The following is a 113,260-nucleotide window of genomic DNA, read 5'->3' as shown; positions in this document are numbered from 1 at the left end:
ATTATCGGTCAATTTGGAAAAAAAAGATATGTAAAAAATTCAAGTAATTTTTTTGCAAACACATTCACTAATTTGTCAGAAACTTATCCAAAGTAACTCACAGCTGGGGGACAATACTACACTCAGTGGGAGAGCTTGACATAAATGGTCTGTATTTAAATAGCACTTTCCTAGTCTTGATGTCCACTCAAAGCTCTAGTACAGTTTTGACATTCACCCATTCATACAGTGCATCCACAGTATGTGCAACATCTTTATCACACATCACCCATACTCTGCTGGCATCAGGAGCATGGGGTTCCATATCTTGTCCAAGGACCCTTCAGCAATCACAATGGGGGAGACTGGGATTGAACTGCCAACCCTCTGGTTAGTGGACAACCTGCTTTGCCTAGCCACAGCTGCCAAGAAGAACTAAGTGACAAATCCGATCCACCACAAAGTGCTCCAGTGGGTGTGTTGTTACAAAACAAAGGGCTCCTGTGGGTGTGGTGATCTTACGAGAACAGGCGTCTGATGATAAATGATGATGCTGCCTTCAAATGGAACTTGTGGTTACAATGTGGGAAGTAATGCACGAAGTGTGGTCATGTGACAACACTGCAGCTTTAGACAAAAGCCTAATGGACATGACATCAGTCTGCATTTATTCATTTTGGATTCAGATTTACAAAAATCCCTGGTTGGAACGCTATGCTTGCTGAATTCAGAGACCCTCCCAGTACCTGACTCATTCATTCTGTCCTCTCATTGTTTGTTAAACCTTTCCAACTCAGTCCTTTCTCCGCTCCTGTGTTCTGCCCTTAAACTCCAGCCAATGATTCTCTTTTCCTTTAACTCTTTATACGCTTAAATTTTTTTATTTCTTGGATATTTGAAATGTTATTTTATTGGTTTATTGGTGCAGTGATTATAGATAACATCGGAAGCTGCAAATCAAGGAACTTCCTTTAACTCAATGAAAACAAAGCAGAAGTGGTTTTATTGGGCGCTCCTCCCCTTGGTTCCCTATATCCAATAATTCATACACCTTGGGGTCCTCTTGGAAATCTCTCACAACTTCAAGAGCCATAGCCAATGTAATGGAGACTCAGTAGTTACAGGCCGGCTTTTCTAAGTTATGATGAGTGTGTATCAGTTAGAATGCACTGTTTATATTCCCTAAAAAACGTAATGTAAACAATAAATTCTGAGACAATTTATTACTTTACTGCTGCCTTCAAACTTCGCTTGAATGGACATGTGTATTTGTGTGTGTTTGTGTGTGTGGTTCTGCAAAATAAACCAAATATAAAAATTGTCAACTCCATCCTAATAGTGTATATAGACATAATAAATTGTAAAAGACCTATACATAACAAGACTGCTGGGTGCGGTTCACATTAGGAAATGAAGGCATTCTTAATACTATTCATATTCACAATTATTACAAAAGAGGTCCAATGACAATATACCTTACAAATAAATGGCAAACTTACTTCTCTCTGGATAAACACACAGGAGAAAACTGATCAACTGCACAGCAGAGAAGCACTTACAACCAACACTTTACGGTTAGGGTAAGCCAAATTAACTCAAAACACTCTTTGTCAAACTTTGCTAATGCTTACTCATTGTTCACTAACTGTACTGTGTGTGTGTGCACTGTAAAAAAAAGATGTAAATAAATTAATAAAACATAATGTTATTATCATTGTGGTAACAGTAGCCTTGTTACCTGTTTTGTGAAATGAGCTTCCATTTAATAAAGTTGGTTTGAAAAACAAGTTTCCCTTTGCGCTTGCAGACCCAAGCAATAGATGTCAGATCAGATCGCACTGCAGCTGTAGAATTATAAAGAAGAGAAACAAAGTGCTGGTGGTGCCCATGTGTTCAAACTGCGGTTCTACACTTCATCACAAAAGCAAACTGCACACACACACACACACACACACATGGATGTTTAATGTGACCGTAAACAGGACCGTGCTTTATAGAGCCCCAGTCAGACCAAACCATCAGAACCACGATATCATCTATCTGCAGAGCAACACGCAGCGTGTGCCTGTTAGCATTAGCATAGCGGGGATGAGTTTATTCACTTCCACATAGCCCACATCTCCACCACGATGACAGACTACGCTGAAGAGCAGAGGAATGAACTCGAAGCTATTGAGTCCATCTACGAAGACTCGTTCACAGGTCAGACTTTCATCAGTGTTGACAGGGAAGACAACGTCAGCTAGCTCACAGGCTAACAAGCAGCCGTCTGTTAGCTGACTGTGGAGCAAAGGAGAGGAGTCTCTCCTCCAGCAGCCACTGGTTCACATTAAAGTCAGACAGGCAGTGGTCGAGCTGTGGGACTTCCACTGGCCCCGACATGCACAGAATACAAGAAGTACGACGAACTTCATTCAGATTTGGCCTAACTCTTTCCAGATTGAAGACAACCCTGCAAAATGGACACGCTTATAGCGCACATCCATCATGTTTACGTTTAGTGGTGCTGCTCTGGACTAGTAACCTTAACCCTGAACTTCGCTATGCTATTGGTGATTACGACAATATCGTGCTGCGATAATCAATATATTGCAAGACAATCATATCATTATCCATCACGATATGGCCTATATCTAACTGAAGAATAAATACAAAATGTCCCCCAAGAGGTAAAGTTCAGGATTTGTGTGCCTGAAAATTGGTGTCACTTTCACAGACAGAGATTAAACAACAACATTTTGTGTGTCTTCCAATCATTCCAATGTAAAATAAACACAAGGTGGCATAAGTCCAAACCACATGCATACAAAACTAAATAAGTAAATGTCTATATATGGCATCAGCAAATAGATAATCGCATATCATGAGTCAGGACGATGATGATCTATTGCCATAGAGATATTTTGTCCCACTGCTATCGTTAATGTGCAGGTTAGTGAGTGGATCTACTGGACATTCATGCTGGGGCAGTTTGCTGTAGTCTACACTGTCCGGTTCTGTAAACGACATGTGGTGCATGTGTCAAATAATGGTTTGTGTTTGCAGTGCTTACAGAGGATCCCACCAGCTTCACCATCACTGTAGCATCAGATGTAGGGGAACAGGGTGAAAGTGAGTATACTAATGTGTGTGTGTGGGGTTGCAAATTGTCTTCCAGTGTCAATGGCAGTGGAAGGTGGAAAGTCAAGTTCATTCATGTGTTTATGATAATTTACAAAATTTTAATCTAAAAGACATTTAAATATCTGTTTGCACACGCGTGATTAACATATTTACAAATTTTTTACATTAGCATCATAAGAACATGTGACTGAACTTATTTGTTAGTTCAGTCAAATGAGAGCAGGAAGTGTGTGTTGTAGATGCAGATGACCACTGCGGTGAACAGTAAAGTGCTGCTCAGAAAGTAATCCTTCTCCATCCTGTTGCTGAGTGACCAATCTACCCCACATCGAACCCTCACATTACAGCAGTCTTATGAAACTGTTCATAATTTTAATACAATGGTCAGCAATATTATGCCCATGGCGATTAAGTATGAAAAGATTTGAAAGCTGGTGACTTGAAATATAGCAGAGAACAAGCTGTCTGTTCCTGTTGCAGTTGCGGAAGCAACACTGAAGTTCACGTATGTGGAGAAATACCCAGATGAGCCTCCGCTGTGGGAGATCTACGCCCAGGACAACTTGGAAGATGTTGATGCGTCCTCACTCCTCACTCTACTGCAGCAACAGGTCTGTTCATCTAGACAAATGTAAACTTATGTATTTTTTCCTTTTTGATACAGCACAGAGTTAAGCTCTGTTAATCATTTGTCTTGTATTCTCTTTTGAAAACAATCACAACCCAAAATGAAGGAATTTACAAAACATTTTATATTTTTGCTTCATGATGGACCCTATCTTGTCCACTGAAATGTGGTGATGGCTCTCTGTCAACATAGATGGGGACCTTGTTTTGTTACAGAGTAAAGTGTCCCACTGAGCCTGAAACCAACTGCTACACAAGAGAGACATTAATGTTCATGTTAAAGTCTGCTTATTATCTAAGAGAGATATAATGGGAGTGCAGGGATTTGGGCTGGCTGTGGCTCAGGAGATAATATTATTATTAATAAATATTATTTGTATAGCACACAGGTTACAAAGTGCTTCACACCAAAAATCCAAGGCAAAATTAGGAATGAATTGTGAGGTATTCAGTACAGTTCAATTTTTAAGAGCCAAATCACAACATAAAAAGGTCAAGAGTGAATGGGTTAATGCCATATGTACCGTAAAGTGCTTTGAGTCAGTGGTCCATATAACTAGAAAAGAGCTTTATAAATGCAGTTTCTAGCATTTCTACGACACAAAACTCATCAATAAATCCATTCCTCACATTTCTTTTATCGTAAAGGTGTCATAGAAAAAAGGTGTTTACCAGAAAGTGGCTAAATGATACTATAGAGGTGGTTGGGGACATTATATGTCAATAGGTTGAGCATGAAATCCAATCTACTCACGCTTTCACAACCTGGTTGTGTTTATGCTCACACGCTTCCTCATTATCAGCTTTCTTTGTAAGAGAAAAGGCTTTTGATGAAAAGGTTGGCTCTGACTCGCGTTAGCTTTTTACTTCTAACAATTATGTTTCAGCATCATAAGGGGGGTGTTAATTTGAAAAGATTATCTTGCACAACAAATCACATCAAGTGTCATTATCTCATGTTTATAACATAGCCTTATTTTTCTGCAATATTACAAAATTGAAAATCCTAATAATTCCTTGTTAGTGGAACAAGGCGAATGTGTACTTCATCCCTGCAGCACTGGATTGTCTCATCTCTGCCCTTGTGCATGCATCTCACTCAGTGATTAGACTCACAATGATTGGCTGAATACGATCATTTGAGAAGATTTACTACCAGTGCAATTGGTCTGTGAGTTTCCTGGGCAGCTCCGGTTAAGATATAATTGCTCTGACAATTTATCATTAGTAGATCTAGGTCCCGATAGGAGCAGCTTCTGAGTGTGAATCCAGACCACGTTTCAACTGTTAGTGACGTCAGGTATCTCCTGATCCGTGACCATACACCAATGTAATCAGAATCCCTGATGTGTAAATGTGGTCACTCTGCAGGCAGAAGAAAACCTGGGCATGGTGATGATCTTCACCCTGGTGAATGCTGTTCAGGAGAAACTCAACGAAATTGTGGATTTGATGAAAGATAGACAAGAGGAGGAGAAGCAACGTAAAGAGAGAGAAGCAGAGGAAGCAGAGAAGGTAGGAAGATGAATAATCTGCATTTTACATATTCCTCATCTCCACATGATCAACAATCAGCAACACACATACAAAGGCTGCTGCCCCCCCCCCCCCATTTAAATTTCTCTCAGTTTTAGCCCTTCAGTGACATGTTGTGCAGCTAGGTTTAATGCATGTGCAGTTTGTGATTTAACAAATTAAATTTCAGAAAGTTTCTGTCTGATATCATACCCTTTTTAAGCATAAGCTGTGTTTTTCCCTCTCCCTCTTGGGAATTTCCAATTTTTTATGTTCCTCGTTGAATATAAAAAAAACAATCGGTCACAAAATGAATCCAGATATTTTTTTAGCCATGGTATAGAGGCAGCTATTTACTCAACAAAGATTTCATTTTGGCTGAACTGCCTCGTCCCTCCACAGAAATCGTGTTCAGTGTTGGATTAAGGATTGGATGTGGTCAGTAAAAGATCTCATCAGTGCAATGTGAAGTTGTATTAATGTGTGTGTGTGTGTGTTTGATTGATTGACAGGTTACGTTCCAAGGCACAGTGGTAAACATTGAAAACTTCTTGTTATGGAAAGCCACTTTTGAGGTGGAGGTGGCCGAGATGAGGCATAAAAAGCAGCAGAAGGAGGAGGAGCAGGCGTTGAAAACCAAACTCACCGGTAACGTTGATGTCCTCACATTTACACTTTTCCCTCAGGGCTCACAGCTTAGAGACCTGATTACACAAACACACTTGGGTTTAAGCTGTCCAAATACTTATGGACCTGACAATGTATGGACTTGTGATAATGTCATGTTTTCCTCACTAGGTAAACAACTTTTTGAGACAGACCACAACTTGGACACATCCGACATTCAGTTCCTTGAAGAGGGTAAATAAGTGGCTGTGACTGTTTGAAACATTTTATTAAGGCTTCTCTTTGGCACAGTGAGAATAGTAAATAAAAAAAATTGTTTAACTTGAGTGGACGAAAATATGAAGATATTTCATTACAACTAAACGATATGTGGTGTAATTGAAGAAAAAGTCAAAATAATAATTGTTAAAGTTTGTAGAATTTTATCAAACGTGCATGTGAGTGAACTGAAGTGGAAGGGAACTGGGAGATTTTAGGAGCTATTGAACATAGTAAGAATATCAACCAGGATCAGAAAACCAAACATTTAGTTTGGAGAGCGATTAGCTTTACGCCCCATTCCAATCACACCTGTTTTCTTCCTTTGCAGCTGGAAACAGCGTTGAAGTGGATGAGTCACTGTTTCAGGACATCGAGGACTTGGACTTGGATGAGGACGACCCTGACTTTGACCCTTTAGGGATGGGCAGTGACGAGGATTAATGCCGGAGTAGAACAGCTGAATGACAGGACTGCACTACTCTTCTCTGGAACACGATCATCTGCTCAGAGGATCCAACGGCTGCGTTTATTTTTCAAAGACTTGTACGGAAGCTGTGGAACTCTTCGTAAATACAACATACACACCTATACACTTATGGGTGTCCATTTCTATGCCTTTACAATGGAAGGCATCCCAGTGACATGCAACTTTGGCCAGAAGAGGGCAGTACATTGTCAAGTAAAGCCAGGGAATGGATGAAGTGTGCAAGTTTCAACACCCCAACACATTCATATACTAAGTGACATTAAGGTGACACTCAACCTGTTAGTTATGTTAAAATAAAAAAAAGTATTGATTGCAAAATGTACGATTGACTTTCAAGATTAAAACTATGGAATCTGGCTTTTTTTTGAGTTTTATATTGAAATGTTATGACTGATGTAAACAGGCTTCTTCAGGAGGAGCTTGTTTGACCAGATTGTATAATGTTAGGTTGTTAAAGTACATCTACACGAATCAGTTATTTTTTATAACCATGCACATCAGTATTTTCACATTGATCATCTGGTTTGTATGTAAAATCTTCATTTGCAACCTAGCCAGGAATGATATCTAAATGTAGAGGAGCAGAAACATTGAAGTACAGGGCACATACAAAAAGCATTTCCATGTAGTGAACTGAAAAGTACTTGTGTGGCTACACATGTTAAGACTCTTATTTGATTTCTAAATCCTTAACAATTAATGTCTACAGCCATTCAATGTGTCAACAGGTCCACAGCAGCAGGTTGTAAACCAGCCCAGGCTCTGTGTCCAGTCTCTCCCACGGCTAACTTTATTTACACCAGTGAGAGAAGTGATGGAACATCTTTTTTTGTTGAAGAATATCACAATGCAGTGTTTCAAAGTTAAGTCCAATATAAAACCTGTAGTTGTACATCATTAAACCATAGAACAAAATTATGATTTTTTTTTATGCCTCCATGCCGGTGATAGCCAGTGGCTGTAGGCATTATTTCCTCTGGTTTTCTGTCCTTTCCAGTTTCAGGGAATGGGATACCTCAAGAACACCTTGAGGGAAGTTCTTCAACTTCGGTACAAATATTCACTTGGACTCGAAGATGAGCTACATAGATTTTTGTGGTCGAAGGTCAAAAGGTCAAGGTCATGTGACCTCAGATCACATGTTTCTGGCCTCTTGAGTGCAGTATCTTAAGACCACATTTAGGGATTTTTTAAAAACTTTTGATCAGTTTTCACTTGGACTAAAAGAACTGATTAGATTTCTGTGGTCAAATGTCACCATGACCTTAAATGAATCTGGGAAAAAAAACTATGTAGCCGTAAACTGCCCTGGTTGGCGGAGGCATACAACCGCAGTGCGGCGAGAACAGGGATGAAAGACACAAGCTTCTCAGTGCATCAGTGTGTATTGTCTCACAAACAGTCATGTAACAACTGAATAAGACTCATTTTATTAAAATATATAATTTACATCTGGTAATACAATTGAACATAGCTTCTGTGCTCGACAGTATTATTCTTAAATTCTACACGTCATTTCATAATTGCTGTTACACCACCACATCCCAGCTGAACTTGTTCAATATACAAAAAAAACTGTGTGAATAAGCAGCTGAGACAATGTCTTTGTCAGGTTGCAGATGTGCCAAGTCTGAAGTCAGTTATTTGTATGTGTGCGTGTGTACGTGTGTGTGTGCGCGCGCCCATTTATGATCTGAGTGTTTTAAATGTTTCATGTTCTGTTTTAGTTTGTCACTCAGTCCGAATATGATAACGTGAAGTATCATATGTGTCCACTCTGGTGTAAAACAGAGGGTCTAACAAGCAAAGGAAATAACAAAGATTATTTGATTGTGACAGACGTCCTGACAGTGTCTGTGCTTTGACTCTTATTTTATCACGGCAGCACAGAACAACATGAGGAGAATTAAAAGAATAAGCCTTTTACATTTCAGTAATCCTAACCACATATACTTTTCCCCTATGCTTGGGCAGCATCAGACAGACCCTCCAGAGGACGATAACAGACAACATTCAGGCTAAAAACAAGGTTTAATATTCATCGTTTTGACTCGAACTTGAATGTCTAGGCTTCCAGACACTTGGATGACACCACAAGAGCAGTCTGGAGGCATGTTATGTTTTTATATTTTGTTTTTTGCATATGAAGAATTGCTCACCATTAACTTAATTGTATCGGATTTAGCTGCAATGCTGTTAACCTCTTAAACAGCAAAAGTGTTTTGCGAGTCAAGCACCTCAGCCACCTTCAGCATAGTGGTGAGTAGAGTAAAATATACATTTTTGGGTGAACTATCCCTTAAACTACCCTCGATATTCTAGTGTTTATTTTCTCGTCACATGATCACATTGTCTTCATGTCACTTTGTTAAATGTCAAACAAATTGTTTGTTGTAAATGAGTCTGGCTATGCCACATGAGCCAGGGTTAACTGAGGCAGTGACAAGCAGCTCTGTAGTACATGTTATCAGGACGAAGCCTGACAACTAAAATGTAATCTGGGTAAATTGAACTTAACTTGGACATACAGGCCTCTGCTCTCAGGGGAAACAAAGAGGTGTTACGACATCCTTTTGATTATTTGGGCTACAAAGGATGTTGTGTCATTCTAAGTCAAAAGGTTGATGTTGAGGTGAGTCATTGGTGTTGAGGTCGTTCAACACCAATGAGTTTACTCACCTGCACTTGAAGTCACATTTCTATGAAATTGAACACAAGCAGTGAGTGTGTTCTCTTGTACAGACTGAGACAACATGGTTTCACTGTGATTTTAATCCATACACTCTGACTTATGCAAAAGTAAATATAGACAATACAATATATTTAGCAGCAATATTAGTGATTCCACAGAAAATCCAATGGTTTAACTCATTGAATACATATTAGATATATGAGAATGGTATGCAAGATATTTCTACTATTGTCAAAGCAACTGGTAATTTAGTTGTAAATGCAGCTTGATTCGAAGAGCATTCAGTGCATCAGCAAGCAGTAATACTGTAATGTACATGACTACAAAACAAGGCTGCTATAGTTAGACCACAACCTAGCCATTCCATGATCTCAATGAGATACCCAAATAGAGATTTGCATAGGTTTTTGAACTAAAATGGGGGAGGGAACTGCCATGAATTGAAATGTACCCTCAGATGCTAAAATATACACAGGGAAAGAGAAGCAGACGCTGTCTCTGTAAAGCAGAGTTCATGGAGTTGCAACTGTTTCTTCTTTTTGTTCTCTTTGTTGTCGTGAGAGCAACAAACTGCTCACTCAATGTCCAGGATGTCCCAGATAAAAGACAGAGGAACATCCTTCATCTCTTTGTTGTAGGCCTCGTCAAACCTCTCATTCTGGGCCACAGTGAAATGGTTCTTCCAGTCCCCGATGGTGCCTGATGTTGCCAGTACATGGAAGGAGAAGGAGAAGATTGTGGTGATTAATCCTCACTCTGCCATGTGTCCTTAATCTGGTTGTACAGCTTACTACTTTATTTTTGCGTGGTTCCCTCTGTTTCAGATACATCCGACACAGATCCACGCAGTCTACGTGCAAACTAAATTGTAGTAATGGTGAAATTATTTTGTCAGTAAGCTAATGCAGTACGGTAAGGTGTGGAGAACACATTGATGCAGGAAGACAGTATCTCCCCTCACACATCAACACTCACAAACGGAAGTATTGTTGAAAGCAAAGCATTCGAGGAGCAGTGCATCCAGCTCTTTGCTATGTTCCAGCAAACACAGCTTTCTGTCTTTAGTCGTGATGCAAGTGATTTCAGTTTTGTGTTTTGGGGTTCTTTTTACTGCCCTCGAGTGGCCAATAAAGTACTGCAGATTTTTAGTTAAAATATCCGACTCTGGAGACTCCTCATGGAGTAAAATCCCTGGATTCATAATTACATTCATTGCTACACTGTGCATCGTTTAGAAGATGTTATTTCCAAACTGTTTTAGGCTATGGTTTATACTGTGTTAGGATTTAATAGACATACAGAGTTATTATACAAGCACATCCATCTATCAATCCACCCATCTACCCACTCACACATCTCTTTATTTGTCTCTCAATCCATCCATCTATCCATCCACTCACACATCCATCTATCCATCCACCCTTCCATCGATCCATCCTTCCTAACTCGTTCAGAATTCCTCTCAGGGAGAGGCTGAGTTACAGGCTGCACCTGAAGCCCTAAACACTCTCACCTTTCCTCATGAATCGTCCTTGGTGGTGGTTGAGTAGATCACCTGGCACCTGTTCATAGTTGGCATTAGGGATCTTCTCCATGACCTTGAAGGTGCTGTGTTTCACCACATTTGCCAGCTGCTCATCAGTTATCTCTTTACCCAGGAACAAAGAGATCCTCCTCACTGCAGACTGCAGGTCCTAAACCAAAGCACAGATGCACAAGGATCTGTTTTCCAACCCACTTCAACTCATATAACAACAAATGTTATGACAGTGTGTGGACAGGCAACGATTGAAATGATTTGAGTTCCTACTTGAATCATTTCTTCATAAGTGATGAACAGCATGTTCATATCCTCCTTGTGTGAGTGCCACGTCTTAATATGATCGAACCAGCTACAACCAAACACTGCAATGAATAATGCACAATGTCACCATCACATTTGAGTCATTCTCTGCACCGCTGAGAAAACACATGAAGAAAACTACTTTTACCGTCTCCTCTCAAAAATTTATCAAAGAATTCACTGAAATCCCTCGGCGTTTCCAACATGTTTGCAACCTTATGGAAGTGATAGTAAGACACGAGGACATCTTTGGGATTTCTTGCCACGTAGATCACCTAAAGGAGGCAAAGTGTGGGAATAAACAATAGAGAACTTTTTCCTGGGTATTGATGACTGACTGACTTTTAATTGCCTTGTTGAATTTTAGAGCTGTAACAGGAGCCTTGCAAACTGAAGATTATAATCCTGCACTGGGCCTGAAATTGGCCTCTCAGTGTTAATGAGAAGATATGGGTGTGTACCATTTCCTACAGCTACAGAGCAGGAAGTCACAAGCCCAACTCCAACAAACAGTAGAACACAGGATGAAGGGTTTATCTTGTCTATGTAGAAGCAAGGTCTAAGAAGGAAAGTGGCAATCCAACTCTGTTGTCTATATATATATATATATATATATATTTAAAACATTGGTGACAAAAGGTCCACCTATGCATGAGGTGGTTAATGCCGAAATTGCTGATAAGCATTCTAGTATAGTAGCTTTATTTGTCAATTACTTTACATGTAAAGACATACAAAGAAATCGATATATCGTTTCCCACTCTCCCACGGTGAAACATAAAGTGCAGGGGGCACAGCGGACAAGACAACAAGACATTCCTAATTCTAAGTTAACAGATTCAAGTACAGTACGTATAGCAGCATAGGTTTTATGTAAAGTAAAGTGTAGACGTACTAGAGTGATAAAAGTGATAAAAGTGTATGTTTGGCCTCAATACCAAAACTTTTCCCCAGTGCTATTACTTAAAACATATTGAACAATCCCTCCCCTGGTTTTAATGTATTATTGTTTCCTATTTTTATATTTAAACTTTCACAAATACACCACAGCAAATTCCTTGTATGTGTCAACCTGCTTGGCAATATATATGTTATATACAGACCTGCATATGAGAAAGTAGAATTGCTGGAAATGGATAAACACTTAACAAATGTTCTTCAAAAATTAGCTGCATATGAATAATAAGTGAAGCCTCGCTGAGTTTTCAAAGTGAAGGTGAATGGTGTAAGCGCTGACCTTGCCCCTCTGGCTCAGAGCAGAGGGCATGACATGGTGCTGCAGATGGGAGACCCTCAGCCTGGGGGACGGGGCCGTTATGAACGCCTGCCTGTTGCCCTTCAGCTCGATCCAGGGGATGAGCTCAGCGTTGGAATATTTGCTGAGTTTACTGACGGCGGTCACATCTCCCTTTGACTCAAGCAGCAGGAGAATCTGCTGCATCCAGATTGTCCCTGTCAAAGAGACGGACAGGCCTTGTTTTCCAGACACCGTGTACAACTGCAGCAATTAGGTCAATGTGTGTGAGTACACCTCTCCTCTCCTCTGTGTGAACCTCTGTCCCGATTCCTCTTTGGAGTGTTTCCACACAATACACACTTGTCCGGCTGATCGTTTAATTCCCTGCTCTCTGCTGAAATCAATTTGCAGCTCACAAAGGAGCGGGACGTTCTTTGGAAATCCTGCACATACTAATCAGCCCTCGCTCCTTCCTCCGCGCTGAGAGCTCCAGAAATCACACTGACCTGAAGTGCACTCCCACTGCAGGACACAGGACAACGCAGGAGACTAGTGCGTGCGTGCGTGCGTGTGTGTGTACTCTCCTCTCACCTGACTTTGGGTATGTGATGACGAACACATCCGAGTCCCTGATCTCCAGGTTGTAAATCTGGTCCACGTCCTCCGGATCATGCGTACCCTCGATCAGCTTGATGCCTTTGTGTGGCACCAGTTCAGGTTCATGTGCATTTACATCATTAGATTCCATGATCACTAAATCAAAAAATAAGAGGGACAGATGTGTTTTCCTCCATATGTGCAGTGGCTCCTTACAGCCATGTAATAAGAGCACAAAGTTATGCGAGCATCTATCCGTGCGCTTCTATCAACAAGTTGCATACCTGGTGCTGGCTCCGCTGTCCGACGCTGAAGAAACGACGTCCACACAGTGTTTAATATGATCCCTTGACTTCTTTCAGCAGGGAACACCTTTGTATGATCGCAAATTGCTGCTATAAATACGTTTCCGAGGTCCCACCTCTTCTCACTCGCCGAAAAGTGGAGATGCGCGACGCGCACGCCTTTTTACGCATTGAGAAAACGCGCAGCCACAGAGTACAAACAGAGCGGCTCGTTGTCACCACACCCCGGTTCACCCCAGCAAACAAAGTGATGACAGAGGAGTGGAGGGAGGCAAGGGGGGAAGTAGGGAAGGAGGGATGGAAGAAAGGACGAGGGAAGGAAGGAGGCAAGGATGGAAGGAAGGAGAGAAGGAGGTAAGGAAGAAAGGGACTCCCAGGAGGCTCCTCTGTCGGTGGGTCAGGTGATAAACAGAACAAACCCCATGCTGCTTATGTAACATCAAAACCAAAACAAGTGTGTGGGGTTGCATAAGCTGCACTTCTAGTACGGGAGGTGAGACAGAGTGTTTTCCAAATAAAACACACATTCTGGCTCACCAGTGCAGAGGCTAAACTCCTGACTGTAGTTCCCCTGACATGAACCCCTTCTTCACTCTCTCTCCTGACAAGTGGTCCGCCACCACTCAGACTCGCTCCTGAGTCCTCTCCAGTGATTTGATGTTAATAACACTGGGAGGTTTGCGTGAGACGTGTAGAAAAGTAGTAGCAAAAAAAGTTGCTTGATAAAACTGACCATGGTAGAGTGTCCTTATAACTGCAGCAGATGTATTTTTGGAATGGGACACCTTTTTTTTCAAAGTCCCATTTTATGCAAAATGCACATTTGAATGTTTTTTTAAGGTGTCCCCGGTGTGTCTTTGGCAAAATGTGTGCTCGAACAAGCCCATTGAGAGGTCTGGCTCCAAAACACGTCCTATAGAGCTCCCGTTTGAGTGACACAGAATCCTGGTAATTCTATATGGGGGCCGCTGTCTTTCATATCCTCACCAACGCCGGCTCTGGAAAACCTAGATGTCGAACATACGAGGACAGCGGGACCATTGCTCTGATGTTGGCTGCACGAGCCAAAACAAAACTCCACGTTCTACATACATTTGAATACCCTGTGGATTCATTGTAATTTTTTATGGAAATGTGCTCACATAACAATCGTTAAAGCTTTGCATGTGTGCTACAAATCTTATATCTGACTGCTTGCTCAATGAGGTCCAGTGGAATACTGGAGGCAGGACTGAGTTCAATACAATAAAACCACCAGAACATGAACATCCACTTCCTGTAGGTCAGCAGAGGCTCATCTGGCAGCATTGTCAGCTGTGCACATCTGGACACTGACATTTGCCACATTCTACTTCACAACTCTGCTCAGTCTCCCTGCAACTGTACTGGGATTTTGAGGGAGCAACTGAGGCCAACCGGACAAACCACAAACCTCCCACACTGCTGCTAGCTCACAGGGACACCAGTTGCTCTTTCACCCATTTGTAAGACTGCCATTACACTGGGGGGATATTCCCTGTCATCTTATATGGCTCCCTTGACTGGTAGATTTCCTCATCCGATACGTCCTTTGTTAATCGAGAGAGAAAAAACAGCAGTCTCCCAGAGGAAATTGAATATCCAAGGTACTAGCTTTCTTAGCTTCTGACACTTTCAACGCAATGGAATTCAGTTAAATTTTCATTTGTAAAGAGCCAAACCTCAGCTCATACATTATTTGAGGGAAGCACAGGCTCAGTTAACAGATGGCAGAAAGCACTCATTGAACACTTAAAGTTTGCTGTGTGAAATAGCACCTCTGCTCATTTCCCCTTAAGGTTATTGTTTTATCTTGTAAAAGTGTAATAATTCTTTACGATGTTAGTGGAGGGCTTTGACCTCATCCGTTAAAAAAGAAAACAGATGAAAACCTGAGCAGCTGTTGAACCTTCTGAATGCGTAATGCTTTCTCTTAAAATATCTCATCATTCCATTTGGATTGCACGTTAGATGTTGACACCCTGTTGTTAAACATCAGTTACACATTGTGACGTGTGTGTGTGTGTGTGTGTGTGTGTTTGTGTGTGTGTGTGTGTGTGTGTGAGTGAGTGAGTGTGTTTCTAGTTGGACAGGGTTCTCTAAGGACAGCCAGGGTGGTTATGCTCCATTAACTTGAGCTGACAATAGTAAGTGACTGGACAGCATTGAGAGCAAATAGTTTATTCAAAACATTAAAAAAAATGCAAATTCTAAAATTTATTAGCAGACGACTACATTAAACAGCTCCTAGTGTGAAAAACAGCATGTGTCCACAGTAAAAACAAACAGAAGAGATATAGAAGTGTGCCAATGCTCATGGGAACCTTTCAGCACACAGTGTCCTAGAGTTCAAGATGCTAATCTGTAAAAGCAAACAACAAAAGTGTGTTGATACACAGATAAATAGTATTTTAGTCAGCACTCATTCATAGTCTGCAGAATTCTAATTCAAGGACTGAAAAGGCAATCAATCAACAATTCAATCAAGGTCTTTGTGTGGTTAATGACTCATGACCATGTCACAGCCAGGGATCAAGAACATGACAAAGAACATGAAGTAACTAAACCTGTAGTACCAAACAGGCGAAGGATTAATCTGGTTCACTCAAAAAAAAAGGCTAAACATGCACACACTTCACCTGTTTCTCTTCAGCAGACAAGATGCCATGTGCTGCCACCACTTGGTACTGAGTGTGCTTGAGGCTGCCAGGGGATTTCCTGACGTTGCGGACAGCTGTCGAGATGGTGTCCCTGCTCAGCAGCTTCGTGGTTTCTGATACTGAGGAGCCAGGATCCAAAACCAAGAGGCAAAGGCTCCCATTCTTCTTCTGCTCTAGACCCACTATGGAGTGGCTGTGACCTGTAAGGGGAAACAGAGGTGGAGGAGATGAGGACCAGAGAGAAGGGCACAACGGTGCTCAAAAAAGGACTGGGCTGGACAATATGTTTTCCAATCTTTTTGGAAAGAAGAAATGTTTAAAGCGGTTTGGATTGGTGTCAGTGGAGGGAACGACTGGCTGGCTGTCATAGAGGATAATAGCAGCTGAGGGCATCCAGGTCATGTGCCATAGAACTTCATTAAAAACACATCAATCACTGCCTCCAGGATCCCACATCCCTGCTTATTCTGACACACATGTACATTTCCTAACTCCCCTCCTTGTTTCTGGTTATGACGCAGACTTGTGACAAGAACGTCTCACATTTACCGACAAATATTTGTGCTAGTGTGTGCAAAAGGAAGTCCCTGATGAACACACAGATATGAAAGTGATCAATCAACACTTGTCTACAGCAGAACACAAAAAGCACAGGAACAGACAAGACAAATCCCCATGCAGCCTCTATAATATGTTACAAGTACGAGAAGACCTTGACGAGACCGAACTACTTTTCCTCCCAGGGAAAGGCTCTCCCACCCATGACCTTACTATCACCATTGACAAGTCCATGGTAGCCCCCACCCAGACTGCTGGGAACCTGGGTGTGAAACTCATCTGTAAACTCTCCCTTACTGCCAATATTACTGCAACAACACGTTCCTGTAGATACATGCTACACAACATGAGGAGAATACGTCCCCTTCTCACTCAGAAGGCAGCGCAGGTTCTGGTCTTCTCACGCCTAGACTATGGCAACTCCCTCCTGGCAGGTCTACCTACTAGTGTCATCCGACCTCTGCAGCTCATCCAGAATCCAGCAGCACTACTGGTCTTCAACCAACCTACGTAAGTTCACTCAGACTAATCCGCTCCCTGACCTGGTTACCAGTGGCTGCCCGCATCCATTTCAAAACACTGTGTACCATGCTGCAAACGGATCGGGCCAAGTCTACATCCAGGACGTGGTCAACCCTTACACCCCAATCAGCTTGCTCCCTCACTACATAAATATATATAGAGTTTAGCTGCACACATATGGCACTTACATGTAGCACTTTTTTGAAGCAAATTGTTCTTACTTGATTCTTGTTGTTCTGGATTCATTTATAAACATGTGGTTTAGGAACAAAACATCTCCAATCAAAAGTTGAAACATGGTGTAGAAAACCTTCCAAAATAAATTCCTGGAGGGGAACATAATCACCATGGACAAACAAACTGTGGCTTATTCTACCTCAGTTACACACACACACATATTTGCACACACACACACACCATGTGCTGAACAAATGTATCATTTCTTAATGTTTGTTTGGACGGGACACGTTGAAACAAATCTGGGCTGTAAATCAATCAAAGAAAAGATTGAAATCGTTCCAGGGAAAAAAGTGTCTGTCCCATTATCAGCCTAAATTAATTATAAAGCTAACATTTTTTCTAGATTATATTTTCTATGTCTTCATTAGGTTGTAATAACTGAGACGGTTTGACTAATGAGAACCAACTAACCAACCAGCAGTACAGGAGACTTCAGCCCTGCAGGTTAAAACCATCACTTTTAAATAGTTTATTTATTTATTAATTAACGAAAGATATTTTTGGGGCTTTTCGGGTTCATTGATCAGAGAATAAACCTGAAATGGGGCAAGAGAAGACAAGCAGAAACAATCACACACATACGCACACGCGCACACCATAGCTAAAAGTTCATCTAAGTTTACAAAGCTTGTAACATATATCATGTGCCATGTGTTGTTGCAGATTTATCTTTGGTAAATGGGTTGTTGCTTTATAAACAGCACACTGTGTTGCCCTAAATTAGTAACCTCACTCAGACCTTAGATGAGCCCTAATTGGTATTGAGTTGGTATCATCAACAAGATGAACTCAGAATTAAGATAAAACCCGATCTAAATGTTAACACCATCAAGATCCAACTGGAATCAGCACAAACAAACAGAGAGTGACTAATGTGAGCACAACCTCTGCAGTCCAAACTTAGTGTGTTTCATGCACTGGAGTAACCTGAATCTTGCAGAAACTTGATTTCAGACACGGCAGTGTAAACAGGAAACCTGAACTCTTTTATCAAGTGAAGGGGTAAGAGAACAAAAAAACCGACTAGCTGTCCATGAAATGGCTCCACTTGAAAGGATCTACACGTATTTGGAAAGCGCCAGTGTAAAAGAGTATCACTGTTTCAGCAGAGCAGGAAAAGATCATCAGCTTAATGAAATATATTCGCTCTCTTTTCCACAAATATGTGAGGAGAAAAAGATGTTTATTTATTTGGAGGACTGATGAGAGACAGTTTGAAAGATAAAACTGAAGTGGCCAAGGCCACACAGCTTTTGCTCCCAAAAACACTGGATCCAACATTTCCAGCATCGCAACTCAGAGGGATCTTTTCATTCGATCCTCAAGAGATAGTAAACACTCATAAAACCAGCTCAGTTCAGCTTCCACTTCCTTGCTTCTTATGGAGATTTTGGCACAGCAGCACTTGTGTGAGTAGCGAGAATTTTCCTAGCTACTCTCTCTGAGGTCAATGTTGTCATAGAAATGCACAACACCATTGAATGTTTGAACATTTACTGTTCGACGAGAACTTAACATGCTTCATTTGCTGTGAGTGATGTGATGAAAGGCGAAAGAAACCAAACAGACCTTAACTCCCGAGTCAAACCCAGACCTCATCAAAGGTGGAACACGGAGAGAGGTTAAAGGATGAGCGTGTAAGATTTAAGTGAAAGGGGTCTATTAGTAGAAACGGAATATAAAAGAAAAAAGAAAAAAACTTTTAAAATTCTCCTCAGTTTTAATGTAAAGTGTAAACGTAATGATAAAACTGGAAGTTTTAAAAGCCATCTGAGGTTTATGCTGGCTCCAAGGCCTCAAATTAACGTTTTAAGCCACTGGTTTATCGGACAAAGATATACAACAAGAGGTCTACTATTGTAAAAGAACCGTCTTCTCAAGCCACACATCTCTTCAAAGTACTTAGTCAACCAATCAGCTCAGGGTCTGAGGGCATCATCCAGTTGTTACAGCAACAAAGACGAGGTCAGTCAGTGTGTGACAAAGGAGTGTGTTGGTGGTGTTGATGTGTACCTTGGTGCTGCAGGTAAAGGGGCGGCAGCGTGGTCTGGATGATTCGGGGGGGCAGTCTGCTGCTGTTGCTTGACTGACAGTAGTACTGCTTCACCCATTCAAACAGCCGGGGGTGGGTTCCACCAGGGCCCGTTGGCTTATGGAAGTCGATGATGCGGGCACTAAAAAACACATTGAGTACAGGCCTTACTTAGTATTACATTCAACTGAAACATTACCCCCTCCAGCTTCATAGGGATTTAAAGTCACAGATAAAATGTGACCTGGATGACACTCTGAAGGCCTGACGACAGCTGAGACTCTCTGTGGCTGGTACCGAACCAAACCCGTTTCCTTTATATTTTTATAATTGCTTCACTCTTTATATCATCAGGGTCAGGGACAATCTGTCTAACGATATAAAGAACTTTTTTGCCCTCATCAAAAATGTGATACAGCTGATTTTGCTATTATGTCATCATATTAAGAAAGAATGTCTGTCAGCTCATTATGTTTTGTATTTAGTTTAAACCTTGTAAATATCTTGCATTATATCCTGTGAGTCCCTTTATGTCCATGCTTCTTTTAGTGATGGTGCAGGTGTTGCCCCAGCCACCACAAAGTTCATCAGAGATTCAGACGATTACTTTCTGGATTCAATTCAGCACGTAACGTAACAAAGATAGGAAACAGTACAATGCAGTACTCACATTTAAGAAGATGTAACCACCCAATATTTGAGATTCATGCTCAAACAATCACTGCAATGATATAGTAAAATTATTAGAATAGTTATAGATGAATGTTCCTTGGTTGGACTAATGGATCAACTGAGAAATTGGCAACTTCAAAATTCATCACCAGAAGCTCTCTTCTCTTTTACTTCAATCTTCAACAGTCCTGTCTTCTATGTGCATGACACTGGCGTCTGTCTCGTGAAAGAAATCTCATCAATACCCCTACCGCTCATCGTGAGTCCTGCCAAGGTTCTTCTGGGTTCTCACATCAGCTTCTCCGGACTTTCTGCAGACTTTTTACCAGGGGACTGCCGAAGAAAGTCTGCAGAAAGCCCAGTGGCTCTCACTCAGACATTTGCGTTCACACATACAGCCCCTCCGGAGAATGTCCGGAGGTTCTCCAGAGTTCAGTGCGTGTCTGAGCTTATGTAACTCGTGTCAGTCATTCTTCAAACATAACTCATCCTGTTGAGGTTGTGTGCTTTGGCACATGAATCACACAGAGCCTAGTGTTGCTCACCTGATTCCCAGAGAGGTGAGAAGGGAGTACATCTCTGTGGCTCCAATCCAGGCTCGTGTTCCCTGCAGCCGCTGGTTAAAGTGGGATGCACCTTCTGGATCCAGGCCTTCTTTCCATGCCTCCTCGATCATACTCTGCACCCGCGGGATACTAGGCACATCCTTATCTGGAGGACAAGCCAACACTCAAGTAAATGGAAAGAAGGGAAATGTGTATGGTGAGGAGAGGCAGCAAAGCACCATGACATTAGGAGAGTTTTTATAGTTTTACTCATTCCTCCAGTATATCTGGTAAATCCTTCACTTTTTAAGGAAATATCTCCATCCTAAAGTATTGCGAGATATTTGGGATGTTGCTGTGTCATGCTTTTGTGGTGTTGAATAACTACTATTGGGTAACTGGCAGCTGCGGGTGGTGTGGGCCCCACACCACACTGTTCCAGTTCAACCACAGCGGTGCTTGATAGTACAAAACATTTGATTATCAAAATAACTGCCAATCCTTTTAAAGCCACTGTTAAACCACTAAGAACAGGAAGAGATATGAATCTCTACAACAACAAAGAGTGTGATTGGCATCACAGCCAGACAGTTATCTAACAAACTATCTTCATACCATATAACTTCACCAAAAATAAAGTCACTGACAAAACTAAAACTACAGTTCACAAACTTAAGAAAACTGAACTCATTCAGGGGAATTCATTGATAAACAAATAACCTCAGCTCTAACTGAGCTTTACAGTATGACGGACAGTGGAGGACTATCAATCAGTAAGTACAGGAAATGACGGTACCTCAGTGTGCATCATCATGAAAGAAACAGAGTTAATCTTTCAACAGGGAATCATTTACATTATGACAGGGCACAGATACACTCTGGATATAAAAAAGGTTCCTAAACTGTAACAATGAAAGGTTTTGAAAGATCTGATTCCTACTTCTGACTGTGTTCTTCCCTTTATATATACAGTCTATGGTTCTTCCCCACAGCAACACGGAAAAAGGTTCGTCCACGGCACTGTATAATTAAGAGCCATCTGATAAATCTTATAAATAGAATGAACTTAAAATCATAAGGTAAGAAACAAAATCCAGCAGTTTCTCCCTTTCACAATAATCTACAACACACACACACACACACACACACACACACACACACACACACACACACACACACACACACACACACACACACACACACACACACACACACACACACACACACACACACACACACACACACACACACACACACACACACACACACACACACAGTTATCATCACTCAAGAAAGAGATGAAAAGTGCTGATTATGTCGAGTGGTTGTGCACCTCGTAGGAAGGAAGAATAGACGTCTATGCATTGTAGAGAGGAGATGAGCATCTGGAAGTTTCTGTATCCACATCCCCAGCCTTTGTCCCCTGCCGAGGAGCAGAAGTGGTCTGTGTCAGCACTCAGCCACACATGAGCACAGTCTCTGCTTTCAGTCTGGTAGTATTCGTGTAATGCTCTGACCACACCTAGAAACAGAGGTGAAGGGAGACCATGTTAACAGGGTTCAGCTAAGTACATTCCAGCAGCAACTGAGTAATGTTACCGTCACCACAAGATCAGACTCTGGTGTAACAACAGTAACAGCTATAATTGCTGTTTATACTGTCATATACCACAGTGTCTACAATATTTTATTCACTTCTTTGCGTTTGATTTAGATCTTCACCACAGATCTTTTAATAATGACAAAGTAAGACATAATTGAAAGATACAAAGGTCATAATTAGCAGTGCTTCAGTGTAGAACAAGTAGTTACAGCCAAGATAACTGAGATAAAAACCTGTTTCAACTACTTGTCAGCTAGAAGTTAGGCTACAAATGATGCCTGTCAGATGATCTATGTTTGATGAGTAAGGGAAGACATGAGGATGGACGTGAATGAAGATGGCTATAGAGCATTTTACATGATTGGCCCCCCCTCAAAGCTTTAATTACCACAACTAGGAGTTGACTGATGGAATTGTGATTATATTTTAAGGCCATGATCATCAAGAATTGCCAATGAGCTAAAAATGTCAACCTGTACAACTTCAAATAAAGTTGACAGCATCAGCGCTGTGAGCGTGTGAAGATTCTTTCATTTCAGTATAGCAATTGGGAAAAAAGGGGAACAGGCAAATCATTTTTTTCATTTTTCATGAATGCGCAGCTCCTCTTAATAATTTGTTGAAATTGCGTCTTTGCCAAGCAACCCCTGCTCCTGTCATAGCATCAGGACACCCACAGTGCCAACACAGCGGTCTAACTGAAATGAAAGAAGGGGCAGCTATTTTCACACAGTGCAGATTCTGTCTGAAAACATTTTTATTCCAAAGAGCCAAAGAGGGGAAACTTGATTTGACCATTGAATTCCGAAGATGAACGCTAGACAGATTCCATCAAGATGCAAACGCCTGATATTTAGCTCGTCCTATTTGAAATCTCAACACTGGGGAAGGGCTGGATTTAAATGTTGGGTTTTGTCAGAGATTAACATTTGATCACTGCAGGCCAACAGAAGACATCTGTCACAAAAATACTCCTGAAGACATAACCTGTAGATCAGTCAAGGCCAAAGATAACATCAATAACACGTTTCCGCAGTGGGGGAATGTGCTTTTCTGGCTTAGGGGTTAAATCACTGACCATGAACGACAAAGTCGGAGATTTAGGTCAAGCTGAGGAGCTTTGTTGCATCTTTCGGCTGGGGCATATATCTAAAAAAAAAACTGTTATGGGAGTTGGTGACAAATTCCAGCAACACCTTGTTCCTTTTGTTGAGGAACAGTGTGATTTCAAGTGGTAATTGCTTCTGTTAGGCTGCAACTGTGAACACTTAAGTGGTGTTCATGTACTAAAAACAAGGCCAATAATTTGTTCAACCAGAGCTATGACTGCATTATCCTACTCACAAGAACGAAAACAGTCAAACTGTATGGTTTTTCCTTTTGATCTCTGGCTTCAGGAACCAGAAGTGTTGTAACAAACACCAAACTCTGTTTAGAATTCATGATGTTTTGAAAGTTTCCAGGCCTAACATCCGCTTTTGACACATCCGATTTTGAACTTGCTGGACCTGATTATGGCAGTTTAAGCTACTTATGAAGTTTATCATTCCCTTCTCACAGAAGATTGCCACCGCTCCCCTGTTACATAGTAAGAACAGCGTGGGAAAGATATGGTCAAGTCTTTATTGACTTACCATAACAACACAACACTGCATATTACTGTGCCCACATTCACCAACAGTGCGTTTCTCCCACTGTGTGTGTCATTCATTGACTTGTTACAGTTTGATTTGCAGAACAGAGAGTAGTTTATATAAGCTGCTGAATAAAGCATAAGGTGAATTAATACACATGCAGAGATCAACTAAAAGAACATTTTGTGAAAGTTGTGGGAATGTTGAAGAACTGGTTCAGGATAAAGACGTGGACCAAAACAGGGAGTTGACACATTCTGGGAATCTGACAGATGGGCAGGAACAAAAACTTGACAGTCCTGATGAATTGTTTCCTTTGCACATGAAAGTATTTCAGGGTATGAGTAAACAAGATACTGAAAAATGAAGGGACAGACACCACAATTAACTGGAAGGTATTACTAAAAAAATACTTCAGTAACCGAGTTGACAAAGTTACTAAGAGTTGGATACACTTCTCTTCATCTCTATTAAAGCAGCAACACTCCAAAAATGTGTCTGCCCCCTGACCACCTCAGTTAATCTAATCAAAAGTAAACAGAGGAAGCGTAATACAAAAGGGTCTGAAGAAATTAATAATTTTATAACAACAATAACCAAAAGATAGGTCAATTGAATGCGGACTATTAAATATTAGGTCACTTTTATCTATCTATCCATATTAGTTAATGATCTAATAACTGATCATGTGGTTTATTCAATATAACAAACCTGGTTGCAGCAAGAGGAATATGTTATTTTAAATGAAGATACTCATATAAACTCTCACATTCCTTGAAGCACAGGAAGAGATGGAGTTGGAGCAATTTTTCCAATCTGACGAATTGATCAACTAATTTGAAAACCACCTTCTTAGTCTCTGAGACCCCAGATGGAAAACAACAGTTCTTCTCGTCACTGTTTATCATCCACCATTCATCTGAATTATTGCTTAGCGCAGACAGGCATGGAGAAGTTGACAGCAATAGCCTTACCTCTGCATTTTATTCTCTGATAGACTAATAATGAGGAAAAAATAATTTAAGGAGAATTCTAATATACTCACTGTCATGTGTTGATACATTATTATTAGAAGTAGTAGTTGTAGTACAGCAGCAGTAGTGGTGGTAGTTCAAATATTATTTGTTTAATATTTATTAAATATTATCAGAATTAATATGATCATTATGACTAGATAGTAGAATAAATAGGGTTTTTATCCTTTATAGGCTTTGTAATCAAATTGCCTGTGCTATCAATATATTGTAAAGCTATGGATAATATGTTGACTACAATGTAGGTGTTTGCAATGTCATAGGAACACAGGGACTGGAAGGACAAATGAGTGACAGAGTAAAGCACACATAACTCTGTCTGTGTTTTGTTTTTGCAGTGTTATAGTTGCGTGACATGCAGAAACATACCCTGAGTTCTGGTTAGGCCATCGTCAACCCCAGAGGCCAGAGACTCCATCATCTCAGCCCTCTTACAATGAAATTCCGAGGGGGCCATGAGGCCCTTGGCCACATCTCTCTCCATTGTGCTCTCCAGCTGTCTGCGGTAGCCCCCTCTGCCGTCCAGACCAAACTGCCTCTGCACAGTCAACATACCACACAGTTTAGGTTGATACACTGCAGTTTTGTGAAAGCACAAGACTGAAAGTTTGAACATACCCAAACTTGTGCCTGCGCATCACATGCACAGAGTGGAACCACAGGCTACAGACAGTAAACATGACTACTGTGAGGCTGTTTAGACTGAAAAACTGGGTCAGGAGGAACCAATGATAAGTTAGTGTGCCTTGGCTCCAGTATATCATATCCTGCGATTTATTTGGGTTAAATAGGGTTCAATACCCTGATTTGCAGAACTCTATTACTTTTGTCTGCCACCTGAATTCAAATTGCCCTGATCTGGAAGGAGCTACGATAACTTGGAAAAATGTGCATGTGCTTCCAAATAAATATGAGACCAGTTGGCCAGATTGTGGTGCAGTCAAAAAAATGAAAATTGGAAAAACACCAAATGTTTCACAACAAAAGTTTGCAAAACTTGACATTTGATGCTCTACAAAAAGTCTCTTGGATGTGGGTTAGCTCAATGGGATTTTTTAAAATCTCATCACAAAACTAGAACAACTAGAAAACAAGAGGGCCCCTGTGAACTTGATCTTTAGCCTTTGACCACACACATCTAATCAGTTCATTTTCCAGGCCAAGCAAATGTTTGTACCATATTTGAAGAAATTCCCTCAAGGTCTTGAGAAGTTAACTTCACAATCTTCAAAGTTGGATTCAAAGTGTCGATTTACCAGCTTGTGGTTGCTATCGTTTTGATCTATTCATTGTGTTAAGTACATAGAGTCTGCTCATGTCTTCCAGTGTCTTGTCGTAATATATTTGTGCAGATGTCTGTCATATCTGCTCATAACAGGGAACACCGAGTATAGAGCGGAGAGATGTTTACAGAATGAGATGGCACTGACAGACAGTGGGGCCCTATTGAAATTGTAAGGATTATTATTTTTTCATTATAATATTATTATTATTATTATTATTATTATAATTATTATTATATTATTCATGCAAATTAATTGGCTTTTTGAGGGCATTGACATGCTCAAATTCTTACCAAAATTTTCAGAAAATTTGAAAGTGGTGAAATTTTACGTATTCCCCCGTGACCCCTGGAACATGTTCACATTGACCGATCTTCACAAAAATCGATACACATGGACATACATCATGAATCATTTGATGCTGAGCTGTAAACAAACAACTCCACTCCTGCAGTGACAGTGGCTTTAGATCAAAGGAATCTTTATGTCTTGCAAAGGTGATGTCTCTCTCGTGTATCACCACCAAACTTCTGTCTCATGATCAGGGTCAAAGCCTATGAACAGCTCTCTGTGTCAATATTTCCTCAGTAATCATTTTTTTTGGGGCAAAACGCATGGAACGCTTTAAAATGCATGTGCTCGGGCCCGCTCGATGCTGCTTTGCAGTCCCAGAAATTTTAGAAATTGTATTTATTATTATTATTATTTTCAGGCAAATGAATTGGCTTTTTGAGGGCTTTAATATGCTCAACTTCTTACCAAAATTTGCAGGAAATTAGAAAGTGGTGAAAATGTACGTATTCTGGAGGAATTTTTATTTATTTATATTCTATTTAAAATAAAATTGTGACTTGTGACTTTAGACGAATTTCGTATCGATAAACTGTGATTGTTTTAACTCACATCAAATTAAAGGACGTGGGCATCAAGGCAAAGGACGCCAACAGACTGAAAAAACTCATCAGGAAGGCAGAGTCTGTGGTTGGCTCTAAGCTGGTCACCCTGGAGGAGGTGGTGGAGGACAGGATGCTGGCAAAACTGCTGGCAATCATGGACCATCCCTCTCACCCCCTCTACAAAACCCTGGACAAGCTAAGGAGCAGCTTCAGCCACAGACTCATTCAACCCCGCTGCTCTAAGGAACGATACAGGAAATCGTTCCTCCCAACCGCAATAAGACTGTACAACTCCTCTACCTCTGTCAGAGCCACCATCACAGAACTGCACTAAACATGTCTCCTTGCACTGTGTACCTGTACAACCGCTCCTTATACACTTACTTCACATCATATGTGATATGTGTGCATACAAACCATATTGATATTATATATCATTTTATACAATAATATTGTCTCTTGCACACTCTGTATACATATTCTTAGACTCATAGTATATTATATTACCTATTGCATAGTCAAATACTTATATTCATATTCATACTTCTACTATATATCATATCATACTCTCTGTATATTCTTGTTTACATAAGTCTATATACACATATTTATTTATGTGTACATGTTATAATTACTATTATTATATCGCCATTACTATTATTATTATATATACTGTTGCTGCCATTATTACCATATACTGCTTTTATATTGGTATAATTACTATCATATATAAATATATATTATGTTATATTATATACTATATATACTGTACTATTCTTATATACTGTCTAACAATACCATTACCATCATATCATCAGTACTTTTACCATCATCTTGCCAATGCACCTTATCTACCTATTTTATTGTATTTTTATCTTGTGCTTCTGTTTTTTTATTCTTTCTACCTTTTATTTTTAATTTTATTGTATTGTATTGTATTGTATTTTATTGTATTCAAATATACCGGCTGCTATGACAACTTAATTTCCCTTCGGGGATGAATAAAGTACTCTATCTATCTATCTATCTATCTATCTATCTATATCTACATCCATGTATTGTTTTTGTAATAAATCATGTTGTTATCACTACTTCGTGATGTCTACGAATTGTCATTTTTTTTATAACTGAACTGTGACTTATGATTTTAATTTTGAGTGAACTTGTAATGAGATGGAAAATGTGAACTCACAGCGGTTGTACAAGTTTTAAACTAGACAAAGGTAGATGACATCCCGCAGAGAACTATCATCCCATATGATCATTAGAATGGTAGATTAATCTAGGTTAGTTATTTTGCTGACTAATCATGAATAACAAATTTTTAAATTAATTTATTACTTTGAAAACCCTAATTATTGCAAATTTCCGTAAAATGAAATGATACTGCCACAGTTTATAATTGCAACATTACAGTGAAACTCTGTTGCTGTAGTCTGCACATGGCTGAGATGTGTGGAAACTGTGAATATTTTCAATAGTTTAGTTACTCCAGAGACTTTTTACTCCTACAGGGTTGGAGGGATGAGATTTGTAGTGGGAGTATTTGAACGATGACACTTTTGGCCCTTTACTCTGAAGAAATAAAAAAATAACCTATCTCGGTTGAACAACAAAATAAGGAACTGTAGTTTAGTGGAGTTTAGATAGACACAGTGTTCTGCATTGTAGAATTGAGACCTGCAGCTTCTTGAACTCCTTCTCCTCCTGGGCCTCCTCCTGCCTCCTCCTCTGCTCCTCCTCCTCCTGCTGCAGCTGTCTGGCCAGTGCCAGGTCCGAGCCAGGACTCCCTGCTGCAACACAGGTCAGCCAAAAGCTAGTACGGCAGTGGTTATAGAACTTTTCCTGGCAAACAGATTAGACTTCGTAGAAAATTTGGGGAAAACGGATACACAGTGTGTCCACCTGCACAGATCCCTGCTGCTCCGTGGTCTAAATGCAGTTCCACATGTTCCTGCAGGGAGACACTGTCACGGCACACAACAGAGCACATGGGGCACTCAAGTCTCTCCTCCCCTACAAAGCAGATTGCAAAACTCCATGTAAGTCCACAAACAAACTTTATGTAAGGGTTGAACACTTAGATGGAGGTTAACGATCTTTTCTCTGCTCCATTTGAAATGACCTGTGGATGGTCAAGTTAAAACCTGTTAAACCTACAGACTAGTATTCACAATTCATGCTCCTGTGATTGTACTATGCAGGATGAAATAGTTCTTACAACAGTTAATACTGTGGTAAGTGGTTTCTTCTTCTTTCTAATCTGACTCAGCCTTGAACTGACTCTAGCATCCGTTTCACTTTGATTATTATACCTCTCTGATTCACACTACTTCGGGTCAGACAGAGATGCAAACAAATCATGAAGAAAGTGGGTATGATAATCTGAGAGGAACAGTCCACCAGACATATAATGTGATAATGGCAGAGACAGGTCAAATGACTCTACCTCACAGCCCTGAGTAACTCCTTCAGCGACAGACTGATACAGTACCTGTCTGAAGGAGAGGTATAGCAGCGTGTTCCTTCCTGCAGCAGTGAGACTATACAACCAGCTTGCTCCCAGTAAAAACTACATTCACCACCATTGGACTGTATCTTTAACATTTTAAACATTTTAAAGTCTCAACGTTGCTACATTCATCTGTCTTTGCAATACAAACCGTTCATGTGCAAATCATTCACTGTAAATATCCTCAAGCTGCATATATTTCTTCCTGTCTTTACACTGTACTAAATTTAATTATATTCATATGTTCTTTCAATTTGTATTTATTTACACTCCTTACACTTAAGTATCGCATGTTACTTATTAGTGGCTGATGTCTTTCTGACTTTTGCTGCTGTAACACTGCAGATTTGTTTTGTGGGACTAATCAAGGACTTCCTATCTTACCTTTGCACACTAACTCCCTGTCAGCATGGCGATCATTCCATCAGATGCTCCCTGCTGTTTGTGTCACTATGTGTCACCATCTTAATTTAGAATTCTTGTACGCTCACATTTGTTAATCAGCAGTAAACACAGTCAAACGCTGAGAGGGAAGGTAATGTCATTAGTTATGTGGCTATTTAATCATAAACGGGGGAATTAGAAACATGAAAATTTAGACCTGATGATGGCACAGCAGGAAAAAAGTCAGATGATCAGAAAAGGTTTTGAACGCAATGGGGGTCCATCCAAAGTAAGAAACACAGTATCCAATAGTTATAATGGTAGTTCACACTGGATCAAAGAGGTGGACAGACAGACAGACCCTGCCACTAGAGTCTGTGTCACATACAGAAAACCAGTGAACCAATGACTACAGAATCATGTTGTGTCTTCTTCTGCAAAGAGGACACAACATGACACATCGTTTTGTTGCTGTATACTAACCAGTGCAATGAAAATAAATAAACAATGACATCTGAGCTTACAAAAAACATTCTTGAGAGAGACTGCTGACTGATTAACAGGCCTACAGTGCTGATCCTAAACAAACAGAAGCCAGAATAAAGATACAGCATGAACATATCTGGCTTAAGGCACTTAATCAAACAATGAACTCTTCTGTCTGATCTAACTAAGCGAACCGCGCTGGTATTTGTCGAGCTTGTTTGTTTTGCCTGAGAATTTTGAAGAGATGCTACTGATTGGCTGGGTGCTGATTACAACCGGTGAAAAGGACGGAACTGTACATTCTGTACAGGGCCGCAGAGATGCCAATCTTAGAGGAAGAAAGTTACCTGCGGCTGAGGGCTGTTCCTGCAGGTGCAGCTCTACATGTTCCTGCAGGATGACAGAGCTGCTGCAGACCAGTGCACACATGGGGCACGTAAACAGCTCCTCTGTAACAAGCAGGGCAATTCATGTCAATGCCGACTCTAATGTGCAAATAAGTCTGAAAAACTTTAATCACCTCTTCTTTTAAGAGACAGACGCTTCTGTTTGGCTTTGTTGTGCTGTTGTGATTTAGGTCCATTACTGTCCTCATTAAAATGCCTGACAGACGCCTCTCTGGTTTCAGGGCTTCCAGTTTTCAACCTCAATTTGGTAGATTCAGTTTCTCCAGAAGACGAATGCCCACTTTCAAGCGTATTGTTCTGTTTAGGTTTCATCAAGTCAGTGGTGACACCAGTGGCACCGGTGGGTGACACGTCTCCAACGTCATCCCAGCTGTCTCTGGCCGAGCAGGCCTGAGAGGTCTGAGGCTTCTCTCTCTCAGTTCCACCAGTGTTTGTTGCAGTGAAAGATCCTGAAGGGGATATGAGGTGAGCCGCACCCTGGGCTGTGTGCTGCCTCTCTGGATGTGCATTGCTGATGTGGAAATTGAGTTCATCATATGACACTCCAGACAAAGAGCAGAGAGGGCAGTGCAGTTCATTCTCCAGATGGCTGAGAAGAAGGTGAGTCTTCATGTCCTCTTCCAGCAATACCTCTTCACCGCAGATGTCACAGGTCAGCATGGCTGCAGCCTAAAGACACAAGCTGGTTTCACTTTCCCACAAAATGGCTTATTGTGAAAACCTCACAGTAGAAACAGAAGCATGTATAAAAGGTGCACTTTGTTAAGAAGACTTTGGATTGTAGTTGTATTGTAGTTTGTATTGTAGTATAATTTCAGAGAGCATAAAGCACTGGTGAATTTGAGTTTGGGGAATAGCAACTCATTTTCTGGTCCCACAGAGAAACACAGGAAGCCGGTGATGCGAGTTGTCCTTGCCAGGAGTGACTCCTACTGTCTGTTTTGTGTAAAGTGTGGTTGAAACTGGAGTCAGCATGCTGAACAAGCTCAAGCCATTGTACACTGGACACTAGAACTCTGGATTGTGGTTTTGCCCAAAACAACTTTAGACTCTTTAATCAGTAGTTGCCGGAGTTCAAGTTAAACTGGGGACCTTTGTTGACTTTTCTACTATCTTTGTTCAAGATGTTGTCAGTTGCAGATTCATAATTTGTTTTACCTGTGATACATTGACGTATATATTGAAGGTTTTGCCGAAGAAAACCTTACATGAACTTCACACCACCTTCAAGTACCAGAGGACACAAACAGCGGTGGCAGGGTTTTTTGTTTATCTTGTCATTGCTTAATCTTTGTTCATTCATATTGCCTAAAATAAAAATGCATGGCGCAAAGAACTAAACGTGCGTGTTTTTAGGGTTCTTACATTGTTTACCGTTTTAAAGGATATGACGAATCTGCGACTCTGGAATGTGTTCAAATCGATAGAAATGTAAACTAATAGCACCAGTTAACTACAACACCGATCATAATGATGGAGGAGCCACATTTCCCTTGTTTACCGATGAATGTAGCACATGGGTAAAGTGGGTTTAGTGTCTCTTACTTGAATCACACGTTTCTAAATAGTTAACTTTTGTCGATGAGGAGTGCTGCCCGTTACTCCGCGAGTAAGCCGAAATAAAGACCACTATTTATTCCGAAGTCTGCTAATGTTAAAAGGTGTGTAACGTCGCCTTTCGCAAAGCTATCCGTAAATTAGCCTCCTTTTGATTGGACTGTGGCGTGTGAGGTGGACAGTCGGTGTTACCCAGCAGCGATGGGCTCTGGACCGAACACGTGTTTATCTCACTTGTGTCTACACGGTCTGAACATGATGGAAACGTACTCACGGTGCTGTTCTGTCTGTTCTGCAGCGAAACCTGCGCGATGAGCCGGCGCCACAACACTGTCACACTTCCGGCCAAACCTTTCAAAATAAATTCTGTGAGCTGCCAACAGAGACGGATAACCAAGTGTCGTATTGTGTCCCCGATCATTTCGTTTTTCAAATAGAATATATGTGTGTAGCTGTAGCTTCCCAATTCAAACATATTACAGACAACAAGGCATATCACAACCATGATGACTTATAACGAAATATCCCAAAAATACTGAGCGGTTGGCAACAACAGGAAAATAGAGAAAACTCGATACAAAACACACAAAAGAAAAATAAAGACAAAAAAAGGAACACACAAGTTCTCAATCTGGAATTAAGGTGCATAAATACTCGGGGAAAGATCAATAAGTCACAGATGTCATGTCGTTTTAATATACAGAAAAGGGTGGGTGGATTTTAAACGACATTTGTGTGAGAAACACTCAACGAAATCACCCAGGCTGACCTCACGCAGCTGGCGGAAGTGACGTCGGCTGTTGTTGACGCGAGGGGTTTGCTGGGAGAGTTTTTAGCGGGACGCCATTTTGCTCCTGGACGCGGAGGGAGAGCAGAGGAGGTTGAAGGGATCGAGCAGCTGAACGTGTTCACAGGTACATTCTCTCTGCGGTGGGTGAGACTCGGTGTTGTGGTGGTGTGCTGTGGAGGCTGGCGTGGCTGTCAGGGGAACTCGTCCCCGCAGAGATGTGGATACAACGCGGGCACCAGCTGAGGAGCTAGCCGTGGAGCTAGTTCAGTAACTGGCCGGGAACAGTCCAAACACATGTAGCGAAGTTGCCCGCAGCGCTGTCAGTAGAGTGAAGTGCTTCCGGACGGCGATCACCACCGGTCTGGGGACAGCTCGAGTCCGTATCGATCGTGAGCATGTCCGGTGAGCTGGAACTGGACATGACCTCCTCCTCCGGGCTGGTTAACGCCGCTTCACTCGGCCTACACCGGAGCAGCCCCTGACATGTCACTGTCCCTCACTGTGTTCGATCCGGATCTGTCTTCCGGCCACTAAAATGGACTAAGACCACTTGAACCTGAGCGGACATGTATTGGCCAACACCTGCACAGCTTATGGTGTTAAACCACACAGTGCTGAGGTCCAGTTGCCTATGTGCGATGACTGGGAGTCTGTCCTGAATCTTAAAGTCATCATTGTGTGGAAACTGGCATGTGGTACCTGGGCATGATCAGCATGATGAGGGAGAGGACCACCCCATAGATGAGAAATACAAACTACGCCACCAATCAGATCCATCATAGTTATCGATCACCTTCAGTCTGGTTGGACCATCTCAGCTCGTGATTTGACTTTATCTGGTATATGTGTTGGTATACTAGACAGTTTATTTTCTTAATATTTTATGGTAAATGCGTCACAAACGTGTATCAGAACCTAGAGGGAAAAAAAACTGCGTTTAACTGTATAGAGGTCTGTGTATTATAGAAATCTTACTATTTCACACTATTGGTTTGCCTTATTCCAAATCTCACTGGCCCTATGTCCCTTACCACACGTCAGAGAGAAATGGCTCTTGTATTGATCTTTATCAGTGTACCATCCCACACTGTGTGAGGTTCAGTATACATGTTGCAGCTGAGTTCACCTCACCCTCCCCTTCCAAACATGAAAGTGAACATGTCGTAGCCTTCAGTTGTCATTAAAGCACAATAATTGTCTAGTTTGGACGACTGTAACAAAAAAAACGTGCACCTTGTGATGTGCATTTTGTGTTTTTCTTCTCCAGGTCTCGACACAGTCTCATCAACACACCCCAGCCACCAGATATTATAGAAACCACACTGTAACTCATATATATATATATATCAATGTATATATGTATTGCTGTTTGTATTGGATCTATTTTCAATGCATTTTGTAGAGATTGTGGCCCCCCGAAAAAACTGCAGACTGAAAGTATCTAGTATCTGGAACAACCTGCCTCTGGACGTTTTTCTGTATTTGTACCAAATGATTGACCTACAATGTAATTTTCAATACCTCCCAAAATGCTGTCTGATTGTCTTACATCCTCATCATTTCCTGAGTGAATGCACCGAGATGCTAACTGCTTGTCCACCCTTACTCCTCAGGCACCATGGCGGCTGAAGGGAAAGACGGCTTCAGGATGAAGAGCTACAAGAACAAAGCCTTGAATCCTCAGGAGATGCGTCGGAGAAGAGAGGAGGAAGGTATCCAGCTGCGCAAGCAAAAAAGAGAGGAGCAGGTAAACACATACTGTGAAGCACTTCATTAAAAACCTTTCTAGGTTAAGGCTTCTTCTTTTAACCTCACAATGACAAATGCAAAGTTATAGTCCCGGCTGCACCATCTCTGTGAGCGTCTACAAGTGCACGTTTGGATCCTGTGTATGCAGCAGTGTCAAATAGGGATGTCGGGATTAACCGATTTTACCATAACTGTGGTAAAAAACGGGGGGGGGGGGGTACGTAGCTGGAGATTGAATGTCTGAAGGGGTACGGACTGTAAAAAGTCTGGGAACCACTGCTCTCAATTGTATGAATTGTTGTTTTCTTTACCCTAGAATGGGCCCTTCATTTTTAAACACTTTATATTTACATCAAGAGCAGTTTTTTAAAAGTTTCACTCCAGCTTAATACACCCAGTTTAGAAATCTTTGTTCTCGAAATTGACATATTCAAACAGGTTGTTCTGATAGAGTCCCCTAAAATGGCTTAAATCGAACACCTGCACTCCTTGTTTCATAACTGGGATCCATGACTAGGCTGCTATCCCCCTACCAGCAAGCTAATCATGTGACTTTGACTCTTCCCACAGCTGTTCAAGAGGAGAAATGTATCTGTACCTACAAGTGAAGAATCGATGCTGGAATGTCCAATTCAGGATCCAGACGTCAGCTCCACAGTACCTGTCGCCGGTGTAAGTATTAGTTTGCTGTTGAGTTCTTTCTCTCAACTTGTGTGGGTTTCATTTGCATCTATAACGGTGCTTGGCTACTAGTGATTTGAACACGAGGATGATTTTGAATATGTATCTTTTTTGCAGGATGGGATAATAACTCCAGACATGATTCAGATGATCTTTTCTGAAGACCCAGACCAGCAGCTCATTGCTACTCAGAAATTCAGAAAATTACTCTCAAAAGGTTTGTGCCGTATTTCTACACAGTAAATAATTTGACCTGTAGTTTAAGTCATAATCTCTCCCAGCGTTATTAGTGTCTACTTGTTGTTCCACTCTTTCACTGATGAAAACAAAAGAGATTAAACAAAATAGTTTCAACTGTAAGGAACAAACACACACACGTATTACAATTTGAGTAAAAACATACAAATTCAAATCCTGATATTTTTTGCTGAATGGATATATTTTGGGTGATCAACTGTGTCGCAAGTGGAAGAACTTAATTGCGTTGGTGTCACGTTACGACTTGAATGTACACTCATTCAGAAGTGCATGTGAACTGGCTTCTAATCTCTTCATGCATACGTGTTGATTTAAACCACTTTCATTCTCTTGATCGGTCACATTGAAGAAGGGATGAGTTCTGATCTGTTCTCCTGCACAGAGCCTAACCCACCCATAGATGAGGTCATTTCCACTCCCGGTGTTGTGAATCGCTTTGTGGAATTCCTGAAGAGGAGTGAAAACTGCACACTGCAGGTGAGAGCTACACAGCCTCTGATGTTGAAACCATTGAGGTTACACATGAGAGCTATGGTTTTGGAATTGATGCGTTTCCGAACGCAGTGCAATGTGAGCAGTGTCCAGAATTAGAGTTTTGTCTCTTGAGATATGGATAATTTATACCAGTGAAATATAGACTGGTACAAGCTACTATATGAAGTGCCTTGAATGTGTAATATGTAATGTTGTGATTTGGTACCATACAAATAATAATGAATTTTCTGTTATTCATTTCTTTGAAATTATACTTGAGCATTGTAAAGACTATTACTTAATAGGTTATATTATGTTTTTTTATTATTTGAGCCTCATGTATTTAATCATGGTGTAAATGATTGCCTGTGTGGTTATTTTAGACTGACTAAAGTGCCATGTGTGTTGTTTGTTTCTAACAGTTTGAGGCAGCCTGGGCACTGACCAACATTGCCTCAGGTACCTTCCTTCACACCAAGGTGGTGATTGAAACCGGAGCTGTTCCTATTTTCATTGAGCTGCTCAACTCTGAGTATGAGGATGTCCAGGAACAGGTGAGAGGCCACAAGATAATATGTTATTATAGACATCGAACAATATTGTTTCAAAAGCGAATATCGTCTGTTGGACTATGTTGACTGTGTGTTTTTGTTTCAGGCCGTATGGGCACTGGGGAACATAGCAGGAGATAATGCTGAGTGCAGAGACTATGTGCTGAACTGTGGGATCCTGCCGTCTCTACAGCAGTGAGTGTCCTTCCTCTCTCTCATTGAATGTGTCAATCATTACATTTCAACATTATATTACAATTGGATCCTGTTTTGTTGTGTCCAGGCTACTTGCCAAATCCAACCGTCTCACAACAACCCGCAATGCAGTGTGGGCTCTGTCCAACCTTTGCCGGGGGAAGAACCCTCCACCGGACTTTGCCAAGGTGAGTCCTCTTGTCAGGACTAAATTGGAATACTGTACCTCAGTATTTCTGCTTTCAGCATTAATTCGTGATCATCCAGCGGTTTTATTAAACTGTCCATATGTCTCTGTTGTCCTTGTCTCTTGTGTGTCAGGTATCTCCTTCTCTCAGTGTGTTGTCCAGGCTTCTGTTCAGCAGTGATCCAGATGTGCTGGCTGACGCTTGCTGGGCTCTGTCCTACCTTTCTGACGGCCCCAATGAGAAGATCCAGACGGTCATAGACTCCGGGGTGTGCCGCAGACTGGTGGAGCTGCTCATGTAAGAAAATGACAGTTATACATCCTGCCCCGGTTTTATGTTTTGGCTGGAATGTTGTGTTGTTGTTTCACATTGCTTCATTTAACCGTCGTCACCTTGGAACAGACGTGTCAGAAGAATGAACATGCAAGAGTCTGTCCAGTCTCAATTATCGCTGTCTCTCATCTCTATATCACTCACCAAAAGTTAGAATTCTCACCGGAATTCACAGATTTCATTAGTTGAGTAGCATCACCCCCCGAATCTATACAACAAATCTGACGAGAACAAAATTGCACAACCCACAAAGCCACAGTGGCCACATGCATGGGAAATAGCCACCTCAGTGAAATGGTCTTGAGTTTTTGGTTTCCGTGGATGTCCTCTGTTGTTTAAAAGCTGATAAACTGAACTGATGTCTGCACTTTTCTGAACAAATTAATGCAGACTACAAGTATAACCTGATCATCTTTAAAATAATACTCAGTTTTTCCATGTTTAAGTATAGAAAATGTCACATTTTAAAAGGTCATTCACAATCTCCACACTGTTTTACAGGCACAGCGACTATAAGGTGGTTTCTCCTGCTTTACGTGCGGTGGGCAATATTGTAACAGGAGATGACATCCAGACTCAGGTACAAGCTCAGCTCCTGATTCCCCCACTTAATTTCTTTTCTGGCTAGTTTACCAGTGATCAAACACAGTATGATGATATAGATATTAATGATAGAAAAATTACAATCTGCTGTCTGTTTCCATGTTTGTTTTCTCAGGTAATCTTGAACTGTTCAGCACTGCCGTGTTTACTGCACCTCCTCAGCAGTCCCAAGGAGTCCATCAAGAAGGAGGCGTGCTGGACTGTGTCTAACATCACAGCAGGAAACAGGGCTCAGATTCAGGTAAGTGCCGCCTTACTTGGGTTTAGTGTTTCATGCCTGAAGAAAGGTGGCCCTTAAGTGCAGCTGACAATATAAATCTTCATTGCAGAATGTGATTGATGCCAACATCTTCCCGGTACTCATTGAAATTCTTCAGAAGGCCGAGTTCCGCACAAGGAAGGAGGCAGCGTGGGCCATTACTAACGCCACCTCCGGGGGCACTCCTGCACAGATACGGTGTGTTTACCGGACTAATTCACGGCTTCTATAGGACTCTGAACAAGACCAGTACAGAAACAATTCAAGATTTGATTATCTGCTTTAGCTTTTCTGTCAGTTGGCCATGATTTCAAATCAAAAAGACACATTTTTACAGAAGTTTTATAAAGATGATAATAAAATAAAATGGATAATTTCAGCAGAAACAGAGTACTTGAACTTATAACATTTGTCCCTGTGTGAACAGGTATCTGGTGTCTCTGAATGCCATTAAACCCATGTGTGACCTGCTGACTGTGATGGATTCCAAGATCGTGCAGGTGTCTCTCAACGGCCTTGAGAACATCCTCAGACTGGGAGAACAGGAGGCCAAACAGAACGGAACAGGCATCAACCCTTATTGTGCTCTCATTGAGGAGGCTTATGGTACAACTCTCCAGCACATCACACATGTTACATCCCAGAATTGTAACAAATGGTCAGGTTTTGTCACATTGACTGAGCTAACCACCACTTTATTATTTTATTTTTTTTTAAATTAAATAACACTGCACACACAATCAGGGTAAAACAAGCAATTACCATACGTGTCACAGACAGGGTAACACAAACTCTGGGCAGCTTATATCAACTATCAGCCTTGAGTTGGGTTCTGAAAAAACTGAAAAACCTACCATTGGGTTCGGTTAGATTTCTCTCGGGATTGAACTGGTTCAGACAGAGAAATGCAACCTGACTGGCTCTTTGCTGCATAGTACTGTAGTTTGCTCTGTTGATTTGGAACATAAGTCTCCTCTCCTGTGGCCGCCTCAGTGTCCCCGTCTGGTTCCGACACTCCACTCATCTCTGTAGGCTTAAGTGTCTTTTTTTCTGAAAAGGTCTCATCAGGCTTTTACTGATCAGCTTGACTACATACCTTTCATGAAGGAAGCAGCTGAAATAGTATTTAAGTAAGCTTACTTTAAATGGCTAGAAGAGTGCCCTCTAAAGTGACAAACAGCTGTGGGATCTACACACAGCTCTATCGTGTCTTCTGTGTCATTCAAACTATCCACTTCACATCCACACCTGCATTTACCATTAGAAGTATTCTTTCATATAGCAGACGTGCATGTTTAGTTTAATCTGCCTTTTAATCCTGCTTTTTGTAAACACAGACGCGGAATGTTTCCTGAAGAAAACACCTTTTAAAACTTAAACTCTTAAATCTGTGTATGTGTTGATGCCCCTCTGCAGGCCTAGACAAGATCGAGTTCCTGCAGAGCCATGAGAATCAGGAGATCTACCAGAAGGCCTTTGACCTGATTGAGCACTACTTTGGCGTGGAGGAGGAGGATGCCAGCCTGGTTCCACAGGTGGACCAGAGTCAAGGCCAGTTTGTCTTCCAGCAACAGGAAGGGCCCATGGAGGGTTTCCAGCTTTAACCCGACCTCCTTCATCCTGGTCTCTGAGCCTCGGCCTGCTGGCCGGCAGACTCTCCTGGGATCTCATCTCTGCTGGGCCAGCTCCACCAGCTCCTCCCCACATGGCCTATTCTGTGGCTTCACAACAATGCATACTCTGTAGAGACGCAGAGATCTGTGGATAAGGAGATAGAAAGTGACAGCTCATTTGGGTCCTTGATTCCGTTTGAGACTGTGGGAGCCTGAATGGAAGGGTCAGCTCTGCTGGTTTCCTCTCCCTTGATGAAAGGCCGATGCCATGGAAAGCCAATTCACTTTAAGAAGAATTCTCTGTTTTAGCGCTACAATATGATATTCCTTTGACTTCCTGATATATTTTCTTTATCATTCTAAATGAAGTTAATATTTATGTTTCAATTAGAATCTACTGTCTCCAAATCAGCATCCATATCCCTTTTTTGAATGTGAAACTACCTCTTTAGTCTTCGGAGAGAAAGAAAATGAAAGAAGTGGGGAGGCTATTATGGCTTATTTCCAATCTTGAAAGATTCAGTGTGTAGTGGCTGACCTGTCAGCAGGCTGTGGGCAGGCATTGGCCGTAAATACAGTATTACTGTACATCCTGGTCTTTCCATACTTCTGTAAGTCTGAAGCGGCTGCATGTGCTCTCTGGATTCTTTGTCCTCTCCCGTGAAAACAACTGGAGACTCGAGGTTTTTTTATTTATTTGTCTTCTGAGAGCAGTGAGGGAGCCCCTGAGTCTCTTCTGAAGGCAGCGGCTTCCTGGATCACGTCACTGCCCTACTGTTCCGAGTGAGACTGTGACAGTGTTGAGTGAGACTGTGACAGTGCTGGCTGCGACTGCTTTTGTTTTTGCTGCTTTCTTTGAGTGGTCTTTATTTCAGAAAGCAGTATGAGAGCAGGCCAGGTCCTGTCAGTTATACGATGCAGTCTGTGCAACAGCCCTGTGACTTAAATGAGATCTGTTTTCTGTTTGTCTCTCTGAATAAGCATCATGGTTTATCTTGTTTTCTTTCTGGCTGCAATCATTTCCTTCTTGTGATGGGATTCGTCAACTGATTAGGGAGGTTTTGTATATTATATATACATGTAAGAAAGTGTAAAAGTATTTAAGTGGCAACAGGAAGGTGTGATGAGTGGTTATGTTTTCTGTCTTGTAATGCATTATTAGTGAATTCAGTCACTGTGTTCACACACCACTCATCCTGAATCACTACTTTTCCTTTTCAATGACCCAGACAGTTTTTTAGTTTTGAGGTTGTTTTTTTTCCTTCTAGGCTGTTATACTTAAATCTTTATTTTTCCGTGTTCTCGTTTCGTGGTTAGTCTAAAGATGGAAGCGCAGTGTTTTTGTTCCTACTTTTGGCTCCACCCCTGAACTATGATTTGACCATTTTTTTTTTATCACATGCATTTAAGTACAAAAACAATAATTGGTGGAGAACCAAACATGAAAGGAATCTATATTTATGTGAAATGGAAAATGTTTGTAATGCAGAAATTACATCAAGCACATTGAATTGTGTATAGTTTTCTAATATTTCTGGTTTGTATAATTGTATAATTTTTTTTTTAGTTTTTCGTAGTGTCTTTGTTTTCCCCCTGAATTTGCTGTGTCGTTGTGGCTCTCAGTAGAAATGTGTTAGAAGTCCAGCAGCTCGTGTAGGAGTGACCTGCTGTATGCAGCCACAGTCTGTGCTTCCTAACACCGACTGGATGACGGAGGTGTGACAGTGATCCTGGTATCTCTCGTGATGCCTGTGGGGTGACACACGCTTACATTGTGTAACAAGAATTAATAAACTGATCTGTTGGCTGCAAACCTTACACACTGGCATCAAAGTTCTAATTTGTATTTTAATTCTCATGCTTGTTTTAACTGGTTAATAGAGCTGACTGCTGTTGAGTACATTTACTCTCCCACCATTCAGAGGGACATGTTTTTTACTCCTACATTAATTTGACAACTATAGATAGCTTTTTTCCAGTTTTTACTAGTGAGTAGGTTAGTTAATATACATTGTTTATAACCCAAAGTTTAGATAAATCATTAACTGCCGGTTCTTGTTGATGGGCATCTGTTATTACCACGCTCTGGGCAGAGGGGGAGCAAGCTAGGGTTGCAAGTTGAGAGCGTAATGGACTCGGTATAGCTCCTTAAGAGTAGCAATGTAGCAGATGGGAGAGAAACACTCGACTACAAAACAAATGACACCAGCACCTGTAACGTCGCCAGGCTGCAGATATAGGCACTCTACAACCGGTCCACTCCCAAATCCACCACGCAGCAAACTCAATAGCACTAATGTAGCTACACTCAAATTAATCAGAGGCCTAATGGTGAGCAAAACACTTATTTCTCTTGTCGACAACACATTTGTCTTCCCCAGGCCAGAAAACACATCAGCAATACTGGTCAGTCAGTGCCCAAGTTATTAGAAATATATTTGATTTAGGATTTTAAAAGGGAAACTAAACACCTGAACTAAACTTATGGGAGAGTGGATTTTCAATGTCTAAATATAATCATGAGCCTGATTGACTAATAAGTAACCTTTAACCACGGAAGTTGTTGAAGTATTTTAGGAGGTTTGAGCTCATCACGTCATGTGTCAAATGAAACAATGAAATACCTGTCAGGCTGTTCATTCTTAAACGTCACTATTTTCTTAAGTGTGGGCTAGAATGGATGACAAGTCTGTGGAATGTCAGCTCAATCATATCTTATTACAATGTGGTGCTTTTTCCTCAGAACAGGTTACATTCCTCACAGCTGCGCCAGAGTTTCCAGTTTCTGTTGATCTCCTTGGCTGGTACTTTCCCTGCAGTCACTAAACAATGCTCTCCAGGAGAGATCCTGTGTCTTTCACCTGTCCAGGTATCGCAACCCTACTTACCGTTTCTCAAAAACACAGGGGTAGAGCAGAAGGTCAACAGTTTGATTCCGGTCTTCCACACTCCGCATGCTGAAGTGCACATCCAGTGCCAGACCAGGAAACTTTATTGATCTTGCACACACAGATCGCGAGCCATTTAAAGCATCTCTTATTTGCTGTCATCACAGCTGCTTCCACATAAACTGAAGCTAAGTATTTACAATTGAGAGCATTTTTTACATACGTAAGTGAAGTCCCCCACTTGCTCTCACATTGTTCTCTTATAGACAAACAACAACATTAGGCTCATGCATATTTTACATACTTGCCTGAATTCCAAACAAAAAGTTTTCAAACTTTAACAACTTGCAGGTTTTGTCATCACGTCTGCCACCGTCTGATCTGTTGGACAATATTCAAAGAAAATCTTAAACTTCTTCACAGTTGACCTTTCAAAATGATATTTTATGTCAACATGCTCGCATCTCGCCAGAGCTATTGTGCTATTTATCCTCGTAAACCTTAGGTGGTGTGTATTTACATCCATCAATGACTTCTATCAGTTGTACTGGGTACATACACCCTTGTGCTGTTGCAGCTAAAGCTATATCCTCTGCCTCGCAAGTTGAGAGGGAAGCAGTTGGCGGCTTTTTGGTTTTCCAGGATATCAAAGGACCATTCTCATTTAGGGTTACACAATAACCATCAAGACCAGAAACTATATACAGTGAACACAGGCCATTTACCATCATTTCAAGAACAAGGATGTTGAGAAGAAGTTCGCTGTGAAATCTGATATGTTATGTTGTCACATTTTCCCCCTGTTATTTTTTTCTTATTGTCTTGGATGTTGCACAACCACAGGGATGAGTTCGGAGCAGGGGATTTTTTTTACTGTGAAACCTGATGACGAGCAGCACCTGAAGCCTTCCACCTTCCCATCAGGACCGATCACGTCATTCTGTGCAATACTTTCAATGTCCTTTTGATTTTCTGTAGCAGTTAAGTAAATGGTGTCTTTGTTTTGTCTCTGCCAGCATCACATAATTATGGTGACGGATTAATTAATTTTCACAAACATATAAACAGATGAAAAAGATAATAAGAGGACGAAGAGCTTTTACAGCAGTTTGAAATAAAACTCAGACACAGCCATGATAATAATCTGGTTTGTGTAAATAACAGAGCTGTGCTTTTTGCCTCTGTTAGGGGACTATAATCATCCAGAACACCTGTCCATACACAGCCTCTACAAACTGGCATGAGGACTTTCACTGTGTGTGACGGTATCACGTTAATACAAAGAAATCCTTTTCACTTCTGTCCTTTAAAAACATAACATGTCATTTAGCTTTTATCCAAAGCGATTTCCAATAAATGCATCCGACATCTATGAGGACCCATTTTGGGCTCAGCTTCTTGCCCAAGGACACTTGGCACGGGGCTGGGATTCAAACCACGACCTTCTGGTTGGAGGAAGACTCTTCTAGCGCTCATCCACAGCCCCCCCTTATAATTTGGGTTCTCATCAAACACGCTCAAATGACTGGATCACACAGCATTCAATCCAGTTTCTCTGGAGCCTGCAACATGTATTTAAGTATTTAATTTCACCTTTTTTCCTCCAGCTGTTCTTGTTTTAGTTGATTTCATTTTCTTCAAGTTAAATTGTATGAACTCGTGATTTTGCATTTTGCTAACAAACTCACATTTACTGTGTGCTGAAGTATCCAACAAGACAGTGTGTATGTGTCCAAATGCAGAATTTGAGCAGCTTTCAAAGTGCAGCTTGTGCACTCTGTTCTTTGTGTGAAAATCCTACCACTCGATATCTGAGACATTTAAAGTGTTGTCTTAAGAATTTAAGCTTTTCAGCCACTCTCAGTCAAGCAGCTTACTCATATTCATACAATGTGGAGGAACCTGTTTGGCTGCAGAGCGTCCTGCTGAGCTGTCGCCCTCACCTCTGGCTGCCTATAACGGCTTCTTGCCCTCAGGTTGGCTTATCTTGAATTGCTTATACTTGGTTAAGTGATTAATAGTGTAAATAGTTCTCAGTCAAATAAGTACTACATTTTATTCAGGCGTTTTCCTTACAAAAGGTTAATGCCCCACCAACGTTCAACACATATCCAACAAATCACAACCCCAAAATCTGAAATATTTTTGCCAGAGCCAACACTTAAAAATTATGCAAAAATGTTAGGCACTCATGCAATGTTAATGGCTGCATTATAATGTGCTTTTGTAGTCTTGGTATCCACTCAAAACATTTGTGAACACACAATGAGTCGCATATGCCCATCATCCACACAATCAGATGGTGCTTCTAGCGCTTATCTATCAATCATCCATTCACTCACTGACAGCACAGCCATCGGGGGCAATTTGATTTCAGTATCTTGCCCCAGGACACGTTGATGGGTTTGTCTTGACTATGTGACTGGACAGTTGTTAGTTCTTCCTCATTACTGAAAAATGCGCACAACCTCATCACAGAAAACACCTGAGTGAGAGTTTATCACCCATCCCACGGACACGGTTAATGCTGGTCATTGTGGTTAAATCCTCTCAGGATTTCAGCGAAGGACCATTTCAGTGGCCATTTAAAGCTTATCATCTTATTGATGGTTCAAAAATTTGATTGAAAAACATATATATGTGTATATATACACACACGCACACACTTCTACCATATATTATATATTTTTTATTTATATATATTTTATATTTATGTCTTTCACTAAATTGTTTGACTTTGATTTCCCAGGGAGTAATGCATAGATCTTGATTTTTTAAAAAACAAAACAAAAAAGACAGCCAGATTTAGGGGACCAATATTCGTTTTCAGACATGTCCAAAGAATTGGGTCTGTATTTTCTCAACAGAGTTTGCCCACATAAACGTCGCAGCAGAAGATTCTCCGCGGTATACACACAGACACAATCTCTGGAGTGTTCAGGTGAGGGGGGGGGGGCAGCAGACCGAGGCAGGACGTAACATATACATTTGATTGCGTTGTGTGTTGGAAACATCATCAACACCCCCACTCACTTGTGGTTCACACATACAGCCCATCCAGAGAATGGCCGGAAGATCTCAGTAGTTCAGTGGATGTCTGATGGGAGCTTATGACTATCTGCAAATGGGTGTGGCCTAATTTAATTTAAGGGAACTGTTGAGCTTTGGCCAGTCCGACCTGAAGCAGCACAAAAATTAAAAAGCAGAAAAACAAGTTATGTCCTCTGGGCCGGTCTGTTTTATTCACATTCTCCGTCCTTCGTTGTGAAACACTGTCTGTTTTATTGCACCACTGCATTGACCAAGTCACCAGTTTAGCATTACCTTGTAGCAGAAGCATTAATAAATAAGATACCGAGATGGTGAGTTACAAATGACCTGTTTAGAGCCCCAAATTAACATGATGAGCCTTTAACTGGAAAAAATACTGACACTTAAGAATTATGATTATTATTTACCTATGTTCCTTATTGTTATAAAATTATGTTTGTGATGCATTCAAACATTTTGTAGTTGACCCACTTTATCAAACATGTTTTTTTAATGTGGGACAGCATGCTTTGGGTAATCTGAGACAGTCACTTAATTTTCTAAAAGGAGAAATGTGCATTAAGGGTTAAAAAAAAAGATAAACTACAGGGGTGTTACGTAACCTCTGCAGTGATTGTCTGGTTAGCAAACTAGACCATTATCAGAAAGCTCTTTAAAACAGTGTTGATCCAAAAAGAGTCCGTCCTGTGTTCTGCAACATGTGGAGAAGACAATGGGGTGATCGATGATGATGAGTCTCTCACCTGCCAGGACTGTCTGTTCCCTGAGTCGCCCAAATGGAATGACAAATTACTGAAAAATAATTTCTTATTGTTACTTGCTGTTGATTGAATTTTGATTGATTTTATAAAAATGTGATACACCTTTAATAGAATGCTTTAAATACATGTTATAATTTCTTTACTTAGGCTAGGGTTCTTTATGAAAATTGTGTTTACATGTTTAAAATAGGTCATATTGAGCTTGACAAGCATAAAGCATGGTGACAAAAGCCTGATATAAGTGTCCCATTACAAAGTGACCCCTCCCACATGATCAAATTCAGGCAGAATTTTATTTTTTAACACTATGTGTCCCATGTCTCCTCTGAGTATGATATCTCCATGATTTATTCTGATGTGGTTGGAAAACATCTTAAGCTTTACAGAAAGGTATAATTTGTTGGTCTCATGACAAAATGTCAAATGTCTCATGAAAGCAATGTTCAAGCCACGCCTGATGTTGCATTACACATGAAGACTGCTCCAGTGTCTCTCACACAATTACGTATACAGGGGATTTATTAAACATCTTTAATGTTTATTGGCCCCTACCCAAAGGCCAGGTATCAGTTTCACTATCGGGACATAAAAATGTAAAAGTCAAATAGCTGCGTCCCTCCTCACAACCCACTTTAAATAATGACAGTTATATGCTGCTTCTTCTGAAGGAGTGTTGTGTTGCTGGACCTCTGTGTAAACTTGTGCTGCTCGTTCCCGTTGTCACTACTCCATATTCAAGGTAACCAGTTGCAGGTAGAGAGGGTGGCAGAGCACAGATGAAATCCTGACCAATAGACTGTTTCTCTGACACTGAACTCCCAGATACAGAGATAGATTCAGAGGTTTTGCTTGAATATTGATACACATTGTTCCTGAAAGCAGTCGTGGTGTTTTGTTCCTTCTTGAAAATGATAATGTAGCACTTTGGTAAGAAATGACAGCTGAGGATGCCGTAGTTGGAAATGAGAATGACCACCATCTCCACAGCCGAAAGGTAAACTCCTGAGGTGGAAACGTAGACAGGAACAAAGAGCATCCAGGAGATCAGGTAGAGCAGCATACTGAAGGTGATGAACTTTGCCTCATTGTAGAACTGTGGAAGTTTGCGGCCTTTGAAGGCACAGATGAAACACACCAACGCTAGGAAAGCTATGTAGCCCAACATCACCCCGAAGGCCAAATATGAGCCCTCGTGACACTTCTCCAGCAAAGTGGTTGGTTGCATGACGATTTGGAGAGATGGGCTCTTGAGGACTAGCCAGCAGATACAAGCAATCACCTGCAAGGCCACACAGAAGCTGGCCATGACGTAAGGCTTGAAGAGCCTCCGCAGAACCACCTGCAGTGCAGGGTTGAACTGGAAGGCCAGCAGGATCTGCAGGGTCTTGACCAGGATGCAGGAGACGCACAGAGTGAAGCTGATACCGAAGAGCACCTGTCGAGCCTTACACTGGAAACTGTTGGGCCGACCGACAAACAGCACGGCGCTGATGTAACTGATGACCAGAGAGAATAGGATGACCTGGCTCAGTGGCCCTCCGGCAGCCTTCACTACAGGAGTGTCGCGCTGATGTAAAAACAGAGCTGACACCATCACAGCCAGGAGGATGCCCAGGGCAGAAAAGGTGAGGAGCGCCACAGCAAATCTGTCCTGCCAGGAGAAGAAGAGCACGACTTTGGGGGTGCAGCTGGAGCTGCCCTCTGCCGACCACTCTCTGCTTATGTTACAGCTCAGACACTGATCCATATCTGCAGGGATGGAGGATTACAAGCACAGGTGCGGATTAAAACAAAAAAAGATCCTTTCTGACTCTAAGATCCTAGCATAAGCATCTTTGTTGAAATTTTAAGAATTTCGTTTAACATTTGAATATCTGATATTCAATGTTAACTGGTCAAGCTGCGAAATATCCTGTTATTGTTAAGTGCCCTTGAATTAAGACATAGCGGGCCACCGGCCATATGTAACAGAGCTTGTACCTGACTGTTACTGCGAAGCATATATATATATATTATCTTTACATATTAAGTACACTGTTAGTAATTTGTGTTTATATACTTTATTATCTTCATAATAAATGTTTTTCTTTCACAAATGTTTTTTCATTAATGTTGCAAAAGTACATTTTGCCAACCTCTACACTGTCAAGAACTCTATATCCTTCAACTTAGCTAACTATCTATATGGTCATTTTGGTTATGGTTATTCATTTAATTGTTAATGAGAGTTTTAGTTGAAGCAATGCTTGATTACCAAAGCTTGGTAATTAAGCATTGCTTAAACTAAACAAAAGCTGTGCTTTTACTCTGAAGAAAAAGGCAGAAGAAGGTAGATGCAGTTACATTCTAAGGCAACACTAGATTATTGATAAACTGATAAATTACTGATAAACTACACATCTCAATACCCAATTTTATAGACTGCTTTCATGTGATGTTGGGTTTTAACTGTTTTTTTAATCGTTTTCGCGACACCTTTTATTTTACATGTTCATTTATTTTAATTGTCATATTATCGCTTTTATGTGGTCAAGTTTTCATTAACTTTTCTTGCTTTGCTATTAAAGTACTTTTTAAAATCTTTCTTTTAAAAAGTGATGTATAAATAAAGTTAATTATTATTATTATTGATGTCCTCCCTCTTTGCTCCTTGGATGTGATAACACCTGGGTTTCTGTATTTGTAAGCACACACACCCGTAGATGACAGCTTTTATTTACTGTGCACATGCAGTGAATGTGTCCAGTGAATCCAATGTGTGCAGGGGTGACGTACCTGTTTTATTCGAGTAGTAGTTCTCAGTACAGTTGATGCACTCATAACAACAGGTGTGTTGACCTTCAGCTGTTTTTTTGAACTCTCCAGGGACGCAGCTGTTGGAGCACTTGGAGATGATGTACTGCAGAAATCAGAGAGATTACATTCAACACTTCATGTCATTGTTCTTTTCTTATTTTGTATTACATTTCTTGTAACAAATCTATTTGATTTTTCCTGAATTCTACTTTTTGTATATACAAAAAGTGGAATTTGAAATGGTGTTTTCAGCTTTATTGGTCTGCATGTTTTCAGTAAACACATTTTGCTGTATTGCACGTGTGTCTGTGCGTGTGTAACGTTCCTAAGAGCAGCAGGATTAGGGCCTACCTGAAAGTCCTGGAGGTGCTTGGTGCTTACATTGGTGTAAGTGAAGTCGTTGGTGGATGGGTGGTATTCAGCCACAACTTCAGTGAAATGATTATTTCCTCCATCTGAGCACCACATTTTCAGGTCGTAGCCCAGGCTGATGTCACCGCTGCTGTCAAACTTATAGGTTTTTCCTCTAAGTTCAAACTCTTGGAATAACAGAGGTTTCAGCAGCTACAGGATAGAAGACATTTCATTATCATCCCAGTACCTTGGAAAAGTCTTAAACGCACTATGACAATGATAAATATCCCTGTGCAGAGTCCATCTCTTTTCCCTTTGGCTGTGGGGTCTGCTGCTCACTTGTTGCACTTCAGCTCAACTCAGGCCTCTTGCCAAGTTGGTGAAGACCACCAGAGCCAGAGACCTCTGGGTACCTCCACAGCCTTGTTTTTACACACACACACACACACACAAACACACACACACATATGTGTGTAATTACCTCCCAGGGTTGCATCGTGCCTGGTGTTTTGCAGTCTCTGCTCCTGCAAACAGAAGCCACAGTCTGAGTAATGGCGCTGACAGCCATCTCAACACTAAGGATAGTGGCGGCATGAGTGTGTTTCCTGAGATTTTTCACAGCTTCTGAAATAAGCTTAGTGTCTTCAAAACCTTTACTGGCATTTAGCCGCAAATAGAGCTCCTTCATGAAGGGGTTATTCCTTATAAATTCATGGCCAGCTGCCTCCAGCCTGCTCAGGTAGTCCTCAATTGATGACTTGTCTCCACTCTTGAAGGTGAAGCCCACAACGTGTCCTATGTCCCTCAGAGTCGCGTTTACTCTCACAGGGTTGCTGGAGGACCAGCTGTCACTGGCCACCCAAACTCTTCTCATTGACTCTATGCTTTGTCCTGCTCTCAGTGCCTTATGCTTCAGCTCCTGGAAAAGATACCTCATGTGAGTCGACTTGGCAAATGACACAATGACCTGCACCTTGGGATTGTTGAGGATGGTTGTGGCAGTGGCTCGAATTTCAGAGTAGACATCATGACTGGTCACAGACTGAGGTAGAATCGATTTGAAAGCCACACAGATCCCCTTTGCAGAGGCCTGGGACACAAAGCTATCCAGAGCTGATCGGCCATAATCTCCATCTGCGGTAACTATTCCCACCCAGTTCCAGCCGTAGGTGTGGAGAAGTCTGACCATGGCAGCTGTCTGATGTTTATCATTAGGAACAGTCCTCAAAAACGAAGGGAAGCGGCTCTTATCACTCAGAATGACAGCAGTTGATGAATAGCTGATCTGGAGAAAAAAACAGATGATATAATTTTTAAAGATGTGACCTCAGGGTTGAATGCATACACTTATTGGAAGTCACTTTGGATAAAAGCGTCAGATAAATGATAAGTAATGTAATGTAATATGTATCTACTCAGATCTTGAGTTGCAACCTACAACCTCTCATAAAGTCTTTGCGATTGTTCCTATGTGTAAGTTTCAAACTTTTTAGTTTGGTCATAGTTTTGTTTGGTAACGCACAAAACTGCTTCACCTGCAACTTTCCCAGCAAACAGGTTAAGATGCATATGTGTCTCAATTCAGGGGCTGCATCTTACGGAGGACACATGGGGACCACGAAAGAGGAGGTCCATGTGGAGACTGAATTGAAATTATATGGTCTGGTTTATAGAGGAGTTTCAAGATCTCCGTCAACAGAGGATGCAGCTTTATCTGTGGCTCCTCACTTTGATCATAAAAGGTTAGGCTGCTGATGTTCATCAGCTACCACTGAAAACCTGTTCTGCTGCTTTCTATAACAGTCACCGCTATGTGTGTCAGTGTTGCCACAGAGAGTCAGCAGCTTACTTGAGGAATCATCTGGAGTGTCAGTTGCCTGGCGATGGCAATGGATATTTCAGAGAAAGCGGCACCTATAACAGCCATGACTGGCTGTCCACAGGTAGAGGTGTTGCTCTCTGTGTAGCAGTTGTCCCGCTGCATGAAGTCTCCTGTGACTCTCAGAGCTGTGCTGGGATCAGCGCAAGAGTCCACGATTAGGTAACCCAGAGTGAGGTTCACAGCCTTGAGCAGAGGCGACTTATTCATGACCTCGATAGCATTGATCATAGCCAGAGCCAAAATCAGGCTTCTTTCGTAAAGCCTGTGAGAACAATACATTTGTTATTCCAATAGTAAATACAGGATGTATGTGATAGAATCGAGACTGTGAGGAACAAGAAGACAGAGAACAAATAACTGTGTGACAAATAAAATTATTCTAAAACTAAAAATCTATTTCTTTTACTTGAAATCTCTGCATATGAGACACAGGTTGAATTATCCAACGCCCAGTCAGAAAATCGTTGTACGTTTCCTAATATGAATTTGTTGCCGTACTTCAGTTGAGTATTACCATCTCATAATACATGTTCTTCTATCTATTTTTTCACGACTTTTCAGAGGGAAATATTACTTTTTATTCTACCACATTTATATGAGAGCAACAGCTCGCAAGTACTATGCAAATAGTTAATTAACAAAAATATTAATTTAACCCTGACCCCAAAGTTTGGTACAGTACTGTTGGAACTGTGTTGCTGTTTCTGATAATAATTCACATTTAAGTGCTATCAATATTATTATCAATATTTAAATATACACATTGACAACTTTAGTACTTTTACACTTTGAATACATTTGGAGGATCACTTTGAGTTCATGATTGTTACATATATTTGTTAAGGCACATTTGGAAATATGCTGTTACTACTTCAAGTCTCTGATAACATCTTTGAGAAACAAATGTTTGGATAATTGATTTCATTAATCTGGATGATCTCACCTTATACATGGCTGTGGTGGTTGTAGTGTGAAAGAGTTTTTTTTTTCTTCCATGTCCTCATGAATGGGAAAGAGTCCTGCGATGACGATATCACCTGCAGCTGTAGCTTCCATCCTCCTGGTATAACTTTCAGTGGCATGTCCTGTATCCATAATAATAAGGAAAACTGTGACATGGAAGTAGATTATAGTAACAGCCCAGGCCATATCACTATCCTCTGTGTTTGCTGTCTGAGCTGTCGCTGGTTTTTCACCTCTGGCAGAGTGATACTCTTCTTTTTAAGCGTCTTCCCAAGGCTAAAAGAAAACTCTCTCTTGCTTCCTCATTCACACTTTTCTCTTCTCACATTCTCCCCTGCAGCCCTGCCCACTTCATGACTGACAGTGAGGGAGTCATTGCTCTGCAGCTTTACTCATATCTGCTCTTGTGCCTACGCATTTCGCAGCCCACAGCACATTTTCAAATGTTGTGTGTTGTGTGCAAAAAACTAACAGTTAACGAACAGTTAAAAGTTTAAGTACTTTAAGTACTTTAAGTAAACAATGAAAACAATTGTAAAAGCAGTTTGAAGAGCACCGACACTTCAACACTGACTTTTGAAGAATAAAAAAATTTGAAAAGAGTAAAAACCAGATCAAATAAAAATAAATGTTTTCTGATATAATTATCTCAGACAAATTAACCAAAGCATGCAAGTGGGACAACTACAATTGTTGTGTGGGACAACTAAGTCGTTTAAAACACATTTTAAACGACTTATTTTGCTTATTTTGTTGCCTGAATACATCACAAATTTGATAAGAATTGGGAACATTGTCAAATTAAAGACATATCTATATCCTTAACATTAATCTTTTTTTGAATCCTAAGTCATTGACATTGTCAATCAATTCCAAGGGGGAGCTTCTGATTGACACTTGCCCCGCCCCTTTGTGTGACATTAACCAATAAAGTCATGTGATTTCAATTGCATGAGATCCATGCTAACTTATCGTAAAAGTCCCGTTGACTAGCTTTCGTAAGAAAAGGAAGTAGACATACTGAAGTTTAGTTGTCCCACATTACCCAATGTCTCAGATTACCAGAATTCACTCTATATAAAACACACACACACACGCACAAACACACAAACACATGCACACATGCACGCACACATTCTTGTCATTCCGTTCTGTTAACTGGCCTGTTCTCACTGTTCCAGTTATTCCAGCTGTTCTGTTTTGTTAATGTCTTGTCTTTGTCTTTAGTAGAGATTTAACAGATAATAATGAGTTTAAAAGACACATCTTCTCAGGGAGACTAGTAGCATGCTCTCTTCTGAATTGATGAGGAGTCTGGCTGCTGTGTTTTGGATTAGCTGCAGTGGCGATTTTAGCCTTAAATTTCTGGTGGGGCAATTTTGTATGATGTCATGTCACCGTCACAAAAATAGAGGTAGCTGATTATTATAAGCAGTAGGCCTATATAGACCAGTAAGATATACTATGGGCTGCATTTTGAGTGCCAGCAGGGAGCAGAAATTCTATTTCAAATACATTTCACATGCTTTAGCGCTCAGCCCGACACAAAGATGTTGCCTACAATACAGCATTAAAGTAAAATGATTGCAACAAAGTAAAAAGATTAGACAGACACATAGCTCAAATAACTTGCATAATTTATTAATTTATTATTATCAACATGAGGTGACATGCACCAGCTTCATCTGCACAACACTTTGTGTTATCCTCCCTTAACTAAAGACGGCCTGCAACTGTTTAGAGTCATTGCTAAGTGTCATAGAAAATAGAGTTAATATATTCATTATATATTATATATTCAAATGAACACTTATTAGAACAATGTTTATCTTTTGCTTTCTGATATGATACACTTTAGATAAGAACCCAGTGTTTTATTTTTCTTCTTTGCCATAAGAGACAGAACACGGTCAGCACAGCTGTGTCCTTCAGGCTCGTCCGTACCTAATAAAATGATAGGAAACATAAAAGTATGGCATTATTGTAGAGGAAGTGTTTCTTATGAACAAAGCTTGTATCCTTATTTTCTGTGGATATTCAACTACTGATTTTGAATATGGTTTTGGATTAAACTGCGCACTACCAAGACAATGAATGTAATGAATGGAGTTCTTCCACATTATTAGTATTGCATATATTATTTAATACATTATGTATTATGTGCAATACTTTACTTTGATTGTTTGTAAGTTATAAAAAGATGTCTGTACCTGGAGTCAGTGTTGAAGCAGAGCTGCCAACTTTTCAAAAAACCTTGGAGTGAGATTTTGTCGGGGGTGACCAAAATTTTGCCGCGCACGCAGCCACACATGTTGCTGGCTTAAATATCAGGGAATTGGAATTAATTTGGCGTTTGACCCATGTTGTGCCCTGCATTCTGCTGGTTTGTGGGGCCCAAAGTCGTTGATAGGGGCGGCCTACTGGAGATGGACAACATTGGTTACATTCTGTGAAGCAAAGACATAGCTGAAGTTCCACCCCCAGGAAATTTTGGTTTAAGTAGTTGTTATTTCATGCATTCTAGTGGATTTTTGGGTGGTATGCTAAAGATGTGCAATACCTGAACTTATTCTGATTCATGTTCATCAGATCATGACTTGTAGGGCCTTCTAGACTTAAGGCCAATTTATGCTTGTCCGTCTTTTCTAAAACGGATAGATAAGACCGCCCTATCCGTCGTGGAACGCCCTCTCCGAGCGCCTCGGAGAGCTTTTCGTACACCTCTGATTTTTCTAACTGTCCGTCTTCATTTCGTAGACCCCACGGACAGCTCTTGGCTGTGATTGGTCCGCGAACGACATCATTTCCCTACGATGTCATTTCCGGATTTCACATTTCCGGTCCTCAAACTTCCTGCTTGACAATAAACCCAAACACAACTACGATTCTACGATTAATGTGACGTGTGTGTTAAGCCAGCGGAGTTGTCCGTCTGACGGTGGCTCGTTAGAGCACTGACGGCATGTGTGCACGGTCACATACGGTTATAACGAGCTTTCAAAACGGCGCTAGCAGGCTAGGCTAGCGGGCTAGCCACCATTAGGGTTGCCAACCATCCCTTGAAAAACGGAATAGTCCCGTATTTAGAAACAAAAGCACCCGTCCCGTATTGAGCTGAAACGGGACGCACTTTGTCCCATAATACTGTGAGATTTAAAAAATGGTCAGTAAAATGCCACTGGAAAATTAACAACAATGCGCTTTATATGAAATTTTACGGTAAACGTGTTCCCGGGCCATGTCCTGCTCTGGGACCAATGAGCTGACAGCCTGTTCACACACGTGTACGATGACACAGAATACGCTCATCCCATTGGCCGAGGAGGTACTGTTGCGCGCGCAGAAGACAGTGGAAGAAAACAAACCAGCTTGACTGACACTGACTCAGGCGCCGACACTGCTCTACCAGCTTCAAGCAGCCATTCAACTCGTACTCCTCCGAGAAAAAAAAATGAAAAGGATGCAAAAATACCGGGAGGAATGGGAGAAAGCTAACACCTGGGGAGAAAATGTGCGCAAAAACATCTATAAAGCGCACTTCACGGTGTGTCGTCAAACTTTTTCTGTAGCCCATGGTGGGCTGACTGACCTCAAGCAACATGCTTCCAGTGGTGGGCACATGCGAAGCATAAGGGACAACAAAACTAGGGGAACCCTAGACCAATTTGTTGTCCACCAGGCAACGCCAGAGGCAGATATGGTATGTAAAGAACGATTATTTTTTTTAATATGGGAAAGTAGTAAGTGCAATGGATGTCAGCATTGTATGGACAAAGATATTATAATATTATTATATTAAGTACGATATATATATATGTATATATGTGTGTGTATAAATTATGAATACACACACAACCTTACACATTTCTTACAACTTCAAACCGATAGAGATAGATATAACATGCATCATTTGTACTGTAGAGGCAGTTGATATACTACACAAACTATACATATATACAGTAACATTTCTTCTTTTTTCTAATTTACAGGTGACTGCTGCAGAGGTAGCCCATACCTACCACACTGTGAAGCATGGTTTAAGCTATAACTCAGCTGAATGTGCTATGAAGCTGACTCTCAGAACACTGAATGACTCCAGCATTGCCAAGAAGATGTCCTGTGGGAGGACAAAAGCTGAGGCAATAGTCACAGACGTCCTGTCTCATAGGCAGTAGAGGAGGTGATCAAACAATTGAAAAATGGAGGAAATCCACTTCCATTCTCTCTTCACACCGATGCCTCGAATAAGGGAAATCGGAAGATGTTTCCCTTGGCCGTGCAGTTTTTCACGCCAGAGGATGGGGTTGTCAACAAGGTGATAGATTTCTTTGAAAATCCAGATGAGTCTGCACAGGGAATACTGACAAAAATACAAAGCTCTCTTGAAAACATGGGTCTATCCCTAGATCATGTTTCTGCATTCAGTGCTGACAACGCAAATGTCAATTATGGCAGCCACAACTCGGTCTTTACAAAATTGAGAGAGGCCAACAGTGAGATCCTTCATGGCAACTGCCATGCACATATTGTCCATAACACAGTGAATAAGGCCCTGGACACGCTCTCAGTGGATGTGGAAAATATTGTCCTCAAGATATATAGTTTCTTTTCCAACTCTGCCAAAAGGAGAGAGTCCCTAAAGGAGTTTTGTGAATTCTGTGATGTTGAATTCCATGAAATCCTGCGCCATGTGGTGACAGGATGGCTGTCACTCAACCCTGCAATCACCCGCCTGCTGCAGAACTGGGTCTGGCTGAAGTCTTATCTCATCAGCTTGGGTGAAGCATGTCCAAAGCGCCTGAAAGATTTGCTGAGGTTGACAGAAGATGCTGCTGGAGTTGAGGAAGAGGCAGACATTGTCGAAGTTTACCTCCTCTTCTGTAATAATGTCCTGTTTGAAGAGGTGGTGAAAAAGCTGGAGAAGAATGTAACCACGTCTGTTGACCTCTTCTCCATCATGGACTCTTTCCGGAGAAGACTAATTCAGAGAAGAGATGATGGGTTGGTTCTATGGGTACCTAACCAAAAAAAAGCTCCAGCATCTCTCACCATCTGATGCTGATGTTGCCAGGCAGGAATTCACAGCTTTCTTAAACCATGCCATCAGTTATATCGAGAAGTGGTTTGACTTCTCAGAGGAAAACTGGCTCTTCCACCTGCAGCCCCTCTCTCTAGCATCTGGGAAGATCTCCTTTGATGACATGGAGAACATAACAGACCGGCTTTGCCTGGTTGGCAGGTAAGAATGAAACAATTGCGTAGTGACCATGTTTTAATATTATTGATGGTTATAAACACATACAATTGATAGATAATATATACAAATAAATATATAAACTTAGTTTACAGTATACACACATGCATCTTTTATACAACATCTTACAAATTCAAACAGTTCATATACTTGATAGATAGATGGATAAATAAGTAAAGAATAATAAATTAATTAAACTATATAGGTAGTTAAAGTACTATACAAAATTATGAATATATACAATTAGATTTTTTCCCATTATTTACCACTGTAAATGACAACTTTTCATCTCTTCTCGTAGGCTGAACATCTCCATGGATGATCTTTATGAAGAAGGTGTTACTGCAAACCGTCTTCTGGAGCACCTCACTCAGGAGAAGGAAACCTGGCAGTCTAAAGGACAGCAGAGAGGTGGATGGAGGTTCTTCAGGCAGCTGACCTTCCCAACATCCAAGCTGTTGTATCCTTTTTCCTCAGCATCCCATCTTCCACTTGGTTTGTGGAGAGGATTTTCTCTTTTATGAAGAACAAATGGACTGATGTGCGGAACAAATGTTCCACTGAATTAATTAAAGGTGAGCTAATTGTCCTCCTCAATTATGATCTGTCTTGCTCAGAGTTTTACTCTGCTGCACTCAAAGACAAACAACTCCTTACTGCAGCAAGATCTCAGAAGAAGTACAAGTGGAAAAAGTAGGCTATCTCCACATAATGTGGCACTGAGCTGTTGAGTTCATAACTTTTCTTTTTTACTCCAACTGTAGCCTACTGTCATGGTCTTTGAGGCACAAATATGTTTAAAATGTTTCTACAGACGTTCTGTTTGCACTTTTGTTATTGCACTAAAAATATGCACTATTTCAGGATGGATGTTCTGCTTTCTATCTATTGTTTTATATTAATGTATATAGTTTTATGTTAAGCATGACAGGTTTTTGAAGCACAAATATGTTTAAAATGTTTCTACAGACGTTCTGTTTGCACTTTTGTTATTGCACTAAAAATATGCACTATTTCAGGATGGATGTTCTGCTTTCTATCTATTGTTTTATATTAATGTATATAGTTTTATGTTAAGCATGACAGGTTTTTGAGGCACAAATATGTTTAAAATGTTTCTACAGACGTTCTGTTTGCACTTTTGTTATTGCACTAAAAATATGCACTATTTCAGGATAGATGTTCTGCTTTCTATCTATTGTTTTATATTAATGTATATAGTTTTATGTTGAGCAAGACAGGTTTTTGAGGCACAAATATGTTTAAAATGTTTCTACAGACGTTCTGTTTGCACTTTTGTTATTGCACTATAAATATGCACTATTTCAGGATGGATGTTCTGCTTTCTATCTATTGTTTTATATTAATGTATACAGTATTATGTTAAGCAAGACAGGTTTCTGTTTAAGAAAGATTCTTATTTTATTCAGTTGATTTTGTTTATTATTAAAGTGAATTGCTGGATAATAATTTGTTGTCCATGTGTTCATGTCACTCAAAAATATGCATCTAATTCAATTCAGGGTCAAATAGTAAAAAAAATCGTTTCACTCACAAAAAAAGGGGTTATAAAAATTCACCACGCAAGGAAGGGTGAAGGCAATGGAGTCGGCCGACCCTGCCAATGAGGTGTCCCTTATTTATTTTTCGGAGAGTTGGCAACCTTAGCCACCATGCTAACTGCGGTGGTAACAGTGCAAAAACCCGCAGTCACGACTTTAATTCCACTTCTATCATGACACTGTTTCTATAATACCGCCAGGTTAGAAGCAAACACTGGGTAGTAGTTAGTGCCGGGAGTCCCTGCTGACTGTGTGTGGAATCTGGGAGGGGAGCTAGCTTGAAGCTAGCTCCGTCTAGCTTCAAGCTACACGGAACTTTAAGCTGTGGAATTAGCAACAGAGTTTGGAAACAAGACCTGGGAACCGCTGCGCTAAGAAACGATAAGATCAGCATTTTGAACCGCTGGGTGTCACTTTATTTAGTTCTGTTAGTTGCCATGGTTCAGTGTGTGGGAGGCTAGCTAACAGAGGTAAACAGACACACGAGGACTTCTTCTTCCCAAATGGGGTAGGCTTCTCTGAGCTCGTCTTCCGTTGCGCCACCTATGGGTTTGGTGGTGAATTGTTTTCAACGTACAGTCGTCGGAGATGTAAAAATCAAAAAGACTCTCCGCTCTCCGTGCAACCCTCTCCGAGAACCGGATACGTAGAAGCATAATGGAGCCTTTAAGCTGAACATTTAACCAGAAAACTATTGTTGTGCCTCAATGTCTGAATGGCTCACCTTTAATTAATTCAGTGGAACATTTGTTCCGCACATCAGTCCATTTGTTCTTCATAAAAGAGAATATCCTTTCCACAAACCCAGTGGAAGATGGGATGCTGAGGAAAAAGGATACAGCAGCTTGGATGTTGGGAAGGTCAGCTGCCTGAAGAACCTCCATCCACCTCTCTGCTGTTCCTTTAGACTGCCAGGTTTCCTTCTCCTGAGTGAGGTGCTCCAGAAGACGGTTTGCAGTGACACCTTCTTCATACAGATCATTCATGGAGATGTTCAGCCTTCCAGAAGAGATGGAAAGTTGTCATTTACAGTGGTAAATAATGGGAAAAAATCTAATTGTATATATTCATAATTTTGTATACTATTTTAACTACCTATATCAGGGGTGCCCAATACGTCGATCGCGAAGGCAGTGTGGGTCGATCGCACAACTGGACAGGAGGCAGTCACGTGGATGCTCCGGCGCACTTACTCGCCCCTGCCGCCGCCACGCCCCCCGTTCTGGACAATGTTGCGAACGTCAACCGCGGCGGACTGCTCGTCACGCCGGGTTCACACTGGACGAGATCTTGTTGAGCTGGTCATTTCAAGAGTAGCTCACAAGCCTATAGTGTGGGCACCCCTGACCTATATAGTTTAATTTATTTATTATTCTTTATTTATTTATCCATCTATCTATCAAGTATATGAACTGTTTGAATGTGTAAGATGTTGTATAAAAGATGCATATGTGTGTATACTGTAAACTAAGTTTATGTATTTATTTGTATATATTATCTATCAATTGTATTTGTTTATAACCATCACTAATATTAACACATGGTCTTCATTCTTACCTGCCAACCAGGCAAAGCCGGTCGGTTATGTTCTCCATGTCATCAAAGGAGATCTTCCCAGATGCCAGAGAGAGGGGCTGCAGGTGGAAGAGCCAGTTTTCCTCTGAGAAGTCAAACCACTTCTCGATATAACCGATGGCATGGTTTAAGAAGGCTGTGAATTCCTGCCTGGCAACATCAGCATAAGATGACTTACGTACCCATAGAACCCATCATCTCTTCTCTGAATTAGTCTTCTCCGGAAAGAGTCCATGATGGAGAAGAGGTCAACAGACATGGTTACATTGTTCTCCAGCTTTTTCACCACCTCTTCAAACAAGGACAGGACATTATTACAGAAGAGGAGGTAAACTCCGACAATGTCTGCCTCTTCCTCAACTCCAGCAGCATCTCCTGTCAACCTCAGCAAATCTTTCAGGCGCTTTGGACATTCTTCGACCAAGCTGATGAGATATGACTTCAGCGGGACCCAGTTCTGCAGCAGGCGGGTGATTTCAGGGTTCAGTGACAGCCATCTTGTCACCACATGGCGCAGGATTTCATGGAATTTAACATCACGGAATTCACAAAACTCCTTTAGGGACTCTCTCCTTTTGGCAGAGTTGGAAAATAAACTATACATCTTGAGGACAATATTTTCCACATCCACTGAGAGCGTGTCCAGGGCCTTTTTCACTGTGTTATGGACAATATGTGCATGGCAGTTGCCACGAAGGATCTAACTGTTGGCCTCTCTCAATTTTGTAAAGACCGAGTTGTGGCTGCCATAATTGACATTTGCGTTGTCAGCACTGAATGCAGAAACATGATCTAGGGATAGACCCATGTTTTCAAGAGAGCTTTGTATTTTAAAAGCCCACAGGAAGGTGTGACTTTCTTTGTTAACCACCATTTTGAGAGCCCCTCATTCACTCTCACACACACACACATCTTTGTTAGTCAGCACATTTTGTTAGTAATTTGTGTTTTTATACTTTATTATGTTCATAATAAATGTTTTCTTTTAAAAATGTTCCTTCATTAATGTTGCATAAGTGAATTTTGCCAACCTCTACACTGTCAAGAACTCTATAAACCTTCACGGCTCATTATATAATCTTTAATAGTAAATATTGAGATTTCTAATTGAACTAGATCTAAATGAGACTGATCTTAATCAATAAATTGGCAATCATTTCCCTTCTGTGAAGGGTGGTGCCCCGAGAGAACTTTAAACAAACTAAAGTTATGATTTAATATTAATATTTTAAATATTAATGTTTTATATTTTATTTTGATAACATTTATTGAATGCCAAAAGGCACACCATCTTATGGTATCACTCCTAACCATTATTGCACAACACATAGCTACCCTGTTATTATGCATTCAATACTAAGCTATTCAAATATTACACAGGTTCATATATTCATGTTTTTAATTAACACATGTGCAAGGTACAGGGTGGCCGTGCCACTGCCATTCATAAACACACATCTTGCATACAACACTAAGCTATTCAAATAATTCACAGATTCATATTTTTATTTTAAACATACATGTAGAAGGGACACTGAATCCTCAAGCCATCTGTGGATGGCACACATACTCCCACATTAGTGAGATGTCTGACGCTGATGGGTAGCACACAACTGATCTAACCTTGGACAGATGGAGATTGTCAGGCAGAAGGTCATATCAGCCTCACAACATGTTGGATGCATGGTAATGTGTATTTAAATACATTTAAATTTGTGGGGAAAAGATTGGTTGAAAAAAAAAAGCAAAAGTCTTTGTTATTCACATTCTCCGTCCTTTGTTGTCAACCACAGTCTGTTTTATTCCACCACTACATTGACCAAGTCACCAGTTTAGCATTACTAGCAGAAGCAGTCATAAAGTAGATATCGAGATGGTGAGTTACAAATGACCTGTTTAGAGCCCCAAATTAACATGATGAGCCTTTAACTGGAAAAAATATTGACAGTTAAGTATTATGTATGAACTCTATTTATTTACTTAAGTCGTATTGAATAGAACTTCAGACCATGGTTCATGTTAAGGATATAAATAAGACAATGTTCCTGAAAGTTATGAAATTATGTTTGTGATGCATTCAAGCAACAAAATATGCATTGTCAAAACTGTTTTTTAAGTTTCCTTTTTTTCAAACATTTTGTAGTTGACCCACTTTATCAAACATGATAAAGTCGGTGTAGAGGTGTATGGGGTGCCGTTTGTCAAGCAGCTCACGCTGAAAATAACAGCAACATTTTGTCACATTTAGCTTCAAACCATGTTTAAAAAACTGGTGTGAATTTTTGAGAGTCACTTTTTTGAACATTTACAACAATGTTTGTCAACTTGGAGATATTTTAAATATTTAAATCCAAATGTTAAATGTAACACTTAAATGTTAAATCTAAATGCTAAATCTAAATTTTAAATTTAAATCTAAATGTTAAATTTAAATCTAAATGTTAAATCTAAATGTTAAATTTAAATCTAAATGCTAAATTTAAATCTAATTGTTAAATTTAAATCTAAATGTTAAATCTGAATCTTAATCTAAATGTTAAATCTAAATTTAAATCTAAATGTTTAATCTAAATGTTAATTTAAATCTAAATGTTAAATTTAAATCTAAATGTTAAATCTAAATCTAAATGTTAAATCTAAATGTTTCGGGTGAAACTAAATATTTAGCTAATATGCAAATTCAAATGCCGGTTACAGGAAGTAGTAACAAAATAAAAGCTCGAGGAAGTCAGAGTGTGTTTATTACGGAGCCCCCCAGGGGACACGTGGGAAAATGAGGACAGCAAAATGACTTTTGCGAGATCCCGAGAAAGTTTAGGACAATGTACATCCGGGTATCTCATATTATGACATATTAAGTCATTATTATGAGTTACGGGTTGTGGGCGGGGCGCCACAGAGCAGGGAAGTCGAGGCTGAGCGGCTGCGGGGACAGTCGCCCTACTCGCGGAAGTTGGCGACTGTGCATCGATACAGAGACATAACAGGATCGATCCATGTTTTCTGCTCCGTTCATTGTCTTAGCGATGTGCTGCCGCTGAATCATTATAACCAGCGCTGCTCCAGCATCAGAACAGACGCTCATTAAAAGTCCAGTCGCCCTGTGTGTGTCTGTGTCTGCTTCCGCCTCACTTCCCTCTGTCCCGCGCTCGCTTTACACTTTAACAATAAACACCAGCGCTGATCACAAGTTATTAGGACACGTACAGGACTGATGTTTACTTTGTGTTTGTTTGAGCTCATGAAACACATGTTTAAACACCGTGTGCACGTAGTCCCCCGCTCCACACAACACGAGCAAAACGTGACGCGCAGTCAGGACTGACAGCTTTAAAGTGACGGAGCGATCCGAAGTCATGATCGGTCATCATCGGATAATAACTAAAAAATACATGTGATTATCAGTTTTAGTGAAGAGGAACAGAGACAAGCATACACCTCCCAACACACACACACACACAAACGCACACAGCCCACACACACAGTCTCCCATGACAGACCCTGCAGTCAGTATCTCATTATTATGAGATAGTATGAGATCATAACATCAGTCCTGTAGGTGTCCTAATAACTTGTGATCAGCGCTGGTGTTTATTGTTAAAGTGTAAAGTGAGCGGGGGACAGAGGGACGTGAGGCAGAAGCAGACACAGACACACACAGGACTTCGCTAAGACTTCCTCGAGCTTTTATTTTGTTACTACTTCCTGTAACCGGCATTTGAATTTGCATATTAGCTAAATATTTAGTTTCACCCGAAACATTTAGATTTAACATTTAGATTTAGATTTAACATTTAGATTTAAATTTAAAATTTAGATTTAAATTTAACATTTAAATTAAACATTTAGATTTAAATTTAGATTTAACATTTAGATTTAGATTTAACATTTAGATTTAACATTTAGATTTAACATTTAGATTTAGATTCAGATTTAACATTTAGATTTAAATTTAACAATTAGATTTAAATTTAACATTACGATTTAACATTTAGATTTAAATTTAACATTTAGATTTAGATTAAACATTTAGATTTAAATTTAACATTTAGATTTAGCATTTAGATTTAACATTTAACATTTAAGTGTAACATTTAACATTTGGATTTAAATATTTAAAATATCTCTAAGTTGACAAATATTGTTGTAAATGTGCAAAAAAGTGAAAAATTCACACCAGTTTTTTAAACATGGTTTGAAGCTAAATGTGACAAAATGTTGCTGTTATTTTCAGCGTGAGCTGCTTGACAAACGGCACCCCATAGAGGTGTAGCGTAATTTTAGCAGTTGTCAGACTGGAGTTAATAGTAAATACAGTTTGTCCCTGTCTGTTTAAACTGATTGTCTGGTTAACAAACTAGACCATTATCAGTCAGAACAGTGAGGATCCAAAAAGAGTCCGTCCTGTGTTCTGCAGCCACTGGTTTCACCAAAAATGTGGAGAAGACAATGGGATGATCGATGATGATGAGTCTCTCACCTGCCAGGACTGTCTGTTCCCTGAGTCGCCCAAATTGAATGACAAATTACTGAAAAATAATCCTTTATTGTTACTTGCTGTTGATTAAATTTTGATTGATTTTATAAAAATGTGATACACCTTAAATAGAACGCTTTAAATACATGTTATAATGCCTTTTTTAGGCTAGGGTTCTTTATGAAAATGTTTACATGTTATAAAAATATACATTTTCTTATTTTGTTTTCCATTTTTTTAATATTGCTTTTTAAAATAGATCATATTGAGCTTGACAAGCATAACGCATGGTGACAAAAGCCTGATATAAGTGTCCCATTACAAAGTGACCCCTCCCACATGATCAAATTCCGGCAGAATTTTATTTTTTAACACTATGTGTCCAATGTCTCCTCTGAGTATGATATCTCCGTGATTTATTCTGATGTGGTTAGAAAACATATTAAGCTTTACAGAAAGGTATAATTTGTTGGTCTGATGTGAAAAACAGATTTCACCCTACATTTTGTTTTACAAAGTTAGGAAAGCAATGTTCAAGCCACGCCTGATGTTGCATTACACATGAAGACTGCTCCAGTGTCTCTCACACAATTACGTATACAGGATTAATTAAACATCTTTAATGTTTATTGGCCCCTACCCAAAGGCCAGGCCTCAGTTTCATTATCGGGACAGACAAATGTAAAAGTCAAATAGCTGCGTCCCTCCTCACAACCCACTTTAAATAATGACAGTTATATGCTGCTTCTTCTAAGGAAGTGTTGTGTTGCTGGACCTCTGTGTAAACTTGTGCTGCTCGTTCCCGTTGTCACTACTCCATATTCAAGGTAACCAGTTGCAGGTAGAGAGGGTGGCAGAGCACAGATGAAGTCCTGACCAATAGACTGTTTCTCTGACACTGAACTCCCAGATACAGAGATAGATTCAGAGGTTTTGCTTGAATATTGATACACATTGTTCCTGAAAGCAGTCGTGGTGTTTTGTTCCTTTTTGAAAATAATAACGTAGCACTTTGGTAAGAAATGACAGCTGAGGATGCCGTAGTTGGAAATGAGAATGACCACCATCTCCACAGCCGAAAGGTAAACTCCTGAGGTGGAAACGTAGACAGGAACAAAGAGCATCCAGGAGATCAGGTAGAGCAGCATACTGAAGGTGATGAACTTTGCCTCATTGTAGAACTGTGGAAGTTTGCGGCCTTTGAAGGCACAGATGAAACACACCAACGCTAGGAAAGCTATGTAGCCCAACATCACCCCGAAGGCCAAATATGAGCCCTCGTGACACTTCTCCAGCAAAGTGGTTGGTTGCATGACGATTTGGAGAGATGGGCTCTTGAGGACTAGCCAGCAGATACAAGCAATCACCTGCAAGGCCACACAGAAGCTGGCCATGACGTAAGGCTTGAAAAGCCTCCGCAGAACCACCTGCAGTGCAGGGTTGAACTGGAAGGCCAGCAGGATCTGCAGGGTCTTGACCAGGATGCAGGAGACGCACAGAGTGAAGCTGATACCGAAGAGCACCTGTCGAGCCTTACACTGGAAACTGTTGGGCCGACCGACAAACAGCACGGCGCTGATGTAACTGATGACCAGAGAGAATAGGATGACCTGGCTCAGTGGCCCTCCGGCAGCCTTCACTACAGGAGTGTCACGCTGATGTAAAAACAGAGCTGACACCATCACAGCCAGGAGGATGCCCAGGGCAGAAAAGGTGAGGAGCGCCACAGCAAATCTGTCCTGCCAGGAGAAGAAGAGCACGACTTTGGGGGTGCAGCTGGAGCTGCCCTCTGCCGACCACTCTCTGCTTATGTTACAGCTCAGACACTGATCCATATCTGCAGGGATGGAGGATTACAAGCACAGGTGCGGATTAAAACAATAAAAGATCCTATCTGACTCAACAGAATCCCACACCCATCCTGGTGATTAAGCTAACTTGGCTCTGGGTAAACATAAGCACGATAAGCATAACCAGGTAAGTGAGAAGTGCTTAGTTTATTTTAAAAGATGTTTATCAGTTTACATCACTTCTACTGCTGAGCAGGAAGTTCCCAGGCATTCAGATCTTTATCAAGTTGTTGGCAGTTAATTGTCGTCACATGAAGCGTGACTGGGAAGGAACATCAGTTTCTACAATAACAAGTGTAACACCAGCTCACACTTTGTGGTTCTTGGTATTTCTGTAAGGGACAAGGTTTTACTTAATTAATTAAGGTTTTTTTTAAGTATATTGTTGTGAACTGGTATGCTTGTTGAAAAATTAGGAACAGAACTTTTCCATTGTGGTTACTTAATTAAAAAACTGATTATGTTGAGAGATTTGTCTATTCAGGGCACTTGCATTAGAACCAGAGGAAACTGGGTGTAAATAAAGTCCAGCAATCCTGGTTCCTGGTTCCTGCTTCCTGAAAGTCTCTGCTCTGCAGGTCACTACACTCTCTAATGGCTAGGGGACTAAACTGACATCTTGTTCCATGGTTTGTTGTCATGCAGTATGATGCTGACACAAGATCATTGACACAGGGACGTACTGGATACACTCCAGTACGGATACAGAAACCGGACACACTAATGTTCTGTTTATACTGCAATGTGTGTCTGCAAATAGGGTGAATTCAGGTAATCTGGGACATTGGGTAATGTGGGACACCTAAGCTTCAGTCTGTTCATTTCCTGTTCCTGAAACAAAATCTAGTCAACAGGACTTTTATCATAGGTTACCATGGACATCATGTTACTGAGATCATGTGACTTCATGCGGGGTAATAGAAAGGGGCAGGGCCAGTTTTAATCCGAGGCTCCCCCTTGTAATTGCATGACAAGCTCAATGAAATCGGATTCTGACAAGATTAATGTTAAGAATATTAATCTGTTGTAAATTAAGCAGGGAATGTGCTTTTACTCTGAAGACAAAGGCAGAAGAAGGTAGATGCAGTTACATTCTAATGCCACACTAGATTGTTGATAAACTGAAAAACTACACATCTTAAAACCCAATGTTATAGACTTGCTTTCATGTGATGTTAGGTTTTACGGTGCTTTTTTTTCATTTTCATTATACATTTTATTTTACTTGTTCATTTTTATTGTCATATTACTGCTTTTATGTGTATAAGTTTTCATTTACATTTCTTGATTTGCTATTGAAGCAAGTGATATATAAATAAAGTTAATCATTAATATTATTGACATCCTTCCTCTTTGCTCCTTGGATGTGATAACACCTGGGTTTATGTATTTATAAGCACACCGTACACACCCCTAAATGACAGCTTTTATTTACTGTGCACATGCAGTGAATGTGTCCAGTGAATACAATGTGTTCAGGGGTGACGTACCTGTTTTATTCGAGTAGTAGTTTGCAGTACAGTTGATGCACTCATAACAACAAGTGTGTTGACCTTCAGCTGTTTTTTTGAACTCTCCAGGGACGCAGCTGTTGGAGCACTTGGAGATGATGTACTGCAGAAATCAGAGAGATACATTCAACACCCCTCATGTCATTCTTCTCATTTTCGTATTTCGTATTATATTTCTTGTAACAAATCTATTAGATTTTTCCTGAATTCTACTTTTTGTATATACATATATACAAAAAGTAGAATTTGAATTAGTGTTTTCAGCTTTAATGGTCTGCATGTTTTCAGTAAACACATTTTGCAGTATTGCACGTGTGTCTGTGCGTGTGTAATGTTCCTAAGAGCAGCAGGATTAGGGCCTACCTGAAAGTCCTGGAGGTGCTTGGTGCTCACATTGGTGTAAGTGAAGTCGTTGGTGGATGGGTGGTATTCAGCCACAACCTCAGTGAAATGATTATTTCCTCCTTCTGAGCACCACATTTTCAGTTCGTAGCCCAGGTTGATGTCACCGCTGCTGTCAAACGTATATGTTTTTCCTCTAAGTTCAAACTCTTGGAATAACAGAGGTTTCAGCAGCTACAGGATAGAAGACATTTCATTATCAGCTCAGTACCTTGGAAAATATTAAAATGATGTGACAATGATAAATATCCCTGTGCAGAGTCCATCTCTTTTCCCTTTGGCTGTGGGGTCTGCTGCTCACTTGTTGCACTTCAGCTCAACTCAGGCCTCTTGCCAAGTTGGTGAAAAGCACCGGAGCCAGAGACCTCTGGGTTCCTCCACAGCCTTGTTTTCTATACACCTTCTGGACACCTTGAATGCATACATTTGCATTCAGCCTTCAGTAAAATTCATTGGAGGAACAGGTTGTAAATAGTCTCAACCCTGGAATTCTGGTTAGTTTATCTAGATATCGTTTTTAGTGAGGCAAGGATCTGTCTCCGCAGCCAAAAATAAATCCTTAGCTGTTATAGGTATTTTATTTTACCCCAAATCCTTCATGCCTACAGATCTAAACCCTCATTCTGCGACTAAAATTAACCCACGTGGACCCTGTAATGCAAAACAAGAGCACACACACACACACATATGTGTGTAATTACCTCCCAGGGTTGCATCGTGCCTGGTGTTTTGCAGTCTCTGCTCCTGCAGACAGAAGCCACAGTCTGAGTAATGGCGCTGACAGCCATCTCAACACTAAGGATAGTGGCGGCATGAGTGTGTTTCCTGAGATTTTTCACAGCTTCTGAAATAAGCTTAGTGTCTTCAAAACCTTTACTGGCATTTAGCTGCAAATAGAACTCCTTCATGAAGGGGTTATTCCTTGTAAATTCATGGCCAGCTGCCTCCAGCCTGCTCAGGTAGTCCTCAATTGATGACTTGTCTCCACTCTTGAAGGTGAAGCCCACAACATGTCCTATGTCCCTCAGAGTCGCGTTTACTTTCACAGAGTTGCTGGAGGACCAGCTGTCACTGGCCACCCAAACTCTTCTCATTGACTCTATGCTTTGTCCTGTTCTCAGTGCCTTATGCTTCAGCTCCTGGAAAAGATACCTCATGTGAGTCGACTTGGCAAATGACACAATGACCTGCACCTTGGGATTGCTGAGGATGGTTGTGGCAGCGGCCCGGATTTCAGAGTAGGCATCATGACTGGTCACAGATTGAGGTAGAATCGATTTGAAAGCCACACAGATCCCCTTTTCAGAGGCCTGGGACACAAAGCTTTCCAGAGCTGATCGGCCATAATCTCCATCTGTGGTAACTACTCCCACCCAGTTCCAGCCGTAGGTGTGGAGAAGTCTGACCATGGCAGCTGTCTGATGTTCATCATTAGGAACAGTCCTCAAAAACGAAGGGAAGCGGCTCTTATCACTCAGAATGACAGCAGTTGATGAATAACTGATCTGGAGAAAAAAACAGATGATATCATTTTTAAAGATGTGACCTCAGGTTTAAATGCATGCACTTATTGGAAGTCACTTTGGATAAAAGCGTCAGAGAAATGATATGTTATCTATTGTAATATGTATCTACTCAGATCTTGAGTAGATCTGAGTAAACAACCTCTAATAAAGTCTTTGCGACTGTTCCTATGTGTAAGTTTCAAACTTTTTAGTTTGGTCATAGTTTTGTTTGGTAACGCACAAAACTGCTTCACTTGTAACTTTCCCAGCAAACAGGTTAAGATGCATATGTTTCTCAATTCAGGGGCTGCATCTTACGGAGGACACATGGGGACCACGAAAGAGGAGGTCCATGTGGAGACTGAATTGAAATTATATGGTCTGGTTTATAGAGAAGTTTCAAGATCTCCGTCAACAGAGGATGCCGGTTTATCTGTGGCTCCTCACTTTGATCATAAAAGGTTCGGCTGCTGATGTTCATCAGCTACCACTGAAAACCTGTTCTGCTGCTTTCTATAACAGTCACAGCTATGTGTGTCAGTGTTGCCACAGATGGTCAGCAGCTTACTTGAGGAATCATCTGGAGGGTCAGTTGCCTGGCGATGGCAATGGATACTTCAGAGTAAGAGGCACCTATAACAGCCATGACTGGCTGTCCACTGGTAGAGGTGTTGCTCTCTGTGTAGCAGTTGTCCCGCTGCATGAAGTCTCCTGTGACTCTCAGAGATGTGCTGGGATCAGCGCAAGAGTCCACGATTAGGTAACCCAGAGTGAGGTTCACAGCCTTGAGCAGAGGCGACTTATTCATGACCTCGATAGCATTGATCATAGCCAGAGCCAAAATCAGGCTTCTTTCGTCAAACCTGTGAGAACAATACATTTGTTATTCCAATAATAAATACAGGATGTATGTGATAGAATCGAGACTGTGAGGGACAAGAAGACAGAGTACAAATAACTGTGTGACAAATAAAATTATTCTAAAACTAAAAAATCTATTTCTTTTACTTGAAATCTCTTCATATGAGACACACATTGAATTATCCAACGCCCATTCTCTGCAGGGTGTGTTCTTCATCAAATGAGTCTAATCCACACAATAAGAAGGAAAAGTTGACTCGACTCTGTGAACAAAATCACATCTTGAAGTATCAGTGACAAAATCGTTGTACGTTTCCTAATATGAATTTGTTGCCTTACTTCAGCTGAGTATTACCATCTCATAATACATGTTCTTCTTTCTTTTTTTACACGACTTTTTAGAGGGAAATATAACTTTTTATTCCACCACATTTATATGAGAGCAACAACTCGCAAGTACTATGCAAATAGTTAATTAACAAAAATATTAATTTAACCCTGACCCCAAAGTTTGGTACAGTATATTGTAAATGTGTTGCTGTTTCTGATAATAATTCACATTTAAGTGCTATCAATATTATTATCAATATTTAAATATACACATTGACAACTTTAGTACTTTTACACTTTGAATACATTTGGAGGATCACTTTGAGTTCATGATTGTTACACATATTTATTATTGCACGTTTGAAAATATCCTGTTTCTACTTCAAGTCTCTGATAACATCTTTGAGAAACAAACGTTTGGATAATTGATTTCATTAATCTGGATGATCTCACCTGATACATGGCTGTGGTGGTTGTAGTGTGAAAGAGGTTTTTTTTTCTTCTACATCCTCATGAATGGGAAAGAGTCCTGCGATGACGATATCACCTGCAGCTGTAGCTTCCATCCTCCTGGTATAATTTTCAGTGGCATGTCCTGTATCCATAATAATAAGGAAAACTGTGACATGGAAGTAGATTATAGGAACAGCCCAGGCCATATCACTATCCTCTGTGTTTGCTGTCTGAGATGTCGCTGGTTTTTCACCTCTGGCAGAGTGAGACTCTCCTTTTTAAGCATCTTCCCAAGGCTAAAAGAAAACTCTCTCTTGCTTCCTCATTCACACTTATGTCTTCTCACATTCTGTCCTGCAGCCCTGCCCACTTCATGACTGACAGTGAGGGAGTCATTGTTCTGCAGCTTACTCATATCTGCTCTTGTGCCTACGCATGTCGCAGCCCACAGCACATTTTCAAATGTTGTGTTGTGCAATAAACTAAATGCATCCGTTTATTTATCATATACCACAGAAAAAGATTAAACCCCCACGTTAGAGGAGCTTCAACTAGACAAATTAATCCATCATTAGGGCCCGAGCACCGAATGGTGAGAGGCCCTATTGAAATTGAAAGGATTTTTCTTATTAGGGCCCGAGCACCGAATGGTGAGAGGCCCTATTGAAATTGTAAGGATTATTAGGGCCCGAGCACCGAATGGTGAGAGGCCCTATTGAAATTGTAATGATTATTATTATTAGGGCCCGAGCACCGAATGGTGAGAGGCCCTATTGAAATTGTAATGATTATTAGGGCCCGAGCACCGAATGGTGAGAGGCCCTATTGAAATTGTAAGGATTATTCTTATTAGGGCCCGAGCACCTCCGGTGGGAGGCCCTATTGAAATTGAAATGATTATTATTATTATTCTCCGCCAACTTAAATTGGCTTTTTGAGGGCTTTCCCATGCTCAAAAAGTTTCTAAACTTTGCATTAAATTAGAAATGTGTGAAAATGGCCATATTCTGTAGGATTTGGAAATAGGCGTGGCAAAATAGCTCAATAGCGCCACCTACGGATAAGCCCCTCATTTAGCATTCACCGATCCTCACAAAAAAAATACCCAGTTGTGTATCGTGACCAGACGCACAAAAAAGTCTCTCAGTGCGTTATGAAAAAAGCAACAGGAAGTCCGCCATTTTGGATTTAGTCGCCATTTTGGCGATATTCCACGTTTTTACTTTGATGTACTTGTCGTAGAGCTTTCATCGGATCAACTTAAAATTTAGACGAGTCTCATCAAAACAATATGGAATACTAAAGTTATCAAAAAAATCAACTTTTCGTCAGCGCCTGTGACCGTGGCGTGGCGTCAAAGTTTGATGAAACGCCATCAAAACACGGGCGTCTGTATCTCGGACACATTTGGTCCAATCAAGTCCAAACTAGACACATAACACAAGAATCACGACCTGAAGACAACAACACAGAAATCGTGACTAAAAATCACAGCGCCCCCTGGTGGCAGCAGGAAATGTCTTGTTTTTTGTATGTCTTACACTTGGAAGTATTTCTCCTCATCCACTTTGCGCAACCATGTCAAACTGTGGCGAATGGGTCTCAAGACATTGATAATTAAGATATTAGATTACTGTGACTTTTCGTCAAACGCCATATTAATGGCGTGGCATCAAAGTTCACCAACTCGCCATGACACACGAAATTGCTATAACTTCGGTGTTCAAGGTTCAATCTCCCTCAAACTACATGTGTGTGTCAACAGCTCCCCCCTGAAAGCTCACAGACGGGTTTAAGGAATGGGCGTGGCAATATAACTGACTAGCGCCCCCTAAAGGGTAGCCCCGGCACTACGATTGGCCTACAGCTATGAAAATCGACGGGGACATGTGTCTTTTCATGACAAAGAAATAAGTCTCTTGAATAGATATGCTAGAGTAAACAGGAAGCCGGCCATTTTGGATTTGGTGGCCATTTTGGCCATATTCTGCATATTTACTTTGATATACTTGTCGTAGAGCTTTCCTCAGATCAACTTAAAATTTATATGAGTGTAATCACAACAAGATGGAGATTCAAAGTTATCAAAATTTTATTTTTTCGTCAGAGCCTCTGACCATGGCGTGGCGTCAAAGTTTGATGAAACGCCATCAACACACGAGTTTCTGTATCTCAGACATATTTGGTCTGATCAAATCCAAACTAGACACATAAGACAAGATTCCCGACCTGAAGACATCTACACAGAAATCGTGACTTAAAATCACAGTGCCCCCTGGTGGCTACAGGAAGTGAAGCGTTTATCCTTGCCGCAGTGCCGAACGCATGCAACGCGGAGACGAGCACTTGCTCATCCAACGTTCTCTCTTCCCCGACCGCAACAGACTTGGAACGCGCGTGTGCTCGGGCCCGTTAGTGCTACAACGTAGCCCTAGTTATTATTATTATTATTCATCCAAATGAATTGGCTTTTTGAGGGCTTTCCCATGCTCAAAAAGTTGCTAAACTTTTCAGTAAATTAGAATGTGGTGGAAAATTACATATTCTGGAGTATTTGGAAATGGGTGTGGCAAAATGGCTCAACAGCGCCACCTGGAACGCAGCCCCTAGGTTTCCCCATGGCCGATCTTCACCAAAATCGGGGAAAAGGTGTATCGTGACTAATCATACAAAAAAGCCTCAAGGAGCATTATGAAAAAAGCAACAGGAAGTCCGCCATTTTGGATTTAGTCGCCATTTTGGCGATATTCCACGTTTTTACTTTGATGTACTTGTCGTAGAGCTTTCATCGGATCAACTTCAAATTTAGATGAGTGTCATCACAACAATCTGCAAATGTAAAGTTATCAAAAGATAATTTTTTTATCACACCGTGTGATCGTGGCGTTCAACAAAGTCTGAAGGAAACACATTGACTCATATTTGAGTCAAATAAGCTGTACTGGCAATGTTTAGACACAAGATGGCAGTATAAGACCATGAATTGACCAAGGACCACATTGTCTTTCACAGGTCATAGGAGTTCCTTCAAACAGTTTTAATGTGTTGGAAACTCAGCTACACTTACATATGTTTGACAATTAATGTTGATAGATAACTTTAGTACATGATTGAGGGTAAAAATAGTATATTTAACATGTACGTTACAGTGTGTGACCGTGGCCTGGCGACAGAGTTTGATTACACGCCATCGAAACACGAGCTTCTGTATCTCAGGCATATTTGGTTCAATCAAGTCCAAACTAGACATGTAAGACAAGAGTCGCGACCTGAAGACATCTGCAGAGACACCATGACTTTAAATCACAGCACCACCTGCTGGCTACAGGAAGTGAAGCGTTTATCCTTGCCACAGTTCAAAAAACGCATGCAACACGGAGATGAGAGCTTGGTCATTGAACGCTGTGTCTTCCCCGACCGTGACAGACTTGGAACGCGCGTGTGCTCGGGCCCGTTAGTGCTACAACGTAGCCCTAGTTATTATTATTTCCCTTTTCTGCCTTTTTAAGGGCCTAGACATAGTTGAATAGTTTTGAAACTTTGCAGGAAGTACAAAGCCCAAAAAAGTAATTGCATTCTGGAGTAATTTGAAATAGGCGTGGCAAAATGGCTCAACAGCGCCACCTACGGAAAGCCCCCTCAGTTAACTTTCACCGATCCTCACGAAAAAATAGGAGGTTGTGTATCATGACCTGACGCACAAAAAAGCCTCTCAGTGCATTATGAAAATCGTAACAGGAAGTCCGCCATTTTGGATTTAGTGGCCATTTTGGCCATATTTCACGTTTTTACTTTGATATACTTGTCATAGAGCTTTCATCGGATCACCTTAAAATTTAGACGAGTGTCATCACAACAATATGGACTACTAAAGTTATCAAAAAAATCAACTTTTCGTCAGAGCCTGTGACCGTGGCGTGGCGTCAAAGTTTGATGAAACGCCATCAAAACACGGGCGTCTGTATCTTGGACATATTTGGTCCAATCAAGTCCAAACTAGACACATAAGACAAGAGTCACAACCCGAAGACAACAACACAGAAATAGTGACTTAAAATCACAGCGCCCCCTGGTGGCAGCAGGAAATGTCTTGTTTTTGGTACGTCTCACACTTGGAAGTATTTCTCCTCATCCCCTTTGCACAACCATGTGAAACTATGTCAAATGGGTCTCAAGACATTGATAATGAAGATATAAGATTTCTGTGACTTTTCGTCAAACGCCATATTAATGGCGTGGCATCAAAGTTCATCAATTCGCCATGACACACGAAATTGCTATAACTTCGGTGTTCAAGGTTCAATCTCCCTCAAACTACATGTGTGTGTCAACAGCCCCCCCCTGAAAGCTGTCAGACGGGTTTAAGGAATGGGCGTGGCAATATAACTGACTAGCGCCCCCTAAAGGGTAGCCCCGGCACTACGATTGGCCTACAGCTACGAAAATCGACGGGGACATGTGTCTTTTCATGACAAAGAAATAAGTCTCTTGGATAGATATGCTAGAGTAAACAGGAAGCCGGCCATTTTGGATTTGGTGGCCATTTTGGCCATATTCTGCATATTTACTTTGATATACTTGTCGTAGAGCTTTCCTCAGATCAACTTAAAATTTATATGAGTCTAATCACAACAAGATGGAGATTCAAAGTTATCAAAATTTTATTTTTTCGTCAGAGCCTCTGACCATGGCGTGGCGTCAAAGTTTGATGAAACGCCATCAACACACGTGTTTCTGTATCTCAGACATATTTGGTCTGGTCAAATCCAAACTAGACACATAAAACAAGATTCCCAGCCTGATGACATCTACACAGAAATCATGACTTTAAATCACAGCGCCCCCTGGTGGCTACAGGAAGTGAAGCGTTTATTTTCCAATTGAGTCCAAACTAGACATGTAAGACTACAGTCCCAGCCTGATGACATCTACACAGAAATCATGACTTTAAATCACAGCGCCCCCTGGTGGCTACAGGAAGTGAAGCGTTTATTGTCCAATTGAGTCCAAACTAGACATGTAAGACTAGAGTTCCAGCCTGATGACTTCTACACAGAAATCATGACTTTAAATCACAGCGCCCCCTGGTGGCTACACGAAGTGAAGCGTTTATTGTCCAATTGAGTCCAAACTAGACATGTAAGACTAGAGTCCAAGCCTGATGACATCTACACAGAAATCATGACTTTAAATCACAGCGCCCCCTGGTGGCTACAGGAAGTGAAGCGTTTATTGTCCAATTGAGTCCAAACTAGACATGTAAGACAAGAGTCCCGGCCTGATGACATCTACACAGAAATCATGACTTTAAATCACAGAGCCCCCTGGTGGCTACAGGAAGCGAAGCGTTTATTGTCCAATTGAGTCCAAACTAGACATGTAAGACAAGAGTCCCGGCCTGATGACATCTACACAGAAATCATGACTTAAAATCACAGCGCCCCTTGGTGGCTACAGGAAGTGAAGCGTTTATTGTCTAATTGAGTCCAAACATAAGACAAGAGTCGCGACCTGATGACATCTACACAGAAATCATGACTTAAAATCACAGCGCCCCCTGGTGGCTACAGGAAGTGAAGCTTTTATCCTTGCCACAGAGAGGAAAACGCATCCAACGCGGAGACGTGCGCTTGGTCATCGACCGCTCTCTCCCCCGACTGCAACAGGCTTCAACGTGCAGGTGCTCGGGCCCGCAAGTGCTACAACGTAGCCCTAGTTATTATTGTGACTAAAGTGAATTGGCTTTTTGAGGGCTTTAACATGCTGAACTTCTTACCAAACTTTGCAGATAATTAGAGAGTGGTGAAAATTTACGTATTCTGGTGTATTTGGAAATGGGCGTGGCAAAATGGCTCAACAGCGCCCCCTGGAACCCAGCCCCTAGGTTTCCACATAACCGATTTTCACCAAAATCGGGCAAGAGGTGTATCGTGACTAATCATGAAAAAAAGTCACAAAGGGCATTATGAAAAACGCAACAGGAAGCCCGCCATTTTGGATTTAGTGGCCATTTTGGCCATTTTGGCGATTTTTACTTTAATGTACTTGTCCCAGGGCTTTCATCAGATCAACTTCAAATTCAGATGAGTGTCATCACAACAAGATGGAAAAAAAAGTTGACTTAAAAAATCAACTTTTCGTCACAACGTGTGACCGTGGCTTGGCGTCAAAGTTTGATTAAACGCCATTAAAACACGAGGTTCTGTATCTCAGACATATTTGGACCAATCAATTCCAAACTACACACATAAGACAAGGGTCCCGGACTGATGATATCTACACTGAAATCATGACTTAATATCACAGCGCTCCCTGGTGGCAACAGGAAATGTCTTTTTTTTTGCATGTCTTACACTTGGATGTATTTCTCCTCATCCACTGACCTCAACCATGTCAAACTGTACCAAATGGGTCTCAAGACATTGATAATGAAGATATAAGATTACTGTGACTTTTCGTCAAACACAGTATTAATGGCGTGGCATCAAAGTTCATCAGCTCGCCGTGAAACACGAAATTGCTGTAACTTCAGTGTTCATGGTTCCATCTCACTCAAACTACATGTGTGTGTTAACATCCCCCCCCTGAAGATATTCATATGGTTTTAAGAAACGGGCGTGGCAAAAAAACGGACTAGCGCCCCCTAAAGGGCAGCCCCGGCACTACGATTGGCCGACATGTACAAAAATCTATGGGGACATGTGTCTTTTCATTACAAACAAATAAGTCTCTTGGATCGATATGTTAGATCAAACAGGAAGTCCGCCATTTTGAATTTAGTGGCCATTTTGACCATATTCACCATTTTTACTTTGATGTACTTGTCCCAGGGCTTTCATCAGTTCAACTTCAAATTCAGATGAGTGTCATCACAACAACATGGAGATAAAATCTGATTTAGGGATTTATCCTTCGTCAAACCGTGTGACCGTGGCGTGGCGTCAAAGTTCATCAACTCGCCGTGAAACACAAAATGCAGTTACTTCAGTGTTCAAGGTTCTATCTCACTCAAATTACATGTGTGTATCAACAGCCCCCCCGAAGATATTCATATGGTTGTAAGGCCGTGTGACCGTGGCGTCGAAGTTTGATTAAACGCCATCAAAACACGAGGTTCTGTATCTCTGACATATATTGTCCAATCAAGTCCAAACTAGACATGTAAGACTAGAGTCCCAGCCTGATGACATCTACACAGAAATCATGACTTTAAATCACAGCGCCCCCTGGTGGCTACAGGAAATGACGCCTTTATTGTCCAATTGAGTCCAAACTATACATGTAAGACTAGAGTCCCGGCCTGATGACATCTACACAGAAATCATGACTTTAAATCACAGCGCCCCCTGGTGTCTACAGGAAGTGAAGCATTTATCCTTGCCGCAGAGAGGAAAACGCATCCAAAGCGGAGACGTGCGCTTGGTCATCGATCGCTCTCTCCCCCGACCGCAACAGACTTCAACGTGCAGGTGCTCGGGCCCGCAAGTGCTACAACGTAGCCCTAGTTATTATTATTATTATTGTGACTAAAGTGAATTGGCTTTTTGAGGGCTTTAACATGCTGAACTTCTTACCAAACTTTGCAGAAAATTAGAGAGTGGTGAAAATTTACGTATTCTGGTGTATTTGGAAATGGGCGTGGCAAAATGGCTCAACAGCGCCCCCTGGAACCCAGCCCCTAGGTTTCCACATAACCGATTTTCACCAAAATCGGGCAAGAGGTGTATCGTGACTAATCATGAAAAAAAGTCACAAAGGGCATTATGAAAAACGCAACAGGAAGCCCGCCATTTTGGATTTAGTGGCCATTTTGGCCATTTTGGCGATTTTTACTTTAATGTACTTGTCCCAGGGCTTTCATCAGATCAACTTCAAATTCAGATGAGTGTCATCACAACAAGATGGAGAAAAAAGTTGACTTAAAAAATCAACTTTTCGCCACACCGTGTGACCTTGGTGTGGCATCAAAGTTTGATTAAACGCCATCAAAACACGAGGTTCTGTATCTCGGACAAACACGATCCAATCGAGTCCAAACTAGACACATAAGACAAGAGACCCGGCCTGATGACATCTGCACTGAAATCATGACTTAATATCACAGCGCCCCCTGGTGGCATCAGGAAATGTATGTTTTTTTGCATGTCTTACACTTGGATGTATTTCTCCTCATCCACTGACCTCAACCATGTCAAACTGTATCAAATGGGTCTCAAGACATTGATAATGAAGATATAAGATTACTGTGACTTTTCGTCAAACGCCATACTAATGGCGTGGCATCAAAGTTCATCAACTCGCCATGACACACGAAATTGCTGTAACTTCCGTGTTCATGGTTCCATCTCACTCAAACTACACGTCTGTGTTAACATCCCCCCCCTTAAGATATTCATATGGTTTTAAGAAATGGGCGTGGCAAAAAAACTGACTAGCGCCCCCTAAAGGGCAGCCCCGGCACTACGATTGGTTGACATGTACAAAAATTGATTATGGCATGTGTCTTTTCATAACAAACAAATAAGTCTCTTGGATCGATATGTTAGACCAAACAGGAAGTCCGCCATTTTGGATTTAGTGGCCATTTTGACCATATTCCACATTTTTACTTTGACATACTTGTCCCAGGGCTTTCATCAGTTCATCTTTAAATTCAGATGAGTGTCATCACAACAAGATGGAGATAAAAAATGATTTAGGGATTGTTTTTTCGTCACACCGTGTGACCGTGGCGTGGCGTCAAAGTTCATCAACTCGCCGTTAAACACGAAATGCTGTAACTTCAGTGTTCATGGTTCTATCTCACTCAAACTACATGTGTGTATCAACAGCCCCCCCCCCTGAAGATCTTCATATGGTTTTAAGGCCGTGTGACCGTGGCGTCGAAGTTTGATTAAACGCCATCAAAACACGAGGTTCCTTACTCGGACATATATTGTCCAATTGAGTCCAAACTAGACATGTAAGACTAGAGTCCCGGCCTGATGACATCTACACAGAAATCATGACTTTAAATCACAGCGCCCCCTGGTGGCAACAGGAAGTGAAGCGTTTATTGTCCAATTGAGTCCAAACTAGACATGTAAGACTAGAGTCCCAGCCTGATGACATCTACACAGAAATCATGACTTTAAATCACAGCGCCCCCTGGTGGCTACAGGAAGTGAAGCCTTTATTGTCCAATTGAGTCCAAACTAGACATGTAAGACTAGAGTCCCAGCCTGATGACATCTACACAGAAATCATGACTTTAAATCACAGCGCCCCCTGGTGGCTACATGAAGTGAAGCGTTTATTGTCCAATTGAGTCCAAACTAGACATGTAAGACTAGAGTCCCAGCCTGATGACATCTACACAGAAATCATGACTTTAAATCACAGCGCCCCCTGGTGGCTACAGGAAGTGAAGCGTTTATTGTCCAATTGAGTCCAAACTAGACATGTAAGACAAGAGTCCCGGCCTGATGACATCTACACAGAAATCATGACTTTAAATCACAGAGCCCCCTGGTGGCTACAGGAAGCGAAGCGTTTATTGTCCAATTGAGTCCAAACTCGACACATAGGACAAGAGTCGCGACCTGATGACATCTACACAGAAATCATGACTTAAAATCACAGCGCCCCTTGGTGGCTACAGGAAGTGAAGCGTTTATTGTCTAATTGAGTCCAAACATAAGACAAGAGTCGCGACCTGATGACATCTACACAGAAATCATGACTTAAAATCACAGCGCCCCCTGGTGGCTACAGGAAGTGAAGCTTTTATCCTTGCCACAGAGAGGAAAACGCATCCAACGTGGAGACGTGCGCTTGGTGATCGACCGCTCTCTCCCCCGACTGCAACAGGCTTCAACGTGCAGGTGCTCGGGCCCGCAAGTGCTACAACGTAGCCCTAGTTTTTAGGGCCCGAGCACCAAATGGTGAGAGGCCCTATTGAAATTGTAAGGATTTTTCTTATTATTTCCCTTTTTGGTCTTTTTAAGGGCCTAGACATGCTCAAATTCCGACCAAAGTTTGCAGGAAGTAAAAAGCCCAAAAAAGTAATTGTATTCTGGATTAATTTGAAATGGGCGTGGCAAAATGGCTCAACAGCGCCACCTACGGAAAGCCCCCTCAGTTGGCTTTCACCGATCCTACCGGAAATGAAGGAGGTGGTGTATCATGACCAGATGCACAAAAAAGTCTCTCAGTGCATTATAAAAAACGCAACAGGATGGCCGCCATTTTGGATTTAGTGGCCATTTTGGCCATTTTTGCTTTGACGTACTTGTCCCAGGGCTTTCATCAAATCAAATTTAAATTTAGATGAGTGATATCACAACAAGATGGAGATAAAAAATGATTTAGGGATTGATTTTTCGTCTCACCGTGTGACCGTGGCGTGGCGTCAAAGTTTGATTAAACGCCATCAAAACACGAGGTTCTGTATCTCAGACATATTTGTTCCAATCGATTCCAAACTACACACATAAGACAAGAGTCACGACCTGAAGACATCTGCACTGAAATCATGACTTAATATCACAGCGCCCCCTGGTGAAAACAGGAAATGTCTTTTTTTTTGCATGTCTTACACTTGGATGTGTTCCTCCTCATCCACTGACCTCAACCATGTCAAACTGTATCAAATGGGTCTCAAGACATTGATAATGAAGATATAAGAATACTGTGACTTTTCGTCAAACGCCATAGTAATGGCGCGGCATCAAAGTTCATCAGCTCGCCGTGAAACACGAAATTGCTGTAACTTCCGTGTTCATGGGTCCATCTCCCTCAAACTACATGTGTGTATTAACATCCCCCCCTTGAAGACATTCATATGGTTTTAAGAAATGGGCGTAGTAAAAAAATTGACTAGCGCCCCCTAAAGGGCAGCCCCGGCGCTACGATTGGCCGACTTGTACAAAAATTTATTAGGGCATGTGTCTTTCCATTACAAACAAATAAGTCTCTTGGATCGATAGGTTAAACCAAACAGGAAGTCCGCCATTTTGGATTTAGTGGCCATTTTGGCCATATTCACCATTTTTACTTTGATGTACTTGTCCCAGGGCTTTTATCAGTTCAACTTTAAATTCAGATGAGTGTCATCACAACAAGATGGAGATAAAAATTGATTTAGGGATTTATCGTTCGTCACACCGCGTGACCGTGGCGTGGCGTCAAAGTTCATCAACTCGCCGTGAAACACCAAATGCTGTAACTTCCGTGTTCATTTTTCTATCTCACTCAAACTACATGTGTGTATCAACAGCCCCCCCCCCCGAAGATCTTCATATGGTTTTAAGGCCGTGTGACCGTGGCGTCGAAGTTTGATTAAACGCCATCAAAACACGAGGTTCTTAGCTCGGACATATATTGTCCAATCGAGTCCAAACTAGACATGTAAGACTAGAGTCCCGGCCTGATGACATCTACACAGAAATCATGACTTTAAATCACAGCGCCCCCTGGTGGCTACAGGAAGTGAAGTGTTTATTGTCCAATTGAGTCCAAACTAGACATGTAAGACTAGAGTCCCAGCCTGATGACATCTACACAGAAATCATGACTTTAAATCACAGCGCCCCCTGGTGGCTACAGGAAGTGAAGCGTTTATTGTCCAATTGAGTCCAAACTAGACATGTAAGACTAGAGTCCCAGCCTGATGACATCTACACAGAAATCATGACTTTAAATAACAGCGCCCCCTGGTGGCTACAGGAAGTGAAGCGTTTATTGTCCAATTGAGTCCAAACTAGACATGTAAGACTAGAGTCCCAGCCTGATGACATCTACACAGAAATCATGACTTTAAATCACAGCGCCCCCTGGTGGCTACAGGAAGTGAAGCTTTTATCCTTGCCATAGAGAGGAAAACTCATCCAACGCGGAGACGAGCACTTGGTCATCGTCCGCTCTCTCCCCCGACCGCAACAGGCTTCAACGTGCAGGTGCTCGGGCCCGCAAGTGCTACAACGTAGCCCTAGTTATTATTTTTCCGGCAAAAGGATGGGCTTTTTGAGGGCTTTAACATGCTCAAAAAGTTATGAAACTTTGCAGTAAATTAGTAAGTGGTGAAAATTTACGTATTCTGGAGTATTTTGAAATGGGCGTGGCAAAATGGCTCAACAGCGCCCCCTGGAACCCAGCCCCTAAGTTTCCACATAACCGATTTTCACCAAAATTGGGCAAGAGGTGTTTCGTGACAAATCATGAAAAAAAGTCTCAAGGGGCAATATGAAAAACGCAACAGGAAGCCCGCCATTTTGGATTTAGTGGCCATTTTGACCATTTTGGCCATTTTTGCTTTGACGTACTTGTCCCAGGGCTTTCATCAAATCAAATTTAAATTTAGATGAGTGATATCACAACAAGATGGAGATAAAAAATGATTTAGGGATTGATTTTTCGTCTCACCGTGTGACCGTGGCGTGGCGTCAAAGTTTGATTAAACGCCATCAAAACACGAGCTTCTGTATCTCGCACATACATGATCCAATCAAATCCAAACTATACACATAAGACAAGAGTCCCGGCCTAATGACATCTGCACTGAAATCATGACTTAATATCACAGCGCCCCCTGGTGAAAACAGGAAATGTCTTTTTTTTTGCATGTCTTACACTTGGATGTATTTCTCCTCATCCACTGACCTCAACCATGTCAAACTCTATCAAATAGGTCTCAAGACATTGATAATGAAGATATAAGATTACTGTGACTTTTCGTCAAACACAGTATTAATGGCGTGGCATCAAAGTTCATCAGCTCGCCGTGAAACACGAAATTGCTGTAACTTCCATGTTCATGGTTCCATCTCACTCAAACTACATGTGTGTGTTAACATCCCCCCCCGAAGATATTCATATGGTTTTAAGAAATGGGCGTGGCAAAAAAACTGACTAGCGCCCCCTAAAGAGCAGCCCCGGCGCTACGATTGGCCGACTTGTACAAAAATGTATTAGGGCATGTGTCTTTCCATTACAAACAAATAAGTCTCTTGGATCGATAGGTTAAACCAAACAGGAAGTCCGCCATTTTGGATTTAGTGGCCATTTTGGCCATATTCACCATTTTTACTTTGATGTACTTGTCCCAGGGCTTTTATCAGTTCAACTTTAAATTCAGATGAGTGTCATCACAACAAGATGGAGATAAAAATTGATTTAGGGATTTATCGTTCGTCACACCGTGTGACCGTGGCGTGGCGTCAAAGTTCATCAACTCGCCGTGAAACACCAAATGCTGTAACTTCCGTGTTCATGGTTCTATCTCACTCAAACTACATGTGTGTATCGACAGCCCCCCCCCGGAGATCTTCATATGGTTTTAAGGCCGTGTGACCGTGGCGTTGAAGTTTGATTAAACGCCATCAAAACACGAGGTTCTTAGCTCGGACATATATTGTCCAATCGAGTGCAAACTAGACATGTAAGACTAGAGTCCCGGCCTGATGACATCTACACAGAAATCATGACTTAAAATCACAGCGCCCCCTGGTGGCTACAGGAAGTGAAATGTTTATTGTCCAATTGAGTCCAAACTAGACATGTAAGACTAGAGTCCCGGCCTGATGACATCTACACAGAAATCATGACTTTAAATCACAGCGCCCCCTGGTGGCTACAGGAAGTGAAGTGTTTATTGTCCAATTGAGTCCAAACTAGACATGTAAGACTGGAGTCCCAGCCTGATGACATCTACACAGAAATCATGACTTTAAATCACAGCGTCCCCTGGTGGCTACATGAAGTGAAGCGTTTATTGTCCAATTGAGTCCAAACTAGATATGTAAGACTAGAGTCCCAGCCTGATGACATATACACAGAAATCATGACTTTAAATCACAGCGCCCCCTGGTGGCTACAGGAAGTGAAGCTTTTATCCTTGCCACAGAGAGGAAAACGCATCCAACACGGACACGTGCGCTTGGTCATCGACCGCTCTCTCCCCCGACCGCAACAGGCTTCAACGTGCAGGTGCTCGGGCCCGCAAGTGCTACAACGTAGCCCTAGTTACAATTACTGTTGAGGGTGATGAACAGTTAAAAGTTTACTTAGAAGAAGTAGTACTTGGAAGAATTTATATTTTATATAGCACCTTTCAAAACACAGTTTCAAGGTGCTTCACAAGTTAACAATGAACATTTTTAAGTAAACAATGTTACAACCCTGAGGTTGTGTGGCTCCCTCTCCCTCTCTCCCTCTCTCTCTCTCGGGGTGTATGTCTCTCTGTCTCTCTCCTTGCCACTGCCAGCCGGACGTCCAGCTGCACTCATCTTGTGCAGCACTTTATCAAAGTGTTCTTTTTTTTGTACCAGCCTGTTCATGGTAGGGGTGGGTAGCCTTTTTGTTTGATCCATGTTTTCTCCTGTTTTGCTTACTTGAGGAGTTAGGTCAGTAACCTGTCTTTTGTTTTCCTTTATTTTGAGTAGGGAAGTTTAGGTTGTTTCGCCTTAGGGTAGTTTTCTGTTTATTGTTTTGGCTACTAGCCCACCCTGAAGGAGAAGGTGTTTTTAATAAACACTAACGGGCTGATAATTGTTTGTGGCTGGTTTCTTGGGAGAGTGGAAGGAGGGGGGGGGGGAAGTCTTGGATCATGTTGCGACTGTTTTACACCTAGGCAGGGTCGTAAAATGAATTGGGAGCTCGTCCGTTTCTTCTTATGGGGACATTTGTTTTTCTTTTGTTGTTGTTTGTTGGCAGATAATATATGTTCCACAAACGTGTTGCCGGCTTGTTGTTTATGTTAAAAGAATGGATTTTCAATTAGACGATTTTGTCACGGATCCCTCGATTAAAAAGCTAGATAAATGTAACAAAGCTGATTTATTGATTGAGGCAGATTTTTTCGGGGTTAAAGTACCTTTAAATGCAAAAAAAGTTGATTTAAAACAAATTTTGGTTAAAGAATTAGGGGAAAAGGGGGTGTTTCCAGAACGTCAGGTGGATACTGGGGAAGATGCGGAGGCCAAGGCAATGCCACGGTCCGCCCCCGACATGGATCCCTTGATTAAGAGTGACATGAAGGCCGAGGAACTCAACTTGGTGCTCCGTATTAAGGAGATGGAGCGTGACACAATGCACCTACGAGTGCGAGCTCTAGAGTTGGAGCAGGAACCCCCATTAGCGTCTGCCACCCACATTCAGGTTTCATCACCTACCCTCTTCCATCAGGATAGCTTTGATGTCGGCAGACATGTAGCAGTTGTTCCTCCGTTTAGGGAAACAGAAGTTGATTCATACTTTTGTGCATTTGAACGTATTGCGTCTGCATTAAGATGGCCTAAAAATGTTTGGCCAATATTGTTACAATGCAAATTAGTAGGCAAAGCGCAGGAGGTCTGTAATAGTCTTAAGGCTCTTATATACTTCTACGTATCCGTTTCTCGGAGAGGGCTCAGTGGGAGACGAAGAGTCTTTTTGATTTTTACTTCTCCGACCACTATACGTCGAATAAAATTCACCGCCAAACCCATAGGTGGCGCAACGGAAGACGAGCTCAGAGAGGCCTACCCCAATTTTGGGAAGAAGAAGTCCACGTGTGTCTGTTTATCTCTGTCTCCCACACACTGAACCATGGCAACTAACAGAACCAAATAAAGTGTCACCCAGCGGGTCAAGATGCTGATGTTATCGTTTCTTAGCGCAGCGGTTCCCCGGTCTTGTTTCCGAACTGTGTTGCTGATTCCACAGCTTGTAGCTTGAAGCTAGACGGAGCTAGCAGCTACACGGAGCTAGCTCCCCTCCCAGCTAGCTTCCCCCCAGCTTCCACACAGTCAGCAGGGACTCCCGACACTAACTTCTACCAAGTGTTTGCTTCTAACCTGGCGGTATTATGGAAACAGTGTCATGATAGAAGTGGAATTAAAGTCGTGACGGCGGGGTTATGCACTGTTACCACCGCAGTTAGCATGGTGGCTAGCCCGCTAGCCTAGCCTGCTAGCGCCGTTTTGAAAGCTCGTTCTAACCGTCTGTGACCGTGCACACATGTCGTCAGTGCTCGAACGAGCCACCGTCAGCCGGACAACTCCGCTGGCTTAACACACACGTCACATTAATCGTAGAATCGTAGTTGTGTATGTGTTTCTTGTGAATCAGGAAGTTACAGTTCCGGAAATGACCTCGAACAGAAATGACGTCGTACGGAAATGACCACATACGGAAATGATGTCGTTCGCGGACCAATCACAGCCAAGAGCTGTCCGCGGGCTCTCCGACACAACACGGACAGTTCGAAAAATCAGAGGTGTACGAAAAGCTGTCCGAAGCGCTCGGAGAGGGCGTTTCACGACGGATAGGGCGGTCTTATCTATCCGTTTTACAAAATACGCTCAAGCATAAATTGGCCTTTACTCTAGACCAGAGCGGGGATTATTAGGTGGTTAAATCTACTGTTCTTCGGGCCTATGAATTAGTTCCTGAGGCTTATCGCCAAAAATTTAGGAACTCTAGAAAAACTGCCAACCAAACGTATGGTGAATTTGCACATGAGAAGGGCACATTATTTAATAAATGGTGTCAGGCTTCTGAAACCAAGGATTTTGTTGCTTTGCGTGAACTTATACTTCTGGAGGAGTTTAAGAGATGTTTGCCTGAGAATATTGTGATGTACTTAAATGAACAAAAGGTTGCGACCTTATCACAAGCAGCAGTGCTGGCTGATGAATTTGCCCTAACCCATAAGAATGTGTTTTCCTCATATATGTCCCATGATGGGGAAGTTGTAGGGGAAAGACAAAAATCACCCCTGAGTCCCAGGCTCCAGTCACCAGTTTTCCGTGATAAGCGTGCTTGTTTCTACTGCCATGAAAGTGGACATTTTATTGCTGATTGTCCGCGGTTGAGAAAGAAAGATCAGATTAAGAGGTCAGACAGTCCCTCCGCTATCAGGCTGATTCAAACAGTGCCTGGAGTAGCTCAGATAGGACAGAAGGATGAAATGGATGCTGATTTTAAACCGTTCGTCTCAGATTGTTATGTGTCTATACCCGAGGATGGAGATAGCCCTGTGCCCATTAAAATATTACGAGATACCGGTGCGAAACATTCTCTCATCCGGGCTGGTGTGTTACCTTTTTCGAAGCAAACATATTGGGCACAGATATACGGATTTGGGGTGTTAAAATGAGTGTTTTACGTGTGCCGCTTCATACTATGCAACTATCCTCTCCTATTGTGTCTGGCCTTGTGCGAGTTGGGTTGCGATCCCAGTTTCCAATACAGGGGGTTTACTTAATTCTCGGGAATGATGTTGCATCGGTTAAAGTGTTCCCCTCCCCCGAAGTTGTTGAAAACCCCACTGTGGTTACATGTGACTCACCCTCCATTTTCCCTGCGTGCGCCGTTACGCGTGCCACGGCTCGTAAGCTAGGTGATGTGGTACATCTTTCGGATACTTTCATGGTACATGATAATGTTGTGGTAGATAGTTCTGTTTTGGGTGAGGCCCCAACAACAAAAACAACATTGGAAAACACGTATGACCACATGTGGACGGTTCCAGATTTGTCTTTGTCCGTGGACAAAGTAGAACTGATTAAGGCCCAACAGAGTGACTGTACCTTAGTTAATAGTTTGTCTACAGCTTCTGTTCAGTCCAAGATGAAAAGCAGAGACAACCAGAAATCTGTGTCGAGAAAGTTCCAGTCTGGGGATAAGGTTCTGGTTTTGTTACCATTTAGTGGGTCTGGCCTGCAGGCAATTGTAGATTTCCCACTGCCCAAGACCAGGCGGGAACTTCAACGTTTTTTAGGGATGTGTGGGTACTATCGTGGATTCTGCAGAAACTTTTCTGATATTGTTGCTCCCCTCACTACCCTGTCCAGTCCCTCTAAACCTTATGTGTGGACTACTTCGTGTCAGGAAGCTCTTGAATCTGCTAAGGCTCTTCTCTGTAGCGCACCTGTTCTTTCTTCCCCAGACTTTCTACTACCCTTCAAACTTGAGGTTGATGCCAGTGGTCACGGGGCTGGGGCGGGGCTGCTGCAGGAGGATGTTAATGATGTGGATCACCCGGTCTGTTTCTTCTCTAAGAAATTCAACAAACTAACTTCTGATCAGTGACGCAGAACAGCTTCAGCCTTTCTTCATGTTCATGGCACAACCAGTCATCAACCTCTTTGACATTTCCATCCTCTCTCCTGCTTGTCGACTTCTTTTTCAACAAGACTTTTCAAACTGTGATTGGTTGGAAGACATTTCTCCTTTTCTGGAATATCAGCTCGACACTGTGGACACTGGCGCTGTAAACTCAGAGAATGATTAATACATTCTCTGCAGAAAGAGTGGCCACACAGGAGCACTACAGGATCAGTGAAGAATGACAGACAAATGGAACAAGTCAGATCTTCTGTGTAAGAAGCAGACGCCACGCCTTTCGCGTTCTTTTGACCTGTGAAATCGAACATTTTTCGTTGGGAGAGAAATGTTCGATCTTAAGGGGGGAGGTGTTACAACCCTGAGGTTGTGTGGCTCCCTCTCCCTCTCTCCCTCTCTCTCTCTCTCTCTCTCTCTCTCTCTCTCGGGGTGTATGTCTCTCTGTCTCTCTCCTTGCCACTGCCAGCCGGACGTCCAGCTGCACTCAGCTTGTGCAGCACTTTATCAAACTGTTCTTTTTTTTGTACCAGCCTGTTCATGGTAGGGGTGGGTAGCCTTTTTGTTTGATCCATGTTTTCTCCTGTTTTGCTTACTTGAGGAATTAGGTCAGTAACCTGTCTTTTGTTTTCCTTTATTTTGAGTAGGGAAGTTTAGGTTGTTTCGCCTTAGGGTAGTTTTCTGTTTATTGTTTTGGCTACTAGCCCACCCTGAAGGAGAAGGTGTTTTTAATAAACACTAACGGCTGATAATTGTTTGTGGCTGGTTTCTTGGGAGAGTGGAAGGCTGGGGGAACTCTTGGATCATGTTGCGACTGTTTTACCCCTAGTCAGGGTCGTAACAACAATGAAAACAATTGTTAAAGCAGTTTGAAGATCACCGACACTAGAGCACTGACTGTTGAAGAATAAAAAAATGAGAAAAGATCAAATAAAAATAAAAGTTTTCTGATATAATTATCTCAGAAAAACTGTATTTACCATCAACTCCTGTCTGACAACACCTCTGTGCTTTTAATTTTTTACTTCATGAAATCCCTCAATGCCCATTTCATTATTTAAAGAACGTAAGTGACTGTCCCAGATTACCTAAAGCATGCAAGTGGGACAACTACAATTGTTTGAAAAAAAAACAAACAAACCAAAACATATTTTAAACTTATTTTGCTTATTTTATTGCTTGAATACATCACAAATATGATAAGAATTGGGAACATTATCAATTTAAAGACATCTATATCCTTTACATTAATCTTTTCTGAATCACTTGTCCCTCCCCTTTCTGTGACATTAACCAATAAAGTCATGTGATTTCAGTTGCATGATATCCATGATAACTTATCGTAAAAGTCCCATTGACAAGTTTTCTTTAGAAAAGGAAGTAGACATACTGAAGTTTAGTTGTCCCACATTACCCAATGATTACTCAAATTACAGAATTCAATCTCTATATAAAACACACACACACAAACACACACGCACAAACACACACACGCACAAACACACAACCACAACCACACATGCACGCACACACTCTTGTCATTCCATACTGTTAACTGGCCTGTTCTCACTGTTCCAGTTATTTCAGCTGTTCTGTTTTGTAAATGTCTTGTCTTTGTCTTTAGTAGAGATTTAACAGAGAATAAGGAGTTTATCAGACACATCTTCTCAGGGAGATTCTTCCACAGAGTGGGATCCCTAACAGAAAAGGCCCAGTCTCCTCTGGTCCTCAGCCTGGTCTGTGGGATGGTGAGCAGGGTCTTCACTGAGGACCTCAGGGTTACGACCGGGCACGTATGAGGTCAAAAGTTCCAAAATGTAGTTAGGTACGAGAAGTGTTGGGAGTAACGCGTTACAAAGTAACTGTTGAACAAAGTAACGCATTACTCCCAACACTTCCACTACTTCCACTACTTTTGGCGGTAACAAGCATGTAACAAAGTATTTTTTTAAATCAAGTATCGCAGTTACAATTAATGAAATTTAAATGAGTTTGTTACTCGCGCTACTTTCTTTAGTGAAAAATGAACACTTGCAGACAAGAAGACAAGGTTGGATGTCAGACAATATTTTCACGGACCGGCCGTTAAGGTGTGGCTACGGAGCCTCACTACGGAAGGCAGCTGGGAAGATCTTGCACCTCTTCCTCTTCACTTGGCCCTCCTGTCTGATGTCCTCCTGTGACTGGGTGGTGGCAGCGTTTATTTTTCTTAACCCACATCTTCGGACAACTTTTCTGCCGTTAAAAAGCGCCACATCTTCGGACAAAAAACGGCATGAAAACTGACAACTTTTCTGCAGTTAAAAAGCGGCATGAAAACAGACAACTTTTCTGAAGTTAAAAAAGCGGCATGAAAACGGACAACTTTTCTGCCGTCAAAAAGCGGCATGAAAACGGACAAGTTTTCTGCCGTTAAAAAGAGGCATGAAAACGGACAAGTTTTCTGCCGTTAAAAAGCGGCATGAAAACGGACAACTTTTCTGCCGTTAAAAAGCGGCATGAAAACGGACAACTTTTCTGCCATATAAAGCGGCATGAAAACATATCTAGGAGAGCTTGAATTCTATTCACGCCCACAACTCCAGCTTGACCCTGTGGCACATAGCCTAGGTCATCAGCATCAGAGATGTCAGACTCAGAATCAGGATTAAGAATTGCTTCATCTTCATCCTGTTCTTCATTTAGCAGCTCTTACCTGTTCAGCTGTAAATCTGGAATGACTGTGATGAGCCATACTAACACTGTGGATAAAGAAAATCTAAATAATATTTTCAACTATCAGTTGATAAAGTATACAGTATACTGTTCTATTTCAAGTTGTATTTTGTTGACCTAGCTGACATTAGCTAACATTAGCTAGAGAATGTCATGTTGACCTAGCTATCGTTAGCTAGAATTGACCTAGCTTACATAAGCTAACATTAGCTAGCTAAAAGAGAATATGTTAACAGCTAGCTAATAATATTGGACATATTTCTCTTTCCCACCAGTAGAGGGAAGTAGGCTAATGTTCAAATGTTATGTGCAGTTATCTTTTCACAGGATATCAAATATTTTCTTAGGTAAAACAATTGTAAAATAAGACTTACATGAATCAGATGTGAAAAAGCAGCCCGTTTAGTTCTGACAAGTAGTTCTGACAAGTGTGTCATGTGAAAAGTTGTCCAAAGTAAACATGTTCCTAACTACAAACATTTTCAAATCAAAGGTTCCTATCAAATTCACACTTGCATACATGGGGCAATTTTGACCCATGTGTGTAAACTTGATGTAGAAATAAAAAAACTATTTTAGTTAAAAAATTAAGACAGAGAAAGGGAAAATAATGATTTTTGGTAATCAAAAACAAGGTATTTTAATAAATACTTTGTTATATTAAAAGATTAAATAAATAGATTTTAAAAGATATAGCAAAGAAGCACAGCCATGCATGAAATAACATATGAAATGAATACGGGATATTTTTGACCCATGTTGTGCCTTAGAAGGGTAGTGATACAAAAATGATTTTTTATTAAAAAAGTAAAAAAGGACAAATAAAAATAAGAATTTGTGATGATCAAAAACAGGTTAATTGAGGAATTCCTGGGATTCTGAATGATGAAATAAATTTATTGCAAAGATATTTACAATTAAAACTCCATCAGGTCACTTTTGACCCATGTTGTGTATCAAAGGGTTAAACAGACATGCTGGATTCACCTGGTTTGTTGACAAATGGGTCCGACAAATACCGTGTTGGTTTGTGTTCAGCGAAAAAGTTACGTGACCGAAATAAAACACCAGTTTATTTAGAAAAATGACCGTATAATAGATAGAACAGATTGAGATTGAGCTGGAGATTGAATGTCTGAAGGGGTACGGACTGTAAAAAGTCTGGGAACCACTGCTCTCAATTGTATGAATTGTTGTTTTCTTTACCCTAGAATGGGCCCTTCATTTTTAAACACTTTATATTTACATCAAGAGCAGTTTTTTAAAAGTTTCAATCCAGCTTAATACACCCAGTTTAGAAATCTTTGTTCTCGAAATTGACATATTCAAACAGGTTGTTCCGATAGAGTCCCCTAAAATGGCTTAAATCGAACACCTGCACTCCTTGTTTCATAACTGGGATCCATGACTAGGCTACTATCCCCCTACCAGCAAGCTAATCATGTGACTTTGACTCTTCCCACAGCTGTTCAAGAGGAGAAATGTATCTGTACCTACAAGTGAAGAATCGATGCTGGAATGTCAGCTCCACAGTACCTGTCGCCGGTGTAAGTATTAGTTTGCTGTTGAGTTCTTTCTCTCAACTTGTGTGGGTTTCATTTGCATCTATAACGGTGCTTGGCTACTAGTGATTTGAACACGAGGATGATTTTGAATATGTATCTTTTTTGCAGGATGGGATAATAACTCCAGACATGATTCAGATGATCTTTTCTGAAGACCCAGACCAGCAGCTCATTGCTACTCAGAAATTCAGAAAATTACTCTCAAAAGGTTTGTGCCGTATTTCTACACAGTAAATAATTTGACCTGTAGTTTAAGTCATAATCTCTCCCAGCGTTATTAGTGTCTACTTGTTGTTCCACTCTTTCACTGATGAAAACAAAAGAGATTAAACAAAATAGTTTCAACTGTAAGGAACAAACACACACACGTATTACAATTTGAGTAAAAACATACAAATTCAAATCCTGATATTTTTTGCTGAATGGATATATTTTGGGTGATCAACTGTGTCGCAAGTGGAAGAACTTAATTGCGTTGGCGTCACGTTACGACTTGAATGTACACTCATTCAGAAGTGCATGTGAACTGGCTTCTAATCTCTTCATGCACACGTGTTGATTTAAACCACTTTCATTCTCTTGATCGGTCACATTGAAGAAGGGATGAGTTCTGATCTGTTCTCCTGTTATTCATTTCTTTGAAATTATACTTGAGCATTGTAAAGACTAATACTTAATAGGTTATATTATGTTTTTTATTATTTGAGCCTCATGTATTTAATCATGGTGTAAATGATTGCCTGTGTGGTTATTTTAGACTGACTAAAGTGCCATGTGTGTTGTTTGTTTGTAACAGTTTGAGGCAGCCTGGGCACTGACCAACATTGCCTCAGGTACCTTCCTTCACACCAAGGTGGTGATTGAAACCCGAGCTGTTCCTATTTTCATTGAGCTGCTCAACTCTGAGTATGAGGATGTCCAGGAACAGGTGAGAGGCTACAAGATAATATGTTATTATAGACATCGAACAATATTGTTTCAAAAGCGAATATCGTCTGTTGGACTATGTTGACTGTGTGTTTTTGTTTCAGGCTGTATGGGCACTGGGGAACATAGCAGGAGATAATGCTGAGTGCAGAGACTATGTGCTGAACTGTGGGATCCTGCCGTCTCTGCAGCAGTGAGTGTCCTTCCTCTCTCTCATTGAATGTGTCAATCATTACATTTCAACATTATATTACAATTGGATCCTGTTTTGTTGTGTCCAGGCTACTTGCCAAATCCAACCGTCTCACAACAACCCGCAATGCAGTGTGGGCTCTGTCCAACCTTTGCCGGGGGAAGAACCCTCCACCGGACTTTGCCAAGGTGAGTCCTCTTGTCAGGACTAAATTGGAATACTGTACCTCAGTATTTCTGCTTTCAGCATTAATTTGTGATCATCCAGCGGTTTTATTAAACTGTCCATATGTCTCTGTTGTCCTTGTCTCTTGTGTGTCAGGTATCTCCTTCTCTCAGTGTGTTGTCCAGGCTTCTGTTCAGCAGTGATCCAGATGTGCTGGCTGACGCTTGCTGGGCTCTGTCCTACCTTTCTGACGGCCCCAATGAGAAGATCCAGACGGTCATAGACTCCGGGGTGTGCCGCAGACTGGTGGAGCTGCTCATGTAAGAAAATGACAGTTATACATCCTGCCCCGGTTTTATGTTTTGGCTGGAATGTTGTGTTGTTGTTTCACATTGCTTCATTTAACCGTCGTCACCTTGGAACAGACGTGTCAGAAGAATGAACATGCAAGAGTCTGTCCAGTCTCAATTATCGCTGTCTCTCATCTCTATATCACTCACCCAAAGTTAGAATTCTCACCGGAATTCACAGATTTCATTAGTTGAGTAGCATCACCCCCCGAATCTATACAACAAATCTGACGAGAACAAAATTGCACAACCCACAAAGCCACAGTGGCCACATGCATGGGAAATAGCCACCTCAGTGAAATGGTCTTGAGTTTTTGGTTTCCGTGGATGTCCTCTGTTGTTTAAAAGCTGATAAACTGAACTGATGTCTGCACTTTTCTGAACAAATTAATGCAGACTACAAGTATAACCTGATCATCTTTAAAATAATACTCAGTTTTTCCATGTTTAAGTATAGAAAATGTCACATTTTAAAAGGTCATTTACAATCTCCACACTGTTTTACAGGCACAGCGACTATAAGGTGGTTTCTCCTGCTTTACGTGCGGTGGGCAACATTGTAACAGGAGATGACATCCAGACTCAGGTACAAGCTCAGCTCCTGATTCCCCCACTTAATTTCTTTTCTGGCTAGTTTACCAGTGATCAAACACAGTATGATGATATAGATATTAATGATAGAAAAATTACAATCTGCTGTCTGTTTCCATGTTTGTTTTCTCAGGTAATCTTGAACTGTTCAGCACTGCCGTGTTTACTGCACCTCCTCAGCAGTCCCAAGGAGTCCATCAAGAAGGAGGCGTGCTGGACTGTGTCTAACATCACAGCAGGAAACAGGGCTCAGATTCAGGTAAGTGCCGCCTTACTTGGGTTTAGTGTTTCGTGCCTGAAGAAAGGTGGCCCTTAAGTGCAGCTGACAATATAAATCTTCATTGCAGAATGTGATTGATGCCAACATCTTCCCGGTACTCATTGAAATTCTTCAGAAGGCCGAGTTCCGCACAAGGACAGAGGCAGCGTGGGCCATTACTAACGCCACCTCCGGGGGCACTCCTGCACAGATACGGTGTGTTTACCGGACTAATTCACGGCTTCTATAGGACTCTGAACAAGACCAGTACAGAAACAATTCAAGATTTGATTATCTGCTTTAGCTTTTCTGTCAGTTGGCCATGATTTCAAATCAAAAAGACACATTTTTACAGAAGTTTTATAAAGATGATAATAAAATAAAATGGATAATTTCAGCAGAAACAGAGTACTTGAACTTATAACATTTGTCCCTGTGTGAACAGGTATCTGGTGTCTCTGAATGCCATTAAACCCATGTGTGACCTGCTGACTGTGATGGATTCCAAGATCGTGCAGGTGTCTCTCAACGGCCTTGAGAACATCCTCAGACTGGGAGAACAGGAGGCCAAACAGAACGGAACAGGCATCAACCCTTATTGTGCCCTCATTGAGGAGGCTTATGGTACAACTCTCCAGCACATCACACATGTTACATCCCAGAATTGTAACAAATGGTCAGGTTTTGTCACATTGACTGAGCTAACCACCACTTTATTATTATTATTTTTTTTTAAATGAAATAACACTGCACACACAATCAGGGTAAAACAAGCAATTACCATACGTGTCACAGACAGGGTAACACAAACTCTGGGCAGCTTATATCAACTATCAGCCTTGAGTTGGGTTCTGAAAAAACTGAAAAACCTACCATTGGGTTCGGATAGATTTCTCTCGGGATTGAACCGGTTCAGACAGAGAAATGCAACCTGACTGGCTCTTTGCTGCATAGTACTGTAGTTTGCTCTGTTGATTTGGAACATAAGTCTCCTCTCCTGTGGCCGCCTCAGTGTCCCCGTCTGGTTCCGACACTCCACTCATCTCTGTAGGCTTAAGTGTCTTTTTTTCTGAAAAGGTCTCATCAGGCTTTTACTGATCAGCTTGACTACATACCTTTCATGAAGGAAGCAGCTGAAATAGTATTTAAGTAAGCTTACTTTAAATGGCTAGAAGAGTGCCCTCTAAAGTGACAAACAGCTGTGGGATCTACACACAGCTCTATCGTGTCTTCTGTGTCATTCAAACTATCCACTTCACATCCACACCTGCATTTACCATTAGAAGTATTCTTTCATATAGCAGACGTGCATGTTTAGTTTAATCTGCCTTTTAATCCTGCTTTTTGTAAACACAGACGCGGAATGTTTCCTGAAGAAAACACCTTTTAAAACTTAAACTCTTAAATCTGTGTATGTGTTGATGCCCCTCTGCAGGCCTAGACAAGATCGAGTTCCTGCAGAGCCATGATTGAGCACTACTTTGGCGTGGAGGAGGAGGATGCCAGCCTGGTTCCACAGGTGGACCAGAGTCAAGGCCAGTTTGTCTTCCAGCAACAGGAAGGGCCCATGGAGGGTTTCCAGCTTTAACCCGACCTCCTTCATCCTGGTCTCTGAGCCTCGGCCTGCTTGCCGGCAGACTCTCCTGGGATCTCATCTCTGCTGGGCCAGCTCCACCAGCTCCTCCCCACATGGCCTATTCTGTGGCTTCACAACAATGCATACTCTGTAGAGACGCAGAGATCTGTGGATAAGGAGATAGAAAGTGACAGCTCATTTGGGTCCTTGATTCCGTTTGAGACTGTGGGAGCCTGAATGGAAGGGTCAGCTCTGCTGGTTTCCTCTCCCTTGATGAAAGGCCGATGCCATGGAAAGCCAATTCACTTTAAGAAGAATTCTCTGTTTTAGCACTACAATATGATATTCCTTTGACTTCCTGATATATTTTCTTTATCATTCTAAATGAAGTTAATATTTATGTTTCAATTAGAATCTACTGTCTCCAAATCAGCATCCATATCCCTTTTTTGAATGTGAAACTACCTCTTTAGTCTTCGGAGAGAAAGAAAATGAAAGAAGTGGGGAGGCTATTATGGCTTATTTCCAATCTTGAAAGATTCAGTGTGTAGTGGCTGACCTGTCAGCAGGCTGTGGGCAGGCATTGGCCGTAAATACAGTATTACTGTACATCCTGGTCTTTCCATACTTCTGTAAGTAAGTATTCTGCTGCATGTGCTCTCTGGATTCTTTGTCCTCTCCCGTGAAAACAACTGGAGACTCGAGGTTTTTTTATTTATTTGTCTTCTGAGAGCAGTGAGGGAGCCCCTGAGTCTCTTCTGAAGGCAGCGGCTTCCTGGATCACGTCACTGCCCTACTGTTCCGAGTGAGACTGTGACAGTGTTGAGTGAGACTGTGACAGTGCTGGCTGCGACTGCTTTTGTTTTTGCTGCTTTCTTTGAGTGGTCTTTATTTCAGAAAGCAGTATGAGAGCAGGCCAGGTCCTGTCAGTTATACGATGCAGTCTGTGCAACAGCCCTGTGACTTAAATGAGATCTGTTTTCTGTTTGTCTCTCTGAATAAGCATCATGGTTTATCTTGTTTTCTTTCTGGCTGCAATCATTTCCTTCTTGTGATGGGATTCGTCAACTGATTAGGGAGGTTTTGTATATTATATATACATGTAAGAAAGTGTAAAAGTATTTAAGTGGCAACAGGAAGGTGTGATGAGCGATTATGTTTTCTGTCTTGTAATGCATTATAAGTGAATTCAGTCACTGTGTTCACACACCACTCATCCTGAATCACTACTTTTCCTTTTCAATGACCCAGACAGTTTTTTAGTTTTGAGGTTGTCTTTTTTCCTTCTAGGCTGTTATACTTAAATCTTTATTTTTCCGTGTTCTCGTTTCGTGGTTAGTCTAAAGATGGAAGCGCAGTGTTTTTGTTCCTACTTTTGGCTCCACCCCTGAACTATGATTTGACCATTTTTTTTTTATCACATGCATTTAAGTACAAAAACAATAATTGGTGGAGAACCAAACATGAAAGGAATCTATATTTATGTGAAATGGAAAATGTTTGTAATGCAGAAATTACATCAAGCACATTGAATTGTGTATAGTTTTCTAATATTTCTGGTTTGTATAATTGTATAATTTTTTTTTTAGTTTTTCGTAGTGTCTTTGTTTTCCCCCTGAATTTGCTGTGTCGTTGTGGCTCTCAGTAGAAATGTGTTAGAAGTCCAGCAGCTCGTGTCCAGGAGTGACCTGCTGTATGCAGCCACAGTCTGTGCTTCCTAACACCGACTGGATGACGGAGGTGTGACAGTGATCCTGGTATCTCTCGTGATGCCTGTGGGGTGACACACGCTTACATTGTGTAACAAGAATTAATAAACTGATCTGTTGGCTGCAAACCTTACACACTGGCATCAAAGTTCTAATTTGTATTTTAATTCTCATGCTTGTTTTAACTGGTTAATAGAGCTGACTGCTGTTGAGTACATTTACTCTCCCACCATTCAGAGGGACATGTTTTTTACTCCTACATTAATTTGACAACTATAGATAGCTTTTTTCCAGTTTTTACTAGTGAGTAGGTTAGTTAATATACATTGTTTATAACCCAAAGTTTAGATAAATCATTAACTGCCGGTTCTTGTTGATGGGCATCTGTTATTACCACGCTCTGGGCAGAGGGGGAGCAAGCTAGGGTTGCAAGTTGAGAGCGTAATGGACTCGGTATAGCTCCTTAAGAGTAGCAATGTAGCAGATGGGAGAGAAACACTCGACTACAAAACAAATGACACCAGCACCTGTAACGTCGCCAGGCTGCAGATATAGGCACTCTACAACCGGTCCACTCCCAAATCCACCACGCAGCAAACTCAATAGCACTAATGTAGCTACACTCAAATTAATCAGAGGCCTAATGGTGAGCAAAACACTTATTTCTCTTGTCGACAACACATTTGTCTTCCCCAGGCCAGAAAACACATCAGCAATACTGGTCAGTCAGTGCCCAAGTTATTAGAAATATATTTGATTTAGGATTTTAAAAGGGAAACTAAACACCTGAACTAAACTTATGGGAGAGTGGATTTTCAATGTCTAAATATAATCATGAGCCTGATTGACTAATAAGTAACCTTTAACCACGGAAGTTGTTGAAGTATTTTAGGAGGTTTGAGCTCATCACGTCATGTGTCAAATGAAACAATGAAATACCTGTCAGGCTGTTCATTCTTAAACGTCACTATTTTCTTAAGTGTGGGCTAGAATGGATGACAAGTCTGTGGAATGTCAGCTCAATCATATCTTATTACAATGTGGTGCTTTTTCCTCAGAACAGGTTACATTCCTCACAGCTGCGCCAGAGTTTCCAGTTTCTGTTGATCTCCTTGGCTGGTACTTTCCCTGCAGTCACTAAACAATGCTCTCCAGGAGAGATCCTGTGTCTTTCACCTGTCCAGGTATCGCAACCCTACTTACCGTTTCTCAAAAACACAGGGGTAGAGCAGAAGGTCAACAGTTTGATTCCGGTCTTCCACACTCCGCATGCTGAAGTGCACATCCAGTGCCAGACCAGGAAACTTTATTGATCTTGCACACACAGATCGCGAGCCATTTAAAGCATCTCTTATTTGCTGTCATCACAGCTGCTTCCACATAAACTGAAGCTAAGTATTTACAATTGAGAGCATTTTTTACATACGTAAGTGAAGTCCCCCACTTGCTCTCACATTGTTCTCTTATAGACAAACAACAACATTAGGCTCATGCATATTTTACATACTTGCCTGAATTCCAAACAAAAAGTTTTCAAACTTTAACAACTTGCAGGTTTTGTCATCACGTCTGCCACCGTCTGATCTGTTGGACAATATTCAAAGAAAATCTTAAACTTCTTCACAGTTGACCTTTCAAAATGATATTTTATGTCAACATGCTCGCATCTCGCCAGAGCTATTGTGCTATTTATCCTCGTAAACCTTAGGTGGTGTGTATTTACATCCATCAATGACTTCTATCAGTTGTACTGGGTACATACACCCTTGTGCTGTTGCAGCTAAAGCTATATCCTCTGCCTCGCAAGTTGAGAGGGAAGCAGTTGGCGGCTTTTTGGTTTTCCAGGATATCAAAGGACCATTCTCATTTAGGGTTACACAATAACCATCAAGACCAGAAACTATATACAGTGAACACAGGCCATTTACCATCATTTCAAGAACAAGGATGTTGAGAAGAAGTTCGCTGTGAAATCTGATATGTTATGTTGTCACATTTTCCCCCTGTTATTTTTTTCTTATTGTCTTGGATGTTGCACAACCACAGGGATGAGTTCGGAGCAGGGGATTTTTTTTACTGTGAAACCTGATGACGAGCAGCACCTGAAGCCTTCCACCTTCCCATCAGGACCGATCACGTCATTCTGTGCAATACTTTCAATGTCCTTTTGATTTTCTGTAGCAGTTAAGTAAATGGTGTCTTTGTTTTGTCTCTGCCAGCATCACATAATTATGGTGACGGATTAATTAATTTTCACAAACATATAAACAGATGAAAAAGATAATAAGAGGACGAAGAGGTTTTACAGCAGTTTGACATAAAACTCAGACACAGCCATGATAATAATCTGATTTGTGTAAATAACAGAGCTGTGCTTTTTGCCTCTGTTAGGGGACTATAATCATCCAGAACACCTGTCCATACACAGCCTCTACAAACTGGCATGAGGACTTTCACTGTGTGTGACGGTATCACGTTAATAGAAAGAAATCCTTTTCACTTCTGTCCTTTAAAAACATAACATGTCATTTAGCTGTTATCCAAAGCGATTTCCAATAAATGCATCCGACATCTATGAGGACCCATTTTGGGCTCAGCTTCTTGCCCAAGGACACTTGGCACGGGGCTGGGATTCAAACCACGACCTTCTGGTTGGAGGAAGACTCTTCTAGCGCTCATCCACAGCCCCCCCTTATAATTTGGGTTCTCATCAAACACGCTCAAATGACTGGATCACACAGCATTCAATCCAGTTTCTCTGGAGCCTGCAACATGTATTTAAGTATTTAATTTCACCTTTTTTCCTCCAGCTGTTCTTGTTTTAGTTGATTCGTTTTCTTCAAGTTAAATTGTATGAACTCGTGATTTTGCATTTTGCTAACAAACTCACATTTACTGTGTGCTGAAGTATCCAACAAGACAGTGTGTATGTGTCCAAATGCAGAATTTGAGCAGCTTTCAAAGTGCAGCTTGTGCACTCTGTTCTTTGTGTGAAAATCCTACCACTCGATATCTGAGACATTTAAAGTGTTGTCTTAAGAATTTAAGCTTTTCAGCCACTCTCAGTCAAGCAGCTTACTCATATTCATACAATGTGGAGGAACCTGTTTGGCTGCAGAGCGTCCTGCTGAGCTGTCGCCCTCACCTCTGGCTGCCTATAACGGCTTCTTGCCCTCAGGTTGGCTTATCTTGAATTGCTTATACTTGGTTAAGTGATTAATAGTGTAAATAGTTCTCAGTCAAATAAGTACTACATTTTATTCAGGCGTTTTCCTTACAAAAGGTTAATGCCCCACCAACGTTCAACACATATCCAACAAATCACAACCCCAAAATCTGAAATATTTTTGCCAGAGCCAACACTTAAAAATTATGCAAAAATGTTAGGCACTCATGCGATGTTAATGGCTGCATTATAATGTGCTTTTGTAGTCTTGGTATCCACTCAAAAAATTTGTGAACACACAATGAGTCGCATACGCCCATCATCCACACAATCAGATGGTGCTTCTAGCGCTTATCTATCAGTCATCCATTCACTCACTGACAGCACAGCCATCGGGGGCAATTTGATTTCAGTATCTTGCCCCAGGACACGTTGATGGGTTTGTCTTGACTATGTGACTGGACAGTTGTTAGTTCTTCCTCATTACTGAAAAATGCGCACAACCTCATCACAGAAAACACCTGAGTGAGAGTTTATCACCCATCCCACGGACACGGTTAATGCTGGTCATTGTGGTTAAATCCTCTCAGGATTTCAGCGAAGGACCATTTCAGTGGCCATTTAAAGCTTATCATCTTATTGATGGTTCAAAAATTTGATTGAAAAACATATATATGTGTATATATACACACACGCACACACTTCTACCATATATTATATATTTTTTATTTATATATATTTTATATTTACGTCTTTCACTAAATTGTTTGACTTTGATTTCCCAGGGAGTAATGCATAGATCTTGATTTTTTAAAAAACAAAACAAAAAAGATAGCCAGATTTAGGGGACCAATATTCGTTTTCAGACATGTCCAGAGAATTGGGTCTGTATTTTCTCAACAGAGTTTGCCCACATAAACGTCGCAGCAGAAGATTCTCCGCGGTATACACACAGACACAATCTCTGGAGTGCTCAGGTGAGGGGGGGGGGCAGCAGACCGAGGCAGGACGTAACATATACATTTGATTGCGTTGTGTGTTGGAAACATCATCAACACTTGTGGTTCAGACATACAGCCCATCCAGAGAATGGCCGGAAGATCTCAGTAGTTCAGTGGATGTCTGATGGGAGCTTATGACTATCTGCAAATGGGTGTGGCCTAATTGAATTTAAGGGAACTGTTGTGCTTTGGCCAGTCCGACCTGAAGCAGCACAAAAATTAAAAAGCAAAAAAACAAGTTATGTCCTCTGGGCCGGTCTGTTTTATTCACATTCTCCGTCCTTCGTTGTGAAACACTGTCTGTTTTATTGCACCACTGCATTGACCAAGTCACCAGTTTAGCATTACCTTGTAGCAGAAGCATTAATAAATAAGATACCGAGATGGTGAGTTACAAATGACCTGTTTAGAGCCCCAAATTAACATGATGAGCCTTTAACTGGAAAAAATACTGACACTTAAGAATTATGATTATTATTTACCTATGTTCCTTATTGTTATAAAATTATGTTTGTGATGCATTCAAACATTTTGTAGTTGACCCACTTTATCAAACATGTTTTTTTAATGTGGGACAGCATGCTTTGGGTAATCTGAGACAGTCACTTAATTTTCTAAAAGGAGAAATGTGCATTAAGGGTTAAAAAAAAGATAAACTACAGGGGTGTTGCGTAACCTCTGCAGTGATTGTCTGGTTAGCAAACTAGACCATTATCAGAAAGCTCTTTAGTTAGTGGTGATCCAAAAAGAGTCTGTCCTGTGTTCTGCAACATGTGGAGAAGACAATGGGGTGATCGATGATGATGAGTCTCTCACCTGCCAGGACTGTCTGTTCCCTGAGTCGCCCAAATGGAATGACAAATTACTGAAAAATAATCTCTTATTGTTACTTGCTGTTGATTGAATTTTGATTGATTTTATAAAAATGTGATACACCTTTAATAGAATGCTTTAAATACATGTTATAATTTCTTTACTTAGGCTAGGGTTCTTTATGGAAATTGTGTTTACATGAAAAATAAAATAGGTCATATTGAGCTTGACAAGCATAAAGCATGGTGACAAAAGCCTGATATAAGTGTCCCATTACAAAGTGACCCCTCCCACATGATCAAATTCCGGCAGAATTTTATTTTTTAACACTATGTGTCCCATGTCTCCTCTGAGTATGATATCTCCATGATTTATTCTGATGTGGTTGGAAAACATCTTAAGCTTTACAGAAAGGTATAATTTGTTGGTCTCATGAAAAAATGTCAAATGTCTCATGAAAGCAATGTTCGAGCCACGCCTGATGTTGCATTACACATGAAGACTGCTCCAGTGTCTCTCACACAATTACGTATACAGGATTAATTAAACATCTGTAATGTTTATTGGCCCCTACCCAAAGGCCAGGTATCAGTTTCACTATCGGGACAGAAAAATGTAAAAGTCAAATAGCTGCGTCCCTCCTCACAACCCACTGTAAATAATGACAGTTATATGCTGCTTCTTCTGAAGGAGTGTTGTGTTGCTGGACCTCTGTGTAAACTTGTGCTGCTCGTTCCCGTTGTCACTACTCCATATTCAAGGTAACCAGTTGCAGGTAGAGAGGGTGGCAGAGCACAGATGAAATCCTGACCAATAGACTGTTTCTCTGACACTGAACTCCCAGATACAGAGATAGATTCAGAGGTTTTGCTTGAATATTGATACACATTGTTCCTGAAAGCAGTCGTGGTGTTTTGTTCCTTTTTGAAAATAATAACGTAGCACTTTGGTAAGAAATGACAGCTGAGGATGCCGTAGTTGGAAATGAGAATGACCACCATCTCCACAGCCGAAAGGTAAACTCCTGAGGTGGAAACGTAGACAGGAACAAAGAGCATCCAGGAGATCAGGTAGAGCAGCATACTGAAGGTGATGAACTTTGCCTCATTGTAGAACTGTGGAAGTTTACGGCCTTTGAAGGCACAGATGAAACACACCAACGCTAGGAAAGCTATGTAGCCCAACATCACCCCGAAGGCCGAATATGAGCCCTCGTGACACTTCTCCAGCAGAGTGGTTGGTTGCATGACGATCTGGAGAGATGGGCTCTTGAGGACTAGCCAGCAGATACAAGCAATCACCTGCAAGGCCACACAGAAGCTGGCCATGACGTAAGGCTTGAAGAGCCTCCGCAGAACCACCTGCAGTGCAGGGTTGAACTGGAAGGCCAGCAGGATCTGCAGGGTCTTGACCAGGATGCAGGAGACGCACAGAGTGAAGCTGATACCGAAGAGCACCTGTCGAGCCTTACACTGGAAACTGTTGGGCCGACCGACAAACAGTACCGCGCTGATGTAACTGATGACCAGAGAGAATAGGATGACCTGGCTCAGTGGCCCTCCGGCAGCCTTCACTACAGGAGTGTCGCGCTGATGTAAAAACAGAGCTGACACCATCACAGCCAGGAGGATGCCCAGGGCAGAAAAGGTGAGGAGTGCCACAGCAAATCTGTCCTGCCAGGAGAAGAAGAGCACGACTTTGGGGGTGCAGCTGGAGCTGCCCTCTGCCGACCACTCTCTGCTTATGTTACAGCTCAGACACTGATCCATATCTGCAGGGATGGAGGATTACAAGCACAGGTGCGGATTAAAGCAAAAAAAGATCCTTTCTGACTCTGAGATCCTAGCATAAGCATCTTTGTTGAAATTTTAAGAATTTCGTTTAACATTTGAATATCTGATATTCAATGTTAACTGGTCAAGCTGCGAAATATCCTGTTATTGTTAAGTGCCCTTGAATTTAGACATAGCGGGCCACCGGCCATATGTAACAGAACTTGTACCTGACTGTTACTGCGAAGCTTATATATATTATCTTTAAATATTAAGTACACTGTTAGTAATTTGTGTTAATATACTTTATTATCTTTCACAAATGTTTTTTCATTAATGTTGCAAAAGTACATTTTGCCAACCTCTACACTGTCAAGAACTCTATATCCTTCAACTTAGCTAACTATCTATATGGTCATTTTGGTTATGGTTATTCATTTAATTGTTAATGAGAGTTTTAGTTGAAGCAATGCTTGATTACCAAAGCTTGGTAATTAAGCATTGCTTATACTAAACAAAAGCTGTGCTTTTACTCTGAAGAAAAAGGCAGAAGAAGGTAGATGCAGTTACATTCTAAGGCAACACTAGATTATTGATAAACTGATAAATTACTGATAAACTACACATCTCAATACCTAATTGTATAGATTGCTTTCATGTGATGTTGGGTTTTAACTGTTTTTTTAATCGTTTTCGCGACACCTTTTATTTTACATGTTCATTTATTTTAATTGTCATATAACCGCTTTTATGTGTTCAAGTTTTCATTAACTTTTCTTGCTTTGCTATTAAAGTACTTTTTAAAATCTTTCTTATAAAAAGTGATTTAAAAACAAAGTTAACCAGGGGGCAGCAAAGATGTATTGGCTTCACTTTTTTTTTTTTTTTTCAAATGTGTTTATTGGATTTTTTTTCCTTTCAAGGAAGAACAAGTTACAATGAAATATAGAACAGAACGGATTCAGAGACAAACCTTGTCCTTGTAGCATCATATCACACATTCCCTACGGCCCTGTTACTGCTTCTCTGAATATCAAAGCATTTTAATGTGCCGACTATCAAAGTTGTTTTCACAGACTGTTTGTACGACACAGCATTGAGTGAACTGTGTGAATAAACATCAAATATCAATACAACTCAGTTATGCATATATTCAGACACGTGTGATCTCATTCTGTCTGATTGTGATGGAAAACAATCTGATGATCTAATGCTTGGACAGGAATCACCACAGGAAACATTTGTAAGCACACACACCCTTACAGCTTTTATTTACTGTGCACATGCAGTGAATGTGTCCAGTGAATCCAATGTGTGCAGGGGTGACGTACCTGTTTTATTCGAGTAGTAGTTCTCAGTACAGTTGATGCACTCATAACAACAAGTGTGTTGACCTTCAGCTGTTTTTTTGAACTCTCCAGGGACGCAGCTGTTGGAGCACTTGGAGATGATGTACTGCAGAAATCAGAGAGATACATTCAACACTTCATGTCATTGTTCTTTTCTTATTTTGTATTATATTTCATGTAACATTTTCCTGAATTCTACTTTTTGTATATACAAAAAGTGGAATTTGAAATGATGTTTTCAGCTTTATTGGTCTGCATGTTTTCAGTAATCACATTTTGCAGTATTGCAAGTTCTGTCTGTGCGTGTGTAACGTTCCTAAGAGCAGCAGGATTAGGGCCTACCTGAAAGTCCTGGAGGTGCTTGGTGCTCACATTGGTGTAAGTGAAGTCGTTGGTGGATGGGTGGTATTCAGCCACAACCTCAGTGAAATGATTATTTCCTCCATCTGAGCACCACATTTTCAGGTCGTAGCCCAGGCTGATGTCACCGCTACTGTCAAACTTATAGGTTTTTCCTCTAAGTTCAAACTCTTGGAATAACAGAGGTTTCAGCAGCTACAGGATAGAAGACATTTCATTATCATCCCAGTACCTTGGAAAAGTCTTAAACGCACTATGACAATGATAAATATCCCTGTGCAGAGTCCATCTCTTTTACCCTTGGCTATGGGGTCTGCTGCTCACTTGTTGCACTTCAGCTCAACTCAGGCCTCTTGCCAAGTTGGTGAAGACCACCGGAGCCAGAGACCTCTGGGTACCTCCACAGCCTTGTTTTTACACACACACACACACACACACACACACACACACACACACACACACACACACACACACACACACACACACACACACACACACACACACACACACACACGCACACGCACACACACACACACATGTGTGTAATTACCTCCCAGGGTTGCATCGTGCCTGGTGTTTTGCAGTCTCTGCTCCTGCAGACAGAAGCCACAGTCTGAGTAATGGCACTGACAGCCATCTCAACACTAAGGATAGTGGCCGCATGAGTGTGTTTCCTGAGATTTTTCACAGCTTCTGAAATAAGCTTAGTGTCTTCAAAACCTTTACTGGCATTTAGCTGCAAATAGAACTCCTTCATGAAGGGGTTATTCCTTGTAAATTCATGGCCAGATGCCTCCAGCCTGCTCAGGTAGTTCTCAATTGATGACCTGTCTCCACTCTTGAAGGTGAAGCCCATAACGTGTCCTATGTCCCTCAGAGTCGCGTTTACTCTCACAGGGTTGCTGGAGGACCAGCTGTCACTGGCCACCCAAACTCTTCTCATTGACTCCATGCTTTGTCCTGCTCTCAGTGCCTTATGCTTCAGCTCCTGGAAAAGATACCTCATGTGAGTCGACTTGGCAAATGACACAATGACCTGCACTTTGGGATTGTTGAGGATGGTTGTGGCAGCGGCCCGGATTTCAGAGTAGATATCATGACTGGTCACAGACTGAGGTAGAATCAATTTGAAAGCCACACAGATCCCCTTTGCAGAGGCCTGGGACACAAAGCTTTCCAGAGCTGATCGGCCATAATCTCCATCTGTGGTAACTATTCCCACCCAGTTCCAGCCGTAGGTGTGGAGAAGTCTGACCATGGCAGCTGTCTGATGTTCATCATTAGGAACAGTCCTCAAAAACGAAGGGAAGCGACCCTTATCACTCAGAATGACAGCAGTTGATGAATAGCTGATCTGGAGAAAAAAACAGATGATATCATTTTTAAAGAAGTGACTTCATGGTTGAATGCATGCAATTGTTGGAAGTCACTTTGGATAAAAGCGTCAGATAAATGATATGCAATGTAATGTAATATGTATCTACTCAGATCTTGATTTGCAACCTACAACCTCTCATGAACTCTTTGCGATTGTTCCTATGTGTAAGTTTCAAACTTTTTAGTTTGGTCATAGTTTTGTTTGGTAACGCACAAAACTGCTTCACTTGTAACTTTCCCAGCAAACAGGTTAAGATGCATATGTGTCTCAATTCAGGGGCTGCATCTTACGGAGGACACATGGGGACCACGAAAGAGGAGGTCCATGTGGAGACCGAACTGAAATTATATGGTCTGGTTTATAAAGGAGTTTCAAGATCTCCGTCAACAGAGGATGCAGCTTTATCTGTGGCTCCTCACTTTGATCATAAAAGGTTCAGCTGCTGATGTTCATCAGCTGCCACTGAAAACCTGTTCTGCTGCTTTCTATAACAGTCACCGCTATGTGTGTCAGTGTTGCCACAGAGGGTCAGCAGCTTACTTGAGGAATCATCTGGAGGGTCAGTTGCCTGGCGATGGCAATGGATATTTCAGAGTAAGAGGCACCTATAACAGCCATGACTGGCTGTCCACAGGTAGAGGTGTTGCTCTCTGTGTAGCAGTTGTCCCGCTGCATGAAGTCTCCTGTGACTCTCAGAGCTGTGCTGGGATCACCGCAAGAGTCCACGATTAGGTAACCCAGAGTGAGGTTCACAGCCTTGAGCAGAGGCGACTTATTCATGACCTCGATAGCATTGATCATAGCCAGAGCCAAAATCAGGCGTCTTTCTTCAAACCTGTGAGAACAATACATTTGTTATTCCAATAATAAATACAGGATGTTTGTGATATAATGGAGAGTGTGAGGGACAAGAAGACAGAGATCAAATAACTGTGTTAGAAATACAAATAATTCTAAAACTAAAAGTACTTGAAAATCCCTACATATGAGACAAAGGTTGAATTATCCAACGCCTAATCTCTGCAGGGTGAGTTCATGATTGTTACGTTTATTTGTTATGGCACTTTTGGAAATATGCTGTGACTTCTTCAAGTCTCTGATAACATCTTTGAGAATCAAATGTTTGGATAATTGATTTAATTAAATTGGATGATCTCACCTGATACATGGCTCTGGTTGTAGTGTGAAAGAGTCATTTTTTTTTTGTATATCCTCATGAATGGGAAAGAGTCCGGCGATGATGATATCTCCTGGAGCTGTAGCTTCCATCCTCCTGGTATAACTTTCAGTGGCATGTCCTGTATCCATAATAATAAGGAAAACTGTGACATGGAAGTAGATTACAGGAACAGCCCAGGCCATATCACTATCCTCTGTGTTTGCTGTCTGAGCGCTCGCTGGTTTTTCACCTCTGGCAGAGTGATACTCTCCTTTTTAAGCATCTTCCCAAGGCTAAAAGAAAACTCTCTCTTGCTTCCTCATTCACACTTTTCTCTTCTCACATTCTCCCCTGCAGCCCTGCCCACTTCATGACTGTCAGTGAGGGAGTCATTGTTCTGCAGCTTTCCTCATATCTGCTCTTGTGCCTACGCATTTCGCAGCCCACAGCACGTGTTGTGCAAAAAAAGAAATGCATCAGTTTACGATCATATAGCCTACCACAGAAAAAGATTAAACCCCCACGTCAGAGGAGCTTCAACTAGACAAATGAATCCAACATTACAATGTCTGCTGATGGTAATGAACAGTTAATAGTTTGAGTACTTGGAAGAATTTATATTTTATATAGCGCCTTTCAAAACACAGTTTCAAGGTGCTTCACAAGTTAACAATGAACATTTTTAAGTAAACAATTAAAAAAATTGTAAAAGCAGTTTGACGATCACCGACACTAGAGCACTGAATGTTGAAGAATAAAAAAATGAGACAAGAGTAAAAACTAGATCAAATAAAAATATTTTTTTCTGATATAACTATCTCAGACAAACTGTATTTACCATCAACTCCTGTCTGACAACACCTCTGTAGTTTTTCTTTTTTTTACTTCATGAAGTCCCTAAATGCCTATTTCACCATTGAAAGGACGTAAGTGACTGTCCCAGATTACCTAAAGCATGCAAGTGGGACAACTACAATTGTTTGAAAAAAAAAAATGAACTAAAACACATTTTAAACAACTTATTTTGCTTATTTTGTTGCTTGAGTACATCACAAATTTGATAAGAATTGGGAACATTGTCAAATTAAAGACATATCTATATCCTTAACATTAATCTTTTCTGAATCCTAAGTCATTGACATTGTCAATCAATTCCAAGGGGGAGCTTCTGATTGACACTTGCCCCGCCCCTTTGTGTGACATTAACCAATAAAGTCATGTGATTTCAGTTGCATGAGATCCATGCTAACTTATCGTAAAAGTCCCGTTGACTAGCTTTCGTAAGAAAAGGAAGTAGACATACTGAAGTTTAGTTGTCCCACATTACCCAATGTCTCAGATTACCAGAATTCACTCTGTATATAAAACACACACACACACACACAAACACACACACATGCACGCACACACTCTTGTCATTTCATTCTGTTAACTGGCCTGTTCTCACTGTTCCAGTTATTCCAGCTGTTCTGTTTTGTAAATGTCTTGTCTTTGTCTTTAGTAGAGATTTAACAGAAAATAAGGAGTTTATAAGACACATCTTTTCAGGGAGACTCGTAGTAGCATGCTCTCTTCTGAATTGATGAGGAGTCTGGCTGCTGTGTTTTGGATTAGCTGTAATCTATG

The 113,260-nt window shown here is 41.2% G+C and overlaps 8 protein-coding genes across 9 annotated transcripts; 3 read left to right on the top strand and 5 right to left on the bottom strand.

The window, feature by feature from the left end:
* Positions 1 to 2,012: 2,012 nt before the first annotated feature.
* On the top strand, positions 2,013 to 6,975 carry rwdd1 (RWD domain containing 1). The gene is made up of 7 exons (XM_061081001.1): positions 2,013 to 2,181; positions 3,025 to 3,090; positions 3,583 to 3,713; positions 5,101 to 5,244; positions 5,757 to 5,892; positions 6,043 to 6,105; positions 6,461 to 6,975. Exons 1-7 carry the CDS (start codon positions 2,109 to 2,111, stop codon positions 6,571 to 6,573), a joined length of 726 nt encoding a protein of 241 aa, XP_060936984.1. The 5' UTR covers positions 2,013 to 2,108; the 3' UTR covers positions 6,574 to 6,975.
* A 2,493-nt stretch (positions 6,976 to 9,468) lies between these two features.
* LOC133014439 (amine sulfotransferase-like) lies at positions 9,469 to 13,329 on the bottom strand. The gene is made up of 7 exons (XM_061081678.1): positions 13,273 to 13,329; positions 12,983 to 13,144; positions 12,392 to 12,606; positions 11,303 to 11,429; positions 11,122 to 11,216; positions 10,825 to 11,005; positions 9,469 to 10,010 (listed from the first exon to the last, which is right to left on the bottom strand). The coding sequence occupies exons 2-7, from the start codon at positions 13,137 to 13,139 to the stop codon at positions 9,886 to 9,888; spliced, it is 900 nt and encodes a 299-aa protein (XP_060937661.1). The 5' UTR covers positions 13,140 to 13,144; positions 13,273 to 13,329; the 3' UTR covers positions 9,469 to 9,885.
* Positions 13,330 to 15,524: 2,195 nt separating this feature from the next.
* On the bottom strand, positions 15,525 to 32,652 carry zufsp (zinc finger containing ubiquitin peptidase 1). The gene is made up of 11 exons (XM_061081551.1): positions 32,611 to 32,652; positions 30,893 to 31,448; positions 30,720 to 30,821; positions 28,902 to 29,006; positions 28,671 to 28,780; positions 25,181 to 25,349; positions 21,874 to 22,062; positions 20,541 to 20,706; positions 19,305 to 19,465; positions 15,951 to 16,171; positions 15,525 to 15,673 (listed from the first exon to the last, which is right to left on the bottom strand). The coding sequence occupies exons 2-11, from the start codon at positions 31,437 to 31,439 to the stop codon at positions 15,626 to 15,628; spliced, it is 1,818 nt and encodes a 605-aa protein (XP_060937534.1). The 5' UTR covers positions 31,440 to 31,448; positions 32,611 to 32,652; the 3' UTR covers positions 15,525 to 15,625.
* A 515-nt stretch (positions 32,653 to 33,167) lies between these two features.
* Positions 33,168 to 41,848, top strand: LOC133013969 (importin subunit alpha-6). 2 transcript variants are annotated; one of them, XM_061081058.1, is made up of 14 exons: positions 33,168 to 33,250; positions 34,740 to 34,873; positions 35,446 to 35,547; positions 35,674 to 35,773; positions 36,197 to 36,291; positions 36,711 to 36,842; positions 36,946 to 37,034; positions 37,123 to 37,222; positions 37,356 to 37,519; positions 38,057 to 38,135; positions 38,274 to 38,399; positions 38,488 to 38,615; positions 38,845 to 39,023; positions 39,834 to 41,848. In XM_061081058.1, the coding sequence occupies exons 2-14, from the start codon at positions 34,745 to 34,747 to the stop codon at positions 40,019 to 40,021; spliced, it is 1,611 nt and encodes a 536-aa protein (XP_060937041.1). In that variant the 5' UTR covers positions 33,168 to 33,250; positions 34,740 to 34,744; the 3' UTR covers positions 40,022 to 41,848. The 2 variants fall into 2 exon arrangements, with proteins under 2 accessions (XP_060937041.1, XP_060937040.1); XM_061081057.1 differs by having other exon boundaries at positions 36,164 to 36,291.
* Positions 41,849 to 47,376: 5,528 nt separating this feature from the next.
* Positions 47,377 to 52,911, bottom strand: LOC133014588 (G-protein coupled receptor family C group 6 member A-like). The gene is made up of 6 exons (XM_061081853.1): positions 52,706 to 52,911; positions 51,730 to 52,024; positions 50,362 to 51,165; positions 49,878 to 50,090; positions 49,506 to 49,629; positions 47,377 to 48,479 (listed from the first exon to the last, which is right to left on the bottom strand). Exons 1-6 carry the CDS (start codon positions 52,909 to 52,911, stop codon positions 47,377 to 47,379), a joined length of 2,745 nt encoding a protein of 914 aa, XP_060937836.1.
* Positions 52,912 to 66,327: 13,416 nt separating this feature from the next.
* On the bottom strand, positions 66,328 to 72,711 carry LOC133014586 (G-protein coupled receptor family C group 6 member A-like). Its single transcript, XM_061081852.1, has 6 exons — positions 72,506 to 72,711; positions 71,430 to 71,724; positions 70,058 to 70,861; positions 69,318 to 69,530; positions 68,934 to 69,057; positions 66,328 to 67,430 (listed from the first exon to the last, which is right to left on the bottom strand). Exons 1-6 carry the CDS (start codon positions 72,709 to 72,711, stop codon positions 66,328 to 66,330), a joined length of 2,745 nt encoding a protein of 914 aa, XP_060937835.1.
* A 22,652-nt stretch (positions 72,712 to 95,363) lies between these two features.
* LOC133014585 (importin subunit alpha-6-like) lies at positions 95,364 to 98,824 on the top strand. The gene is made up of 10 exons (XM_061081851.1): positions 95,364 to 95,387; positions 95,663 to 95,794; positions 95,898 to 95,986; positions 96,075 to 96,174; positions 96,308 to 96,471; positions 97,009 to 97,087; positions 97,226 to 97,351; positions 97,440 to 97,567; positions 97,797 to 97,975; positions 98,787 to 98,824. The coding sequence occupies exons 1-10, from the start codon at positions 95,364 to 95,366 to the stop codon at positions 98,822 to 98,824; spliced, it is 1,059 nt and encodes a 352-aa protein (XP_060937834.1).
* A 7,460-nt stretch (positions 98,825 to 106,284) lies between these two features.
* On the bottom strand, positions 106,285 to 111,837 carry LOC133014584 (G-protein coupled receptor family C group 6 member A-like). Its single transcript, XM_061081850.1, has 6 exons — positions 111,635 to 111,837; positions 111,016 to 111,310; positions 109,648 to 110,451; positions 109,080 to 109,292; positions 108,720 to 108,843; positions 106,285 to 107,387 (listed from the first exon to the last, which is right to left on the bottom strand). The coding sequence occupies exons 1-6, from the start codon at positions 111,835 to 111,837 to the stop codon at positions 106,285 to 106,287; spliced, it is 2,742 nt and encodes a 913-aa protein (XP_060937833.1).
* Between the last annotated feature and the right edge of the window lie 1,423 nt (positions 111,838 to 113,260).

This window comes from Limanda limanda, chromosome 11, assembly GCF_963576545.1.
Source record: "Limanda limanda chromosome 11, fLimLim1.1, whole genome shotgun sequence".
Lineage (NCBI taxonomy): Eukaryota > Metazoa > Chordata > Actinopteri > Pleuronectiformes > Pleuronectidae > Limanda > Limanda limanda.
Note: the sequence above shows the minus strand (reverse complement) of the source record. Positions and strands in the feature narration are given on the sequence as shown.

Excerpts from the sequence above, each read along its gene's own strand:
- rwdd1 (XM_061081001.1), top strand. The coding sequence starts at position 2,109 with ATGACAGACTACGCTGAAGAGCAGAGGAATGAACTCGAAGCTATTGAG. Across the intron at positions 2,182-3,024 it reads CTACGAAGACTCGTTCACAG|TGCTTACAGAGGATCCCACC; the intron begins GTCAGACTTTCA and ends TTGTGTTTGCAG. Across the intron at positions 3,714-5,100 it reads TCACTCTACTGCAGCAACAG|GCAGAAGAAAACCTGGGCAT; the intron begins GTCTGTTCATCT and ends GTCACTCTGCAG.
- LOC133014585 (XM_061081851.1), top strand. The coding sequence starts at position 95,364 with ATGTACACTCATTCAGAAGTGCAT. Across the intron at positions 96,472-97,008 it reads AGACTGGTGGAGCTGCTCAT|GCACAGCGACTATAAGGTGG; the intron begins GTAAGAAAATGA and ends ACTGTTTTACAG. Across the intron at positions 97,352-97,439 it reads GAAACAGGGCTCAGATTCAG|AATGTGATTGATGCCAACAT; the intron begins GTAAGTGCCGCC and ends TCTTCATTGCAG.
- zufsp (XM_061081551.1), bottom strand. The coding sequence starts at position 31,439 with ATGCTGACCTGTGACATCTGCGGTGAAGAGGTATTGCTGGAAGAGGAC. Across the intron at positions 29,007-30,719 it reads GGAACAGCCCTCAGCCGCAG|GGGAGGAGAGACTTGAGTGC; the intron begins GTAACTTTCTTC and ends TCTGCTTTGTAG. Across the intron at positions 20,707-21,873 it reads CTATTCTTCCTTCCTACGAG|ATAAGGATGTGCCTAGTATC; the intron begins GTGCACAACCAC and ends CTTGTCCTCCAG.
- LOC133014584 (XM_061081850.1), bottom strand. The coding sequence starts at position 111,837 with ATGGCCTGGGCTGTTCCTGTAATCTACTTCCATGTCACAGTTTTCCTT. Across the intron at positions 110,452-111,015 it reads CCCTCCAGATGATTCCTCAA|ATCAGCTATTCATCAACTGC; the intron begins GTAAGCTGCTGA and ends TTTTTTCTCCAG. Across the intron at positions 109,293-109,647 it reads GCACGATGCAACCCTGGGAG|CTGCTGAAACCTCTGTTATT; the intron begins GTAATTACACAC and ends TCTATCCTGTAG.
- LOC133014439 (XM_061081678.1), bottom strand. The coding sequence starts at position 13,139 with ATGGAATCTAATGATGTAAATGCACATGAACCTGAACTGGTGCCACAC. Across the intron at positions 11,217-11,302 it reads TAAATTTTTGAGAGGAGACG|TGTTTGGTTGTAGCTGGTTC; the intron begins GTAAAAGTAGTT and ends TATTCATTGCAG. Across the intron at positions 11,006-11,121 it reads CTTATGAAGAAATGATTCAA|GACCTGCAGTCTGCAGTGAG; the intron begins GTAGGAACTCAA and ends GCTTTGGTTTAG.
- LOC133013969 (XM_061081057.1), top strand. The coding sequence starts at position 34,745 with ATGGCGGCTGAAGGGAAAGACGGCTTCAGGATGAAGAGCTACAAGAAC. Across the intron at positions 36,843-36,945 it reads ATGAGGATGTCCAGGAACAG|GCCGTATGGGCACTGGGGAA; the intron begins GTGAGAGGCCAC and ends TTTTTGTTTCAG. Across the intron at positions 38,136-38,273 it reads GAGATGACATCCAGACTCAG|GTAATCTTGAACTGTTCAGC; the intron begins GTACAAGCTCAG and ends TTGTTTTCTCAG.
- LOC133014588 (XM_061081853.1), bottom strand. The coding sequence starts at position 52,911 with ATGGCCTGGGCTGTTACTATAATCTACTTCCATGTCACAGTTTTCCTT. Across the intron at positions 51,166-51,729 it reads CACTCCAGATGATTCCTCAA|ATCAGCTATTCATCAACTGC; the intron begins GTAAGCTGCTGA and ends TTTTTTCTCCAG. Across the intron at positions 49,630-49,877 it reads AGCACCTCCAGGACTTTCAG|TACATCATCTCCAAGTGCTC; the intron begins GTAGGCCCTAAT and ends TGATTTCTGCAG.
- LOC133014586 (XM_061081852.1), bottom strand. The coding sequence starts at position 72,711 with ATGGCCTGGGCTGTTCCTATAATCTACTTCCATGTCACAGTTTTCCTT. Across the intron at positions 71,725-72,505 it reads CCACCACAGCCATGTATCAG|GTTTGACGAAAGAAGCCTGA; the intron begins GTGAGATCATCC and ends TTGTTCTCACAG. Across the intron at positions 70,862-71,429 it reads CCCTCCAGATGATTCCTCAA|ATCAGTTATTCATCAACTGC; the intron begins GTAAGCTGCTGA and ends TTTTTTCTCCAG.